Source organism: Cibotium barometz, chromosome 10 (assembly GCF_041138505.1).
Source record: "Cibotium barometz isolate CiBa-2024 chromosome 10, ASM4113850v1, whole genome shotgun sequence".
Taxonomy (NCBI): Eukaryota; Viridiplantae; Streptophyta; class Polypodiopsida; order Cyatheales; family Cibotiaceae; genus Cibotium; species Cibotium barometz.
The window spans coordinates 51,452,844-51,597,022 of NC_141055.1; the positions used below are offsets into that span (position 1 = coordinate 51,452,844).

Genomic DNA, 144,179 nt, shown 5'->3' on the forward strand with positions numbered 1-144,179 from the left:
CATATTTTATAGAGTATCCGCGTAAATACACGCGAGTTTTAGCAGTTCTGACGCGTGTATACACGCGAACAGAGAGCAAAAAAAGAATCCAGAGAGTGCTATTTGGTGCCTGAATACTGTTCCAGCATTCCAGCACCCAATAACACTCTCTGGATTTTTTTTTTTGTGCATTAGACCATCCCATTAGACCATCCACGAAGAACATATGCACGAGGGAGATTAAGACAAGAACGACATGAATGCATACATTGTCAATACACGATTCAAGACAGACATGAATGTAATACTATCGATCAATCAATTCAATATTACTATCAAAATTTCATACATGTATACAAGGGAGTCCATATCTCGAAGTAGCCCATGGCTTCAGTTTACAAAAAAATATATACAATCACATCCTCAATATGGAATGTGATACTATAAGTCTGAGTACTACTCAGACCCAGATGATGACTCGGTGCTCCCTCCATGCTCAGATGAGCTCACATCGGTCGGAATGTCTGATGAGTAGTGCTCACGTCCACCCTCTGCAGTGGCGGCCGGTGGATCATCAGCAGCTTGTGCCTGTTCAAGTAATATATAGTATATAAGTATATATATATGTAATTCAATTAACCAAAATCATTCGTTTAGAATTTTCAAGTACCTGTCGACCGTATGGTCTCATGGCCATCTCAAACTGCGCATCCGTAATGCGTCCCTCGGCTCTAAAGATGGCCCACGTGTCACGTCTGCTATGCCAACGAGCATACGCAGTATCGTGGGTTGTGGGCTTCCTCCCCGTAACCCGTCGCTGTATCATAATCAACACAATTTGTAAGATTAAAACAATCATAGAATCAATGAATTAAGTAAACAATCAAATAAAGTGGCAAGATACTTACAAACTCTGCCTCCCATGACTCGACGCCGCCAGATCCGAAATGCGAAGATCCAATGGTCTCCATCTGGATCCGTCGTGCCTCCACATGCTACCTGCTCTTCACGCCACCCTCTGCTCGTTTCTTTGCCTCCTTCCACTCGCGTTTGTGCACAGTGGCAGGTTTCTCGGCAGGATAGCCACCCGCAGCTACATTTAGCCGGTCATCGTACGCGAGTTTTTTAAGGTGAGATCTTTTATTACTTAAGATCTCCCTTATTCGCGTCCTTCCCCATACATCCGAGAATGTAGCATGTGGGGGATTGGGGTACCGACTATGTACAACCTCTATCACCTCCCCAACTAATCGGCTATTTTGATCTTTAAATTTAATAAAACAATTTCTATATGAGTTTGATACTACCCCACGCATGTACTCCATTACCTCCCTCCCCCTCGCATCCATCACTATCCCGCCCCTATCCGTCACATCATAGCAGACCACTCTCTCCATCTCTCTCATCTCCTCCTCTTCCGAACTGTCTCCTCTAACTCTTCTCCCTCTATCTCCTCTCTCACCGCGTGCCCTACTACCTCCCCCACCTCCCCCACCAAAGCGCCCGCCGCATCCTCCACTCCCACTCTTCCTACTGTTGCGGGTGGAGTCACGACTGGGGGATTGTCTACGTGACGGTGGCTGTGAGCCCTGACGTGACGGTGGCTCTGAGGGAGCACGTGATGGTGGCTGTGAGGGTGTACGTGAGTGTGTCTGGGACGAGGTATGTCTCCTCGATGGACGTGGAAGAGGAGAAGCTGCATGCCGTCTCGTCGGACTCGGAGGAATAGATGGCACTGGAGTGCCCTGGATACTCGCGGTAGGGGTATAGACACCAGGCAGGGAAGGAGGGGGATGGGCATACATATACTCTGTAAGCTCAACCGAACTAGGATGGCGCCCAAAATGATTGAGCATCTCCATCAGCCAATTGCTGTACGCAAATGGATCGGATGAAGAACCTGGAATATCCATAAAGAACCTGCAACAAACATCTTCATGTACATCATGGGCTGTCTCTTGACTCACACAAATATCATCATTCAAGTCAGTTGTGTTGCCTGCAAATCATGAATTCTGAAACGCAGTCTCGTGTATACACCCGTGCAGAAACGCATGTATACACCCGTCAAAAAATGCGTGTATACACCCGTCAAAAAACGCGTGTATATCCGCGTGAACAGACTCTGCAGACAGATTACATGCGCTTTTACACGCGTTTCTACACGCGACCTGCGAAATTTTTTTTTCAAAAGGACCGACCTTCGACAAAGACAAAGTGTCCTTATAAAAGGACCATTGTCGCCCCTGTCAGAATCATTCACCCAATCGTGTGCACGGAAGCAAAAGGACGGAGACAAACCCAAAAAGCAAAGAGCAAATAGCATAAACAAATCAGAGGAAAGAGACAAGGCATAGGACAAACTGACTCACCTCTGAAAAAGTAAGTCTTCTCTGCTCCTTCTCTGCTCCCTCCTTCTCCCGTGTGTGCTCCTTCTCTGCTCCCTCCTTGCACTTAGGTTTCGTTACTGTTGGAAGAGGCGAAAACGAAAGCAGTGTTGATATGTTAGTTCAAAATCTATATTTGGGGAAGGCGGGCTATTTTTAGTTTGAACATACCGTCGCGTTTATAAACGCGTGTATATTCTCGTGTATGATATTTTAGCTGCGTTTATACACGCGTTTTGCAGGAATTACCCGCGTTAATACACGCGATTTTTAGGAAGTAGCCGCGTTAATACACGCAATTTTTAAGAAATAGCCGCGTCAATACACGCGATTTTTATACTTTCATTAAAAACATATTATGATTTTGTGTTTTCTGGTTTGTACATAGGATGTCATCAACCTCTTCAAGCAGTTCTAGGGAAGACTTTATTATTCTAACTTTTATTTATATTTTAACAGGTTTGAAAACATCGGGTAAACATGCATGTCCTGTTTGTGGCCCTTTGTTAGTACATGAGTATGCTGACGGTTTGTGTAAGACTATATTCGATAATCATCATCAATTTCTCCCCTCAGATCATCCTAAATATGTTGCTAGTAAGAGTAACATTCCTCCACAAACACTTCGTGCAAAAGATTGGAAGCGTATTTGGGAGTCTACAACTATTCTTCCTCCAGATGGCATGAACAGGTATAGTGATGTTTTTTCAATCTTGTTTTGTGTAGTCTCTAATTGGATTAAAGGTCACATAGAGCAATCCCTTGTGTAGGTACTCCATTTTTTTTCGGCTGCCATATTGGACCCATCTTAAGATCAACCATCTTCTTGATCCCATGCACATCTTCAAGAATGTGGGATCTGGTATTTGGGAACATATTATTGGTAAACGAGACAATGTTAGCGTACGTGAGGACTTGCGGGTCGCAGGACGTATGCGTCAAGCTTGGCCATGAGAGGTGGGTGGGCACGTTCGTCTTTCGCCTGCACCATGGATTATATCAAAGAAAGAGGAGAAGCAGGTAAAGCAGGCCATCACCACTTTGCGTACTCCCACTGGATGCATGAGATCATTGAAGGGAGCCTTTACAACCACTAAGAAAAGAGGCGTTGAGCAACTATATGGGTTGAAGTCCCACGATTGGCACAAGATGCTTCAAGTAAGTGTTTTCCAAGTCTTGTATGTACGTTGAAATTAAATTTTGTAATGCCATAAACCATACATACATGTGCTCTTATGTGCGCAGTTCATACTACCTACTAGCATCGACCATTGTGCAAATAAGAGTTTGAAAAAATGTATTTATAAGATGGGCGAGCTTGTGAGGTATGTAAAACCCATGCTCAGATCACCCTTCATTATACCTTGCAAAATGAACGTGCATGAGGTATAACGTACTATTTATTTATTTTTCAGATATGTTAGTTCCAAAGCAATTGATCCAGCCACGTTGGATGATGCGCGTGTTATGGCAGTGGAGGTGGTTTGTTTGGTAGAGGAGACTTTGCGAACCATTCTCACAAGTCAACTACATCTCATTGTGCATTTAGTGGACGAAATTGCTTTATGTGGTACTGTGCATGCACGCTGGATGTTCTTCCTAGAGCGCTTCATGAAGACCTTAAAAGACTTTGTGAGGCAAAGTGCAAGGCCTGAAGGAAGCATGGCCGAGGGTTGGTTGATACAAGAGTCTCTTGTATATATTTCAGAATTTCTTGGTCAGGTGGACAGCTCTTTGCCACGACTATGGAGCAATGAAGAGGACTTGAGGATGACCTCTATTGTGCCTCAAGGAAAAGGACAGAGTAAAGTAATTGACAGAACATTGATTGATGATCTCAATTTCACTTGTATCCTTAATAGTGATGTGATGAGCAGATGGGTTACAAGATATGAGGATGCAAAGACAAAAAGGCAAGCAGAAAGAGCTCTCTTTCGGAGTCAACATGGCTCTCGGAAGGCGTACCCTAAGCATCTAGCAACACTTCCGAATGATATCCATGTTGATTGGTTGCATGAGGAAATGGAGAGAGCAGAGAGCGACGAGGGGCTGCATATCACGGCGGAAGAATGGGAGTATGCACGAGGATGCATGTCAAAGGTACATAGAACTAATGTTTTGGATTAGTTGTAAGTGATTTTTAATATTTATTCACATTGCTTACACAAATATTGCTTCTATTTTGGTCCAGTGCACTATGTTCAATGCTATATGGTGTGAAGGCAAGCATTTTCGAACACAAAGAATTGATGAAAAGAGAAATACACAAGATTGCGGTGTCATTAGTAGCTTTGAGGGAGCTAATGGAAAAATGGATGATTATTGTGGCATAATCCAAGACATATTTAGGCTTGACTTTCGTCGCTTCTTTGTGTATGTTTTGGATGTCAAATGGCAAATGAACGTGGTGGAAAAAGGGCCTGATGCAACGATAAAACGCCATGCAAGTGGATATGTAACTATTGACTCTACAAAGTTCTGGCAAACAAAGAAAGATAGGCTCGTATTGCCACAACAATGTGAGCAGGTATGCATTTTTTTACTAATGTGTTTCATGTACATATATATCTAAGCTCGCGTACCCCTTGACTTTTGATATGCTAATTAATTACTGTACTATGTGTATTTGAGTAGGTTATCTATCTACCAATGGTGCATGACATCAAATGGTGGTACGTCATCCCTATTGCACCACGTTCCAAAGTGATGTATAATACATTCACTAATATGGAGCATATGGAGGATGTAACAAGCCGCAATGAAGATGATGTCAAACATGCCATTGAAGATGTTGTGATCGATGATCAAGAAATAAGAGATGATCATGATAATGAGGATGAGCATGCCATTTCTCATGATCATGAGAATGACCCTACCATTGAGGATGATGGTGATGTTGATGAGGATGATCAAGACATCGATACCATTATCAATGGAGTACAGAATATCGATAGTGGAATAAATTTAATCGTAGCCTTACAAATTGATCAAATGGATATTGATGTTGATCGTTTGGCAAGGATGGATCTTATTGAAGATGAGATCGAACCCTAACCAATCCGTCACTGTACATTCTAAATTGATGACATTTCTATCATCTCATATGTATGATTTATTTTTGAATATATTTCATTGTTGTAAATGCATGTAGTGGGATTGTGTAATGATGTATACTGTAATGTACTATGAGATGGTTTAAAGAAAATAGTTTTTAATTTTGTAAAGGAATTCAGTTTTTCTTTAGTTTTTCTCTGCCATGCGTGTATTAATCCGTGTATAGTGGCGTGTATTAATCCGTGTATAATAGCGTGTATTAGTCCGTGAATATTACCGTGTATAGATGCGTGTATTACTGCGTGTATATAAACGCATTTATACACGCGTTGATAAATGCAAATATACACGCGAACTTAAATGCTAAAATACACGCGCCCTATTCTATTCAAATACAGGCGCGACCATACACGCGTTCGTAATTTATCGCGTGTATGAAACGCGTGTATGGCAGCATTGTCTTGTAGTGCGTCATCCTCAATTTGGGAACTTCTTGAATATTCAAATTGCTTATCATGCTATATATCATTGGAAAGGTCTCGAAGAGTACATTCCAAATGTCCAAACGCCACTTACTTTTCTGTTGATTTGTAAAAAATTCACCATGAGCCCATTTCTCTAGAGAGAGGAGGTGTGAAAATCCTTAAGGGGTAAAAATGAGAGTCCATATTTCACCTAATGATAGTTCATGATCAGGTACATTATTTATCTACAATTCTAGCTATAGCATGGTAAATAGATATTGTTCTCACAAATATAAATATTTATAACCATGTGACTTTACAAATAACATATAGATCATCTCTATTTATATAAAAACTTATTCCTTTGAGGTTATCAAATTTCTCCCACATAGTAGTGTGGTGAGTTCCAATTTCCCTTTACCTTTATTTATAGAAGATGTTTTTGGTTTTTGTCATTCAAGACTCTTAAAAAGACTTTTCTATGTTACTTGTCTTCAATGGGTGATCATATGCTACCACAAGGAAAGGGTTGGGTAGAGAACAAGGCTTTGAATTAAAATCCTTCTTTTAAGTAAATATATATGAGCATTGGGTACAATGCATAGCCATACACTACAACAAAATGAGGGTGTAACAACGAAAATAGCAACGCTTTTATAACTAGAAGGGTAGGAAGATGTCGAGCCTAATTTGCTACTAAAAAACTGCTATTTTTGTTGTTGCCAATGGGATCATTGCTTAGCAGTGAAAATAGCAGTGATAGAACTATGTGGAAAAAAAAGATAGAGTAGATTGGGGAGTATATAGAGGATTCCTCAATCTTTCCCAACTCTTTTTGTAATTAAAAAAGAGTCAAAGTTTTTTAATACAAACATAAACTTAAAACAGAGTCACACGACTTTCCTGCTGAGACAATGTGAAGCCCCTAGCTTATGTACTTGAGAAGCACTCATCGTTGCTTGTTGTTGAAAAGCACGTGGGGGCTTTCTCACACGAAGCTTCGTAGCATGTGCCTCCACTCCTTCTGTGAGCAAATGCCAGGCTTTTCTGAATTGTTCTTTGCCGCTCTCTTGCTGTTTGCTCTCCTGTTAGAGAGAAAAAGCTTTATCCTTTGCTTCATCCATTTCTCCAAGAAGCAAAGGCCCGCATGTGAAATGGGGAACTCTGTCTTGAGCACATCAATGACATATTTCTTTGAGAGATCATCAATTGCTTTCCACTTTTTAAAGGAGTTCTTGAACTCCAGGTTAGCAAGTACATGTATGGAGTTCATGACTTGCTTCGTTCGTGCATCCATCATCAAGAGGACACCTTCAACATCCACATTGTATGGTATGGTGCATGGATTAAATGGTGAGATGGGTCTCCTCAGGGATGGCTCAAAATAAGATGGGTCTCCTCACACGGATGGCTCAAAATAATGAGACCCCTTGTTGGGGAGATGACTTCGGAGACCTGGTGCTACTTTTCTCAAACCAAAGGCAGCCTGCTCCCCCTCTACCTAGATGTCTAGTACCCCCCCTCAGGGGGTCCACTATATGGAAGCCCCTCCTACGACGTGCGTTCAAGCGGTATTTAAAAATCCCCTTATCTGTGAATTTTGAGCTAATAAAACTACCCCTTTTTCTTTATAAACTTACGGTTTTTTTTTCAAAGTATAATTAAAATACCCCACTTGTAATTGTGTTTCTGTAAATTTACCCAATATTTTGGATTAAAAAAACCCCACCTAATGATCGCACGTGGTAGACTTACATATTTTGAGGTGCACCCCCCGAGTACCCCCCACATTCCCTACTACTACGTTGTCGTCATGGAGAAGATGGACATCATGATGAGAGGGTGGGTCTAGTCAACGGGCTTCTGAGGAATTTCCACATGCTCCCCACTATTAAAACCAAAGGAAACATCTCTTTTACAAGATAAGGATAGTGAAAATATTGAGGACTCTCTCTACACTATAGCCACCTACTCACTCCTAACCTAACTTAACCAACATTCTAAATGGCTTACAAGAATGCCCTATATCTCTATGCATAAGGTCTATGCAATCGCTCTATGCATAAGCCATAAGCTTGCAATTGGAAAAAAGCATAAGAGAATATATAAATTGAAACCCCGGCACACAAGGGTGAAACAAAATGAATGAGAGAATAAATATTGGAGTTTACCTCAAGATATGGAATGATGCTCCAGATACTCGAGTCACTCTATGTAGATAGAATGTAGACCTTTTTATCTTCTCTAACATAAGAATGCTTAAATATTAAATAACATAAGAACACTCTAAGCTTAAATAACACAAGAAATATGCATTAAAACTCTTATACTTTTCATATGATATTAAAACTTTATTAGGTCCTTCTGGAATACTTCTTAGACAAGCAGGGTGGATAGTGCCCCTTTTGAATCGTAGCTTCCAAGGACTTTCAACATGCTCCCCACTATAAAAGCCAGAGGTAAATTCTCTTTTATAAGAAAAGAATAGTGAGAAGATCGAGGGATCCCCTTCCACTACATCCACCTACTCGTCTCGGATAACCATACTCCTAGATTGACTTAACAAACATTCTCAATAAATCTCTGCAATAATGCCCCATATCTATTATCATATTCTCTATGCATACAACTTTGCGCATAAGCTCTATGCATAAGACTTATGTAGTATAAGCTATAAGCTTTATTCACTAGGTTTACAGATTGCATAAGACTTATGCATAATAAGGCTTGTAAGCCTGAAGCATAAGCTCGCATAAGGCTTATGCACAAGATCTATACATAAGCCTTATGCAAAATTCTTGCATAAGGTTTATGCATAAGCTAAAAGCCTCATGCACTATGCTAAACCCTAAACATGGCACCTAAGGGTGAAATAAACATGAGCTTGCATAAGACTAGTAAGACCTAGAGATTATGCATAAGCCGTATTCATAAAGCTTGCATAAGGCTTATGCATAAGCTTGCATATAAGGCTTGTGAATAAGCAATAAGGCTTATGCACTATGCTAAAACCTAAACCCAACACCTAAGGGTTCAATAAACATGAGCTTGCAATAACGATTGCATGAATAAGAGAGCTTATCTCGACATTGTCAAGCCGAAGGAGGGGATAACAATGCAAGAGCTACAAAACATAACATGAAAAAAGTGTTAGTAACAAATTTATGAGAAACAAAACTCATGATTTAAGCCTTATGCACCATGATGGCCTATGCATGCTCTAATATGTGAGAGTATCCCACTTCTCAATACTTGTTAGACCTCTTTACATTAGCATGCAATGTCATTGAACTCTACAAAAGGAGGTATAGCAAGCATTGTGATGATGACTATGTCTATACACATGTAAATTTTATGAATAGATAGAATACCTTATGCATAGAAAAAGAGAGCATAAGAAACATATTCTATATGCATAAGAGATTATAAACAATCAAAAAGTTTATACTCTCCATCCATTCATAGCACTCCACATCAAAAAAGCTTTATGCATAAGAACATAACACATGAAGCCTTATGCATAAAGCTCATCCACAAGCTTTATGCATAAAACCTTATGTATTACGCTTTATGCATAGATCTTAATTCATACATTAAGCTAGATGCAAAGCTCTATGCATTCAGCTTAATGCTTCTTGCAAGCTAGATGCAAATTTATGCAATCTCTATATGCACAAGCTTGCAAGAAGCCTATGCATAAGCTTGGAAGAATCCTATGCATAAAGCTTGTAAGAAGGCTATGCATAGAGGTTGAAATTGTTGGAAATGTGGTGCCTAGATGCACAAGATTTGTGTACCAGGGGGGGTGTGAAGAGAATCAAAATCATATGAATCCTCTCTTAGTGGAGATGAGATATTAATATGTGTGGTGGATAAAGGTGATGATGTGTCAATCTCTTGGCCATTAGCTATGTACTCAAATGCCTTTATATTGAGCCTATTGGCTACATGCAATGAATCAAAGCCATTATCGTTTTCAAGTCATGCTTGAGCATTGTCATATCTCTCATCTCTCTCTTTTCCTCTCTCTCTCTCTCTCTCTCTCTCTCTGTCTCTCCCCTCTCACGCCCTGGAGTTTCCCCCATCACAGCTCCCCTTTGTTTTCAAGCATAGCTCCATAACTCTCTTCTTGGTATATGAGAACTTGCGCATCCCTAGTGCCCATCATCAACAAACCTATTATTTCCATCCGCTTATACTGCTGCTACACACAACACTGCTTAGATTTCCTTGCTGGTTGTTGCCATTGCCTTTTGCAATAGTCACTTGTATAAAGCCGCCTCTCTTGAGCCTGATGCACAGTAGCTCTTATGCTCACACCTTGGGCATTTGTTGAGTAGTAGCCAGCTATATTTGTACTCCACCTATCTACCTGTTTTAGCACCGACCTATCGCGTGACTGTTGTGTCACCTACAGGGCATGCTCACCCCTCACCAAGCACTCATGTGTGATCTCATCCTTGGAGGATGTGGAAGTGATGGCCGCATTGCACGAGTCAAAGACCAGAAGGTTACCCATATCTAGAAAGAAGGCCACGCTCTGCTACTTCCTTCCATCTGCCATTTCCACTTCTGTGAGCTTAGTTCTCTGCTTGCCAACTGCTCCTTGCTCTTGCTCAACCGGGCCTCTCCACGAATATCATCACTGTGGGTGGGTCATGAGTACACATTTCTTATCCTCCTTTTTTTAGTATAATGCTATTATAACTTCAAAATAAAAAGGTTATTTTCCAGCTCATTTGCTAGAAAGGTCAAAAGCCTAAGAGAGTATTCCTGTGTTGCTGGTGGTCATAGGTCACTAAACCCAAGGTTTTTGCATCAAAATCATCATGAATTTCATTACTTTAATGTGCCATATGTCTTGAATTAAAAACCCATCATTGTCATCCTATTTGTACCCACCGTTGGCACCAATGATGTAGCCATGGTAAATTGTGTAAGGCCCATATGCCTAGTTTATGTGTAAGGCCAAGATGCCTAGTTGTGTGTGAGGCCAAGATGCTTGGTTAGGCCTAGATGCCTATGTGTTGTACCTCTCACCCAAGTGTCCAAGATGGCACGAAGGGGGGGTGTTGGAAATGTGGTGCCTAGATGCACAAGATTTGTATACCAAGGGGGTGTGTGAAGAGAAGCAAAAGCATGTGAATCCTCTCTTAGATAGTGGAGATGAGATATTAATGTGTGTGGTGGATAAAGGCGATGATGTGTCAATCTCTTGGCCATTAGCTATGTAGTCAAATGCCTTTATATTGAGCCTATTGGGCTACAGGCAATGAATCAAAGCTATTATCTTTTTCAAGTCGTGCTTGAGCATTGTAATAATATACCTCATATCTCTCTCTTCCTCTCTCTCTCTCTCTCTCTCTCTCTCTCTCTCTCTCTCTCTCACGCCGTGGCGTTTCACCCACCATAGCTCCTCTTCTTTTTCAAGAATATATCCCTAACTCTCTTCTAAAATTTTATGCAATCTCTATGCATAGAGCTTGCAAGAAGCCTATGCATAGAGCTTATGCATAAGCTCGCAATAAGTCTATGAATAGAGCTTGCGCATAGAGCTTGCTAGCCTTATGTAAGATCTTTGCATATACTTTATGCATAGATCTTGCAATAAGCCTATGCATAGAGCTTATGCATAAATCCTATGCAAGAAGGCTATGCATAGAGCTTGCAAGCTTATGTACGCTCTATGCATAGAGCTTGGAAGAAGCCTATGCATAAGCTTGCAAAAGAACCATGCATAAAGCTTGCAAAGAAGGCTATGCATAGAGCTTGCAAGAAGCCTCTTTTTACGTAGAATACTTAGAAAAAGGCATAAACGAGTAAAAAAACAAGAGGGCTTACCTCTTTTTTGTGAAGTCGTATAGGAGAGTATTGGTGAAAGACCTACAAAACAAAAGATTAAACAAAGTAGTTAGTAGATTAAACATAATATTAAGAACTAATACACAAGTAATACAAAACCCTAAAAGCTCTATGCATGCATTGGGAGATCTATGCATGCATTGAGATCTCTATGCACACAGAGAGCCAAAAAAATCACAAAACCCTAAAAGACCTAAACCCTAAAAAGTCATAAAAACATAATAGAAAAGAGAGAGCTCTTACCTCAAGAAGCTAGAGTTGTGAGTTATTGACTTGAATAAGCCTACAAAATAGCAACAAAATAAATCAAAACCTTAGTAAGTATACTTCATTTTAACATATTAGCAAGAAAGAGGAGACGCAAAAGAGGAGAACAACAAGGTGAGTTTATTTAACCTAATCCTAATTCATAAATGATTGAAATATTGTGGTTTATGTTGCCCTAACCCAAGCTATTACATAGAAAGCATAATAGAGAGCTTTGATTGGAGAGCTCTCCATCAAAGCTCTCTATTGGAACTTCTATGTACAATCTAAGGTTAGGACAAGGCAAAAACAAAGGAGAAAGGAAAAGGAAAAAGAGGGGAAGGGAAAGAAAAGCTCACATATAGAGAGCATAGTTGAAGCTTTATATGAAAGCTTGGCAAAAAGGAAGAAAGGAGAGAGCCAAGTACTTACCTTAGAGAAGGAGGGAGCTTTGATGGAGGTAGAGGTGGCCAAACTTGGGTGGGAGGAAGTGCTATTGAGTCCGTCATCCTAGCATGTGCAAGAAAGAGAGGTAGGTAGAGAGAAAGCAATAGCTTCGGCGGGTGAATTAGGCGGAAGTCTCAGTTTTTAGGTTACTACTCAACAAATAAATTTTGTTGCTAATTTGCTGAGAAATGATATTTCACTGATGGGCAGTGTTATTCATTGTTGAGTAGCAAAATTTTGCTGAGTATGAATATTGCCAACAAAAACTTGGGCAACTTTCTATCTATCAATTCTGGCTCATGTGTTTTTTTTACTAATACATAATTAGTTTTGGCGTGGTTTTGTTGAGAATGCAAGCTCATTGGGATCTAGTGGATAGCGGTGGCATGTGGACACCAGTCTAGCAATGTGTATGTGTGTGGGAAATAATGGCCGCGTCCAGGTGGCCAAGTGTGTGGAGATTAGACTTAGGTTATTTCAGTGTGAACTTATCACTAGTGTAGTGTGTTGTGTTGTGTGGTGTGCAATGAAGGAAAGCTACGGAGCTTATTTATCATGTAGATGTTGATGGTTTGAGAAAATGAGAGCTAATTAGGGTTTGCCTCTCTACCCTTGTTTTTATTTCATCTTTCTTTTCATGGTATCAGAGCTTGGTGCTCTCTATTAGGGTTATGTGAGTGAGTGAAGAAGATAAAAATTCTATTTTTGGAGCTATCCATTGGAGCTTGGAGCTTGGAGCAAAGCAAATCTTGGAGGACACACCTACTCAATAGATCTGAAAGCTAAGGACCACAGGTAAGAAAAGCTAAACACCCTTGAGTGAATTGTAGGTAATTTGACACAAGGAAAGCAAGATTTGAGTTGCCCAAAGCAACTGGGAATTCTGCTTTGCAAGATTTAATGGAAAGCTTGAGAGCTTGAATGCAAAGAGGCAAATGCATGTAATAGGTTGAGGACACATGTATGTGGCATTGGTGAATGCAATAGCAACTCATATGAAAACCCTAGATTGGTTTTGGAACAAATCTTCACATTGTATAAGTGGGAAAAACACTATTTTGGAAGCTTCACAAAACAGAGAACATATACTCCAAATTGATGCCATTGGAGGCATTTATTACACAAATAAAAAGCATTGAAGTGTTGGGAGCTTGGATAGGATCAAAGATAATCCACACTTACCATCAATGATGGTTGAAATCCTATCCAATCCTCTCTACAGTAGGTCGCGTTGAGTTTTTAAGGTATTGGAGCAATTTTGTGTGATTTTACACATGTTTGATGCCTCTTGGAGTCATATGAGGTGTTTGAATGCACGTGAAGCAGGGATTTCACTGAAGTAAACGAGAATATGTGAACATGTTAATAACATATGTTAATAACACAAAAAATCTTGATCACATGTTATATTCACAAAGCTTCCACAAGGGCCTAAAAAAATTATCTTTGTCGGGCATAAAAAATCTTCTTAGGTGGCCACTGATGTGCTATTATGTGAAGATGGTAACATGAAAACATGTGAATAGCTTATTCCCATGTGTAGCCAAGCTTTTAAGGGGTTCCCAAATGGCAAGTAACCTGTTATTTGTGAACGATAACATGAGAACATGTGAATAACTTGTTCACATGTGTTATTGTCACAAAAAATCTTGTGATCACGTGAATATTAAATCCCTGACGTGAAGCTTAGAAAATGGGTGAAAATTGGTGTGGAGGAGATCTTTAAACATTTGGTTGAGTATATTGAGCAATAAGAAATTGATTTGGAGAAGATTAGTAGAGACATTAATATGTAATTAGTGAACAAAGCATCACTAAGACACTAATTACACTCTCCACTTTGAAAATTGGGCTAATTCCTCACATATCACGTTAGAGGACATGGATAAAAAGCTAATGAATTCATGAGCCTTGAATTTGGATCTCATTTGAAGTGATTAGAGTGGGATTAGTGATTGTTAATCACTATTTATAGGTTTACATCAAAACAGAGAACACCTTTTGGCAAGTGTTTGGCACTGAGGAAGGCTTGGTTACAGATTTGGACGAGTGCGGAAGGTGCACATTGAGCAAACATGTCGGATAATCCAGTACAAATTGTTGGTGAAAAGCTGGATAGGACGAACTTCCAGGCATGGAAGTATAGGATCAAGAGTTTTCTGAAGGGAAAAGGATTTTGGAATCTCATTACAGGTGCTGAGCCAGAGCCAAAGCTACCCCGACAACCTACGACAACCTACACAACAGCAGATTATAGCTCATAAGCAATGGTCTGAAAGAGCATTCAAAGTGTTGCATTATCTGTCTATATGTATTTCGGATGCTATGCTCATACACATACAGGATGCTGAGAATCCCAAAGATGCATGGGATACTTTGGTTAAGATGTTTGATACAGACATGAGTGCTCGCAAGTCTCAATTGCGACAACAGATACATAATGTGAAGCGGAATAGGAGGAGCATCCATGATTATGTGCAAGAGATAAAGAAGTTTGCAGATGCATTGGCAACAATAAATGCCCCCATGCCTGATGATGATTTGGTGGATATTACCTTGCATGGTCTTGGCAAGGAATATAAGTCATTTGATACATCTATCTCGGTTCGGAGTACAGGTCTACCAGACTTTGATGAGTTGGTTTCACTCTTGCTTGTTGAGGAAATCAAACTCAGTGATTCATTTCTGGATGCATCTACTAGCCATGATGATAATGGCAGAAATCAAGATTTCTATTTGCAGAGAGGTTTTAGAGGCAGGGGGAGATTTACATCACGTGGCCGTGGTGGTAATGGTCATGGATGGCAGGATAGGTCATTACAACAGAATTTTCACCCTTCATATGGTGCTAGAGGTGGTCGTGGATATACACCTCAGAGAGGCAAAGGTAATCCTCATGGTAGAGGACGTTGGTAAGGCCAACAAACATCTATGCAAGATGTGGAATGCCATTACTGTGGGAACTTTGGTCATATGGCAAGAGATTGTTTCCACAAACAGAATGATTTGAGAGGGGGTAGAGCACAATGTGGTGGACAATATGGTGGAAATTATGCATCAAGTAGCAATGATGGCACTGCAAATCACTTGTTTGCCATGAAACATGTTGTGGGATCTATGATGACAAATGCTGAGAATGATGACACTTGGTATATGGACTCTGGAGCATCAAACCATATGACTTATCATGGTGAATGGTTTGAGTATATGAAGCCTATGGAAGGCTATGTGGAAACAGGAGATGATGATACTCAGCATGCCATTACACATGTTGGAAGTGTACCATTGGTTATGCACAATGGTCAAACAAAGTCTATGTCAGATGTATTGTATGTGCCTTCTATCACAAAAAGCTTGGCCTTAGTTGGTCAAATGGTGGAACAGGGATTACAGGTTCGTTTCAAACGAGCATGGTTGCTTCGTTGAGGATTTCAAACATGGATGTAGAGTCATTGCTAAAGGCATGAAAGAAGGCAGGTTGTTTAAGCTGGATGCTGGGATTCTTGAGTTAAAATCAGCCATGTTCTCTAAAAGCAGAAATGTTATACAGGACATTGATATGTGGCATAAGAGGATTGGACATGTCAATATACAAAGGTTAAAGAACATGCAGACAAGAGGCATTGTCAGTGGATTGCCTACATTCAAGTATGATGGGCATATGCATGTTTGTGAAGCCTATCAGTTTGGAAAGCAGGCAAGGTTGCGGTTTCCTAGAGAAGGAAATATGAGTAGCAGGCCACTTGAGATAGTACATAGTGATGTATGGGGTCCTACACAAAACCTATCTATCAAAGGTAGTTTATACTATGTGACATTCATTGATGATTTCAGCAGGATGACATGGTTATACTTTCTCAGAGAGAAGAGTGAAGTGTTGGAAAAGTTTATGGATTTCAAAGCTTTTGTAGAAAAGCAATGTGGCTGTTGGATTAAATGTTTGAGGACAGATGGAGGTGGTGAATATACCTCAAAGGCTTTTGAGCATTTCTTAAGAAAGCATGGAATAAGAAGACAATTGACTTGCAGGTATACACCTCAACAAAATGGTGTGGCTGAGAGAAAAAATAGAATCATATGTGAAGTGGCTAGGGTGATGCTCAATGAAAAGAGCATGCCAGATTATTATTGGGCAGAAGCATGTGCTATTGCAGTGTATATACTGAACAAAACACCTACGGCAGCCATACATGGAAGTACGCCAGAGATGCGACTTACAGGTTATAGGCCAGACATTGGACACCTCAAAGTTTTTGGATGCATAGCTTATGTACATGTGCCTGATGAAAGAAGAAGGAAGTTGGATCCTAAGACAGAGAAGTGTGTATTTGTTGGATATTCACAGGATCAAAAGGCATACAAATGTTACAATCCACAAACTAGACAAGTGGTCATCTCACGAGATGTGGTGTTTGATGAGCTTGCTAGTTGGTACAAAGCAAAGGATGAGGGTGTCATTGAGTCACTTGAGGCTGATGTGCCTGTGAACTTGCCACAAGCAAGTTCTAGTTCTACTTCTATGTCTGGGCCAGCAGAGCAGCAGAGGCTGAGAGCAGCACTGTACGTCCATGTGTACGTCCATGGTCAGGGCGTTTGAGGCATGAGAGTGTGAGCACTGGGAGTAGTGCTATGGATAAAGGAAAAGAAGAAGGTTGAAGGCATTGGAATTACAGGTTATGAGTCGTCGAGTTCAGAGAGTTTGGATGAGGAGCTTGGCATACCTGTTCTACGCACCTGGTGCTAGGCAGGATAGATATGTGCCACCACATGCTAGAGTGATAGGTGTTCAGAGTGATCCGTCGGCATTGCAGAGATCCCAGAGAGTCAGATATCCAGTTGATAGATTGACATATCGAGATTTTTCTATGCATTATGCATACATGACATCTTTGGTGAAGCATGTGGAACCTACATGCTATACATTGGACAGTATGTATGGGAGAAAGCAATGGATGTTGAGATGGACGCATTGGTTGATAATGACACATGGGATTTGGTTGCATTACCAAAGGACAAGAATGTTATTGGTTGTAAATGGGTTTACAAAGTGAAGTGCAAATCTGATGGTTCCATTGAGAGACATAAAGCAAGATTGGTAGCTAAGGGTTATGCACAAACCCAAGGTTTCGACTATGATGAAACATTCAGTCCAGTGGCAAAGATGGGAACAGTGACATCAGTCATTGCTATGGCTGCAGCTAATGGTTGGGAAATGCATCAAATGGATGTCAAAAATGTATTTCTAAATGTTGATCTATAAGACGAAGTGTATATGGCACAGCCAGAAGGTTATGTACACCCAAGATATCCCACTCATGTATGCGGATTGAAAAAGGCATTATATGGTTTGAAGCAAGCACCTCGTGCTTGGAGTGATAAGATGAGCAGATATCTTATCTCACTTGGATTTTAGATTTCTACAGCAGATTCTTCACTCTATGTGAAGAAGATAGATCATGGGATTGTTTTACTTGTCATCTATGTGGATGACTTGATTATCACAGGTGATCATGGTGCAGATGTGATGCATGTCAAGAAAGCATTGAGTGGACAATTTAACATCTATGTGGATGACTTGATTATCACAGGTGATCATGGTGCAGATGTGATGCATGTCAAGAAAGCATTGAGTGGACAATTTGACATGAAAGATCTTGGTGAGTTGAGATACTTTCTTGGAATTGAAGTGATCAAAGACCATGCATGTACGTGGTTAGTACAGTGCCAATATGCATTGGATATGTTGGCAAAATATGGCATGACAGGGTGTAAGCCTATGAGTACACCTTTGGAGCAAAATGTGAAGTTGCGGGCTGGTTATGGTGAGGAGTTGGATGATCCATCTATGTACAGAAAGATGGTTGGTAGTCTCATTTGACTATCACATGCTGGGATTTGAGATATGCTGTGGGGCTAGTAATCTAGTTTATGCAGAGCCCCAGGAAACCTCATTTGGATGCAGTGAGACGCATTATGCGATATGTGAAGACCACTGCACATTATGGTCTACTTTATGAGAGTGGTAAAGGATTGGATATACATGGCTACACAGATGCTGATTGGGCAGGTAGCTCATATGACAGGAGGTCTACTAGTGGTTATGCTTTTACACTTGGAAGTGCCGTGGTGAGTTGGAGTAGCAAGAAGCAACCTACAGTTACTTTATCCAGTACAGAGGCTGGATACAGAGGTGCAGCCATTGCTACTTTGTGAGGCAGTATGGTTAAAGAATCTCTTGGCAGATTTGGGTGAGCCTATTGATGGCAAAGTTGTCATTCATTGTGACAACATGAGCAGTATACAGTTGGCCAAGAATCCAGTGTTTCATGCGAGGACCAAACACATAGAGGTCCATTATCACTTTGTCAGAGAGAAGGTGCTGGATGGTACAGTTGATCTACAGTATGTGAAGACTGATGAGCAAGTGGCAGACATCTTTACGAAGCCACTTAGCAGGGAGAAGTTTGAGTACTTCCGTATTATGTTGGGAGTACATGGGATGAGCTTAAGGGGGAGTGTTGAGAGTCTTGATATCCCAAGCTCATCTACATCTTCATCTATGGCAGTACATCATGAGCTTGAGAGGGGCTGTTGAGATTCAAGCTCGATATCAATGTGAGCCAGCTATGCTATGTGCTGGCATGTTAGGTAGGAACATGTGTGAGACATAAATGACCGCGTTCAGCTGGTCATAGTGTGTGGACATTAGCTAGGGTTAGATGTGTGTGGACACAACTCATAGTGTGTTGTGTGTATTATGGATTATGTCTTTATGCATTGTGTGAGAAGGGAGATGGCTTCCCTCTATGGTTAGGGTTTGCAATATACATTAGGGTTTGCTCCTATGTGTGTGTCTCCTCCCCCTCTATCGTTCTTTCAATACCAAGTTATTTTCAGCTTATGCAAACAATAGTTTTAGGTCCTGGATTTTGTTGCAATAAAAATTGTGGAATGTAAGGATAGCATTGGTGAAGAAGTATATGTATGTATGAGTTGATTGGTTGCAATACTCAGTGAACATTGTGAATAGAAAAATGACTAATAGTCCCCAGACAAGATTGTTGGGGAAAAGCTTGATAGACACAACTTCTAGATTTGGAAGTACTGTATGACAAACATCCTTAAAGGAAAAGGACAATGAAACTTGGTGACAAGCGCGGTGATGGAGCCAATAGTTTCCCCAGTTAATGCAACATTTGCCTAGCTTATAGCACATAGGAATTGGATAGAGAAGGATTTCAAAGTTCTGCATTATTTCTCACTTTGTGTGACAAATACCATGTTCTGCCATATTCAGGACACACATAATCCCAAGGATGCATGGGATACATTGGTGAAGCTATATCATACGACTACACAACCAAAGAAGATGCAATTGAAGTAAAAGATAGATTGTGTGGTTCAAAACAACATGAGTATAAATGATTATGTGCAAGAGATTAAAGAATGTTCTAATGCAATTGCTTCCATTGGTGCCCCCATGGAAGATGATGACCTCGTTGCCATTATATTAAATGGTTGGGAAAGGATTACAAAGCATTTGAAACCTCTATCAGGGTTAGTGGTGGGGACTCCCCAGACTTTGATGAGCTGATTTCATTGCTGACTGTGGAGAAGATGAAACTAGGTCTTGTTGACTCATCTAGTACCAAGAGACATGTAAGGGAGCAAGCATTCTACACTCATAGACGTGCTAGAGGTAGGGGGATAGCTAGTCCAAGAGGACGTACAGGGGGATAGCTAGTCCAAGAGGACGTACAGGTGGACATGGTTGGCATGATAGGCCACCAAAACAACAACAAGATTCACAACCATAATTTGGTACATGTGGTGGTGGAGACTTTTATCCTCATGCTAGAGGGAGGTTTGGATCTCGTGGGAGAGGTTGATGGCAGCCCCACAACAACTAAATATGCATGACATTGAGTTCCATTATTGTGGAAAACTTGGACACATGGCACACCAAATCTGTAAAGTTGGGAATGTTTTCCCGAGTCTGAATGGACGTCTTGAACGCCTTGTATTGTGGCCCGAGACCATGTAGACAGACTTCCACCTTGTCATCATCATCTCTACTGACACACCAATAGATGCAAGGGATTCCACAATACCCTTTATCTTCAATGCATAATCATTCACAGACATGCTCTTTTTCTCCACAGTATGAAGTTCATTCTTCAACTGTATCTTACGTGCCTTGGTATTTGTTTCATAGAGCTTTACCAAGGTGTCCCACGCCTCCTTGGGGGACTTGGCATCCTGAATGTGCCCAATCATGGTGTCCTGTATACTAATGGAAAGCCAATACATAACCTTCCTGGCTCCTTGGTTCCAGTCTTTAAACTCTTTCACATCTGCAGCAGTCGGATTTATATACGGTATCTCCGGTGCCTCTTCATGCTCACCTTCTATGTAGTCCCAATAGCCTTTTCCCATCAGGAAATTCATCAACCTGAACCTCCAAGCATGGAAATTATTCTTATCCAGCTTCTCAGCCACAATCTGTGTTATGCCATCATTAGACATCTTGCCAAACACACAATTTTACCAGAAACTGCACTCTGGTTTTTCCTGCACAACTGCTGTATTTTCTGCACAGTGGTACCGCAGTCCACTCAAATGTCACAACCAGTGACCTCAATGTGCATACATACACCCAATGGCAACTGTAGACCTCTTTGCAGCACCCACAGTGTCTGCACAGTCAATATGTCTTCTTGCAATTCTTAAAACAGAGTTCTGCAGAGAATCGATGACTTACCCGCAGTGCTCGAAATCGCCTGCTTTCTGAAAAACGGAGGTCCAGACGCGCCCAAAATGCGTTTTCGGCCCGAAAATTGTAGTCCGATAGGACTGTAAAGTTGCCCTATAGCTTTACTCCCGCGAAGAAAGCTCCTCAATTAGAGACCGTTTGCCGGTGCCTCTCGTAGAGCTCCCGACAAGGGTGTAGTCACCAACACAATAGGGAAGAGTAGTTGAAGCTCTTACCCTCGTACCGCTTCCTGTGGTTCTCTTGCTTGCAGCTCAGCCCTTAGCACAAACTAGGCTCTGATACCATGAAAAGATGTAGGGGGGAAGAGAGCTTGAGCTCTTGCAAGCACACACACACACTCACAAAACCCTAATAGAGAACACACAAGGTGAGAGGCTGAAATCTTCTTCTTCTCTACTCAACACTCAACACACCATATACAAGAATAAGAGTACACACAATATGAAAGGTACTCAACCAAATACATACACGGGTTCTCTATAATGTGAACCCGACTAAATGAGCTGGCGCTATAACTATGCCAGTCTCTAGAATGGCTGTCACACAGCCTGTCATCCCACTGGCCGCATATCTCCCATGATCTCACCAACCATGCCAGTGGTGTAAGTATGGGGCCTATCCCCCAAGCGGGTCATCTGTGGCCACCGCCTCACTAGACGAGCTCGATATCTCAACAAAATACATGTAAAACAAAATCTCACTAGACGAGCTCGATATCTCAACAAAATACATGTAAAACTGGCAAAAGACATATGTATTTGACAAAGAGGGATGTATTGGCAACCCATGTGCAAGCCTTGAACAAATTTTGGAGCAATTTGGATGCATTTAAATGTGTGGAAATTTTTGGTTTTTGAGCCCTCACAAAACAGAGAAGAGGAAGCCCAAAATTGATGCATTTGGAGTGTAATTTTGGCTAAAATCCAACCATTGGTGGATTGCACATGTACCTAGGTGTGTTGGGCACCTATAGTCATCATCAATTAGCATCACAAACTCTCCTAAACCCCCCTACAGCAGGCGGCGCAGCCAGAACAGAGGAAACAGTGCAGATTTTGTTCATTTTGCCTACGAGGAGATCAATTCTTACTTGGTTGGTTGATATCTTCCACAATTGCTTTAGCAATTGGATGCTTTACACTTTGGAGAAGAGGGCTATGTGATTTGTTTGGTCAATTATGCCTAATTGAGCTGGGAATGAGCTGATTAAAACAGGCTAGTTGCAGATTAAAACAGGCTGGTTGCAGATTAAAACAGGCTGGTTGCAGATTAAAACAGGCTGGTTGCAGATTAAAACAGGCTGGTTGCAGATTAAAACAGAAGAGGGCTATGTGATTTGTTTGGTCAATTATGCCTAATTGAGTTGGGAATGAGCTGATTAAAACAGGCTGGTTGCAGAGAATGAGCTGGGAATGAGCTCATTAAAACAGGCTGGTTGCAGAGAATGAGCTGGGAATGAGCTGATTAAAATAGGCTAGTTGCAGAGAATGAGCTGGGAATGAGCTGATTAAAACAGGCTGGTTGCAGAGAAACAGAGCATTTTTTAAAACAGGCTGGTTGCAGAGAAACAGAGCATTTTTAATTGAGCAATTAATCCTTGGTCTTTTACAATTGGACAAATTCCTCTTACATGGAGTTGATGGACACTAATGCTAAGCTAATGAATGCCTGGTTGCTCAATTTGGACAAATATTGAAGGAATTAGAGCAAATTTTCTACTGGTTTTTTCCAAAACAGGCTGGTTGCAGAGAAACAGAGCATTTTTTAAAACAGGCTGGTTGCAGAGAAACAGAGCATTTTTTAAAACAGGCTGGTTGCAGAGAAACAGAGCATTTTTTAAAACAGGCTGGTTGCAGAGAAACAGAGCATTTTTTAAAACAGGTTGGTTGCAGAGAAACAGAGCATTTTTTAAAACAGGCTGGTTGCAGAGAAACAGAGCATTTTTTAAAATAGGCTGGTTGCAGAGAAACAAAGCATTTTTTAAAACAGGCTGGTTGCAGAGAAACAGAGCATTTTTAATTGAGCAATTAATCCTTGGTCTTTTACAATTGGACAAATTCCTCTTACATGGAGTTGATGGACACTAATGCTAAGCTAATGAATGCCTGGTTGCTCAATTTGGACAAATATTGAAGGAATTAGAGCAAATTTTCTACTGGTTTTTCCCAAAACAGAGAAAGGGGTTTTCAAAAATTGATATGTACACATGTCAGATGGTGTTGATACTCTACATTGAGGTTGATTAGGTGTCAATGCAAGTTGCCCATACTTGATTGCACTATTACATTGTGATTTGGAGCCTTGGAAGGCGTGTCAAAGTAGGGTATCCTGGACTGCGTGAGACAGTTCATCTTGGATGATTACAGGTTGATTTTCTACATCAAATTTGGAGTTTGTTGGCTACCTTGGAGTATCTAGAACATTCATTGGAGTGTGGTTGAGCTGAGGAAGGCTCATTTACAGATTTGAAGTGTGCGGAAGGTGTACGCATTGAGCAACATGTCGGACAATCCAGTTCAGATTGTTGGTGAAAAGCTGGATAGGAAGAACTTCCAGGCATGGAAGTACAGGATAAAGAGTTTCTTGAAAGGAAAAGGATTTTGGAATCTCATTACAGGTGCTGAGCCTGAGCCTGAGCTACCTCGACAACCTACACAGCAGCAGCTTATTGCTCATAAGCAATGGTCAGAGAGAGCATTTAAAGTGCTGCATTATTTGTCTATATGTATTTCTGATGCTATGCTCATACACATACAGGATGCTGAGAATCCCAAAGATGCATGGGATACTTTGGTCAAGATGTTTGATACAGATACGAGTGCTCGCAAGTCTCAATTGCGATAGCAGATACACAATGTGAAAAGGAATAAAAGGAGCATACATGATTATGTGCAAGAAATCAAGAAGTTTGCAGATGCATTGGCCACAATAAATGCCCCCATGCCTGATGATGATTTGGTGGATATTACCTTGCGTGGTCTTGGCAAGGAATACAAATCCTTTGATACATCTATCTCAGTGAGGAGTACAGGTCTACCCGACTTCGATGAGTTGGTTTCACTCTTGTTGGTTGAGGAAATCAAGCTCAGTGATTCATTTCTGGATGCATCTACTAGCCATGATGATGGCAGAAATCAGGCTTTCTACTCGCAGAGAGGCTTTAGAGGCAGGGGGAGATTTGCATCACGTGAACGTGGTGGTAATGGTCGTGGATGGCAGGACATGCCTCCACAACAGAATTTTCAGCCTTCATATGGTGCTCGAGGTGGTCGTGGATATGCACCTCAGCGAGGCAGCAGAGGTACCCCCCGTGGTCGAGGACGTTGGCAAGGCCAACAAAATTCTATGCAAGATGTGGAATGCCATTATTGTGGCAAATATGGTCATATGGCGAGAGATTGTTTCCGCAAACAGAATGATTTGAGAGGGGGAAGAGCACAACGTGGTGGTCATTATGGTGAAAATTATGCACAACATGGTGGAAACTATGCATCAAGCAGCAATGATGGCACAACAAATCATTTGTTTGCCATGAAGCATGTTGTGGGTTCTATGACAACAAATGCTGAGAATGATGACACATGGTATATGGACTCAGGAGCATCAAACCATATGACATGTCATGGTGAATGGTTTGAGCATATGAAGCCTATGGATGTAAAAGGCTATGTGGAAACAGGTGATGATACCCAGCATGTCATTACACATGTTGGAAGTGTACCATTGGTCATGCACAATGGTCAGACAAAGTCTATGTCAGATGTGCTGTATGTGCCTTCGATCACTAAAAGCTTGGCCTCAGTTGGTCAAATGGTGGAACAGGGATTACAGGTTCGTTTCAACGAGCATGGATGCTTCGTTGAAGATTTCAAACATGGATGTAGAGTGATTGCTAAAGGCAAGAAAGAAGGAAGATTGTTTAAGTTGGATGCTGGAATTCCTGAGCTAAAATCAGCCATGTTCTCAAAGAGCAGAAATGTGGTACAGGACATTGATATGTGGCATAAGAGGATTGGACATGTCAATATACAGAGATTAAAGAACATGCAAACAAGAGGCATTGTCAATGGATTGCCTAGGTTCAAATATGATGGACATATGTATGTTTGTGAAGCCTGTCAGTTTGGGAAGCAGGCAAGGTTGAGGTTTCCTAGAGAAGGAAATATGAGTAACAGGCCACTTGAGATAGTACACAGTGATGTATGGGGTCCTGCACAAAACCCATCTATCAAAGGCAGTTTATACTATGTTACATTCATAGATGATTTTAGCAGGATGACATGGATATACTTTCTCAAAGAGAAGAGTGAAGTGTTGGAAAAGTTCATGGATTTCAAAGCTTTTGCAGAAAAGCAGTATGGCTGTTGGATTAAATGTCCGAGGACAGATGGAGGTGGTGAATACACCTCAAAAGCTTTTGAGCATTTCTTGAGGAAGCATGGAATAAGGAGACAGTTGACTTGCAGGTATACACCTCAGCAGAATGGTGTGGCTGAGAGAAAGAATAGAGTCATATGTGAAGTGGCTAGGGCGATGCTTAATGAAAAGAGCATGCCATATTACTATTGGGCAGAAGCATGTGCTACTGCAGTGTATATATTGAATAAAACACCTACAACAGCCATTCATGGAAGCACGCCAGAGATGCGGCTCACAGGTTACAGGCCAGACATTGGACATCTTAAAGTTTTTGGATGCATAGCTTATGTACATGTGCCTGATGAAAGAAGAAGGAAGTTGGATCCTAAAGCAGAGAAATGTGTATTTGTGGGATATGCACAGGATCGAAAGGCATACAAATGTTATAATCCACAAACTAGACAAGTGGTCATCTCACGAGATGTGGTGTTTGATGAGCTTGCTAGTTGGTACAAAGCAAAAGATGAAGGTGTTATTGAGTCACTTGAGGCTGATGTTCATGTGAACTTGCCACCACAAGCAAGTTCTATTTCTACTACTATGTCTGGGCCAGTAGCAGCAGAAGCTGAGAGTAGCAGTGTACGTCCGTGGTCAAGACGTTTGAGGCATGAGAGTGTGAGCACTGGCAGTAGTGCTATGGATAAACGCAAAAAGAAAGTCGAAGGAATTGGAATCACAGGTTATGAGTCATCTAGTTCAGAGAGTTTGGATGAGGAGCTTGGCATACCTGTTTTACGCACACCTGGTGCTAGACAGGATAGATATGTGCCACCACATGCTAGAGTTACAGGTGTACAGAGTGACCCGCAGGCATTGCAGAGATCCCAGAGGGTCAAATATCCCGTTGACAGGTTGACATATAGAGATTTTGCTATGCACTATGCATATATGACATCTATGGTGAAGCATGTGGAACCTACATGCTATACAGAGGCTATTGGAGAGCATGTATGGGAAAAAGCAATGGATGTTGAGATGGACGCATTGGTCCATAATGATACATGGGACTTGGTTGCATTACCAAAGGACAAGAATGTTATTGGATGTAAATGGGTTTACAAAGTGAAGTGCAAATCTGATGGTTCTATTGAGAGACATAAAGCAAGATTGTGGTAGCAAAGGGTTATGCACAAACCCAAGGATTGGATTATGATGAGACGTTTAGTCCAGTGGCTAAGATGGGCACAGTGAGAGCAGTCATTGCTATGGCTGCAGCTAATGGCTAGAAAATGCATCAGATGGATGTCAAGAATGAATTTCTGAATGGAGATCTACAAGAGGAAGTGTACATGGCACAGCCAGAAGGGTATGTACACCCTAGATATCCCACTCACGTATGCAGATTGAAAAAGGCATTGTATGGTCTAAAGCAAGCACCTCGTGCTTGGAGTGATAAGATGAGCAGATATCTTATCTCACTTGGTTTTCAGATTTTTACAGCAGATTCTTCACTCTATGTGAAGAAGAGAGAGCATGGGATTGTTTTACTAGTCATCTATGTGGATGACTTGATTATCACAGGTGATCATGGTGCAGATGTGATGCATGTCAAGAAAGCTTTGAGTGGGCAATTTGACATGAAAGATCTTGGTGAGTTGAGATACTTCCTTGGAATTGAAGTGGTGAAAGATCATGCAGGTACTTGGTTAGTACAGCGCCAATATGCATTGGATATGTTGGCAAAGTATGGCATGACAGGGTGTAAGCCTATGAGTACACCATTGGAGCAAAATGTGAAGTTGCGGGCTGATTATGGCGAGGAATTGGATGATCCTTCTATGTACAGGAAGATGGTTGGTAGTCTCATATATATGACTATCACACGCCCGGATTTGAGTTATGCTGTGGGGCTAGTCAGCCAGTTTATGCAGAGTCCCAGAAAGCCTCATTTGGATGCAGTGAGACGCATCATGAGATATGTGAAGACCACAGCACATTATGGTTTATTTTATGAGAGTGGTAAAAGCTTGGACATACATGGTTACACAGATGCTGATTGGGCAGGTAGCGCATATGACAGGAGGTCTACTAGTGGATATGCTTTTACACTTGGAAGTGCCGTGGTGAGTTGGAGCAGCAAAAAGCAATATACAGTTGCTTTATCCAGTACAGAGGCTGAGTATAGGGGTGCAGCCATTGCTACTTATGAGGCTATATGGTTAAAGAGTCTCTTGGCAGATTTATGTGAGCCTCTTGATGGCAAAATTGTCATTCATTGTGACAACATGAGCAGTATACAGTTGGCAAAGAATCTAGTGTTTCATGCGAGGACCAAACACATAGAGGTCCATTATCACTTTGCCAGAGAAAAGGTGCTGGATGGTACAGTTGATCTTCAGTATGTGAAGACTGATGAGCAGGTGGCAGACATCTTTACGAAGCCACTTAGCAGGGAGAAGTTTGAGTACTTCCGGACTATGTTGGGAGTACATGGGATGAGCTTGAGGGGGAGTGTTGAGAGTCTTGATATCCCAAGCTCATCTACATCTTCATCGGCAGTACATCATGAGCTTGAGAGGGGCTGTTGAGATTCAAGCTCGATGTCAGTGTGAGCCAGCTATGCTATGTGCTGGCAGATTAGGTAGGAACATGTGTTAGACATGAATGACCGCGTGTCCAGCTGGTCATAGTGTGTGGACATTAGCTAGGGTTAGTAGAGTGTGGACACAACTCATTGTGTGTTGTGTGGATTATGGATGAGTGCATTATGCTTTGTGTGAGAGTGGACATGGCTTCCCTCTATGGTTAGGGTTTGCAATATACATTAGGGTTTGCTCCTGTGTGTGTCTCTCCTCCCCCTCTATCGTTCTTTCAACACTATGATTGTAAAAGGTCACTGATCAGTAGACCTAGTCCTTTGTATTGTGTTTTTTTGTCACACTTGACCACCTGAGAGTAGCAATTTATGCACTCGAGGAGGGTGATGACATCTTCTATTACCACACTTGACCACCTTAAGTAGCATGTTGCACTAAGGGGAAGTGATGGATCTTTTATAATTCACATCCAACCACCTTGTAGTAGCCTATACATAATGGCACCAAGGGGGTTGTTGAAATTTGTGGTGCCATTGAGGGAAAGGTATGAGTAGAGGACCAAGATCACAATTATGCAGCCACATCACGCTTGGACATTATCCCACATGAGCACATTTGTAAGAGGTGTACCCTCCTAATATAAAAAGAGACATTTTCAAGCAATGAATACAAGCAGCTCTCAAGAATAAGTATAAGTTTCCATCTCGTAACCTAATTGCGCTTGAGTCAAGCTTGATTAAGTCATTAAGATTATCATTATGTTGTTAATGAGGCTACACCCACCATAAGTTTAGTGTTCTTTAACTATAATAATTAGGGTTAAGCACACTATAGCTATGCATGCTTGAGGATTCATGTTCAATATTTGGACACCTATGGTTGGACGTCATGATCCCGTTCTATGATTTTTAATCATGTTTGTTAGAAATCAACTGAATGGGTAATAACATGGATCAATAGCTGTGATTACACTTTTGAGTATTCAAACATATCACATATAAAGTTACCAACCGTGATCACTACAATCACTGTCATGATTATTTCTCTCTTCATAATCATAGTGGTTATAGAGAGCCAAATCGGGGTGGTTTATGCTTCCAAATTGCTATTAGTCAAAACACCTCAAGGTGTGAAGAACCTGTAGCTTTGATAGAGCTCCATCTATGTATAGTGTGAGTTTTTGCACTTGCACTTGAGAGATCAGTGGGAGTGGTTGGTGACAACATCTCCCCAGACAATAGTGAATCCAATTACCATGGCCCTCTATCAATTCAATTTTGGGTCTATTCAATCATCTACAAGCACTCATTTGAGTGTGCCAGCGTTTGAGGAGACAAGCATTAGTTAACATCAAGTAGCAAGGATTCCATGGAGACCCCCTATTGAAAGAGCAATGTGTGAGGGTACACAATATGAGTAGAGTAAGGGAGAGAGCACACACATTAAAAAGGAAGATAAAATACTAAGGGTCCTAACTCAAAGGTTGATTTGTATAGTTACTTGTAAAAGGTAAAGTCAACAGAAAAAAGGTAGCACATAGAAAGAACAAGGAGGCACATGGAGTGTGAGTATTTGTTGATACATGGATGGCACAAGGGTGCATGTAGCTTATGGATAAGGGCTCCTTAAGAGCTTAATTAATGCAATCATCATGTGATTAGTGTCTTGATTATGCTTTAGTTATTCTTTGATTAAGTGATTTTCTTATTATTTAATCGTGAAGTCTGTTGCTTGCTATGAGTCTCCCTAGTCATTCTAAATTTTAACTTGGTATCATAGCCTCTAGGGCTAGTCATCATTAGCAAGTGATTGGAGTTATTAAAGAGACTAGCAATTAATCTTATTTAGTTTACCTATGTTAGGAAGGTGCAACGTCCATTGAATCTCACTTTTTCCATGTCCATTCATTAGTGACTAGTCGTTAGCAAAGTGATTGGAGTTATTAAAGAGAATAGTAGAATTAACCTTATTTAGTTTACCTAGGTTAGGAAGGTGTGACATTAAATCTCACTTTCTTTATGTCCATTCATTTTTAGGAATTAATATTATTTAATTTGCCAAGGTTACGAAGGTGTGACATTGAATCTCACTTTCTTCATGTCCATTCATTAGTTTAGGTTTTGTTATATTTAGTAGAGAATAACGTGTGTGAGAGAGAGATTTTTGAGCCAAACCTACTAGAGGCTAGAAGAGGTTTTTAGCGGCATCTGACTAAGATGTATGGCACGGATTACTATTCAACTCGAACGACGAGAGGACATGATCATCAGGCCATATTAAGTCAACAGACTAGCTGTGGATCAATCCGGATGCAGGTGTTGAAGCAAATCCGGATTAGCGGTGGAGTATATGTGCAGATGTTGAAGCAAATCCGGATTAGCTGTGGAAGGTGTTGAAGCAAATCCGGATTAGCGGTGGAGTATATGTGCAGATGTTGAAGCAAATCCGGATTAGCTGTGGAGTATATTAGGTGCAGCACCTCACACCAACATTGGTTCTAGAGGTACACCAATCATCAGAAGTCTGGAAGGCCACAGTGTGACGGCGTATGAACTCTCACGAAGACCAAGGTGACATCTAAGCCGCATCCGCTTAGCGGCCAGAGTCCGAAAAGCCGAGTCAAAGTTTAGGTGGCGAATGAGCCGGTGTGCTGCTGACGGGGTGACTGCACCATCGAAGGCGGATATTGGGGTAGCGCAGCGACCAGTCAGGTTGTTGTAGCAGAATCAATCCGCTATCCATGCTTATACTGATGCAGATCCGCCACTTTCAAATCCCAGAGAGGACTGTTTGGCTGACATGGCGGCTGCTACCTCTGTCGCCTTGGCCTGTTTCATCACGACATTGCGATAGCATTGAGAGCAAAGGATCAATATGGTTGTGGATAGCATTGAGATCAAAGGATCAATATGGTTGTGGCTCTCCCATAGAAGCCATAGTTGTTTGTGCACAGTATCGGTCCCTCAGGTGGTTTCCACCCTGTCTCATCCTTGTCCATCTTCCAGCTTTCACACCTCCAAAGATCTTGTTTTGTCGAGTATGCAATACCTTGAGAGTTATTGCAGAAAACACAACAAGCGGTGAAGCTCTGTGGGCTTCTCTCTGCACAGACGGAGCCCGGATCAGTCTCTCAATTGTAGCGAAGGTGCTCTCTCTTTTCTGAAGGTGACAGAGCATTGCTGGTATCCCCTTTGGGGCGGTGGTGGTCTCGTCTTGATGAGTGTTGGAGCAGTAAGGCGACAACCCTTAGCTCGTTGTTGCAGTTCGAAAGTGCACACAGAATCCGCCAGCAGCCGCCGATCATCACTCTCCGGCACACGTAATCTACGATTTTCAAATCCGCCATCCCAGTCTCAAATCTAGCGGTCCCTTTAGCTTCTCCCGATGACTCATCTATAAAAGTTATATGCTCTCGTGGCCATTTTTATAGTTGGAATATCTATTCAGCTTCGGCCCCATGATTCTTGCTTGGTTTCCTCCATTATGAAGGATTTCCCATCTGCTTCCGAACTTGAATCTCGAGCTACTAGGGTGGTTAAATCAACTCTTGGTCTTATCCCAATCCCTAGTGTTGGCGTGTACTGTTGGCGTGTACTATAACGTTTCGTACTCAAACGTGAGTTCGAGAATGAAGTTATAATGATTTGACCGGAGCAAAAATGCATAAAAACTTTGTCCAACTTGTGGGGATATGATTTTTCTTGGTTTTTTGATGTTTTGGGTTTTCTATTATTTACATGGCTTTTTAGTTATTTTTCTTGATTTTCCAATGTTTTTGGTATTTTTAAAAGGTTTTATAATTTTTCTTTAGGATTTAGCGAGTCAAAGTCTGAGGTTATGGTCAAATCCTTGTTGGCATTAACAAGTTTTTCTGATTTTTTTATATCTCTAGAATTTTGTCTCGATAGGATCGACAATCCTACTTGAGCAATCCTCCTCAGAACGATCCTACTAGTAAATGATCCTCCTTGAAAATGATTCCACTAGAAACTATTCTAACCGAAACGATTCCAAATGGAACAATCCTTGTTGGAACAATTCCAGTCAAAACGATTGTGGTTGCAAACGATCCTATTGGAAGTGATTTATCTTTTGAAATCATAACAATTCAACTATAGAACGATTCAAGAATTGGGCAATCCCACTTATGTGTGGGAGATCAAATCTGCGATTCTAGGTTTTGAATGATTCAGACCTTGGATCGCAGCAGCAATTCTACTCATGGTGGATTAGTGATTGCACTTTTTAGGATTGGTCGATCGGCCAACTGTCTTCCAACTATCAGTGGTGGCCTTGTTTGTGGTGCAATTATTGCATGCTCAAAAAATATTCCCTACAGATTTGGCAAGTATAATGGTATTGACTCCTCCCATGTTCATGATCATATTAAATGCTCGTTAATGCATCTACATCCGATTTCAGGTGTCGGTTCAACAATCCTGCCAGCCTAGTCAAAATAATCTGACTCTAGGGGTTGGATCGGGAAATTCTACCCCAAACAATTCTTTTCTAGGATCGAAATGATCCGACTGGGAAAAATAATCATACTTTACATGATTCCAAGATGGTTATTCTGCCATGCAAACATCAAAATGAATTATTATTATAAATCAATTGAAAGAATGGGTTAGGGAAGATTCCTAGTTTAGCCTAATTAGCCTATTTAATCTAATTTAATGCTTATGATGTCACTCGAAAAGCCTAACAAGTGAGATTGCTAACCTGAAACTTGCAAGGGAGAGATCAACATAAACATCCATCTCCACCAATGAAGTAACTTACACTAAAAACACAAAAGAAGAGTTATGTGTTAGAGAAATCTTAATCAAATCACACTTACTTCACTCCTAATCACTCAATCACACCCTAAACTCTCTACCACAAGTTTTGCAACTCATGGAAAAGAAAAAACAAACAGGGCACCTCTTGTGTAAAGAACTTGTAGCTTCACAACAAGCATGTCAACTCTAAGGAGGACAACTTGTCTAAAGTCATGGATAGTGCATTGTGGCTGGTCAAGCCCTCAAGTTCTATCGATCTAATGTTTGGACCTCCAAAATCCAATCACACAAGAGGAAGAATCTAGCAAGCTTCCTCTCCTCACTTCATCTCTCAATCTCTCGCACACACTCCACATCTAGCTATTCTCACAAGCAAGCTTATCTCAAGCACACACACACACACACACACACATACTCAAGCACTCACACTTGCAAGCAAGTAAACCCTACAAGAGTCCATAGCTAAATACAAGCAGAAACATAGAAGCATGCAAAAATTAGGAAGATCACAAGATAAGCAAGAAGAAAAGAGCTCCCAAGCTTGAGCTCAATAGTAGATTGTATTATGAAAAGTGACCTTACGCACCCTCATAAGTCACTTGTATACATGTGGGCTTTGCACGGCTATCCATACTTAGGCAAAACATGTTCAGTTTACATATACAGCCTTATATGGCCAACTTTCATTACAAGGGTGGGCCTTTGGCTATATACAATGTGAATTACCCAATCTAGGGTGGGGATTACAAGAAGTGTACGAAAAAGAAGTAATAGTAGCCATATTCTCACCAAGCATAAATGGCATAAACCCTTGTTGTATATTCAGTGAGAATGGGCCAAGAATGGCTAGCCAATCACAACCCAAGATAATGACCAATAATTCAACTTTGCATGTATAATCCTTGTCAAATATTAGCCCCACATTTTTAAATAACATTATACATTGCATCTTTGACCCATTCTCCACTTACACCATATGTAAAGAATCCAAAGATGTGGGTTGTAATTTCAACTTTTACAAGGATTTAATGTTGACAAAACGATATGTACTCCCACTATCCACACAAGGATGTGTGCGGGTGGTTGCAAGATGAGGTTATCTAGTTTCGTTTAGTGGTGGCCTGCTAGTCCTAGCATCATCTACTCGAGCAAAGCCTGGGTGAAGATCGTCAATGCCAAGAACTATGTATGTCACTAGGTCGACGCGTGCTTGGCAAGAGGGACATGCCGAGAAGCTTACTAACTCCTGGGGTGATGCAGGACAAATGGAAAAAATGTCCACATCCCAGAGCATATCCACTAGTACTATCAATGTCCTCGAGGCATAGAGCACGCACAGCAGGCATCGCGGAGGAATAGTGGTGCATCTAGAGGGAGAGGTCGTCGAAAAACCTTTGTAACATGCCGTGGATATAGAGGCAAGTAAGGCACTGTCACGTTTGAAGATCTACGGAACTCCAGAACATGCAACATAAACTGCTCTGCCCTATGCTATGCAATCTGCTCCATAATCATGTGTTGCCCTACCTCAGCTCTAGAACTCTCTACCTCAGCTCGGGCCTACTCAAGAAGTAAAGTATACAAATAATTGATTAGTCTCTCTCATTATTTATTCCTTAAACAAATTTATAACTTTAGATTATAACTCTTTTACGTGCAAACATCAAAATGAATGATTATTATGAACAATTGAAAGAATGGGCCAATTTTTTCCCTTTGTACATATTGGAAAAACTCCTAGTTTAGCATATTTAATCTAATCTAATGCTTATGGTGTCACTAGAACGATCCATCACCAACCAATGAAGCAAAGATAGTAAAAACACAAAAGAAGGGTTATGGGTTAGGAAAAGCTTAATCAACACCTACTTCACTCTCCTAATCACTCAATCACACCCTAAACGCAATACACAATCACTCTACCACAAGTTTTTTAACACATGGACAAGAAAAAATAAATAAGGGATCAATAGAGTGTTTCTATTCCACTCTAGCACTCGTTCTACTCCCTAGTCATGGGCACCTATTGTATAAAGAAGTTGTACCTTCAAAACAAGCATGTTAACACCAAGGAGTACAACTTGTCTAGAGTTGTGGACAATGCATTATGTCTAGTCAAGCTCTCAAGCTCTCTCGATAAAATGTTTGGATCTCCAGAATCCAATCACACAAGAGGGAGAAGCTAGCAAGCTTCCTCTCTACTCAGTCTATCTCTCTCTCTCGATCTCTCACACACACTCCACATATAGCTACTCTCAAGCAATAATCAAACAAGCTTACCTCAAGCGCACACACTCTCACTCAAGCACTCACACATGCAAGAAAGAAAACCCTATAAGACTATAGCTAAATACAAGCATGCAAGAAAGAAAACCCTATAAGACTATAGCTAAATACAAGCATGCAAGAAAGAAAACCCTATAAGACTATAGCTAAATACAAGTATGCAAGAATTAGGAAGATCAAGATAAGCAAGATGAAAGGAGCAAGCTTGAGCTAAATAGTAAATTGTATTATGAAAAGTGATCTTACACACCTTCATAAGACACTTATATACATGTGGTATTTGGCCAACCACCCACACTTATGGGGTGCCCAAAACATATTCACTTTATATATACAGCCTTATATGGCCACATCTTTCATTACAAAGGTGGGCCTTTCACTATATTTTAAGTGAAATATGTAAGCTAGGGTGAGAATTAAAAAAAGTAACAGTAACCATGTTCTCACCATTCGTAAATGACATGTTGTATATTCATTTGTGAATGAGCCAAAAGTGGCCAGCCAATCACAACCCAAGATAACGTCAATTCGACCCATATCTATGACCAATAATTCAACTTTGCATGTGTAATCCTTGTCAAATATTAGCCCCACATTTTGACATAACATTATACATTACATCTTTGACCCATTGACTACTTGCACCATATGTAAAGAATCCAAAGATGTGGGCTGTAATTTTTGCAAGGATTTAATGTTGACAAAACTGTGTACTCCCACTATCCACAGGATGTGTACCACTCTACCCTTGATGTGTACCACTATCCACAAGGATGTGTACCACTCTACCCTTGATGTAAGCTTTAAGTCTCAAAGTTTGAGAATTCTTGTACCCGATGTAATCATCCTGAGATAATGTACGCTTGCATGAATCATCTAGAGTACACATAGTGGGGAATACATCATCATAATTCTCCAAGTACTTACCATAAGAACTACCAAGATCAAAAGGAAATTCCCCATGATCTTCCTCTTCGCCCATTAATTCCTTACATTCCACAAACTCATCCATTTCTTTCCCATGATCTTCCCCATCCATCTTCGTGTGACGAGTATGACATTGGTCTTTATGCTGCTTCTCACCACATTTGAAACATAATTCTAGAGTCCTAGCCTTGTTTAGTCTCACCACATTTTGAAACATAATCCTTTACTGATAAGCTCATGGAAACATAATCCTAGTAGTCCTAGCCTTTCATTGTCCTAATTCCACTTCTCACACATTTGAAACATAGTCCTTTGCTCATAAGCTCATTAATGCAATCCTCTAACATGCTTGGTACTCACTTGGTATTTCTTTTGCCATTTGAGGCCTTTCCATCCCTTCTTTAAGCCTTTAAAGCATCACTTCTATCAAACCTGAAATTTCTAATGCCAACATTTTAATACATTGTAGGGTACCTATGAATGGTTACATTTAAAGGAGAATTACTTGTGGGTCTCGTATAAGAAGATGGGGGAACTTCAATCCACTTGAATCTCTTATAACTACTTTTTAAAGCATACTTTTCTTCATATATCTTTGCCAACATCATAGCTTCTTCAAGAGTGGTTCCACTTTGAGCATTAAAATCACCCCTTACATCCTTGAATCTACTTGAAGCTCTTATAACCACTTTTCAAAGCATACTTTTCTTCATATATATGTGCCAACATCATAGATTCTTCAAGAGTGGTTGGCCTTTGAGCATTAACATAACCCCTTATGCCCTTCACAAGACTCTTGATGTGCTTGACCGCCCTGAAATCATCACTAAGTCCTTCGAAATAGAGCATGAGTTTAAAGAATTTGTGATTGTAACCTCACACACTTCTCGTTTGTGTCAAATCATCCCACTCACTAATCTTGTGTACCATGCAATTTAGAAACAAAAGCATCTCTCATTTTATTCTTGAATTATAAACAAGAGGCAACGGTGTGCGTAGGATGATTCTGTATCCCCATAGTCTTGTATCCCTAAAAAATTTTCTCCTTGAGGTTTTGGAGGTACTACTGTTGTATATGTCATAAGGTATCCATAGACTAGTATATCCCACTAGTCTTAGGTATGCTTGTAACGCTATGCTCCTGCTGGCTTCCTAGTCTAGGTGAATATGTATGATGGGTTCTACAAGGGTTGCACTGCTGGTTCTCTCAAGAGGCATTGATTCCCTTTTCATGGATCTAGCCTCTAATGGAACTTGATGCTCCTCTTCAATCGGGTCTACAATGCAAGGAAGTTAGACCTCATCTTCTTGTTTTTTCTAGATTGGTTCTTCATTGAATTGGAATGATAAGTCACATCCATTGGCCTACTCGGGTTTGAAGTTATCTCTACCTGGGAGATCCTTCTCTCATTAGCTCTTAGAGTTTCTTGACCTTGGTCAGATGTGGGCGAGAAGACTCGCCCCTAACTAGACCTTTCAATATCACTTGCCTCCTCGTCATTAGTTTTTGGATGATAAGTGTTATCATCTTCATCAAAGTACACGGTTTGGTTATGTCTTGATGGTAACGCTTCCTGGCCATGGCAAGTGGGAGATACCTTAATGATCCATAAAAATCCCTATGTGGTACTTGTTATGCGATAGAGGTTTCCATAGGCATCCTTATATTAAATTGTTTCTCCCATGCTACTACTCTCCTTAAATTGTTTCTCCCATGCTACTACTCTCCTCAAAAACAAGCCTACCCATTACGTCCATAGGCATCCTTATATTAAATTGTTTCTCCCATGCTACTACTCTCCTCAAAAACAAGCCTACCCATTACTTTCAGAGGTTGAATTCTGATCGGCTCAATTTGAGCTCTTGTAGCCTCTTGCACCTTTCGGGATCTTTTGACTTTGGCTATGCCATTACTAGCGACTTAATTCTCTCAAGGTTCCTAGTTGGAATATACATAGCTCCATGAAAGTCTTTTGACTTTGGCTATGCCATTACTAGTAGCGACTTAATGCTTTCAAGGTTCCTGTTTGGAATATACATAGCTCAATGAAAGTCTATATAGAATTCCTGGTCATTGTGGAATGTCACTATAACTGTTGGGTTATCTAAAGTTGCTAGTTTATTTTTTCGGGCAATGCCAACAATTTCCATTGCTTTATCAATGTATATTGGAACATTAGAAATTTTGTGGTAATTGTAGTGTCGTAACATATAGGTTTCTCTAGCCGCACTATGTTGAGCTCTTATCCCTATTTATTCCCTTATAGGTTTCTCTAGCTGCACTATGTTGTAACATATAGGTTTCTCTCTAGCCGCACTATGTTGAGCTCTTATCCCTATTTATTCCCTTATAGCCCTTCTCTCCCTTGTTTTCCTCATGGTATGAGTTCATTTAGCTTCTCTTGATGACTCACCTATGCTCTCATTCGGCCATTTTTGTAGTTGGAAGCTCTATTGGGCTTTGGCCCCACGATTCTTGTATGGTTTCCTCCATTATAAAGGATTTCCAATTTGCTTTTGAATGGGAGTCTAGAGCTACTAAGATGGTTAAATCAACTCTTGGTCCTATTGCACTCCCTAGTGTTGGCGCATACAATAACATCGTGCTCCAACGTGGGTTCAATAATGAAGCCGCAATGATTCGACATGAGCATAAATGTATAAGCACTTGCTCCAATGCCATAGTCACTTGTTGGGATTCTTTTTATGATTTTTCTTAGTTTTCTGATGTTTTGGGTTTTCTATGCTTTTTCTATTTTTAATTAGTTTTTTGGTTATTTTTCTTGATTTTTTAATTTTTTGGTATTTTTAAAATGTTTTATGGTTTTTTAAGATTTAGCAAGATAAAGTTTGAGGTTATGGTCAAATCCTTAGCATTGACAAGTTTTTTTGAATTTTTAATACCTTTGGGATTTTGTCTCAGTAGGATCGATGATCTTACTTGAGTGATCCTCCTTAGAATGATTCTACTAGCAAATGATTCTCCTCAAAAATGATTCCACTAGAAATGATTCCAGCCGAAACGATTGCACTAGAAGCTATTCTAGCTAAAATGATTCCAAACAGAACGATCCTTGTTGGAACGATTCTAGTCAAAATGATTCTGATCCTATTGAAAGCGATTCTTGTTTTGGGATCGTAGCAATTTAACCATAGAATGATTCCAGAATTAGGCAATTCACTTATGGGATCAAAACAATCAAACTCTAGAGATTCTAGGTTTTGAATGATTCAATCCTTGGATCGTTAGTGATTCTACTCTTGGTGGATCAACAATTGCACTTTTTAGGATTGGTCAATCCGATTGTCTACCAACTATCAGTGTGGTGGCCCAGCCGACTGTGGTGCAATTATTGCACATCCAAAAAATATTCCCTACAAATTTGGCAAGTATAATGGTACTGACTCCCACATTCATGATCATATTAAATGCTCATTAATACCTCTATAGACAATTCTAGATGTTAGGTCAATAATCATGCCAACCTGGTCAAAACAATTTGACTCCAAGGGTTGAACATGTGATTGTACCCCTAACAATTCTACTTCTGGGATCAAAACGATCCAACAATACCACTTTGCATCGAGTTTTCTCCTTGGATTTTCCTAGTTTTTTTTTTTGCTTTTTGCTTGGTACCTAGCTTAGCAAAGGTTCCAAGATAGTTCTTCTACCATGAAAACATCAAAATGAATGATTATTATGAATCAATTAAAAGAATGGGTCAATTTTTACCCTTTGGACATAGTGGAAAAACTCTTAGTTTAGTCTATTTAATATGATCTAATGCTTATGGTGTCACAGGAATAGCCTAACAAGCCAGATTGCTAACCTCAATCTTGCAAGGGAGAGCTCAACTTAACCAGCCATCTCCACCAATGAAGAAAATAGTAAAAACACAAAAGAAGGGTTATGGGTTAGGAAAAGCTTAATTAAATCACACCTACTTCACTCCTAATCACTCAACCACACCCTAAACTCAATACACAATCACTCTATCACAAGTTTTTCAACACATGGGCAAGAAAAAACAAACAAACGATCAATAGAGTGTCTCTATTCCACTCTAGCGCTAGTTCTACTCCCCAGTCGTGGGTGCCTCTTATGTAAAGAAGTTGTAGCTTCACAACAAACATGTCAACACCAAGGAGTATAACCTATCTAGAGTAGTGGACAGTGCATAGTAGTGCATTGTGGCTAGTCAAGCCCCCAAGCTCTATCGATCTAATGTTTGAATCTCCAAAATCCAATCACACAAGAGGGAGAAGCTAGCAAGCTTACTATCTACTCACTCCACTCACATACACTCTGCATCTAGCTATTCTGTAGTAGGAATCAAGCAAGCTTACCTCAAATGCGCACACACACTCCACATCTAGCTTATTCTCAAGCAAGCTTATTACCTCAAGCGCGCGCACACTCTTGAGCACTCACACATGCAAGCAAGCAAACCCTACAAGACTCCATAGCTAGCTAAATACAAGCATAGACATAAAAGCATTCAAGAATTAGAAAGACCACAAGATAAGAAAAGAAGGAAGGAGCTACCCAGCGTTAGCTCAATAGAAAATTGTATTATGAAAAGTGCCTTACACACCCTCATAAGTCACTTCTATACATGTGGGATTTACCCGACCGCCCACACTTATGGAGTGCCCAAAACATGTTCACTTTATATGTACAGCCTTATATGGATAGCTTTCATTACAAAGGTGGCCTTTGTCTATATACAATGTGAAATATCTACACTACTATGTAACTGAATTTTGGCAATTTCACCACTAAAAAATATCATTAGGTTTAGTCTGGAGCATTTATGATTGAATCAACTTCTTAAATACTATTCCAAATGATCCATTTGTCCACACATGCATCTCATGTGAGCAGAGCCTCATGTAGGCATTCCGTTGGCTAACCATTAGCCATACATCAGTCCTTTGATTCCATTGCCATGTGCTCAATGTAAATTAATTCTTCTCTTATCCACACCACACGGTATCTAATCCTCCCACTACCACCTTTTCCAAGACACTCGGTGGTAGCGGAATTCAAGAGACTCTCTCCCTTGGCCCCTTCTTCCTCCTCTTACGCCAAGGGTACTCCTTCTTCCTCCTCCCTTGGCCCCTTCTTCCTCCTCTTACGCCAAGGGTACTCCTTCTTCCTCCTCCCTTGGCCCCTTCTTCCTCCTCTTACGCCAAGGGTACTCCTTACAACAAACTGGATTCTATAAAATTGAATTGCAAAAGAGATTGAGGCCACTTATTACAAGTGTTTTATACATTCCACTTAGCATGGACTCATGCTAACATTCCCATCACCATTGATCACCATTGCAATAACCGTTGATCACAATTGTAATCACCATTGCATCACCATTATCTCCAAACTTTTCCTTCTTCACCACCCATAAGATTTCATGTGTCTTTTAACAAGGCTTACAAGACAATAAAGATATCTCCAAATGCACCAAAATCACATGAACCTTCATCCAATGTCCACAAGAATCATGCCAACGCCATTAATTTTACATAAATGCATGAAATCATAGCATGAAATCTCTTGCTTCTCATGCCATTAACACCCTTCTTTGCAAGAGTATCATAATTAGTTGACATTCAAAAAGTATTACAATTAATATTACATGTAATGACCATTAATTACAAAAGCCCTTTGCTTATGAAACCTAGAGTTAGGTTTTTCCATTGTATGCACATAACCAAGTGTTCAAGAATTGATGAAAAGCCCTCCCAAATGCTTCTAGAATTGAGAAAGTGATACAAAATTGTTGACGGGTGTGTACACCCCCTAGCATTTTGGTGTGAACACCCCCTAGCATTAGTAGCATTAGCTTAGGCTATTTCATTATTAAAAGATGTCATATCAAGAAGTGGTTACAAGAGGACTAGTGGGGAGTTAGGATCTTGTGGAGGTTATGGGAGCCCAGTAGTCATATGGGTAGCCCCATAGTCACATGGGCAGCCCAACAGCAGTCATATGGGTATTCCAAGAGTCACATGGTTGGATGGCTTCATAAAGCCCCTCTTGTATGTAAATTGGACATGACTATTGTATGTACATGATTCTTGGACACACAATATGTGATACATGGATATGGAATATAGTATGATGTTATGTTGTTATGCTTGTATGTTTATCTTGTATCCTTTATCTTGTCTTGATCCATGCTTTCTACTCCATGCTCATGTGTACATGTGTACTCCATGGCTATGTGTGTAGGAGCATGTGTCTTTATATTGTATCCTTTATCTTGTCTTGATCCATGCCTCCTAATCCATGCTCATGTGTACATGTGTACTCCATGGCTATGTGTGTAGGAGCATGTGTGTTTCCCTATGTTAGCAAGGCTACGCTAACACTTGGCAATCACAGTGGGACGTTGCGCCAACAAAGAAGCCCACAATGACTTATTGTCATTGCCGTCCAATCCACTTCATTGTTTTTTGAAAAATCATAACAAAAATTTCATCTCCAAAATTCAGGTCTAAACTTTAAGGCCTATTCCAGCCCCCTTCATCCGGTCCTTCCTTCATTGGTGAGGCCTCCTGAGACAAACTTTATGGGCTTGTCTTGGGCATACCTGGGCTTGTAAGCCCTCTTCCTGCTACTCACCTAGGCATACCTGGGCTCGTAAGCCCTCTTCCTGCTACTCACCCAGGCATGCCCGAATCTAGCCCTTTCATCAGCCCATCGGAACTGCACGCCAATGGGCTTGGCATATGGGTACTTTTCCCTGGCCCTTTCCATTACATCAATGGCCATCCCTACTACAAAAGCATGTGGCTTTGTCTGCTTTGGGATGATGGCATCATTTTTTAATATGGTCTGCTCGGGCTCTCTTGGTCTCTTCCTTCCCCCTTGACTCCACTTCCACCTTTATGGTCTGTTGGTTCTCGTCTAGAGTGTGCCTTCTCTTCTTCTGCCAAGTAATTCCATTAGCGAGGGGCATTGGGAGTCCTGCCCTATGCATGGGTTGTTGCCTCCTCAGCCAGATCCACGCGTCATAAGACCCCACCACTTGCTTGCACTACTCTAGATCCGGATGAGGGGCTTTTCTTGGCGTTGATTCTGCTGCCTGGGAGCTACTTTGCCCTTGTTTTTCTGTTTGTGACATGTTTAATTGGTTCATGAATTCTGCAATTTCATCCGAGTTAGATGGTTGCATAGCTCTTGCCTGCTTGGTAGCCTGAATCAAGCTCCTCATGTGATTGAGGGCTCTCTTTCTAGGTGGTTGTGCCCTTTTGTAACCTTTCTTCCTGGAGTCTTTGCTGCAGGGCTTCTTTTTCCCTTTTGACCTGGAAGTCTTCAATCATCTTGTCTGTATTCTACACCTCCGCAGCATGCACTTTCATTAATGCCTTCACTTGCTCTTGTCATTTCCTGAGCTCGGCCCTGGATGCCTTCAGCTTTTTTGCATGTGTTTTTCTTGTGGCATCTAGCTGATCCTGCGTGTTCTTTAGATGGGCATGGGCTGTCATCAAGGTGACGTTCAGCTCATTGACCATCATTTTACCTCCTCTTCCTCTTGTGTTCTTGGCAGGGGTTGTGGATTCAATTTTCATCTTGAGGGCTTTCATCGTCAACCCATCCTGTCTTTGTTACTCCTTATATTCAGCTATTCAATCTGGGCTCTAAGAGCGGCCTCATCACCTACCCTTTCTTTCAGCTTTTTCGTGGCTGCCCAGGCATGCCCTCGCAACTCATCATCGGGGATTATATCCATTGATGATCCTTTGTACAATATCAGCTCCTTTCCCTTCTCATCAGGCTGCTCCTACGTCCTCTTCCCATCACCTTTCAGTTGAGTGAACCTTTTCTTCCATGTCTCCAGTTCCATTTTTAGAGTTGCTCATTCTATGCTTGCAACTCCTTTTCTTTGCCGGTGCCTACCTCGTTGTGTCCTGCCTCCTTATCCTCTTAGCTGTGTGTGCAACAGTTTCCAACGCTCTTGTAAGGTCGGTTCTTGTCAACTTTTTCGTGTCTGGATTTCTGGATCCTCCATCCGGATTCCAATCTTGATCTTGGAAGGGAACCATCTGCTTGCAGGTAGGTGTGGGGACTTACATTGCCGCTGTTAGTTTCTTCAGATATTCCTCCCGCACCTCCTTTAGGTCTTCCACTACATGGCTTTCCCACTATTTCATTTTCTTTGCTTCTAGTTTGTATACGTCTAGGAACTCCTCGGTGTCTAGAACTGCCAGTCTGCCTTCCGCCTTGACTAGCTCCACTTTGTCTTTATCCGCCCCCTGACCTACACCTCTCTTATAATCTTGATATGCTCTTCTCTGATCAAGAGAATCTGGCCCTTATCCCTAGCTTGGTTTTCCTTGGCCATGTCTATCTCTTCTTTTCAGCTGTCTGTTCATCTCGTCATTACTGGTCAAAGCCCCTTTTATCACCACCATCTCTCTTTTGTCTCCTCATTCTCCTTTTTGGAGTCCGTGCCACCAGCAATTGTCTTTGCATCTCCTCCGTCTTGCCTACTTCTCTCCTTCTTTCCAAATCCTCCTGCAAGGATTCCTAGTGTTAGCTCCTCATGGCCTGGCTGATGCCCTCCTATTCCCTGACCATTGCCTGCAACTTGGTTATCTCCTTCATTCTGTCTGCCATACACCTTTGTAAATAATTGAGGCATCCCTGCACCCAATCCGTGTCAAAGGATTCTGGAAAGCTTGTAGGGCGGGGTGCAAGAGGCTCTGCTTGTGCGCAGGGGTTCAGTGACCACAATTTCTTGTTGTGCCTGTCCTAGGTGCAGGCGTTCTATGCATGCGGCCTCCTGCTATGCCTATTCGAGATGCGGCCATTCTGAGGCTAATGTTTCCTGCTTGTTGCTCTTCTAGCTTATGTGTAAGAATTGACTTGCCGATATCGGCAAAGTCCTCCTTTAACTCCTTGCTACTTTTCTCTTCTATTGTCTTTCCCTTCTTGCCCTTCTTCTTTTTCCCAAACTGAAAAATTCTCTTCTTTCTGGATATTGATTGTTTGGAACTTCCTTCTTCCTGCTGGGGTTTTGCCTTTGTCTCCTCCCTGTGCCCTGTGTCCTGTTTGTTGCTTTACTTCCTCCTTGTGGCTTTCCTCCTCTTTTGCAGCTCTTGATTGTGCTTTGAAGAGTGTTGTTAGGTAGGGGCCGATCTTTGTCTTGGTGTTTGGGTGGGTGACCTTCCCAATCTGGTCTTTAAGGTTGCTGTAGAGCACCTCCGCCCAAGCCACCTTCGTCCCCACCTTCGTTGCCTTCACCAGAAGGCTCTTCTTAACATACAGTATGGCTTGTGGGTGAGATTGAGCATCTCAACCACAAAGCACATATGCTTCTATTTGTCCTCATCTGGAGTTCTTGTGATTTTAAATTCTTTGGCCTTTCCTTCCAAAGGGCCGAACTCCTTGATTAAATCTTCTTTGTCGGGAGGACTGGTTTGACCTCTCCTTCCCCTTCACTTGGTAGCTTGAAGACCTCAGCCACATAGAGGGGGTTGGACACCCTCTTCTCACCCAATGGAAGCATGATTGTGTTGGAATTTTGCAGCTGCTCCAGCTACATCACATTTTCAATTTTCCCGGGTGGGGTCCCATTCTTGATGTGAACCGTAGGACATCATCTCCTCGAAGATCTTAAACTTTGTGTTCATGTCCACTTGCAGATTTCTTCTCCTTTGCATAATTTCTGCTCTCCAGGCATTGTGCAGTCTCTTTTCATCCAACTTCAGGAGTTGTTTGATCATGTGTACCTCTGAGTCTTCCGGAGAGAGCCTTTCAACCACTGCTATTCTAAGAGTCTGTGTCAGGAACTCCATGGGCACTACTACTTCTAGTCCATACACCATGCTAAAGGGTGTAAGTCCTATTGCATTCTTATAAGCCGTTCGGAATGCCCATAATGCTGAGTGCAATATCGTGTCCTAGTCGTTCCTATTCTCATTTACTGTATTGATCAGAATTCCCTTGAGAATCTTATTGGTGGACTCTGCTTGCCCATTGGCTTGCGGGTAGTAGATTGTTGACTTCTTGTGTATTATCATGTGCTGCTCCATCAGTTTCCTGATCACTTCATTGATGAAGTGGCTCCCTTGGTCATTGACTATCTCTATAGGGCATCCAAATCTTGTCATTATGGTTTCATAAAGAAACTTTGCTATAGATGACGCCTTGCAATCTCTAGGGGCCTTGGCCTCCACCCATTTCACGCAATAATCGGTGTATTGCCACCAAGATGTATTTGTTTCCTGTCCTTTGAGTAGTTGGTTTGAAGGGGCCGACGAAATCGAACCCCACTTCTGGAATGGCTTGAGTGGCAGGACTAGGTTATGGTGGTTGCCCTAGCCTCTGGCACATGTCACACTCTTTTGCGAGCTTGTGTGCATCATTTAATGCAGTTGGCCACCACATACCTGCCGAGTGCAGCTTCCATCCTGTGACCTCTCTGGAAAAATTCCCACTGCTTATACCTTAATGCGCTTTTGCTCTAGCATAGCCTATTGCTCGTGCTCGAGGACACATCTCCTCGGAATCTGGTTGACGTCCATCTTGTAGAGCTGCCCAACCACCATGAATGACTTGCTCCGGAGAGTCAACTTTTTACTCTGATGTTTAGAATGTACTCTAGAAAGGACAAGTCAGATAGGAATTGCGGCATTTCGTCATACCAGCTGGGTCTCTCTCCTTCTGTGAGGAAAAGCTACGCATTTGGGAAATCATCTTCCACCCCCTCTGGTTCTTCTCTTATCTCTAGTCTTTACAAGATATCTGCCACTACATGCTTGTTCTCAGGGATGTGCCTTATGTTGAAATCAAATTCCTATTAACAAGAGCATCCATCTGACCAACTTTCCTACTAGGTCTGGTTTGTTTATTAGGTACAGGAGAGCTTTGTGATCTACATGAAATTCAAACATCTTACCCCCAGTAAGTAGTGCCTGAACTTCTTGATGGAGTAGATCATTCCCAGTGACTCCTTCTCTGTGGTGCAGTAGTTCTTTTCTAGCCTAGACAACCTCCTGCTTCCATAGTAAACTGGCCTGTATCATCCCTCTTGTGCTTCCTACATTAGAGTGCTACCAATGGCTACATCAGAGGCATCGACAAAACACATGGAATACTAAGTCATAGTTGGTGGGCTACTGGAGGATGGAAGCTGTTGACAGTACCCTCTTGAGATTTTGGAATGCCTCTTGACAGGAGTCGAACCAGACATATTCTACATCCTTTGCCATCAGACTGTATAGGGGCACCGCCACGTTTTCTAGGAACCTCATGAATCTATTATGCCACTTGATTAGGCCCAGGAACCTTGGGATTCTTGGGTGGTTGCAGCTTCACAATGACTGCAACCTTGGCTGAATCCACCACAAGCCCTTCTATAATCACTATATGCCCTATGAGGGATCACAATACTTGGCTAATTTAGGCTCAGTCCGGCCTTTCTACACTTTTCCAGGCACATTGTGAGGTGTGTAATGTGTTCTTTTTTCTTCTCGAACACACCGAAGTCATCCACAAACACCCTCATGAAGGTGGTCAAATATTCATAGAATATTTCATGAACCATCCTTTGGAATGTAGTAAGAGCATTTTTCAACCCAAATGTCATCACATTGAAGGAAAATGCCCCCCATTCTGTCACAAAAGCAGTCTTTTCTTTATCTTCCTGGGCCATTTGCACTTGATTTTACCCACTAAATCCATCCAGAAAAGAGAATGTTCGCTACTACATCCAGCAAGGAATCAATGAACGGCAATGGAAATGGGTCGGATATAGTGGAAGCATTCAGCTTGTGGTAGCCTATACAGACCCTCAGCTTCCCATTCTTTTTTGGAACAATGGCTATCGATGACAGCCATTTTGCCCTTTCCACGGGACATATGAACCCTACCTTTTGTAATTTGTCAATCTCTTCCTTCACCTATTTGGCATAGTTTGGGTTCATTCTGTATGTACTCTGCCTAATTGGGATCAATACCCTTCATGTCAGAATAGTTCCAAGCAAATACATCCTTCTAGGAGTCTCCCTCTAAATTCTTGATTCAGCTTGACACTAATTTTTACTATCTTGGGTTGCTAATCGTCCCCTAGATTCACCTCTTCAAGCTCATTTTCTTGAACTGTGATATTCCTTTTCTTGAACTTGGCTTCCTCTTGCTTTAGGGCCACCATGGCTCTTTCCTATTCCGCCTGCAATTCTTCCATATTGAGTGTCCCCTTCCTCTTTATGATTACTTTCTTCATTCAATATCACTTCAAGATGAGCTACCAGAACCTTTGGATCATACCTTTGCACAATCCTCTCTATGTCCACTTCAAACAATGATAGCAGATCCGGATTCTCCTTCAAGATCTGCTCTTCTTCATCATCTTCTACCCCTTCTAGGTAGTTTAGGCCCTCTGTGTGCATTGATCGGCTTGTCGAGTTCAGCCTATCTTTTCTTGCAAAACTGAAATGCAGACTTTATTTTTGCCTCTCCTGATTGTAATCTTGTTCGTCTCCTAGTTGTTCTTTATCCTTCCGCTTCTGACTAGGAGCATGGGTTATACACCAGCTATTTTAATCATCTTGAGAACAATGAACACAGTACATCCCGCTAAAACTATCTGTTCTCCTCTCATTATCTCAACAGGTCAGACCCTTCTCTACTCAGCCATGCGAATCTGGAATGGAGTGAGCTGCATGTCAATAATCCCTAGCTTTTTAGCTAGGATATCTAATGTTATATTTACCCCTAACCCTCCATCCAGAATGACTCTTATCACTATCTCACCTCTAATCCTAATGGTTCCTTCCGGAACAAACATTCACAATCCCGAACTATCTCCACATTTCTGCATTCAAGTGTAGGGTGTTCCAGATCCTACAATGGCATTTGTACCAGATTCTCCTTCGGTACTATAGCTTGAAGAATCTTTTGCCTATAATTGGGAACAAGATTCAACATTTGATCTAACATGATGTTCAATTCCTCACCATTCCTACATCGTCCTCACCATTCCTTGTGCGCTCTCCACTAACTTGGTGATCTATTCTCGGACCTTTTGTTGTCCTACCCACTGTTCTGGTTTCTTTTCCAGTTCTTGCTCGGCATTCCTGCCTGTCTGTATTTTGACAAGTCCTTGAGATGTTGTCACAACCATAACTTCTGATTGCTCCTCTTGTTGTTGGCCATCATGACGGGATGAGAAGCTTCGATCTTCTCCTTGCCCACAAGCTCTTGATTAGAAGGCTAATGCCTAATCCTTAAGTATGTCTTATTAAAAGAGAGATCAGTAGCATGTATGATTTTTCTTGATTTTCTTGTTACCCATAATGTTTATCTTTTCTCTCAAAACAACTATTTGGCACATTGCTCATAGTGGTTGGGGATGATTCAAATGTCAAGTACCATGACAAACTTTTTAATGTATTTGAATTTGAATTTAATGTATTTGAATTTAATGTATTTAAATTTAATGTATTTGAATTTGATGTAATAGTTGTGCATTGGTGGACTAAGGCTACCAGTGCTAGAGAAAAACTTTTTGTCAAGCCTTGTTATATGGTGTTCCCATCTAAGGTAAACCAACCTTTGAGTGTGAATCGGGAGGTGAGCTTTGTGTTGCATTTGAGTGCTTATGGGTAGGGGGCCACAACCTACCTTTTTTGAGCGTGAGTTAATGTTGCAAAGGAATAATGAGGAGGAGGGCAAGACCCTCATCTAGCCATGTCTCTACCCTAGGTGCCGTCGGCTATCAATGCAAACGTTCACCTTCCTAAAAGTCTCTGATAGGGATGGCCACAAGCATGCACATTACTGTGCCTTACAGTCTATCCCCCTTGACTAAGGCTGTCTAAAGCCCTATATTCATCCTATATAACCAGAGATGTCGGAGCTCCCACACACCCTTAAGCATTGGTGAGACAGGCATAGATTACAATGACAACAAGGTTAAACCCATCTGTCGGCCTCTAAATCCTAATGAGCCTGTGTTGTCGAGTCGAAGAGTCCATGATATATCAAGTATGGAGATCAAGCTCAAAATAGAGAACCTCCTTGATCCTATTCACATAGCTGGGCTACATGCTCTTCAATGCTTTGGCTGATTCATGAAGTCCCGGTGGCCAAGTCGCAAGAAGCTATGGCAATGTCTGCTCATGGGTGCTAAATCAACCATGGCTGAGTCCGTTAGAAGTTGCATGTTTCGACCGATGAGGTGTTTGCTTCGCCTTGTGCTAGATGCATAGGAGGGGGAGGTCTAATTTGTAGTCGACCGGACTTGCAAGGGTGATCATGTTCAACATGCTATCTTTCTCTTCGAAGGGGTGTCCATGTCTTCTGTGACATGTTGATGAGGGTTCAATGATCATCATTCTTCTTATTTCTCATATAGTTTCTGCAATCTCATAACAACCAAAGAAAATTAAGTAACCGCAGTAACCTCACAGATGGTAGCACACTTGAGTGCCCATGGACGAGAGTCTTTCATCAGCGTATACTTGTGGACTCTTCATCAGATTGGTGGAAATCATCTTTCCACCATCTCCTTGGTCTACCACCAGTTTTTGTGGTTCTACATGATATATTGTATAACTTGAAATAGCTTGCATTCTATCTTATGGCAGCCACTTATTCACAGATTTTCATGATGTACTTGGCATTAATAGGAGATAATGCACTCCCAACTAAACAAAGGGAAAGAGAGGTGTTGACGGGTGTGTACACCTCCTAGCATTTTGGCATTAGCTTGGGTGTGAACACCCCCTAGCATTAGTAGAATTAGCTTAGGCTAATGAGTTGTGGGATTTGGTTATTACAAGATGTCATATCTAGAAGTGGTTACAAGAGGGCTAGTGGGGAGTTAGAATCTTGTGGAGGTTATGAGAGCTCAATAGTCACATGGGTAGCCTAATAGTCACATGCGTAGCCCAACAGTCACATTGGTATCCCAAGAGTCACATACTTAGATGGCTACATAAAGCCCCTCTTGTATGCTAATTGGATATGACTATTGCATGTACATGATTCTTGGACACACAATATGTGCAAATTGGACATGACTATTGTATGTACATGATTCTTAGACACACAATATGTTATAGATGGATATGGAATACACTATGATGTTATGTTGTTATGTTTGTATGTTCATCTTGTATCCTTTATCTTGTCTTGATCCATGTCTCCTACTCCATGCTCATGTGTACAAAAATAGCCTCAAGAAAGCCTTCCATAAGAAGTTCACTTTTTGTGGTAAAGCCATGAATCCCCATGCAAAGGCTTGAGATTATGTGAGATTTTAATGAATGAAACAAAAACCCTTTCCTAATGCTTGCACAATTAACCTCCATTTCGAGATTGTTTGAGAATGATCAACAAAGAGGAAAATATTTGCAAGATTTTAATGAATGAAAGAAAAACCCTTTCCTAATGCTTGCACAATTAACCTCCATTTCGAGATTGTTTGAGAATGATCAACAAAGAGGAAAATATTTGCAAGATTTTTGATGAATCTTGAAAATTCCTTTTCTCAATGCTTGTATTCAAACACTGTAACCTTGGTTGAGGTAATAATGCTTGAAGATAAGTAAGGAGGAGGGGAAAACAACTTTGCAAGATGCTCGAAAAAATGTTTGCTATTTTCCCATCACAAGGGTTTTGCTAATAATCATGAGGAATACTTCAAACTTGACCAAAGATCCACCCATGAGATGCTAATGATTGATTCTAAGCATTCATTACCTCACAATGTCCATGCACTAGAATTATGATGAGGAATACTTCAAACTTGACCAAAGATCCACCCAAGAGCTTCATACACTCGCTAATATTGATTCCAAGCATTCATTACCTCACAATGTCCATGGACTACTCACGCATGAAAATAAGTTTGCCGCCTTTATATCGTGTTGCTAGTTGTTGCTGTCCATAGTAGCTTCTCTTTGCTTTACTTCAAACTGTTCATAAATGAATTGGTTCAAGCCTTCACCATGCTCATGAACTTCTTGCGCAAAATATTAAACCTTTGCCCATGCCCAAGATTAGGCCAAAGTATAGGCAAAGGTTTAATAAGTGTGAAAGGAGGGCAAAGTATATACATTGATTAGTTCAAGATTAGGCCCAATAATTATTTTATATACTTTGCCCTCCTTTCACACTTATTAACCTTTGCCCATGCCCAAACTTATACAAGCACATAAGCTAGTATGTACCTGGCCACTTATTATGCCCATGGCGTAACATTGTGTGTGTGTGTGAGAAGAAGAAGAAGAAGCACATAAGCTAGTATGTACCTGGCCACTTATTATGCCCATGGCGTAACATTGTGTGTGTGTGTGAGAAGAAGAAGAAGAAGCACATAAGCTAGTATGTACCTGGCCACTTGTTATGCCCATGGCGTAACATTGTGTGTGTGTGTGAGAAGAAGAAGAAGAAGCCCTTTTAACGTCGTAGGAACAATCCCAAGAGACCAAATATGATCTATCCGACGTGAGTGAGATTCGAACACAAGACGTGTTGAATAACAACTCCATGAGCTAACCAATCTATCACACATTGGGTGAGTATGTACCTGGCCACTTATTATGCCCATGGCGTAACATTGTGTGTGTGCGTGAGAAGAAGAAGAAGAAGCCCTTTTAACGTCGAAGGAACAATCCCAAGAGACCAAATATGATCTATCCGACGTGAGTGAGATTCGAACACAAGACGTGTTGAATAACAACTCCATGAGCTAACCAATCTACCACACATTGGGTGATAGAAAGGTTAGCCCATTTTGTTTATTTACCCACACACCCGATGAAGAAGCCCTTTTAACGTCGTAGGAACAATCCCAAGAGACCAAATATGATCTATCTGACGAGAGAGAGAAAGGCACCATGAGATTTATACTATGACCAAATTTTTATTTAAAACTAAAGAAAAACCATAGTATGTAAGGGAATATTCTATCTGAATTAATAAGGCTCCGGGACCCTATTTAAAGCTACTCTTAGGTGGGTTCAATAAATACGTTTAGAACTTAAAGACTGTTTTTAAGTTTATTTGAGGAAGAATGGGGAGGAGCAGTGTGCTGAATGATGCCCTCAGGACCATGTTCAACGCGGAGAGGCGATGCAAACGGCAAGTGGTCCTTCAGCCCACCTCCAACCTGCTCCAAGAGTTTCTCTCGGTGATGCAGAAGCACGGTAAGCCTTCATTCCCTTTTTTTTTTTTTCCTTTCTCTTGTTTTCTTGCTCTTATTTCTTCAGAGTAGGCATAAGGGTGGGATTTTTCAGTCCAAAATGCTCGGCGAAGCTCAGTGGGTTTAGAATTGGGTGAGATCAAATTCAAATGTAATTTTTGGGATGATTACATTGTTTTTGGGCCTTCATGACGGGATCTGACTTTTTTCCGTTCACAAGATGGACCTATGGGTTTAGGGTTTTGGGATTTTCAGGGTGAAGGCTCTGTCGATCAGACATTCATCTGTTGATGGCATTATTTTTGGGTCTCTAGTATTATTTTTGGGTCTGTTTAGAAGATTAATATATCAAGCGTTAGGGGTTCAGATGGGTTAAGAGCGTATGTGGATTCAATGCCCAAATGCACAGGTTTTGTTGGGGATATCAGACGCGAAGAGGAGGGACGAGTTGGAAGATTGCATGTTGAACTCCATGGAAGACTGAATAAGGTTGGGGCTTGTACACCTCGCTACGAAGTGGGAGTGTCGAAGATACGGCGCTGGACAGACAGGCTTCTACCCATGAGACAGGTTAAAAATTGGTTTTTGTGCTTCTCTCAGTGAAAACTTAGTCATCTCTCTTAGATCAATTTCCTAAGTTTTTTCAAGATCAAGGATTTGTTCATGGTTTCTTAGGCTAGGTACACAGCTAAAGTGGTGATGTGGGGCTGCATGTCCAGCCACCAGTTCAGTCACGGGCCAAAGGAAAAGGCTGCAATGGAAATACAAGAGAATTAGCATATCAAACATCTGGTTTGAGTCCTGCCAGCGCGGGTCAAAAATTTGAGAGCAACCCCCTTGCGTTCAGCCAGGGCATGCTTGCAAAAAAGGTGTCCACTGGGTGGGCTCAAAACAACAAGTGGGCGTGGAGGTTCTGAACACGCTTGCAACTTCTGGCCCCAGTTCTGCCATTGAGCTGCTGCCATGGCAGCTGGATTCGCTTCTGCTGGAACTCTGTGAATCGAGCCTTGATTGTTATCCAACATCGGGACTGCTCCAAGTAGCTAGAAAACAATAGGCTTTTGGCTCCTTCGGTTGTAGCTTTTGGAACCTATATGAGGTAGGCACTGACAAAAGACAAATGGTAATGATGTCCCTGAGATGCCTGTATACATAAAATAGAAGTATATTGGTCACGCCTGATTACAGACTTTTGCAGAGGAAAGAGCTGTGATGAAGGGGCGCTCTTTATATGAGTGGCTGGTGGGAGGGAGGCTACATTTATTCTTGTTTTTGCCTAGACTCAACTGGGGTCTTGTAAGAAAGTGCCTGGGGCCCAAAAGTGATTGGGGCCCAAAAGTGACTGGAAGCTTCTGTACATTCCTGCACAATGTGGGAGTCACCTCGAAAATGCTCCCATCAGCTTCAGAGCTCGTGACTCAGATTTGTCCAGAATCCGGATGGCGTTTGAGCAGTCTGCACTGGAGGGTATCTGTCCTTCTGGAGCTTCCCTAAAATGGACATTCTATACATGTTCAAGAGGTTACTGATCATCTCTTACTTATAGTCCAATGGTGTAGAGGGGCCCAGGGTGTTATCATGGGTGTCTTGCAGATATTTGATGAGGGTCTGGGGGATCTGGTGCTATCCTACAGTATTAGTGTGCGGGGTGTGTACGTTATCCGGGCAACTGAAAAGGATGAAATCTGTTGAAACAGTTACTCACTGTGCTTTATAATTTTCTTGTAAGATCTTGATTATTCACTTAAAATACAACAAGATGATGCAAGTATGATATACACAAGGCACGAATAGAAGGTGGTGCATGTGCCTATGTTCTTTATGGGCACATATTACCTTGGGGACCAAATGAAGGAGCTGCATGGCATTCATCCATCACTTTTGCTCTAATAAGATTCTCACCACACATAAGCAGAGGTCTTGATGAGATGCTGTTAATACGACAGCCACAAAGCATCTCCACTACATTCTTCTTCCGAGGATTATGCAAAATCTGAAAGTGAAACATGGTCCCCTAGAAAGAATAGTGAGAGCATGAACAACGTTAAGTAGTGCTTTCTTATACATACGCAAAGAAAGCTCGGATGCCTGCAATCTCCTACTTTTCTAGGCAACTACATGACCTTGTTGATTCAAAATAGTCCCTATGTAATGTTACATGCACTGAGCTTGACTGTGATAACACACAAGAGGGCCTTCTTTATACCTTTATGTGGTGAGAATCTTTAGCATCCAATTTAGAGAATAGAGAGAGAGAAGACAATGAGAATGTAGAAGACGACACAGTATTGGGTCCAATGCTTGAGAAACAAGCAATGTGAATGCTCAACGCAAGGACGAGGAAGACCGTACGTTGGCTGAGTATCCACCGAATCCGAGGCTCTGCTGAATACTCTTCTGGCCACTGATGCAAGTCCAGATAGCTGTAGGACTGCACATATGCTGGCTGAATGTAAAGAGGAGCTTACTCGAATAGCCTGGAGTCGATTGGATGCTTTAAGCTTTCTGCACTTTGCTGAATTATCTGAATGAATGGTGCGGGACTGAGGCAATGCTTTTATATGATCTCCTACTGCTGGTCGACTGCTGCAAATGATCAGTCAGCCTGCAGAATATCTCCACGATTGCATTTAATGAGCAGTCGGCCTGCTGAGATTGCCCACAATTGCATAATTCCCAGTCGGTTGCCAGTTTAATGCCTAGTCGGCCGCTAGATTAATGCCTAGTCCGCTGCTCTGCTGGTGGGCTGTAGGGTTGGTCGGCTGCTGGTCGACTGGTCACCTAAGCCACTTAACCTCCCGGCTGTCAGGATGCTGCCTACTGCACGTTCGTTGCCATCCTCTCTCCCGGCTCTGCCCACGTTACGCTGTGTGTCCCGCGCTCTTGCCATTCACATGCATGCTTCATGGACAATTTTCTGGAGGAGCCCTACATGAACATCCACTACCTGAGTTACATCGACGAGATCCTCGAGGCTCTCCTTCCCGAACACAGCCCTCTTCGTGCCCCCACTCTGGAACCGGTGCCACTTCCCGCCGATGCTGGGTGGATTCCAAGTTTCCTGAACTCCCCTGTCCCAGCAGCCTCGGCCTCACAGGTGTACCGCATACATATCAGCAGCCCGCATGCAACTAAACCCCAAACTTGGGCGATTTGGACTATTTTCCTCACCTGCGAGCCACTGCACCTTGCTCATTTCGAGTACTTCCTGTCTCGGTACCCTCAGTTGGCACATTTTCTTCCAGAGTGCAGTGTGGATGGCCTCCGCAATATCCTCTCCACGCGCCCTCCTGTGACATTCTACTGCGAGATCTTCGTCCCCGATTATACTCCATTATCTCCGGTGCCCAGCTCTTTGGCGGAACCAAACGAGGAAGTGGCTGAGACGAAGTTGCCCCGAGGACGATCCCGATGAAGTGGAGGACCCGACTTCGAGTACGCGGATCCCGTCATTGCCTCTCCAGCAGCTGTTCCTCTCTTCCTACATCCTGGGTGGACCTTTCCTGCTTCACCTCAGTACTCTCTCTGAGTTCTCCGGATGTCGACTTCGCACGACAACGTGTCACCCGCTGATCCGGATCCACAGATGGAGGCCTTGCAGATGACCACTCTTCAACAACAGATGGAGGACTTGCAAAGGGCCCTTTTCGAAGGAATGGCATCCATGCGATCACAAATGGAAGACATGCAACAACGGAACCAACACCAGCGCGAGGGATCCAGGAAGTCACAGCGGGCGCGTCAATCGCGTTCACCAACATCGTCATCATCCTCGGTGGGCCAGCGGGACGATCCGTCAACTCCCCCCGATCCGACCACCGAGGTAGACAATGTTGAACTCAAACTTTTGTATAAATTAATGACCACAGCACAGACAAGAAAGATGGATATCAAGTTGCTTGAGCCCTACAATGGTCGCCGTGATAAGCGGTTAATCGATCACTGGCTCTACAAGATGGAGGTTTATTTCTCAAATACTGAGTTGCCCGAGAATAAAAAGGTGGCATTGGCCAGCACCCTCTTGAAAGATACCGCCTTCCTTTGGTGGCGACGCAAGATTTCAGATGGCAAGTCTACTCCGACGTGGGATAAATTCCGGCGTGTTCTTCGCAAGGCTTTTGAGCCTGCAAATGCGAACTTTCATGCCAGGTCTTCTCTCTGCCGCCTGAGTCAAACTGGCTCCGTGTCTGCGTACATCTCAGAGTTTCAAAAACTGGCTCTTGAGATAGAGACACTTAGTCCCTCTGACCAGCTTCACAGCTTCATTGACGGGCTTGAACCCACGATCCAAGACGAAGTCCATAAGTACAATCTTGCCACCCTGGATGAAGCAATCTCGTATGTCGAGCGCATTAGTGATTACCAGCGTCCTCCCAAGAACTTTTCCTTCGGCGCCCGTTCGTACTAGCGGAATTGACCCAATGGGACTAGCCAACCATAGCATCCCAATGCTGGACAACCTAACTCTAGGCGACCATATTCTGGACAATAGTCCTTCCGGGCGCGCTTCTCCGGGCAAGCTCCCGCGTCAAACGCAGGATCCTCTCAAGCCGAATCCTCTGGCAGCAGAAACCTAGATCGGTCTCGACAGGACCGTCACAGCAATGATCGGCGCAACTTCAATTGAGATACCTCTTCAGGACAGCAAACCTCTTCATCGACTGCCACTTCATCCCAACCTAGTCGTCCAGGCCTCTGTACAATTTGTTATGGCGATCACTGGTGGTATGAATGTCCTCAGCGTCCTAGCTTCTATGGACCTTTCAAGATTCTTCAGAAAAATTCAGTTGTCAGTTACAAGTTGGAACTTCCACCTTCATGGGGGAAGGTTCATCCGACTTTTCACATTTCTTGGCTCAAGCAGTATGTTCAAGGAGATTTGCTTGTTCCAGACTTATCTTCATACGTACCAAAAATTGAAGATGACCATATTATCTGTCATGTGCATCAGCAATGCCATGGACCTTCTCAAGACTAAATCCAGAAGGGGCAAGCAGATAAAGACCATGAACCAGTAGAAGATGGACATGGAGCAGAACTTGGAGCAAAGCATGGATCAGAAGGCTGTCGGCTGCGTGGAGGCTGACGTCAGCAGTACCAGAGGGCTGTCGGCTGCAGGACAGAGGGTGCGGCAGCAGGCGCATCAAGGAAAATAGAAGAGGTCCAGTCGGTTGCATTAAATGGAATTTAATGAATTATTAACTGGCCGACCAGCAGTCGGCCAGTTCCCCATGTACTCCAAGGGGCTATAAATAGCCCCCTTGCTCAATGTCTTAGGCATTCAACCCACTAGGGGTTTGAGTCAGTAGGATCCTAGTCTAGGGCAGATTTTAGGTGTGTTATCACCTTTTCAAGGAGGCAGCCAAGGGCTGCAAAGATATGTACCTTTTTGTACCATAGTATATACTGAATTTTCAGCACTTCTCACTCTCTCTCTCTACTCTCTCTCTACCTGCGTTTTTGCATCAGAAGGTTTCCAAGAGTGTTTAGGGCTGAAAGAAGACTCCCAGAGCTTCCGCGCGTTACATTGGTATCAGAGCATCAGGCTCAGCAAAGCTAAACACTGATTCAGTCCCAGATGATGGTGTACAGGTCCAAGGTACAGGAAAGTACACGGATTCGAAGCCCAAGGCGAGGAGCACAGAAGCGGGAAGAACTCCCAGGAGGTTTGTTGGTGGTGTTCCATAGTGCCAGATGGGGATGGCAGTTCCGTGAGCCAGATAGGTTCTAAGGGAACGGTCCCAAGGGAGGTTGATCCTCCAAGGGTGATGTGAGAGTGCCAGACTCAGTTCCAGGAACGAAGACCAAGACGGTGTTCAGAGTCAGGGCAGGAATGGATTGTGGACTAGAGGAAGACCAGATGCATAGATCTTCATCAGAGACAGAGTGGTTTGGAGAGCAGATCGGATTTTCAGGGAAAAAGGTTTGCCAGGGATGGATGATGACAGAGGGACTTCAGGACAGGATTGGGATGATGACAGTCATCCAAGAGCAGGTTGGATTCCCGTCATCAAGTTTAGCAGAGGGGGATGTCATGTGCATCAGCAATGCCATGGACCTTCTCAAGACTAAATCCAGAAGGGGCAAGCAGATAAAGACCATGAACCAGTAGAAGATGGACATGGAGCAGAACTTGGAGCAAAGCATGGATCAGAAGGCTGTCGGCTGCGTGGAGGCTGACGTCAGCAGTACCAGAGGGCTGTCGGCTGCAGGACAGAGGGTGCGGCAGTAGGCGCATCAAGGAAAATAGAAGAGGTCCAGTCGGCTGCATTAAATGGAATTTAATGAATTATTAACTGGCCGACCAGCAGTCGGCCAGTTCCCCATGTACTCCAAGGGGCTATAAATAGCCCCCTTGCTCAATGTCTTAGGCATTCAACCCACTAGGGGTTTGAGTCAGTAGGATCCTAGTCTAGGGCAGATTTTAGGTGTGTTATCACCTTTTCAAGGAGGCAGCCAAGGGCTGCAAAGATATGTACCTTTTTGTACCATAGTATATACTGAATTTTCAGCACTTCTCACTCTCTCTCTCTACTCTCTCTCTACTTGCGTTTTTGCATCAGAAGGTTTCCAAGAGTGTTTAGGGCTGAAAGAAGACTCCCAGAGCTTCCGCGCGTTACATTATCCTTGTTTTAGAAGTAATTCTTGACGTACGTCAGAAGGAAACAAGAAGAAAGTTGATTACAAAATTTCTTTTGAAGTGGATGGATTTGGATGAGTCTGATTCCACTTGGCAAACAGATGAAGACATGCAGCAATACCCTAATCTTCTTCAGGAGTTCTTTGACAAACGGATGTCTATCATTTGACACATGGGTTTTATTTTAAATGGGAGGGAATGTCACGATTGTGACGTATGTGTGTATCAGATTCTCTCTTCATTGCTGATTCCTGTTTTGCAGATGCAAAGAGTAACCAGCCAAGGGAACCCCTGCCCTCGACTGGTTGCGACTCTTCGCCAAAGGATGTACCTCTTCATCGAATAGCCACATCCCTTCGACGAATGGTTGTGCCTCTACATCGAATAGACACATCCCTTAGCCTAAAGTTGTACCCTTTCGTCTATGGTCATATCCTTTCGTTAAAGGACATGCCTCTTCAAATGTGTCTCTTCATCTCCTATACAAGAGACCTCTTGTGCTCATCAGAATAGATTCATTCAGCAGATTCATTCAGCATCAGAATAGATTCATTCAGCACTAATTACACCATGAGAATAGATTCATTGAGCACTAATTACATCAGAATAGATTCATTCAGCACTAATTACATCAGAATAGATTCATTCTAATTACATCAGAATAGATTCATTGAGCACTAATTACATCAGAATAGATTCATTCAGCACTAATTACATCAGAATAGATTCATTCAGCACTAATTACATCAGAATAGATTCATTCAGCAGAATAGATTCATTCAGCACTAATTACATCAGAATAGATTCATTCAGCACTAATTACATCAGAATAGATTCATTGAGCACTAATTACATCAGAATAGATTCATTCAGCACTAATTACATCAAAATAGATTCATTCAGCACTAATTACATCAGAATAGATTCATTCAGCACTAATTACATCAGAATAGATTCATTCAGCAGAATAGATTCATTCAGCACTAATTACATTAGAATAGATTCATTCAGCACTAATTACATCAGAATAGATTCATTCAGCACTACATCAGAATAGATTCATTCAGCACTAATTACATTAGAATAGATTCATTCAGCACTAATTACATCAGAATAGATTCATTCAGCACTAATTAAATTCAATCTTCTCTCAAGTGTTTTCTTGAAATCTCTTGTTCTCTAAGTTAAGTACTTAAGTAGTAATTAGTACACAATATGAGAGATTAACAACATAATCCTCACAGGTAGACTCTGTTACCAGGCAGTTACGACTCTCATTCGGCATTGGTACCCGATTGGCGGGATTCTTAGGACCATAGTGTCAGACCGAGATGCCAAGTTTACCAGTCATTTTTGGAGGGCATTGTTTGATAACTTTGGTACTAAATTGAATTTTTTCAGTGCATTTCACCCACAGACAGACAACCAGACTGAAATCTACAACCAGTTGGCCTTTGATGTGTTGAAGTGTTATGTCCACGATCAACAAGGTAAGTGGGAATCATATATGCCTTTAGTTCAAGTTGTTTTGAATGATTCTTTTTCTTCAGCTATTGGCAGGACTCCATATGAGGCAGCGTTTGGAAGACCATTCCAGTCGCTATTGACCAGGACCTCGTCTTCAGTAATTGAGCGAATAGATTGACGGAGTCTTACCAATAGATTCTGGAGTCAGTAAAGGACAGGTTGGCTAAAGCGCAAGAGGCCTACACTCGACAGGCCAATAAAGACCGAAGGGATATGAAGTTTTCGGAAGGTGATTGGGTGTATCTTCGGATTATGAAGCAAAGGTTGAAACAGGTGGGCAAGTGATGGCCAAAGTTGTCATTCAGGAGCTTCGGACCTTTTCCCATCCAGAGAAAGATTAATGAGGTTTCAATGAAGTTAAAGCTACCTCCGAGTTGGACTATGTACGATGTGTTTCATGTCAGTTGGTTAAAGCCATATGCAGGTCCGATCCCTTCAGAAGTTAAAAAAGAGGCGGAACGAAATATCATTGATGAAGCTAAAGTTATGGTTCCAAAACAGATCCTTTTGCACCGCTTCAAGCATGGCTCAGGCCGAAGACAAAGATAGTTCCTCACAAAGTTTCAGGACCGAGGGACCCACGAAGCGGTATGGCTTGACAAAGTTTTTCGATGACTATCCGGCGTTATTGACAGATTATTTGGAGGCTATGTAGCTTCCGTCAAGTTAAGCAGAAGGGAATGTCACGTGCATCCCGCACTTGGATGCCACGTGGACATATTTGTACAGAAGGTGTAGGGCCTGGGGCGAAAAACTGGTCCCATGTGAGCCCAGTCCGAGACGAGTCAGCCAGGATCCCACTCCAGTCGTCCGAGGTCAGGTGTGCATTGTCCTGCACATGCATCCAAGGTCAGGTGTGCATTGTCCTGCATATGAAATAGTGCCAGTCCGTGCTTAGTCTCCCTCTGGAATGATGTCAGTGGTTCTGTGTATCTGGTATGATACTGGATGCCAGACCACTATGTAGACAGTTAGGGTTTGCATATAGGAAAGGGGCCAGCCCATAGGGCTACCCCAAGGACAGATATGTGGGCATGGGGGAGGTGTAGAACCACCCCCATAGGGGCCAGGAAGGCCTTGGGTGCCCACCGGCCATGGGATGGGCTGGAAGGGCTATAGGCCAGTCCTAGGACCCTTGGATAGGCAGCCGACAGGGTATCCAGTCCTGAGAGGGCTGTCGGCCAGGTGTGGGGCAGCCCACACAGGCTGCCCAGCAGCCAAAAACAGAGGCGCATAGTGGCCAGCACTCCTTAGTGTGATACGCAAGGTTTATTAGCATTAAATGCTGATATTTCAGGTCTCGTGAGGCTTATTATAAACAGTCGCCTGGTTTTAATCCAGCCAACCAGCACCTTGTGAAAGAGTGCACAGAGCGGAAGCAAAAGAGCACTAGAGTGTGCTGAATAGAGAGTGCAAGAGAGAGAGAGAGAGAGAGATATCGAGCAACTATGCTGAATATACTGAAGTGGTACAGTCCCAAGCAAGAGACACAAGCAGTCTCATAAGTGAGGGAGCAAAAGATAGACAAGGCAAGATACAAGTCTGAGAGGCCAGCCCACCTATTTATAGGTGGGGAGTGTTGCCTGACCGGAGACACTGAAGCTAGCCGACTGGAGGAATGAACTGGCCGATTGGGAAAAATTCATACGGGCTAGGAAAAATCCCAGAAAAATATATAAAATAGGGGTGGCCAGCCCACAATCAAGGGCACAGCAAAAGGGACACCAGAAATGGGCAGAAACTGGGGATGAATGTGCTAACACCCCCTCTCAGCACCAGATGCTGAACAAACTCCGAGAAGCCGAAGAAGTCGTCCTCTATCAAAGACAAAAGAATGCAGCAACAACAGGTACCAGGAAAGCTCCACAAGCAATCTCCACAAGCAATATCCACAGCAACTCAGCTACAAAAGCAACAGAACAAGCTTCCAGGTACATTGCTCCTCTAGAAGAAAACAACCATGTAGGTTGTGTCGTGCTGCTCCAAATATCGGTGCCAAACCCAAATGTAAACATAGTGCCAAAGAAATCCCTAGAAGCCTGTAGCTCCAAGAAGATAATACCCTCAAAAGAAATAGAGTCCATTTGCACCAACTCTGTACCAAGAGTAGCCAAATGCTGTACAATAGCATCCTCCTCGAAGGTTGGCATTGCCAGATGTAAGAACTCAACTGCTCCCTCTGAAAATTGATGTTAGGACTCCACAAGCCCAACCAAATCCAAATCGCAATCCTTCAAGCCTTGGAAGTACCACTATGTCCGAGGCATGGTCACGGACACACCTGACCACAAACCAGAATCCTCACACAGAGTAAGGGAAATAGGAACATTTACAGTAGTGGTAACTGAAGTAGTAGTAGCCTCCTCAATAGCATCACATAGCGTAGAAGCAGGCTCCTCCATAGAAGGGAAAGGGACCAACAACACATCTTGGTCACTGGTTGTTGAAGAAAGAGTCCGAGGCGAAGCAATAGGAGACAAATCCCCCTCAGAAGCTGTGAGCAAAGATAGCTCGCTGTCTTCCTCAAAAACATTACCAGAGATATCATCCTGGCAAGGAGAAGTATGCACAGAAACTGAAGGCAAGGCAACAAGAGAAACAAATTCCTTAGATGCAATGAGCAGAACTAGCCCACTATCCTTCGCTCTGCAGGAACATCTCCAAAAGAAGTATCCATAAGATCACCGGTTGCATAGCACCCAGAAGCAGAAACCATATGCCCATCAGTGGCATCACCATACAGGTCACAAAGCAACTGCCACACATAGAAAGTAGAAGCATCATCAGGGGAATAGATGAAGTGTCGAAGAACCGAATCCTGACAATTTAGGAGGAGAAAGGCATAGATCTGTCAGCAGTCTTCCTCCACTAACACATCCTCCGCAGAGGCAAGATCCGGCAAGCACCGATTCTTGTACGAGAGAAACTTCATCAAACCATACTCCCTGAGAATAGAAGTAACCTGCAACTTCCATGACTGAAAGTTACCACCATCCAACTTGTCTGCCTCATCTAGGAAATAACAAGAAAGTGGTACGAGAGCCAAATCTGAAGATGTCATCATTGATCCAACCAATAGGACCAAACCTCATAAGATAAAAAACTCTCCAAATTAGAAAACACTGATGTAGGTCCCTTCCTTCCACCAAAACACAGCCCTAAGAGGCTGGACAGCACTTGAAAATCCTCCTGTAGCAAAAAAAAAATGCAGAAGCTTTTGTCGACTGTACCTCCAACCTTGAGGCCACCAGAAGAGGGAAGCAAAAAATGCAGATTTGATAGCCACACAGGGCCTGGGAATATGTTGTAAGAGGGTGCAACAAGGACTGTAGCTTGGGCTCTCCTCAAGAAAAAACGCACAATCTCAGAAGAAGAAGAAGTGTCCTCCACAGGTACCAAGGGTGCCACCAAAGCTTGAACCACCACAATCCCCCTCTGCAAAAGGGAATGTCCACCGGAGAGGAAAACGCAGCCAAAGAGGGGCTGCTGTCCTGAAAAAACAGGCCGCCTAGATCCAAACTCAAGTAGGAATGAAACGCTGATGAAAAAGTTACCTTCTGGCTGCAAGCGATGAAGCCAAACTGAAGGAGAACAACCAGATGTGTCTTTTTCTATCTCATGCTTTTTGGGAGCCGCCTGCTGGATCTGTGGGTGTGCGCGTTTTTCTCTGGGAGGGGCTGACGGACTGAAGCTGTGGCACATGTTCTCTCTCTCCCTTTTTCGCTTGGCACTCGGAGGGCTGCAGCAGAGGAGGGGGTGTGCACTCTCTCTCTGGAAAGAGGCTGCGCTGCAGTACATACAGGGCCGACTGAATCTCTCTCTCTCTCTCTTTGGCGACTGTCAGCCTGGATTGCACGTGGGCTGAACAGAGGGTCGAACAGCAGGCTGTCGGGCTCTTTGCAGGTGGCGCACATAGGCTGAACTGCATGTGGGGGCTCTCCCTTACTTGCTACAAGTTGGGCTGCGTGCTGGAGGGGCTCACATGCTTTTGGAGGGGCTGGACTGCGCTCTCTTTCTCTGTCTCTCTCTCTCTCTCTCTCTCTCCCTCTCTTGGAAGGAGGCACAGGACTGTAGGCGGCTGCAGGAAGTGCACAGCCGTGTGGCTTTCCCCTACATACTTGTGGGTCATCAATTTGGTGTTTGGTCGTTCCGAACACATGAACATAGACATCATGTCGATGGTGTTCAACGGATGGAACTTTCAGCTTCTCTTTGCTTTGGTTTTCAGGACTGTTTTGGAAAGGGTTTATGGACTGTTTTGTGGCAGTGCATGTGGCTACGAACATGAGCAATTCCGGGACTGTTTTGAGATCAGTTCGAGGACTGTTTATGGGCTGTTTTTGGTTGGCTGCAAATTCAGCTATGTGCTTGGGTTTCCGGCTGCAAGTAGAGGTCACTTGGATGTGTTTCTTGGCATGGAAGTGATGCAAGCTCGCATGGCTGCATGCTCATGGAGCAGATTGTTTTCTTCCTGCTGGAAAGGAACAGAGGGACCTACAATTATGGGCATCTCTATGTTTCCAGATGTTTCATGAGGGAACAGGTAACTAGATGTATGCCGTTGTTGGCACTGTTGTTGAAAGGTGCTGTGAATGGTTCTGTATGGAAACAGGATAAAGGTTTCAAAGGGAAACAGGCCTAAGGGTTTCACGTGGAAACAGGTCGTAGGTTTCTCGAGGAAACATGTTTATGGTTCTCGAGGAGATAGGTCACATGCAAGCAGAAGGTACATGAATGGACACATGTTTGGTACAGCCTTGCTACTACTGATTGGACAAGGGACAGGGAATCCATGACAGAGATGGATAGTACCCTTGGAAGGTAGAGAGGGTTGGTACATACTACAGGTGTGTCGAGTGTATGGTATGCTGTGCTGTGATGCGAGTTCTCTTTTGGGAGACAGTTTGGGAGTCTGTGTTGTGATGCAGGAGCACTGGATGTGTCAGGGTGTGATGCTGTTCATAGGGTGAGAGGCTATGGATGGTTGTGGCAGCCCTAATCATGGGAGAAAGCTTCTGTATGCAGACTCGATGTGTGAGAGTCTTTTGATGTGAACAATGGCTGGACTTGTTTGTGGATGCCGAGTGAATATGAAGCCATGATGCAGGGTCCTTGCAGGCTTCAGGAGTTCTACTGTGATGGCTGAGTTTCCAGCCTTATTGTAATCAAAGCTCTTATAATCAATTAAAGAAATACCGCAAGGGGCGCCATTACGTTTTGGGGCCAATCGGTGTCCGTGTACTGTTTGCAGAAGCACTCTAGCTCCCCCTGTTTGTTTTCCTTTTCTTGGTCCTCAAAGGTGTTGAAGTGTTTTGTGTGCAAGTTTGTTTTTGCACCGCCCTTTGGTTTTGTCTGAAGACCAAGGCTGGTTTTCAAGGTTCCGTTGTCGGGACATCGTTGACTTTCTCAAGTAGGCGAGTCCGTGGTCTCTTTGGCTGGGAGAATCGCCAACTTTCCTAAGGGGGTGAGCTCGTGGTTGTCTCATGAGAGTCACATCAAAAGCTTCAATATGCGGAAAGTGAAAAGGAGGTGCAGGAGGCAGTGCAGGACTATGTATCTTTGCCTATATGAAGTGAAGAGGAAAAGCTGAAGATGAAGCTTAGGAGAAAAGACACCAAGGACAAGAAGTAGTTGGCCAGGAACAAGAAGCACTTGAAGTGTTATGGTGCAAAAGATGGGTTGAAGGCTATGGCTTTCGACACTTTGTCACCAGTGGTATCTTCACGGAGGCTTAAAGAAAGTGCAGGACTATGTATCTTTGCCTATATGAGGTGAAGAGAAAAAGCTGAAGATGAAGCTCAAGAGAAAAGACACAAAGGACAAGAAGTAGTCGGTGAGGAACAAGAAGCAATTGAAGTGTTATGGTGCAAAAGATGGGTTGAAGGCTATGGCTTTCGACACTTTGTCACCAGTGGTATCTTCATGGAGGCTTCATGGGTTGGGAAGGCAGTTTCTTTCTATGTTTAGCAGTGGCGATCTACTATGCTTCATTGGGGACTTGTGCTTACCACTTGGGTGGAGTGCAAGCAACTCTTGGGTGCCTGAGGATGTATTAGATGAGGCTCAGATGGAAGCAGAGGAACTTGATGAGGTTCTTATTCCCGAGCAAATAGGCACATAAGGAAAGAAAGCTACAGGGTAAAGTTTCACGTCGCTATCCTCTGAAGTTCAAGAGCTGTTCACTGATGCATGCGAAGTGGATGGAGGAGGGTGACTTAGCAGATTCACCTCAGGTATTGCAGCTTTATCTTGATGCCTTTGAGTTGGAGCCGACTCTTGCTACGGCTCATTCAGGTTCAACAGATCATAGGTCTGGAGCATTGCCTGATGCTCAAGAGGGGTAGCACCGCTAGGCGCCTTCATCCTCAGCACTAGGAGCATTCCCTGCCTTCAGCCTAGACTAATCCAGCCCTTCTGGAGCTTCTGCGTTAGCCTCTCAACACCCTTGAAGCTTTGCTCTCAGCAGTCCCTGCAGTTTAACGCAGCACATCAGCAGTCCCAGCAGTTACACAGTCTCTAACGCAGCAATTCAGTCCATCTGTACCCTAAACGCAGCAATTCAGACCATCAGCCCTTAGGCGCATGCATATAGTACCCTGCCAGGCCCTAGGACAGCAGTTTACCCTCTGCGTTTGAGCACTTATCACCACTAGCAGCCATTCAGTCCACTCCAGTCCTGCGTTTGCAGATCTACAGCAGTTTCCAGCATTGCGTTTCAGTCCTACAGCAGTACCCCGCCTTCTATGCATCATCCATACATGCAACAGTCATCGGGTGAAGGTAACATATCATTCATAAGCATTTATAGCATAGTTACATAGCATAGAACAGTCCACCGCAGTCCTTTCTCAGCCTCAGGTGTGCAGCCTTTCCTCATGCCCTTGGGAAGAGTGCATAGGCTCGAGATCAGTTCATTGAGGTGTTTCTACAGCCGTGTACAGTTCAGCTAGGCTTCTGATCCTCCGAGATCTTGCGTTTGGCTTATCTATAGTCCACAGTCATTCTCTCTAAAGTAATAAAGCAAATACTATCTCGTTATCAGGATAGGGGGCCCTTCAGTCGGTGGGACCCAATCTGGTGTACAATTCTCATATCTCTCTCTCATCTCTTTAAAGTTTGAAGTATTAAAGTGGATTGCTAAACTCACGAAACTCAGGATACAGAAGACGGTGTGAGAATTTGTGTGACAGGATCCTCCAATACAAAGACTTTTGCTGCATATTACATTGGTATCAGATTCAGCTTGTCCACACACACCGTATCCTAGCGCGAGGGCATCCTTGGATGGTCAGATTGTGTTCTGGCACGACCACCGACTTCAGCATCATGTCTACAGAAGAGAGTACTCATCAGCCGAAAGATGTCTCCCCCGAAGGAGACCATGTTCTTCCGTCTACAGCAGACACCATAGCTCTTCTTAGAGCTCAGAACCAGCTGCTCATGGAGCGTCTCCAACTCTTGGAGGCCGCAACAGCACGTCCTCCTCCGCCTCCAGCAGCACCTGACTACATCTCCCATTCGCAGTCAACCAAACTTCAGTAAGTATGATGGTAAGTGTGATCATTCATCAGTTAATCAATTTATTCATCAGTTTAATGCTCATTTTCCATTAGCTAGGATCACAGACCCCCAAGATAAAGTCCACTTAGCGGCTCCCCATCTCATTGGTGAGGCAGTCACTTGGTGGCAGCATTGGTCTAGTATTCATACAGACCAGGCCACAGGTGTCACAGCCTTTAACTGGGACATCTTTGTCCATGACCTGAAGACTAGATTTCTCCCGCCGCAATACATGACCGGTCTGGCAGATGAGTTCTATGGACTCAGACAGAATGGATCCCCAGTGCTTCAGTTTTCCGGAAAGGTCATCACTTTAGCACAGCAGTTAGGGCTATCTGCGCAGGCCAAGATGGAGCAATTCATTCGTGGATTGGATCCTAACATTCGGTTCACAGTTCGTAACTTTGAACCCAGTACATGTGACCGGGCTTTGACTCTCGCTCAGAATGAAGAAATGAAGATGAATGGAGGCAAGCCCAAGCAGGCATCTCAGTCCAGTACCAAACCCCAACAGGGCAAGGGTAATTCGTCTTCTAAAGACACTAAGACAGACAACAGTTCTAGCTCTAGTTTAGGGGGTAAGGAATCCAAGCCTAAGAAAACCCTTGAAGAAAAGGCTCAAGCAGGCATCACTGAAGGCTATCTTCGTCCAGAGGAGCAAAGACAGTATCAGTTAGAAATCCGATGTTTTTTCTGTCATACCATTGGGCATGGTAAGAAGGATTGTCCAAAAAGGCAAGCGGAGCAAGCCTCCAAAGAGCCTTCTGTCGCAGTTGCCGCAGTATCTTCCGCTCCTCCAGACCCGCCTGCTACCACAAACGCAGTTTAGATCTTACCTTCTATGCATCCCATGCCATCTGTGGTACTTGATGCTAAGCAAGAGGGTGAGGCAACAACCACATAGAAAAGCCTGATCCGAGCCTATGGCTGTGCTGCCAAGGGCCGACAATTCATAATCCTTTTTAACATGGGCAGTTCTGAGGACGCCATCTCTCCCCAGTTGGCTACCAACATGAGCTGTACCTTAGTGCCCTATCATTTGGAGGTAGACGGGTTTACACGTAGTCTCCGCACCCACATATCTCAACAGGCACAACAATTTTCTTTTCAAGTTCAAAAGGCCTCATTCCAGCGAGATTTCATTCTCTCTCCTCTTTTGGGATGTGACATGATCTTAGGAATCCAGTGGTTTCGTCAGTATGAACCTATTCCCAATTGGGGACAGGACACCTTTATTATCTCTAAAGGTTTTCCTGAGCCTGTCATGATTTGGGGGGATAGGAGCATTCTTGGCGTTCCTATGATTTCTCATCTCCAGGCCCGACGAGTTCTGTTCAAGGGAGCAGAAGGAGCATTGATTTATACTCAGACTTCTATCTCATCGATAACCGCTGTCTCATCTTCTTTAGTCCCTCAATTGGCAGATCTCTTTTCTCATTCAGACATTTTTAAGGATGATCTCCCACCTAGTATCCCACAGTTAGCAGAACCTGCTAGCAAATTTTCCTCTTGTCTTTCCAAGACTTTCATGGGCAAGCTAGAACAGCAGTTAGTTCGCAAACATTTGAAACCTGTTCCTTATGGACGCATTTTCATAGTCATCACAGACCACCAAGCACTTAAGTGGCTCCCGATGATGCCAAGTGCCCAGTGGAGTGCTCAGCACACCATACAGGGTCAGCTCTTCCACCAGGTTGGAGGAATGATCATGTACATCCCTGGTCAACATAACCCAGGAGTAGATGTTCTTAGTAGAAAGACCAGCATCCAGACCAGTCAGGAGTCTACCATTCTCACATCTCTAGAAAAGACTTAAAAAAGCATAGAAGATTAGTATGTTGATTCCGCAGAGTTTGGTACTCAACCCAGTTTGGCCCTCAATTTTGAGCCTGGCCATTATTCGGTTCACAAACAGGCAAGGAAGGGGATTGGGTCTATCTACGTATCATGAAACAAAGATTGAAACAAGTGGGCAAACATTGTCCCAAGCTTTCATTCCGTAGTTTTGGCCCTTTTCCAATAGTTAAGAAGTTAAGTGATATCTCCATGAAGTTAAAGTTGCCTACCAGTTGGACAATGCATGATGTTTTCCATGTTTCTTGGCTAAAACCATATGTTGGTCCAGAAGTGTTTGATGTTTCAGATGAACAGCAGCTAGACGTGGTAGACGAAGCAGAAGTCATTGAGCCCGAGCAGATCCTTCTTCATCGTATGGATATGTCAGTTCTATACGAAATTCCGAGATCGAGGTACCCACGAAGCCGTACGGCTAGACGAGGAGTTCTTCCAAGAGTATCCCTAGTTGTTGGCGGACTACTTGGAAGCCATGAACTTGCCGCCAGGCTAAGCAGGAGGGAATGTCACATGCACTTTGCACTCTGCATGGTGACAAACTGGCTCATCATCAGCAGTGCAATAATTGTATATTATTAGAACCCAGTAGGATGATATTTGTCGTATGTCGTGACCCCATTGTACATGCTCAGTCCAGGATAAGTCAGGCACAAGCTACGTAGGTCATTCCTCAGCCTTAGCGGGTCAGTCAGTCAGTCAAGTCCCTTAACCCACTTGGAGAGAATCATTCATGTATGTAGAGTCAGTAGAAGCCTTAGTGTTTGCATCAGAAAGCACTCTGCATTTTGCATAATGTGCATTCATATGCCTGAGCATCATTTAAAACATCTCAGAAGCCTTAGGGAATTTACTAGGATTTATCTGGTATTTTTCTAATATTTTATGGTATTTTATTAGCATTTAATGTCATTATAAACATAAAGTTTATTAAATAAATGACCAACCAACTTGACCAGCCCCTATTTAGTATAAATAGGCTTGCATAGGGCTTAGACATTCCATTAAGTCTACAAAAAGCTAGGCGCCTTCATCCTCAGCACTATGAGCATTCCCCGCCTTCAGCCTAGACTAATCCAGCCCTTTTGGAGCTTTTGCGTTAGCCTCTCAACACCCCTTAAGCTTGCGTTTTTGCTCTCAGCAGTCCCTACAGTTTAACGCAGCACATCAGCAGTCTTATTTAGCAGTCCCAGAAGTTACACAGTCTCTAACGCAGCAGTTCAGTCCATCTGTACCCTAAACGCAGCAATTCAGACCATCAGCCCTTAGGCGCCTGAATACAGTACCCTGCCAGGCCCCAGGACAGCAGTTTACCCTCTGCGTTTGATCACATATCACCACCAACAGCCATTTAGTCCACTCCAGTCTTGCGTTTGCAGATCTACAGCAGTTTCCAGCATTGCGTTTCAGTCCTACAGTAGTACCCTGCCTTCTATGCATCATCCATACATGCAATAGTCATCCGGTGAAGGTAACATATCATTCATAAGCATTTACATCATAGTTACATAGCTTAGAACAGTCCACTGCAGTCCTTTCTCAGCCTCAAGTGTGCAGCCCTTCCTCATGCCCTTGGGAAGAGTGCATAGGCTCGAGATCAGTTCATTGAGGTGTTTCTACAGCCGTGTACAGTTCAGCGAGGCTTCTGATCCTCCGAGATCTTGCGTTTGGCTTATCTACAGTCCACAATCATTCTCTCTAAAGTAATAAAGCAAATACTATCTCGTTATCGGGATAGGGGGTCCTTCAGTGGGTAATTTGGGACCCAATCTGGTGTACAGTTCTCATATCTCTCTCTCATATCTCTTTAAAGTTTGAAGTATTAAAGTGGATTGCTAAACTCACGAAACTCAGGATATAGAAGACGGGGTGAGCATTTGTGTGACAGGATCCTCCAATACAAAGACTTCCGTTGCATATTACACATTGAGAATACATTGGGTTCTGAAGGAATAAGCTAGAGTTGTTTGTCACTTCCACGTGATGGTGTGGCCATATTGTGCAGGATGATTGTTTCATCACCCAGATGCATTGGAAGGCCATTGCTTTTGTCATATGGGGCGTCTTTGCTCATAAGATGCCTTACTGTGCCATTGAGTGCAATTGAGGACGCTTGCTATTTTTCAAGAGGGGGGTGTGTCACGACCTTGTGTTTTTCTCTGGACAGTATGCAGGTGTGCACGGGGACATGGTGGATAGTGTGAATGGCATTAGTTTGAAGTTAAAAAAAGAAACCCATGTGTGGACAACCCCAAGTGTGAAGGGGACAAAGAGATTTTAATTTAAAAGGTTTTATAACCTTTGGTGGCCCAAAAAGCTAATTTGGGAGGCTACTCCACTTTTGGAGGATACGCCTTTTTCTATCTCATGCTTTTTGGGAGGCGCTTGCTGGATATGTGGGTGTGCGCATTTTTCTCTGGGAGGGGCTGAGGACTGAAGCTGCGGCACATGTTTTGTCTCTCCCTTTTTCGCTTGGCACACGGAGGGCTGCAGCAGAGGAGGGTGTGTGCGCTTTCTCTTTCTGGAAAGAGGCTGCGCTGCAGTACATACGGGGCCGACTGAATCTCTCTCTCTCTCTCTCTCTCTCTCTCTCTCTTTGGCGACTGTCAGCCTCGATTGCACGTGGCTGGACTGCACGTGGGCTGAACAGAGGGTCGAACAGCAGGCTGTCGGGCTGTTTGCAGGTGGCACACAGAGGCTGAACTGCATGTGGGGGCTCTCCCTTACTTGCTACAAGTTGGGTTGCGTGCTGGAGGGGCTCACATGCTTTTGGAGGGGCTGGACTGCGCTCACTCTCTCTCTCTCTCTCTCTCTCTCTCTCTTGGAAGGAGGCACAGGACTGTAGGCGGCTGCAGGAAGTGCACAGCCGTGTGGGTTTCTTTCTTTCCCCTACATACTTGTGGGTCATCAATTTGGTGTTTGGTGGTTCCGAACACATGAACACAAACATCATGTCGATGGCGTTCAACGGATGGAACTTTCAGCTTCTCTTTGCTTTGGTTCAGGACTGTTTTGGAAAGGGTTTATGGACTGTTTTGTGGCAGTGCATGTGGCTACGAACATGAGCGATTCCGGGACTGTTTTGAGATCAGTTCGAGGACTGTTTATGGGCTATTTTTGGTTGGCTGCAAATTCAGCTATGTGCTTGGGTTTCCGGCTGCAAGTAGAGGTCACTTGGATGTGTTTCTTGGCATGGGAGTGATGCAAGCTCACATGGCTGCATGCTCATGGAGCAGATTGTTTTCTTCCTGTTGGAAAGGAACAAAGGGACCTACAGTTATGGGCATCTCTATGTTTCCAGATGTTTCATGAGGGAACAGGTAACTAGATGTATGCCATTGTTGGCACTGTTGTTGAAAGGTGCTGTGAATGGTTCTGTATGGAAACAGGACAAAGGTTTCAAAGGGAAACAGGCCTAAGGGTTTCACGTGGAAACAGGTCGTAGGTTTCTCGAGGAAACATGTTTATGGTTCTCTGGGAGATAGGTCGCATGCAGGCAATACTGATGTGTGTGCAAGCCCTTCTCCTCCCCCGCCTCAGCTCCCCCTCCCCCCCCCCCCCCCGCTCCGCCCCCGCTATCCTCTCTCCTTCCGCCTCGCCGTTTCCTCGTAGGGCTGTGTCCCTCCCGTTGGTGACCCCGGTCTCTGGCTTTTTCCCTATGGAGGACTCCATGGAAGCCGCTCCGACTACCCCTGCCGATTCCGGTCTCCGTCTGGAGTTCACAGATGCAGATCATCAGTTGTTTGTTTCCACAGTATCCGCTCTTGAGGCCTCCTCCTTGGTCTGCAAGATAGTGGGTAGCCGTCCGATGCGGAGAGAGCTTCGCGACCTTCTGCAAGGCAGCCTCGTTGGCGTGCCTGCCAAGATCGTCAGCGTCGATTTTTTGGCACGTGGCTACTACCAGGTGGATTTCGAGTCCCCCCAGGCAGCTCAGACGGTGCTGGCTCGGAGCCCCATTGCCCTCCGCTCATCCCGGGCGTTCCTGGCGCGATGGACTCACGGTTTCGACCCCGCTTCTGACCCGCTAGCAGGCGTGACAGGTTTCCCCATCACTATCTGCTTTCTTGGACTCCGCAGGGAGTACTTGCCCCTCTTGTCATCCATTGGCAAGGCGTTCGGGCAGGTGGTGGAGACGCCTCAGACAGCGGCTTCAGTGATAGCTCGGGCAGCAGGACTCCCGGCCATTCGTGTTGTGGTTCCGTCACCGGAGTCCCTCCCGAAGACGATCCTCCTCCCTTGTCTTTCTGGAGGACATCTGATACAGCGCGTGGAGTATTCGGGCCTCCCCGGCCAGTGCTACATCTGTCGGGAGATGGGCCACCTCGCACGCGCCTGTCCCCGCAAGGGGGTTCATCCTTCACGTTCTGCCGCCTCTGGACCCCCTTCAGGAGGCCCGAGGGGTGGCCATCCACCTTAGAGACCGGACATCCCTGGCTCGTCTCAGCAGGCGCCATCATCTGACGAGCAGGCCCCCCTGGCGCAGGATGCCGCGCAGACCCAAGAGGCTAGCGGATGGCAGGAGGTTCGCCGGCGGAAACGCCCGGCCCGCAGGGACCGTCGTAGACGCCAGCAGGCAGCACAGGCTGGCGGACAGGCGACTCCGGCTGGCGTCCAGGCACCTACCCGCACTTATGCTCCAGTCAGGGATAGGCGGCCAGTAGGTCCCACCCCGATGGACGAGGATTCAGTCTCTGTGCCTGTTGAGGCCGCCGGTGGAGCCCCCCATGTGGAGACCCCGCTCCCGCCTCCCCCCGCGGGGGGCCCCGCTCCCTCCATGGAGCAGATTCCTGAGGATCCCGGGCCGCACTCCGCGACCCCCGGCCCCTCTTCCCCTCACTCGGAGAGCACTCCTTCCACCCCCCCCTCCCCCCCCCCAGCCCCCCCCCTCCCGCCTCCCCCGGCGGCCCCCCCTGACACCTCTCCTCTGGCAGATGCCTCTCCATCCTCTCCCCGCTCTCCCCCCTCCTCTCCGCGAGCCACCATCCCTCCCTCGGCCTCTCCAGGATACTCCTCCAGACCACCCACTGCCCCGGGGCAGCGCAGCTGGGTAGGCCAGAGTTCAGTTCAGCGACTGTTCCACCGCCACTCCGGGCCGGTGGAGATGGCGATCCTAGCTTTGCCCGCCACAGAGTTCTCTCCCGCCTCCCCTGGGGGACCCCCGCGAGTGATGGGGCTCCCAGTGGATTACGGTTTCTTCAGGTGTCTCCAGCTGGATGCTGGCCCGTTCGAGACACTGGTCGCGCCCTTGCGAGTATGCGTGGTGTGCCATCCATCTCGTTCTCCTTCAGTGGTGAGCAGCATGGTGGCCTTCTCCTTTCCTCTCAGTGTTGCCCCAGACACAGCATGGGATTGCAACTCTGTAGAGGAAGTTTTGCGTGATCAGATACTGGAGTTTTCTCACCACTTCAGTGACTTGGGGCTCACGGACCTATTGCAGACCCGATTACACTCAGCCCGCATGAGCTTGTTTGGTATAGGAGACTGGCGGGCGGATCCGGTCCACACCTCAGTTGAGGCGGTGCTGCTGATTCTCCTCCATGCCGCCCCGAGGATGCAGCCTACCTTTAGATACATATATGCAGAGGATTGGTCTCACGCCTATGCCCTGGACAGGGCGAAGGTGGAGTGGGGCTGGACACAGAGATAGGTCACCCTCTTTTTGGAGAGACTCCGCACCCGGACAGACACTGACTATTCTCCCTCCAAGCCGGCGCCCAAGACTCACAGAGTGGAGGGCAGCTCATCCGGGCCGGCTGAGAGGGGTGAGCCAGTGGCGGCTGCTTCACTTGCCATAGCTCATCCATGAGGATCCTCTCATGGAACATCCAGGGTCTTGGTGGACCTCGCTGCTACATTGGTCGGGGCAGACTTCGCCAGGAGATCCAGAGGGCTCTCGTTGGAGGGCCCATAGATATCCTTTTCATCCAGGAGCACCACCTTTCTGCCGGGCGCACCCGCACCTGCGGGAAGATCTTGCCAGGCAGGAGTCACTTTTTGGTCACCGGCATATGGCTCCCAGGGGAACCAGGGTGGAGTATGCATCTCAGTCAGCGAGCAGCTTCTATCCGAGGTTGTGGATTCTGGCACTCTGGTTCAGGGTCGAGCGCAGTGGATCATCCTTCGGGTTGGGGAAGACCGCATTGGCTTTCTCAACTTCTACGCCCCTAATGGGGCGACCGGGAGAGCTGAGTTTTGGAGCACCATTAGGCAGTCCCTCCCCATGGCAGACCATTGGTGCCTAGGGGGGGATTGCAACATGCTGGAGGATGCAGAGGACAGGATGGGGGGGCAGCCAGGAGACCATTCATGGGCCGGAGCTCGCTGCCTGGGAGGAGCTAGTGCTGCAGGTGAGAGGCCAGGATCCGTGGACTCTCTCGGAGTTTGGCAGGATGCAGGGGAGTTTATCTTTCTCGCGCTCGGATAGACGGGCCACAGGAGTTAACCTTTCCCGCATCGACAGGTTTTACATTGATGAGTGGGCTTGCGATAGAGGTGGCACTGTGGGTATACTTGCAGGCTCTTCTTTTTCAGACCACTTTCCAGTGCTTCTCCAGATCGAGGACCCTACGAGAGGAGAGCGAGGCCAGAGCGTCCGGATTCCAGATTGTCTCATAGAGGAGCCCGAGATTGCGACCAGAGTTGAGCAGGTCTGGCGGAAGCTTCAGTTCAGGAGAGGATCGGCAGCCAGCGATCTTGACAGGGGTTTACAGGAGATCAGTAGGATGCTCAGACAGGTTGCCCTGGACCGTCTGGAGGCTTTCAGAGAGCAGGAGAGGAGCCTGCGGAGGAGTCTAGCTTCCCTTCAGAGACTTCAGGAGAGGGATCCTACGAGCCCTTGGATTTCAGAGCAGATGGAGTCAGCTCGCACAGAGATCAGATCCATCGAGGAGAGGAGGGTGGAGTTCCGATTCCATGCTCGGGCATCTTTTTGGACACAGGCTGGAGACAGAGTGACTCGGGATTTCTTTGAGGTGACAGGGCCTCGCTTCAGACGAGAGGGTCTCAGGCGTCTTCGGCAGGCTGATGGCCAGGTAGTGGTGGATCCCCCCAGGGTTCGGGCGATCGCCACAGATTTTTACAGGGATCTGCTTTCTGCTGAGCCAGCAGATGACAGGGTGAGAGAGGCTCGGGAGGCAGTCTGGAGCTTCACGAGACCGGTTGTGCCGGCCCACTTGCAGCACTCCCTTCTCTCCCCCTTCTCGGATGCGGAACTGGAGGCGGCTCTTCAAGCACTTCCTCGGGGCAAATGCCCAGGCGAGGACGGTCTCTCAGTGGCTTTCTTCCAGAGGTACTGGGGTCTCTTGCATAGGGGTTTCAGATTGGCATTCCAGGAGATCATGGAGTCGGGAGACATGCCGGACAGCATGGCAGAGGGGTTGATTCACTTGATCCCCAAAGAGGGAGGAGACAGACTGGAGATTAGACAGTGGAGACCGATCACCTTGCTAGGCACGGCCTACAAGGTCCTAGCTAAGGCGATCAGCAGGCGGCTTCAGCCTCACCTTCCGGCATCATCCACTCCACGCAGACAGGCTTCATCCAGGATAGGAGCATCCTGGATAACATCCTCTCTTTCTGGGAGGCTACGGCTTTGGCTAGATTTCGGCAGGAGGATCTGGCAGTGCTCCTTCTCGACTTCGAGAAGGCATATGATCGGGTGGACTGGGCCTTATTGGAAGGCACTATGGAGAGGATGGGCTTCCCCCCTCAGTGGATCTGAGGGGTCTCTGCACTCTACACATCGGCTCATAGCCAGGTGTTGATACAAGGCGTGCGCGGAGAGAGGTTCCAGCTCTCGCGCTCGGTGCGGCAGGGATGTCCCTTGGCGCCCTTTCTTTTTCTTTTTGTGGCGGAGGCCATGAGCACTTTCTTGACGGCACAGGATACAGGTTTGCGGGGCCTCCAGCTCCCCATCCGCACCTCGGAGGAGCTCCTAGACTCGGAGTTTGCGGATGACACTGCTGTCTATCTTCAGGGAAGGGAGGAGAACCTCCGCCGCTTCGCCTCAGCCATGGACAGGTTTTGCAGAGCTTCGGGCGCTTTGATCAACTGGCACAAGTCGTGTGGGTTGTGGGTCAGTTCTGAGCCCCCCCCCGACTTGGAGGCCAGTTGATGGGTTTCAGTGGCTGGCCCCCGGCACTACAGTGCGCTATTTGGGATGCTATGTGGGCATTGACATATCTCCGGAGCAGCAGATAGCCCCCCTTCTTCTGAGCATTCGGAAGAAGCTTCTGTATTGGAGTACCGCTCGTTTATCTCTGGCTGGCCGAGTGGTTGTGGCCAACCAGGTTCTGCTTGCTACCATGTGGTACATCACTTCTTGCTGGGCCTTCTCTCGGGCGTGCATTGGCCAGGTGCAGAGGCTCATCAGGAACTTTCTTTGGTCCGGTGGCGAGGCGGCCTGCCAAGGCCAAGGTGGCATGGGCTGTGATCACTCAGCCGAGGGAGAGAGGCGGCCTGGGCATAGTTGATCCTATTTGTCAGAGCCGAGCTTTGCTTGGCAAGTTGGTGGTTCGTGGCCTCCTACCAGGCGCTGAGCCGTGGAAGGAGTTTCTTGTTTCCAGGATTCTCAGCCGCACTCCTTCTCTTAGCAGCCCCTGGACCCCCAGCATCAGGTGGATCTTTACAGAGCAGCGATCCAGAGGAGTGGGCCTTGGTTTCGAGGAGCGTTTTGCAGCTAGCCTTCTGAGGGCCTGGGAGCATCTGAGGCCGTCACTCTTCCAGACTCCCCCGGGCACCGATGAGGAGCGCCTGAGGCAGCCATTGATCTGGAACCCCTTGATCCGACTTCCCAGTGGTCATATGGTTGGATCGCGATCTCATGTGTCGTGGGCCCGTTGAGCTCCGGCCCAGCCCAGTCCTTAGACGACTGGATATGTTTTCAGCAGCTGCCTCTAGAGGTTCAGGAGAGGAGACTCAGCGGGATGAGGGGCAGAGAGTTGATGAGGCGGGACATTGAGGCGACCATCCCCCGGGAGTGGCGGACTCCAGTACAGGACCCTCCACCTCCACAGTGGATGGGCGTCTTTACTCGGCATGAGATTCTTCTAGCGGTCTGCGGCTCAGCAAAGAGAGTCGCCCCACTCACTTCGAGGTGGGAGAGGGAGGCCAGCTTCAGAGGACCCGACTAGATTTGGATGAGTTCCAGGGTTGTATCTTTCAGAGGGTGCGGGTGGTCGGCTTTCATCAGAGACAGTGGCATATAGACCCCTCACCGGCCTCGATAGGGAGGGGCTATTCTTGGAGATTATGGGCTTGGGACAGCAGGCCTCTTATTCGCCTTTAGTGGGATCCAGGCGAGTGGCTTTGCGAGATCCCTATTCGGCCCCTACCAGCCCAGGCACCCCCTTTTTTTCAGTACACAGCGAGGCTGGGGCGGCGGATCCAGAGGCACAGGATAGTGGGCACCCCGGCGGCAGCCGAGCATTGGCGACGACAGGGCTCTCCCCTGCCTTCCTTAGGGACTTCTGGCAGCGCCTTTGGGGCAGCTTCCGGCCCCGGGAAGGTGACGCTTTTTCTCTGGCTTACAGCGCATAGAGGATTGGCTGTGGGGGCTTGGCTAGCTTTTGGCAGACACCCCAGCGTCCTGCCCTCGGTGTGGCCATGCACAGGAGTCGCAGCGGCACTGCTTATGGGATTGCCCACAGGCACAGCAGGTCTGGCAGCGCGCTCTCAGGATGGTTTTTGCAGGCTCGCCAAGTGAGATGATGATGACGTGGGGTGCGGTTGGCTTGGGCCACGGACAGCGGCCCGACCCTTGGATACGAGGATGTCCCTGGCAGTGTGACCATCCAGGTCTCTGATAGGGCGATGGCGGTGGTTCCGACGCCAGACTTCTCTTGGCAGTCTCCAGGAGGGGGACGGGCACAGATGGGGAGATGATCAGCAGCATGACGGCTTGGCACATATGGAGAGCCCGATGCAGGGGAGGCCATAGACCGCCAGGCATGAAAGAGTGCATAGAGCGGAAGCAAAAGAGCAGTAGAGTTTGCTGAATAGAGAGTGCAAGAGAGAGAGAGAGAGAGAGAGAGAGAGAGAGAGAGAGAGAGAGAGAGAGAGAGAGAGAGAGAGAGAGAGAGAGGAGAGAGAGAGAGAGAGAGAGAGAGAGAGAGAGAGAGAGAGAGAGAGAGAGAGAGAGAGAGAGAGAGAGAGAGAGAGAGAGAGAGAGAGAGAGAGAGAGAGAGAGAGAGAGAGAGAGAGAGAGAGAGAGAGAGAGAGAGAGAGAGAGAGAGAGAGAGAGAGAGAGAGAGAGAGAGAGAGAGAGAGAGAGAGAGAGAGAGAGAGAGAGAGAGAGAGAGAGAGAGAGAGAGAGAGAGCAACTATGCTGAATATACTGAAGTGGTACAATCCCAAGCAAGAGACACAAGCAGTCTCATAAGTAAGGGAGCAAAAAGATAGACTAGGTAAGATACAAGACTGAGAGGCCAGCTCACCTATTTATAGGTGGGGAGTGTTGGCCGACTGGAGACACTGAAGCTGGCCGACTAGAGGACTAAACTAGCCGACTGGGAAAAACCATACGGGCTGGGAAAAATCCTAGAAAAATATATAAAATAGGGGTGGCCAGCCCACAATCAGGGGCCATGCAAAAGGGACCAAAAGGACACCAGAATGGGCAAAAACTGGGGATGAATGTGCTAACACCCCCTCTCAGCACCAGATGCTGAACAAACTCCGAGAAGCTGAAGAAGTTGTCCCTCTGTCAAAGACAAGAGAATGCAGCAACAACAGGTACCAGGAAAGCTCCACAAGCAATCTCCACAGCAACTCAGCTACAAAAGCAACAGAACAAGCTGCCAGGTACACTGCTCCTCTAGAAGAAAACAACCTTGTAGGTTGCGTCGTGCTGCTCCAAATATCGGTTGCCAAACCCAAATGTAAACATAGTGCCAAAGAAATCCCTAGAAGCCTGTAGCTCCAAGAAGATAATACCCTCAAAAGAAATAGAGTCCATCTGCTCCAACTCTGTACCAAGAGTAGCCAAATGTTGTACAATAGCATCCTCCTCGAAGGTCGGCATTGCCAGATGTAAGAACTCAACTGCCCCCTCTGAAAATTGATGTCGGGACTCCAGAAGCCCAACCAAATCCAAATCCCAATCCGTCAAGCCTTGGCAGTACCACTGTGCCCCAGGCATGGTCACGGACACACCTGACCACAAACCAGAATCCTCACACAGAGTAAGGGAAATAGGAACTTTAACAGTAGTGGTAACTGAAGTAGTAGTAGCCTCCTCAACAGCATCACACAGCATAGAAGCAGGCTCCTCCATAGAAGGCAAAGGGACCAGCAAACATCCTGGTCACTGGTTGTTGAAGAAAGAGTCGGAGGTGAAGCAATAGGAGACAAATCCCCCTCAGAAGCTGTGAGCAAAGATAGCCCACTGTCTTCCTCAAAAACATTACCAAAGATATCATCCTGGCAAGGAGAAGTATGCACAGAAACTGAAGCAAGGCAACAAGAGAAACAAACTCCTCAGATGCAATGAGCAAAACTAGTCCACTATCCTTCGCTGCAGGAACATCTCCAAAAGAAGTATCCATAAGATCACTGGTTGCATAGCACCCAGAAGTAGAAACCATCTGCTGATCAGTGGGCATCACCATAGAGGTCACAAAGCAACTGCCACACATAGAAAGTAGAAGCATCATGAGGAGAATAGATGAAGTGTCGAAGAACCGAATCTTGACAATTTAGGAGGAGAAAGGCATAGATCTGTCCATCAGTGTTCCTCCACAGACACATCCTCCGCAGAGGCAAGGTCCGGCAAGCACCGATTTCTTGTACGAGAGAAACTCCATCAAACCATACTCCCTGAGAATAGAAGTAACCTGCAACTTCCATGATTGAAAGTTACCACCATCCAACTTGTCTGCCTCATCTAGGAAATAACAAGAAAGTGGTACGGGAGCCAAATCTGAAGCCGTCATCATTGATCCAACCAATAGGACCAAACCTCTAGATAAAAAACTGTCCAAATCAGAAACGCTGATGTAGGTCCCTTCCTCCCACCAAAACACAGCCCTAAGAGGTTGGACAGCACTCGAAAATCCTCCTGTAGCAAAAAAAAAAACGCAGAAGCTTTTGGCTACTTTAGTCTTTACCTCCAACGAGGCCACCAGAAGAGGGAAGCAAAAAATGCAGATTTGATATAGAGAGGAAAGACCGCCACACAGGGCCTGGGAATATGCTGTAAGAGGGTGCAAGAGGGAAAGGCATCAACAAGGACTGTAGCTTGGGCTCTCCTCAAGAAAAAAACGCACAATCTCAGAAGAAGAAGAAGTGTCCTCCACAGGTACCAAGGGTGCCACCAAAGCTCGAACCACCACAATCCCCCTCTGCAAAAGGGAATGTCCACCGGAGAGGAAAGCACAGCCAAGGAGGGGCTGCTGTCCTGAAAAAACAGGCCGCCCAGATCCAAACTCAAGTAGGAATGAAACGCTGATGAAAAAGTTACCTTCTGGTTGCAAGCGATGAAGCCAAACTGAAGGAGAACAACCAGCAGAAGCTGTCCAGAAAACACAGCAAGAAGAAGGCTGCAAATCTGAGAAAAACGCAGAGGTTAAGGGGCTGTAAATAGCGCTAAATCTGGGACAGCAGATGGATTCACTGAACCGGGAGCGATGATACCATGAAAGAGTGCACAGAGCAGAAGCAAAAGAGCACTAGAGTGTCCTGAATAGAGAGTGCAAGAGAGAGATATGGAGCAACTATGCTGAATATATTGAAGTGGTACAGTCCCAAGCAAGAGACACAAGCAGTCTCATAAGTGAGGGAGCAAAAGATAGACTAGGCAAGATACAAGACTGAGAGGCCAGCCCACCTATTTATAGGTGGGGAGTGTTGGCCGACTGGAGACACTGAAGCTGGCCGACTGGAGGACTGAACTGGCCGACTGGGAAAAAACCATACGGGCTGGGAAAAATCCCAGAAAAATGTATAAAATAGGGGTGGCCAGCCCACAATCAAGGGCCATGCAGAAGGGACCAAAGGACACCAGAAATGGGCAGAAACTGGGGATGAATGTGCTAACACCCTGGAGGGGTATAAATACCCATGGCATATATTCAGGTCATTCATCTCATATTTCACCAAGTGTTGAAGCTAATCAAAGGGCCAGGACAACCAAGAATAAGCTAACGCAGAAGGGGTGAAGGATTGAAGGTCAAGGGCAGAGGAGTTACCTCAGCCAAGAAGGTTCAGGTTCAGTCTTTTATTTCAGTTTTGCATCATTCTAATAAAAGCAAATACACCATCCGTGGTGGGGGCCCTACAGAGGGTATTCGGGACCCAATACTGTGTCCTCTTCTCCCTCTCTCTCTCTCTCTCTATTTTTCTGCACATCTACATTCAGTTTTGTGCGTTAATTTTGTCGTGACAAGTGTGCTGATTTCTGAGCATTGGAGTTACCGATCTCCCCCGAAGCTACTGCATGTTACAACCAAAAATAGCACTCTTGTTTGTCGTGCACAAACTGCTGTATTCTTTGCGGCGGTACTATACTGTACCCAAATTGTCACAACTAGTGACCTCAATTTGCAAACATACACCCAATGGCAACTGAAAGATCTCTTTGCAGTGCTCACAATATCTGCACAACCAATTGCCCTTTTTGTATTACCAAAAATAGAATTCTGCAGAGAATCGAAACTTACTCTCGTAATGTACGTGAACGCTTGTGAACTGAAAAATGGAGGTCCAAACGCACCCGAAATGTGTTTTCGGCTCCAAAACATGCGTCCAAAGGACAATATAGTTGCCCTACAGCTCTGCTCCCATGAAGAAAGCTCCGCAATCGGAGTTTGTTTGCCGGTGCCTCCTGAAGAGCTCCTGACAAGGGTGTAGTAGCCAATACAAAGGGGAAAGAGTAGATGAAGCTCTTACCCTCGTACCACTTCCTGTGCTTCTCTTGCTTGCCGCTCAGCTTCTTAGCATGAACTAGGCTTTGATACCATGAAAAGATACAGGGAGGAAGAGAGCTTGAGCTCTTGCAAGCACACACACACACTCACAGAAACCCTTGAAGATTGCACACAAGATGAGAGATTGAAAATTGTTGTTCTTCTTCTTCTCAACAAAAGGGTTCTACCAAAAAGATAAGAGAAATACAACATAAGTACTAAAGTACTATGTACATGCGGTTTATAATGTGAACACGCTAAGTGAGTGAGCTGGCAAGATAAGTGTGCCATAACTCAATGGTGGACTAGTAGCTGGTGTAGTCCAGCTCTGTCGAATCACTGGCGAAGATCTATCATGTCTTGATCCTACCAAACACGCCAGTGATGTAAGTGGCGAAAACGGTCACCCAGGCATATCATAAGTGTCAGCTCGTGTTGAGCTTGACATCTCAACAGTGACTTCATCTGGACTGCCTGTCACTCCATTGGACACCGGGCATGGTTTGCGACCATTTAAGGGCCTGGTGATCTATCTAACCTGTGAAATCAGTCCATAAAGGAAGTGCTTCCAATGTTTAAGTGCGGTCATCATCTGCAAAAGCTCTTTGTCATATACCGAATAATTCTTTTCGGCGGTATCCAACTTGCGGCTATAACAAGTCACTGGCCTACCATCTTGTTGTAGAACAGCCCCAATGGCTAGATTATTGGCATCGATAATCACCTCAAAGGATCATCCCATGATGCCAACTTAAGATTGGTGACTTAGAGGCAACTTTCTTCAATGCTTGGAATGCCTCCAAAGCCTTGTCCGTAATAGACACTTTCTGATGACGCGAGTCTTCATGCCCTTGAGCAAGTCGGTGAGAGGTGTTGCAATGTCCCTGCCTACTGCCAACATCCGGCAAGCCATCTACCATTTGGTCCCGAAAAGCTTGCCATAGCGCGTCCACATTCAAGTGGTCAAAGCAAAAATGCCACAAATCACCGAGCTGAGTACTTGTAAGAGAAGAGAGTGTTGAGAGTTTGTAAATCCCATTCTCCACTTCGCCTTCCCAAACAACTTGGCCTGTTGCTTTGTCTCGGATAGCAGCTGAATGCTCATCAAACTCCACCCGCATGCCAGTCTTGAAAACCTCATGCACTGACAAAAGATGAAAACCAAGAGATGGAACATAAAGAACTGGGGAGGAATGTTTCCCCCTGTTGCCATCGGGGACGATCTCCAACTTGCCCTCATTGTGAATCGGGATAGTGGACTTGTCACCAATAAAGATGTGACCTGTTTGAAAACCTCATGCACTGACAAAAGATGAAAACCAAGAGATGGAACATAAAGAACTGGGGAGGAATGTTTCCCCCTGTTGCCATCGGGGACGATCTCCAACTTGCCCTCATTGTGAATCGGGATAGTGGACTTGTCACCAATAAAGATGTGGCCTGTTTGCCTCCGAAGGTCCTGTAACAACTCTCGGGAAGGAGTCATGTGCCTAGAAGCATCACTGTCTAGAATCCACTCCCGAGTATCCCCAACGGTGAGACCAACTGTCTCCTTGCTCGAAGAAGATGAAGCTCCGATGTCCATAATCTCCAAGTGTAACGCGTGGAAGCTCTGGGTAGTCTTCTTTCAACCCTAAACACTCTTGAAGACCTTCTGATGCGAAAACGCACCATGATGCAAAAACGCAGGTAGAGAGAGAGTAGAGAGAGAGAGTGAAGTGCTGGAATTTCAGTATATACTATGGTACAAAAAGGTACAGATCTTTGCAGCCATGGGCTGCCTTCATAAAAAGGTAATAAACCCTAAAATCTGTCCCCTATGGGACCTCCTATTGACTCACACCCCTAGTGGGTGGAATGAGTAATGCTATGAGCACTTGATGCCTTTTATAGGCTTCTTGGACAAGGTAGGAGCTGGCCGACTGCTGGTCGGCCAGTTCTGAATTTATTAAATGCTTTTTCACTCAGCCGACTTGGGTATCTTGTCTTGCCTTCATGCGCCTTGCTTCCTGGTTCAGCCGACAGCTCCTGTCCTCAGCCGACTGCTCCCTGGTGCTTCTCCAAGTCCAACCTGTCCACTACTGCATCTTGTGCTTCACAGTCTGACTCTATCTGGTTCCTAGTCTTTATCTGCTTGCCTCTTCTGGATCTAGCCCTAGAAATGTCCATGGCATCTGTGATGCACATGACACCAAGTGCACAAAAGCTGGAGTCTGATGGGGAGAAAACCAGAATTAGGGTTTAGAGTTCATTCATGGGAGACATACACAGAGAAGCACAAGGGAGAGAGAGAGAGTTGTGGGGATAAGTCAACTCATCAATAGCATGAGTGTGTGACTCCCCTATCACACATGTATATTGCACTAGTACACATAGTGCACTTAGTACATTAAAAGTACTAAGTGTACTATGTACTATAACTTATGGGCTTGTACACACTATAAGGGTGGGCATTATGCCTTTACCCCAACAACCTCCCACTTAAAGGCAAAGTGCCCTTAAGTAAAGGAAAAGAAAAATCAGCATGTACATGATAATATACAAGACCATATCAAGGCTGAAAATGGCCTCATCCAATGCCCATCAAGTGTCTGCAATGAGCAAACCGCTCCGGAGGCAAACTCTTCGTCAACAGATCAGCCGGGTTGTCATCCGTATGAATCTTAACAAGCTGAATTTGCTTGTTCTCTATCACCTCTCTGATGAAGTGATACTTCACATCCACATGCTTCGTCTTTGCATGAAAGACAGGGTTCTTTGCCAACTGGATGGCACTCTGACTGTCACAATGCAACAATGGAATATCCCCTGTATAGCCCAAATCAACCACTAACCGAGATAGCCATAATGCCTCCTTGCAAGCCTCTGTGGCTGCAATATACTCGGCCTCTGTAGTAGATAAGGCAATGCACTTCTGCATCTTGGATATCCATGACACAGCACCTCCTGTGAATGTAAATACATAACCGGTAGTAGACTTCCGGTTATCTGGATGACCGGCATAATCCGAATCCGTGTAACCATGCACTAATGCATCCTGTTTGCCAAAGCAAATGCACAAATCCTGTGTGCCCTTCAGGTATCTCATGACACCTTTCACTGCTTCCCAATGCTTCTTGCCAGGGTTGGCCATGTATCTAGAAACCACTCCCACTGCAAATGCAATGTCCGGCCTAGTAGCAACCATGGCATACATGAGACTGCCACAAGCTGAAGCATACGGAATCTTGGCCATATCAGCCCTGTCTCTATCTGACTGTGGGCTGTCCATAGCACTGAGTTTCACATATGGAGGCAAAGGAGTACTAGCTTTCTTCCCCCCGTCCATATTGAACCTCTGCAAGACTTTGCCAATGTATTCCTTCTGAGACAAATACAACACATGCTGATTTCTGTCCCGAAGTATCCACATACCCAAGATGTGATTTGCATCACCCAAATCCTTCATATCAAAGGTTTCATGCAGCCTCTTCTTCAAAGCATCCATCTCTTTACGAGATTTCCCGGCAATCAACATATCATCAACATACAAAATGAGAATCAATAGACTGCCATCCAAAGCTTTCTTGGTGTACAAGCAGTGATCTATGTCACTTCTCCTGAATTTCTGAGATTTCATGAATGTATCAAATTTATGATACCATTCCCTTGGTGCCTGTTTGAGCCCATAAAGACTCTTTTTCAGCTTGCATACAAGCTTCTCCTTTCCAATCACTGCATAACCCTCTGGCTGCTGCATATATATCTCCTCATGGAGATCACCGTGAAGAAAAGCAGTCTTCACATCCATCTGGATCAAGTCCAGATCATCATGCGCAACCAAAGCCAACACAGCTCTAAGTGTCACGATTGTGACGTGTTTATACATCAGATTCTCTCTTCATTGCTGATTACTGTTGCAGATGCAAAGAGTTACCAGCCAAAGGGAACCCCTACCCTCGACTGGTTGCGACTCTTCGTCAAAGGATGTACCTCTTCATCGAATAGCCACATCTCTTCGTCAAAGGATGTACCTCTTCATCGAATAGCCACATCTCTTCGACGAATAGTTGTACCCCTTAATGAATGGTTGTGCCTCTACATCGACTAGACACATCCCTTAGCCTAAAAGTTGTACCCTTTCGTCTAAGGTCATGTCCTTTCATCAAAGGACATGCCTCTTCAAATGTGTCTCTTCATCTCTTATATAAGAGACCTATTGTACTCAGTTTAATAACAACAAGTCAATTCAATCTTGTCTCAAGTGTTCTCCTGAAGGTTCTTGTTCTAAGTTAATTACTTAAGTAGTAATTAGTACACAATATGCAGGATTAACCACATAATCCTCACAGTGGTATCAGAGCAAATTTTTTCCTACCCGTGGGTTGTGAAGCCCTCACCCTCTCCGCGGCACTCCCTCATCCACCTCTCCTCTCGGTGTTGTATGGAAGAAGCAGAGCGATGGCGGACTTGGCGTGAATCTTTGCTTGTAGTAATGTAAACAAGTACACAAGGTCTCACACCCATATACACGTGTTGTGTGTATAGCAGAGAGGGATCCCCTGCAGTATTTCCGGAATGCTCTCCCTCCCTGCTGCCGGTGGCGTTCGCAACATGGGAAACTTCCCCCTTTCGATGCTGACTATGGAGCCCCCCCTCTCTTCGCCTTGGTTGCTGCCAACGTGCGCCCTAGTATGCTGAGCGTGGCTAAGCGTCACCTCCACTCCTACTTGGTGTGCTACTATATGCGGTGACTGCAGCGACCCATTCGGTGATTCAGCGAAGCGTCAACTCCACTCGGCGACCCAGCGTTCGAAGCGTCACCTCCACCCGGCGGCGACGGCCTTTGAAGCGTCAACCTTCAACCCAAAAAAAAAACACAACAATACACAACATTCGTAAGTGTACTGCCACGTGGATTTCACAAAAAAAAAAAAATCAAACACCCAAACAAACCCAACAGGCGTGCGTAACCCGTTGGGCGTGCGCTGCCCGCCGTTTGGATTTGCTGGTGTGAACAGCCAACGTGGGCGACTCGAAAACCACCACCCGGCTGTCAGGATGGCGCCTAGTTCTTATTCGCCTCCTTCTCTTCAGCGAATAGGCGCCCTTCTTCCTGGCTGTTCGTGGGTTTTCCTGGCTTTGCCCACACCACATCTCTTGTGTGCTCTCGCCCCCTACGTGCATGCGTCATGGACCACTTCCCGGAGGAACCCGACATGCACATCTCTTACCTAAGTTACATCGACGAGCTCCCAGAGGCTGTTCTTCCCGAACACAGCCCTCCTCGTGCCCTCACTCCGGATTCAGTGCCACTACCCGCCGATGTTGGGTGGATTCCAAGTCTTTCAGCCTCTCCAATCCCAGCATCCCCGGCCTCTCAGGTGTACCGTATTCATGTCAGCAGCCCGCATGTGACCGAACCCGACACTTGGGCGATTTGGACCATTTTCCTCACCTGCGAGCCCCTGCATCTTACTCATTTCGAGTATTTTTTATCACGGTACCCGCAGCTGGCACACTTTCTGCCCGAGTGCAGTGTGGATGGCTTACGCAATGTCTCCTCCACGCACCCTCCTGTGACATTTTACTGCGAGATCTTCGTCCCCGACTATACTCCATTATCTCCAGTACCCAGTTCTTTGGAGGAAGCCAATGCAGTAACTTCGGAGGACGATCCCGACGAAGTGGAAGATCCCGACTTCGCATACGAGGACCCTATTACTGCCTCTCCAGCAGCTGTTCCTTCCATTCTCCATTTCGGGTGGACCTTTCCGGCTTCACCACAGTACTCTCTCTGAGTGCTTCAGATGTCGACGTCACACGACAACGTGCCACCCGCCGATCCTCAGATGGAAGCCTTGCTGATGACTACTCTCCAACAGCAGATGGAGGACTTACAAAAGGCATTTTTCGACGGAATGGCATCAATGAGGTCCCAGATGGAAGACATGCAGCAGCGGCACCAACCGGGATCCAGGAAGTCCCAGCGAGCGCATCGTTCGCATTCTCCACAGTCATCATCATCATCCTCGGTGGGCCAGCAGGACGATCCCTTACCTCCGCCCGATCCGACTGCCGAGGTAGATAATGCTGAACTTAAACTTTTATATAAATTAATGACCACAGCACAAACACGGAAGATGGACATCAAGTTACCCGAGCCCTACAATGGCCGCCGTGATAAGCGGTTAATCGATCATTGGCTCTACAAAATGGAGGTTTACTTCTCGAATACTGAATTGCCCGAGAACAAAAAAGTAGCATTGGCCAGTACCCTCTTGAAGGATACCGCCTTCCTCTGGTGGCGACGCAGGATTGCAGATGGCAAGTCTACTCCAACGTGGGACAAATTCCGGCGTGCTCTTCGCAAGGCTTTTGAGCCTGCAAACGCGAATTTTCATGCCAGGTCTTCTCTCCGCCGCCTGAGTCAAACTGGCTCCGTGGCCGCGTACATCTCAGAGTTCCAAAAATTGGCTCTGGAGATAGAGACACTCAGCCCCTCTGACCAGCTTCACAGCTTCATTGACGGGCTTGAACCCACAATCCAAGACGAAGTCCATAAGTATAATCCTGCCACCCTGGATGAAGCAATCTCGTATGTCGAGCGCATCAGTGATTACCGGCGTCCTCCCAGGAACCTTTCCTCCGGCGCCCGTTCCTTCCAGCGGAATCGATCCAATGGGACTAGCCAACCCCAGCGTCCTAATTCTGGACAACCCAACTCTCGGCGACCATATTCTGGACAACAGTCCTTCCGGCCGCGATTTTCCGGGCAAACTTCTGCGTCAAATGCAGGATCCTCTCAGACCGAATCCTCTGGCAGCAGCAGAAACCGAGATCGGTCTCGACAGGACCGTCGCAACAATGATCGGCGCAATTTCAAGCGAGAACCCTCTTCAGGACAGCAAACCTCTTCATCAACTGCCCCTTCATCCCAACCTAGTCGCCCAGGCCTCTGCACAATTTGTTCTGGCGATCACCGGTGGTATGAATGCCCTCAGCGTCCTAAACCCTCCAACACTCGGCGCAATTCTCAGGTGGACAGTTGTCACCATGCTGATCATGACCCGCCTCCTGTGAAAGACAAGAACAAACAGATGGCTTGTTCTGTTCGCGTTTCAGAGTTTGTCAGTACCCTGATGCTTAGTGGCCAAAGTACCAACCCTGCTCCGGTGAATCTATCCAAACAGGTCCTTAGTCTTCTTGGCTTTATTGGCGACCATCCCATCAATGTGCTGGTGGACAGTGGCTGTTCCACTAATTTTGTGGGCACTTCTTTGGTTCATAAGCTTCGCCTACAGACCCGACATTTTGTGGATGCTTTTCAAGTGGAGCTTGCTGATGGTTCCTTCCTTAATTGTAACCAAAAGGTGCAACAGCTCGAGTTCCAGATTCAAGATTACCAGGATCACCTTAATTTTTCAGTGATGCCGTTGTCACATTATGACATGATATTGGGACAATCTTGGCTGTATCGATATGATCCGGTGATTAGCTTTCGTTCCCATTCAATCCAATTATATCATAATGGTCGAGAGCTGGAACTTCATGGCCTTTTCAGTGCCAAACCCATCACCATTGTTTCTGCCCTGCAAGTCAAACGTCTCGTTCGCAAACGTGACAGTGCAACATCCTTGGTCATGTTACGGGAGATTGAAGCAGAAACCAATGAGCAATCTCAAGCCTCGTCATCAACTACTGCTTACTTGGAGCAACCCTTCTTCAGGCCTTTTCAGGATTTGTTTCCGAATGATCTTCCGACGACATTGCCTCCTCGTCGTCCTGTGGATCACCCGATTGATCTTATCCCAGGTCAACCTCCTCCAACCCGAGCTCCATACCGTGTTTCTTACTCTGAATCTCAGGAGATACAAAAGCAATTACAGGAGTTGCTGGACAAAGGTCACATCCGTCCCAGCAAAAGTCCTTTCGGAGCCCCGGTTTTACTTGTCAAGAAGAAGGATGGATCAATGCGGCTTTGCATTGATTACCGAGCTCTCAACAAGCTGACAATCAAGAACAAATTTCCTTTACCTCGCATCGATGAATTGTTCGACCAACTGCTTGGTGCTAAGGTGTTTTCCAAGATTGATTTAAAGTCTGGCTATCATCAAATTCGTATTCGTAATGGTGATGAATACAAGACAGCCTTTCGGACAAAATATGGCCATTATGAATTCTTGGTCATACCTTTTGGGTTAACCAATGCCCCGGCCACTTTCATGACCCTGATGAATGAAATTTTTGGGCCATACTTGGATAAGTTCGTGATCGTTTATCTTGATGATATTCTGGTTTTTAGCCGATCTATGGTCGATCACAAAGAGCATTTACAGATAGTCTTCGAAGTACTACGCAACAATGTGCTGTACATCAACAAAAAGAAGAGCGAATTTTTCAAAAACCATGTGGAATATCTTGGTCACATCATTTCTGCTAATGGGATTGCAGTAGATCCTAAGAAGATTCAGGCGATTGTGGATTGGCCTTTGCCTCTCACCATTTCAGATGTTCGATCTTTCTTGGGACTTGCTAACTTCTATCACAACAAGGTGCATAGATTTTCGGAGATTGCTGCCCCTTTGACAGAATTGACAAAGCTGGACAAACTTCAGTGGTCTTCGGAAGCTGAGCAATCCTTCAATGATCTCAAGCATGCCTTGACGACAACCCCGGTCTTGGCCATTGCAGATCCCACTCAGCCCTTTGATGTAATGACAGATGCCTCAGATCGTGCTTCTGGTGGAGTTCTGATGCAGAATGATCGTGTCATTGCTTTTGACAGCAGAAAGTTTTCAGCCATTCAAAGCAGGTATCCTGTGTATGATAAGGAGTTTTTGGCAATCGTGCATGCTTATCGAACATGGAGACATTATCTTCTTGGAGCAGATTCAGTTGTACGTACAGATCATCAATCTCTGACGTATATTTTCACTCAGCCTGTTATGAACTCTCGACAAGGCAGATGGGTTGAATTCTTGGCTAATTTCCACATGATTATTCAGTATGTTCCTGGTCTTCAGAATGTGGTTGCAGATGCCTTAAGTCGCATGCCTCGAGCCATTAATTTTGCCATCACAGATGTGCAAATGGAAATCCCTGCTTGTTTCAAAAATGAATATTTGACGGATAGAGATTTTGGAGATGCGTTCCGTGCTCTCAAATCTTCTAATCCCAGTCCTGCAGAAATGAACATGTTTGCAGCCTATATTATCATAGATGAGTTGCTGTTCTTCTCTGACCGCATTTGTGTGCCTCACAATACTTCATTGCGGAAGATTCTTATTCAAGAACATCATGAAGTCCCTTATGTTGCTCACCCTGGTATCAACAAGACATATCGACTTTTGTCTGCTACATACTTCTGGCCTCAGATGCAGCAAGATGTTATCAAATTTGTCAAAGCTTGTCATTCATGTCAAACAATGAAAGCCTCTCGACAACTTCCTCAAGGGTTACTTCAACCATTGCCAGTTCCCAATGAGAGATGGGAAAGTATCAGTATGGATTTTATCACCACCTTGCCTCGTTCATCCAAAGGCAATGCTCAGATTCTTGTGGTGGTTGATCGATTTTCCAAAATGGCACATTTCATCCCTTGCAAGAAAGCTGCTTCAGCCCCAGACGTGGCGTCATTATTCGTGCAACATGTCTTCAAATTGCATGGTTTACCAAAGACCATCATTTCTGACAGAGATCCAAAGTTCACTGGACATTTTTGGACGTCTTTGTTCAAATCTCTTGGCACAAATTTGTTATTCAGTTCAGCCTATCATCCTCAAACAGATGGACAGACTGAAAGAGTCAATCAGCTTTTGGAAGAAATGATTCGACATTACATTCAATTCCGTCTGGCATCATGGGAAGATTATTTACCACTCGTGGAATTTGCTTATAATAATTCCCATCATTCAGCAATTGGATTAACTCCATTTCAAGCCGCATATGGACATACTCCTCTTGTGCCTACAAACTTTGTTTTGCAACACAAAGTGGCGTTGGCAGATCAGTTGGTTCAGGAGATGCAAGATGTGCTTGTACAAGTTCGAGATAAATTGGTCCATGTGCAACAAAAATATCAAAAACAGGCCAACAAGCATCGTCGACATGCAGAATTTCAAGAAGGAGACTTGGTCTTATTATATGTGGCACCTCACCGCTACAAAACAGTGAAGTCAGTTTTTCCAAAGTTACGACCTCGCTTCTATGGACCTTTCAAGATTCTTAAGAAAAATTCAACTGTCAGTTATAAGTTGGAACTTCCACCGTCATGGGGAAAGATTCATCCAACTTTTCACATATCTTGGCTCAAACAGTATATTCAAGGAGATTCGCCTGTTCCAGACTTATCTTCTTATGTACCAGAAATTGAAGATGACCATATTATCCTTGTTCCAGAAGTAATACTTGACGTAAGACAGAAGGAAACAAGAAGAAAGTTGACTACAGAATTTCTTGTGAAGTGGATGGACTTGGATGAGTCTGATTCCACTTGGCAAACAGATGAAGAAATGCAGCAGTACCCTAACCTTCTTCAGGAGTTCTTCGACAAACGGATGTCTATCATTTGACACATGGGTTTTATTTTAAATGGGAGGGAATGTCACGATTGTGACGTGTTTATACATCAGATTCTCTCTTCATTGCTGATTACTGTTGCAGATGCAAAGAGTTACCAGCCAAAGGGAACCCCTACCCTCGACTGGTTGCGACTCTTCGTCAAAGGATGTACCTCTTCATCGAATAGCCACATCTCTTCGTCAAAGGATGTACCTCTTCATCGAATAGCCACATCTCTTCGACGAATAGTTGTACCCCTTAATGAATGGTTGTGCCTCTACATCGACTAGACACATCCCTTAGCCTAAAAGTTGTACCCTTTCGTCTAAGGTCATGTCCTTTCATCAAAGGACATGCCTCTTCAAATGTGTCTCTTCATCTCTTATATAAGAGACCTATTGTACTCAGTTTAATAACAACAAGTCAATTCAATCTTGTCTCAAGTGTTCTCCTGAAGGTTCTTGTTCTAAGTTAATTACTTAAGTAGTAATTAGTACACAATATGCAGGATTAACCACATAATCCTCACACTAAGTGTGGTCATTTTGACCACTGGAGAGAAGATCTCATCAAAGTCCACACCATATTCCTGCTTGAAGCCCTTAGCCACTAACCTGGCTTTGTATCTTGGCTTAGCATCTGATGCAACTTTGAGCCTGTATACCCACTTGCATGGCAAAACCTTCTTGCCTGCAGGCAAATGCACCAACTTCCAAGTTCCATTTTTATGCAGAGAATCCATCTCTGACTTCATGGCACGCTCCCATAGAGCCTTGTCTGCCCTCTGTAAAGCCTCCTTGTAACATGAGGGCTCCCCACAGTCAGTGAGCATCAAGTAGTCAACCCCTGGAACAAACCTGTCAGGGGCTCTGGAGGGTCTAGTGGACCTCCGTACCCAATGACCATCATTTGCAGGTTGCTGTCCAGCCTGCATATCACCCATTGGTGGCTCCTGTTCCATGCCATAAGGCTGAAATATCATGCCCGGTATCTCCTCTAACTGTGGTATATCCATAGGGATATCTTCTGCCATATCTGGCTGTCCATTTGGACCATTTTCAGCACCATTTAAGGGCTGGTTTTCCTGCTGTAATGGCTGATTTACAGCCCTTTGTTGTTGTCCATGATGTCCATCATCATCAAAGATGACTCTGCCAGGCTCCTGTTGCCTTGCAGGCTCCTTATACATGCATGTTTCATCAAAAATGACATCATTGCTGCGTATGATCTTTCTATTCATGGGATCCCAAAGTCTATACCCCATTTCACCTCTGTCACCGTATCCTAGGAATATGCATTTATGAGACTTAGGATCAAGTTTGGTGCGCATTTCCCTGCGTATGTGCACGTACGCAACGCAACCAAACACTCTCAAGTGCTTGTATGACGGAGGCTTCCCTGTCCATACTTCTTCTGGCACTTTCCCACCAAGCCTCGTGTTAGGTGACCTATTTATAAGGTGAACGGCTGTCATAACAGCTTCAGCCCAAAAACCATGAGGTAATGCAGCATGTGACAACATAGAACGGACCTTCTCCTGTATGGTCCTGTTCATCCTCTCTGCTGTCCCGTTTTGTGGAGGATCATAAGGAGTAGAGAGCTCCCTCTTGATGCCTTTAGCATCACAAAAGTCCTGAAACTGTTTGGACGTATACTCTCCACCATTGTCGGAACGCAAAGCCTTCAGTGTTTTGCCAGTTTGATTCTCAACATGAGCAACAAACTTTTGAAACACTGAGAATGTATTGCTCTTCAAACGAAGAGGATAAACCCACACCTTGCGTGTGGCATCATCAATAAAAGACACAAAATATTTTGCCCCTCCCAGAGAAAGCTGAGGCATCTCACATACATCTGTATGCACAAGCTCTAACTGAGCATCTTTCTGTCCAAGAGCTTTCTTGTGGGGGCACTGTAGTTGCCTACCATATATACAATGCTCACAAAACTGAAAACTTGAAAACTTTAGAGAAGGCAAGTAACCCAAACGAGACAATTGCTCCATTCCCTTGACACTCATGTGTCCCAACCGGCTATGCCACATAGAGATTTCCGGCAGCTCGGTTGCATTTACATTAGCATGGTGACAAACACCTGCATGCATGAAATAAAGAGTGTCCACCTTAGAGCCTCTGGCAACAACCAGCGAGCCCTTACTAATTTTCCACTTTCCACTACCAAATGTGGTAACATAATCAGCATCATCAAGCTGTCCAGTAGAAAGCAGATTCTTCTTGATCTCAGGCACATGCCTGACATCATGGAGCATAAGCTGTGAGCCATCTGAAAATACAAGCCTCACATCACCTCTGCCAAGAATCTTGCATGCATGGTTATCACCCAAATAAACCACTCCTTCATTGCCAGCAGTATACCTGACAAACAAGTCTCTGCAACCTGTGACATGAAAGGAGGCACCTGAATCAATGATCCATGAGTGCATACCATGACCACCTGTAAGAAGTGAATGGGCATCAAGTGAAGACGTAAAGAGGACCTCATCCTCACTGCCACCTGCATGTGACACATTGATTTCTTCAATCTTGACTCCACTTTTGCCCTTCGGCTTTACATCTTTGGCTTCATCCTTCTCTTTGTCTTTGCCTTTTCCCTTTTCTTTTTGATCATTTTTCCATTTGTAGCATTGCTTTTTAATGTGTCCCTTCTTGCCACAATAATGGCATTCCAAATCCTTTTTGGAGCGAGACTTGCTCCTTCCCCTTTCTTGGCTTTTCCCCCTTTGCTGGGATCTCCCACGTGCATTCATTGCATTGGACTTTCCAACAGAGTTGTTTTTCCTGTTCATCTCTTCTTGAAGAAGAGCACCCTCAACATCTGCATATGACAGCATAGCATTCGAATTGCTAGTGGCTGTCCTGAATGTGTCCCAACTCTCTGGCAAAGTGCATAACAAAAAAGTGGCTTTGAACTCATCGTCCATTGCCAACTTTTGATTTATAACCTGGCTGACAATACCATTAAACTCATTGAGATGGGCTGTCATAGAAGCCCCTTCCTTCATCTGAAGGCCTATGAGTTTCTTCAACCAATACACTTTGCTTGAGGCACTTTGTTGGGCATACAAGTCCTGCAATCTCTGCCACATTCCCCAAGCTGTCTTCTCTTCACGAATGCTGAAAAGTAATGAGTCTGACACAGACAACATGATAGTAGATCTTGCCAGCTCATCCATATCTTCCCACTCTTCAGCTGTAAGAGAAGCGGGCATCACACCCCTTTCTTTGATAGGCTTGTGCTGCTTTTTCTGGAGCAACACATTGTAGCACTGGGTTTGCCAAATATCATAATTATGCGAGCCTTCAAGCTTCTTGATGTGAAGCAATGAAGAGCTCTCACCTGTGGTTGCAATAGCAAAATGCAACCTGTCAATGCCTGACTCCCTGCAAGTGTGCAAACACTGCACCAAAAGATGTGCAAACACTGCACCCAAAGCACACAAAGTGCTTACAAATGTTCTCCCAAGTTTTATCTCCCACTGCGGAAGCAAGAATGCAACTTTTCTCCCACTTTATGTGATGAAAACACCAAAATCTGGTTGCTGCAGATTTTGGACAGCACCTTAAATGTGCTCTTTTGCCCTTCCAAAGTACTGTACAGCAGTACCAAGTGCTCACCAATGATGTACCAAACCTGTACCGGCAATTTCAGCAACTGAAATTGAATCTTTTGATCACTCAAAACAGTGTACAGCCATGCCAAAACATGCACAAAGCTGTGCCAAATCTGTACCAGCAGGTACAGTAGCAATAAATGCTCTCCTGGCTGTCCAAATGAGTGAAAATCAGATTTTTACAGTCACGAACACTGCATAAAACAGTCCCGAACAGAAATTGGGCAAAAGCCCCTTGACTGCAAGCTGATTTTTGAGGATTCAAGGCATAAATGTCTTGCCTGCTGCTTTGCCAAGCTCAACAAGCATACAAACTTGAAAAGCCCCTTGATTTGAGATAAATTTCTGATCATTCATGGTACATTGGCGCACATGAAGGCATCCAGAGTGTTCACGATGCTTCCCCCTGGCCACATATACATCCAATACATGAAAGCCCCTTGATTTACAGGCACATTGAGTGCTTGTAAGGCATCAACACATTATCCACAGCATCAAATGCGATCGCCTGCATGCAAATCAAACAAATCGGCACAAAAGCCCCTTGATTTGCACTGCAATTTGCTGCAATTTTGCCCAAATGTGCGATTTTTCACATCATACAGCATGTATGAGTGCTTAATTGCACAATTACATCAATAGCCCCAAATTTCGACATCCAATTTCCTGCAAATTGATCCTGATTTGACCAATTTCCTGCAAATTTATCCTGATTGTGACCAATGTCACCCAATTTTGCCAATTTTGCTCAAAAATTGAGCAATTGGGCACCTGTACCTGCTCAATTGTTGATTGTACTTGCTCAATTGCAAATCCCAAAAAAAAATTGAGGCAAATACCTTGTAATTTCTGATTTTGTTGCAGGAAAGGAGGGCGTCGATTTTGCTGTTGATGCTGCTGCTCGTCAGGCTTCTGTGCAGGTGGGGGGGGGCACTTCTAATGCTGGTGCTTTCTTCTGAGATTGTATTGGTGCCAGTCTAAGCGAGCGTTTTCAGGTGGCCCAAACAGTCTCTGTGTCCCCAGCACAGAGAGAAGCGATTCGTCTTGCCTTAGACATGGTGATCGCTACCAAGTGGAGCTTAGCGACCGGCCCTGTGGTCATTCTGGGCGGTGTTTTCGTCACCGTCATGGTCGCTTCCTACTTCATGGATGTAGGCGCCAAGCAAGTCTCGCTCAAGCCTAGCTTCGCCGTCGACGGGCTCCCTTCGCTACTGGCCGCTGACGTCTTTGCTTAGCGCCAGTCTACGCACAGCATCTGTAGTCGACATCCATCTGTATTCGGTTAGCGCTGTGCGCTTCGCTCGTTGTTTCAGCCACGCTACACGCTGTTCGCACTGCTCAAGCGATCACACTGGGTCATCAGCCGTGCTGAAAGACAGGGAAGCGCTTGGCTTGGCCGGAGGCGCCCAAGCGCAGGCAGGTTGCTGGTGGTCACTGGACCCGTCAACAGAGGCCAGCTAGTGGCCCTGCATGGAAGCGCGCCAGCACTGGTGGCCTGATGGTTGAAGGGACGGTGCACAGCTCTGGGGTGATTGAGAGAGGCGGCAGTAGGCTTTGGGGCAGCGGAGCTCACACAGAAGAAAAACGCAGGATGATAATGGTGATGCGACCCAAGCTCTGATACCAGTTGATGGGGAGAAAACCAGAATTAGGGTTTAGAGTTCATTCATGGGAGACATACACAGAGAAGCACAAGGGAGAGAGAGAGAGTTGTGGGGATAAGTCAACTCATCAATAGCATGAGTGTGTGACTCCCCTATCACACATGTATATTGCACTAGTACACATAGTGCACTTAGTACATTAAAAGTACTAAGTGTACTATGTACTATAACTTATGGGCTTGTACACACTATAAGGGTGGGCATTATGCCTTTACCCCAACAGAGTCTTCGTGGCTGTAGCTGAGGAATCAACACCTTTCTCGGTGCTCCGCTGAGATCATTTCCTCCAGTAGTGACTCTTCTGGCCACAATGGTTACAGGTCTGCTTGGCCTTGGCCCTTCAAGACAACATGATTTGAGTCGGGCTTCTTCTCAAAAGACTTCGACTGTGAAGACTTCCCTTTGCCCTTGTTGTTGTGGCCTTTTGATCGCTGGCAAGTTAAAGCCTCAGAATCTCCGCCCTGTGGAGGGTTCAAAAACCGCTCCTTTGGGTCCAAATCCATCTGGACAAGCTCCTCCCAAGTAATGGTGCTGAGCCTCCCACTGGTGATCAAAGAAGAATAGAAAGCTGAGTATTGAGGGGATAGATGAGACAATAGGGTGATGGCCATGTCCTCTAACGATATCTCCTTCCCAGCTTGAGGAACCTCTTGCTGAAGAGCTTGGAGTTTGTTGATGTGCTCTCGCATCGTCGAAGACTTTGCAGGGTTCATCTCTCACATCCGCACTTCAAGGAAATCCTGTGCACGTACATGGCCATGGATGGGTCACCATTTGACATATGTGCGTGGCATGCCAAGTGTTTTATTGACATGTACTATGGATGGATCCTAGGGAGCCCATCCCCAACTCCACTTATATAGCAATAATTGGCCCTTGCTTTATTTATAAGCTTTCAGCTTTAACTAGCCCTTGCTATTGTTTATTGACCCATGGCCAATTGAGACCTCATCTTGCTAGCGCCCTTAGCATACGTGTGAACCCTCCAGGTCCCCACGCCTTGCTGAACCTTAACCCTAATCTTGGGTTAACCCTAACCTTAATCTTGGGTAACCACATGCCTCTAACCTCAGGTTACCCTAACCCTAAGCTGGTCGGGATGTGATAAGTACATGCGAACAACAGGTGGTAGGCATTGCACATCTTTCATTGTTGGATAGTGAGTATGTTTTTGGATGTGTTCACTCTTGTTTTTAAATGCGTTCACTCTGAATACCTCAATGCTATGGTGTTTGATATACATGATATTCATTCCTAGCCTTTGCTCCAAGTTGCTCCAAGTGTGGTTACTGGTAGTCACACCGGTTACTCATCAGAATTTTTTTTTTCTGAGAAAAGATCGGTTACTCATCAGAATTAATCCACTCCTAATTGAATAGAGAGGAATGTTCCAACTCCTTGCAGTAGGGCAGCCCATAGAGGTGCAAAGTCGGCACCCATATTATAAGAATCATTCATTGTGTGGATAATTCTCGGTGATGGATTAGAGATATATGCAATACTTGTAATCTCTGAGGATCAAATTAGTACTAACGAGATCATGATCTTTTGAACTATTTTGAAGCTCAAAACTGAAAATATACGGATAATAGGAAGAGGAAGAGAATGACAACGGAAGACTTGATTCTCTTAATGTAACCTACTTTATATTACAAAGCTGAGTTATTTACAATGAAACTTGCTGGTGTCATGTGCATCCTGCACTCATATACCATGGGGACATAATGTACAGGTAAGTGCAAGGACCTGAGGCTATACATTGTGTGCACAGTAATCAATCAGATGAGTTTAGCATTGATTGGGCTACATGTTGAATTAGGGGTGAGGATTAATATTAGGTGTAATATCCCTCTCTTCCTTTTCTTCAGTTTTGTGCTGGAGAAGTAGTTTGAAGAACCTTGCTGAAAAAAACTAAAAAACTAGGTCAAAGAGTAAGGCGATTGCTAGTGCATGATAGCACGACCTCAAATCCTTCCAATAGCTAAATATACTCCATGAAAATTTTCAATGCTCTAGGCTGGCTCTCTCATGCATTAACATAATACGCTTGCTTCTTACATATGGTCATGTTGCTTGGATTATTTTCATTCATCATACAATATCTTTTTCCCTTGCCTTTTTTTTTTCTCCCTTGCAAGCATACCTCGGAGCTCTTTTACAGATAGGTCATAGCTGGGTGTAAGGATTTTGTATGCAGAGCTAGTAATGGAATCTGACGTATGTTTAAACACGTGTTATAGTTAACGGCAAATAGAATTTACAATTTCTTTTGCATTGCAGTTTGGTTATGTTGTATTGACCACGTCACAAGGAGTTATGGACCATGAAGAAGCTCAAAAGAAGCGGGTTGGCGGTCAGCTTTTGGGTTTCTTTTATTGATTTTTAGGAGCTTAAAATGTTAAAAACCTCCTTTTGCAGCAAATGGTATTTCAGTTTGCACAAGGAAAAAAACACATGACAGCCTAGGCTCTCCATTTCATCATTTTTCAAATGTGAACTCTATAGTAGTAGTTGGCCATTAGCTGTTGGCCCTCTGTGTGTTTCCAACATGTTGTCATCTTGTATCAAAGGGGATTAGTTTAAGTCCTTACTTGCTACAAAGGGATCACCACCGTGGTTTATTTCCCCTCTAATTCAAAACATGAGGTCTAGTTCCCCCTTTACTATATGTACAATGCATGAATTCCTGCAATGGGTCACTAGCTTTAGCAACTTTGTGGCCCATGAGGCTCTCTGTTGCAGTGTAAATTTGTGTGAATGTTGTAGTGTAGTTGCTAATTTACTATATGCACGTCATTACTCACATTTATGGTTTTCCCTTTTGAACTGATGCAGACTTGCATCTTTTGCTTTCAAGCTTTTGTTTTTGTTCACCTCAGTTAACACTAGCCTAATTTTTGGGATGCTATCTTCTTGAAGCAAGACTTTCGAATCTTGAAGTTGATTCATGTCATTTTAACAGCATACAAGGACACAAACACTCTCTCCTTGTCTCTCTCTCTCTCAAAAAGAAAGAAAGATCTCTGTTTTATGCTCATAATTTGTGATCCCATGATAAATAAGAGGGAAGAATAAGAGCTCATAAGAAAACTATTGTAAGGGAATGATTGTGTATTGCTTATTGTCAAAAATGACTTATATACAAATGACTAGTTTCCACACTAGGTCGGTCAAACTTAAAATGGTTCGGTCTCTATTACTAGTCTTAAGCAACTATTGACATAGAGTCCGTAGACTTTTTCTATTTATCATTAAGCGTATGGTGGGGTTGCTCTATATGTTCCACCGTCATCTTCCAAAAGTTGAGCGTTCTTTGAGCAGGTAAGACGGTAGGTCGGGTGAGAAAAACTATGTTAACCAATAGAGTGGTTAACATATTTCCCTTGCTAATTGTGAGCACATCGTTGTGTCCGTCACCCAAGTCGGTGATGGAAGCTATTGTTGGGAAGTGGATTGTGTGGACTGTCCAGGATACGCCATGGAGATGGCGGTTGTTTGAGGTTAAGTAGTATGGTTCAGGACGGATTCATAACCAGATGCAAGGCAAAGTGATGGGATTCTTTGGGCAGCCAAGATGGCAGGCATCTTGTCAAGGCGACATGGAAAGGGATAGGTGATGTAGAGGTGCATTATGCCATGCAAGGGTTTTGGACTCTTTATCATGAGGTAGTTGGTAGAAGCGTTCTGCACCTTGTGATTAGGGAAATGAGTGCTAGGAATGATTGGCTTGGGTAGATGGTAATCCAAGATGTCTTAACGCGACATGGTATTATGCTTGAAACTCATAATGTGTAACTTGGTTGAACACAATGCTAATCAATACACTTAAATACACTAAGATTTGAAGGACACTTGCTCAAATACAAGAAGTAAATTGTTGAATTGACAAGACACACAATGAGCCGGAACGGCCGACCCCTCCCTTGAGTAAATTATATTACTATTGGAGAAATTCAATACATAGCTTCACGGGCATTCATTGCCAAATCCTCCATGCCAATGCATATGAAATTCAGCATTTAGAAAACAATGGTATGTCGATGTAGATCACCAAGGAGCTGCCGTGATGCCCGGCCCGACTTCAGTGCCCATATTCTCTACCATTGGCTCTATGTTCTACCAAGCAAGGTAGCAACATCTTCAAGAGCACATAGGACAAGAGAAATACTACACAGGGCGGCTAAACAAGGAGTCGTGTCCTTCTACTGAGTAAGTAATGACAACACATTGTCCAATTAGCTTACCAGTCTTCATAGAAGTTGTTGCAAGCGGAAGCCTTCGCGTTGGAAGCTTTAGAAGTGTTGATATCTTCGATTTGCCGTAATCCTTCGGGACAAAAGTCTTCAAGAGGATGAAGGGAACCTTGGGAAAGCTTCCCCTATGGTTCAACTTGAGAAAGGAAGGTTGAAATTAGGGTTTTCAGCAAAAAGACCAGAAATTACAGCAAAAATGAGAGCTGTTTTGCTGAATTTCAGTTATTGGGAGTGAGTAGGAGAGTGATTAGCACTTGGAAACACTCTTGGAAGCTTGGAAAACACCCTAGCAAGTTGGGTATGGCTATGGAGAGCTTGGAAATGGAGAGAAATGGTGGAAAAACAGAGTTTTCAGCCTCCAAAAATCCTCATGAAGAGAAAACACGAATTTCTCTTAATAAGTGAATTGGGGTCCAATCAGGTGAAGGGACATGGGGAGATGCCCATTTATGAGTAAAAGGGGAGGATCAGGTCTTGGACATTGAGTCTTGTCCGCCTCGGGACTTCAGTGAGTTTGAACTTGGAAGCGGTCATAATTTATAAGTGACTTTTGGGCGCCCAAACTTTAATGAAATGATAACGCACTCACTTATAAATATTGGCTAAGTCCTAAGGGCTATTTGAGCCTAGATTGGGTAATACTTACCACCTGTTCACATGCCACAACCATGTCAGCAGACAGTTTCACACGCACGGTTCACGGGCGGGCGTCCCCTAGCCCGGAACTACACATAGGTCATGCAGGCATGAAAACAGCATGCAATTTCATTTGCAGGCAAGCACATAAAGATGCTATGTAATGCAGCATTGGCATGAGCAATTTCCGTTCATGAAACCATATAAGACCAGGCGTTTCTAGGCAAGTATATGCGATACCAGACCCAGTGGAAAGCCAATCCTCTAGGTGTTTTCGGGCATGTACACAAAGGCACAAGTCCCAGCGGAAAGCCAAGTCTTCCAGGCGTTTTCGGGCATGTACACAAAGGCACAAGTCCCAGCGGAAAGCCAAGTCCTCCAGATATTCCGGGCATGATAACATCAAGTCCCAGCGGAATATCATATCCAACTATACAGCAAGACACGTGTCAATCACATGCATAGGCACATTCCATAAGCCATGGACATCAATCCAATATGTACATAGTGTGAAAGCAAGAGTGAACCATTCGGGTGGCCAAATGGTGACATTCCCCCCCGCTTCTAAACAGTTGTCCGCAACTTAAATGCATCCAAATATGTCTGAAGCACATGCGGGCAATCTTTGAAGAACTCTTCATCTACCCATTTAGCATCAATGGGAAGATAGTTCTTAAACTTCACAAGGTAACGCCTCACAACTTTGTCTGCAGCAAGCTTGCGTTCCTTGTGATACACAATCTGCTCGGGCTACAAGATTTCCTCAAGCTCATCCACTTCTGGTGGATCCTCAATGACCATTTGACTGGGCTCCAGCCCTACATACTTGCGAAGGAGACTCACATGAAAAGCATTGTGTATTTGCCAATGACTAGGTAATGCCAATCTGAAAGCCACTTCATTGATCTTCTCGATTACTCGAAAAGGTCCATAGTACCTGGTTGCAAGCTTAGGATATGCACCCTCTTTGCCAGGCCTCTTTGCAAGTCTTGCTTTCTCAAATTTCAGCAATACCCAATCATTCTCTTTAACATCCAATTGCTTTCTATGCTTGTCGGCAGCCTTTTTATGCTTGTCTTGTGACCTTGCAATGGCTGTCCGCACCTGAGCAAAAGCAATATCTTACATACTCATCAGCTGCAAATATCTCATCCTTTGTGCGAAGGATGGGTGGCAAAACCACCTTACCATAAACAATCTCAAACGGGGCCTTTCCCGTAGATGCATGCACTGTGTTGTTGTATGCAAATTCCACAAGCGGTAAGTACTTCTCCCAAGAAGACTTCTGATCCGCCACATAACATTTCAAGAGATCCAACACGGCTGAATTTGCAGCCTCACTTTGCCCATCCGTTTGAGGGTGATAAGCTGATGAGAAGTCCAATTTGGTGCCCATATTATCAAATAAGGCCCGCCAAAAGAGACTTGTAGTCCTGGGATCTCTATCCCCCACAATGGACCTCGGCATTCCATGATGTTTGAACACTTGTGCAAGAAATATTTTAACCATATGCTCAGCTTTGATGGTCTTTTTGACCGGCAAGAAATGAGCTTGCTTGCTAAACCTGTCCACAATTGTCTAAATTGCATCATTACCCTGTTGGGTACGTGGCAAGTCCATAATGAAATCCATTGTAATACTTTCCCATGGCTGCGTGGGAATAGGCAATGGCTGAAGCAAACCTGGTGCCTTTTGCCTATCAAATTTGATCTTTTGATAGGTGATACATGCACGTACATGTGCCTCTATGTCCTTCCGCATACCTGGCCAAAAGAAATACCGCTCAATCATGTGCGTAGTAGGCATTATGCCTCTATGACCAGCATATGGAGGAGCATGACACTCATCCAAAACCTTTTGTCTCATGTCAGACACCACACATAGGCAATTATCTTTCATGAGATAACCCTCTTTGATTACATATGAGGCATGTGCATGACTAGCTATCAAATCAACCCAAATAGTGGCAAAATCAGCATCCGTATGATACAAATCACGCATGGTAGACAAGTCCCCATGAGAGGCAACCGAGATAGCTGCTACATACGCTTTCGTGACAATGCATCGGCCACTACATTCTTCTTTCTCGGGGTGTGCAAGATCTGAAAATGAAACATAGAGAGGAAATTGGCCATCCTCATATGCTTCTCTGATAACTTAGTTTGAGTAAGAAAATACCTCAAACTCTGGTGATCTGTCTTCACAGTGAAATCAGCCCCAAGAAGGTAATGTTTCCATATAGTAAGTGCATGAATTACAGCCAAGAGCTCTTTCTCATAAATGCCAAGAGATAGCTCTGCATCATGCAATCTACGATTCTCATAAGCCACGGCATGTCCCTCTTGATTAAGGACAGCCCCTATGCAATTTCCAGATGCATCACATTCCACACAAAAAGGCTTTTGCAAATCCGGAACGATCAACACTGGACCATGAGTAGTTGCATCTTTCAATTTGAGGAATGCATCTCTCTCTACATTAGTCCATTTGAACATGGCCTTCTTCTTTGTCAAATCATGCAAAGGAGAAGTAATCCATGCAAAGTGCCGAATGAACCTGCGGTAGTAAGAGCATAATCCAAGAAAACTACGGATCTCATGCACCGAACTCAATTCGGGCCAATTCCAAATTGCATCAATCTTTGCAGGATCCATCCGCACTCCATCTTTGGACACAATATGCCCAAGATAATGTATCTCTGATAAAAGAAGAACTCACTCTTCTTTGCATTTATGAAGAGTTTATGCTTATGGAGCTCTTCAAAAACAATAGCCAAATGAGCTTTATGCTCTTCTTCGGTCTTCGAGAAGACTAGGATGTCATCAAAGAAGACACCTGTAAATTTCCTGTACCCACGGAATATGCGATCCATCATTCTATTGAATGTAGCCGGGGCATTTGTAAGACCAAAAGGCATAACAAGATACTCATAAAGCCCAAATGCTGTCCTGAAAGCAGTTTTGTGTACATCCTCAGGCACTACACGCACTTGATGATATCCACTCTTGAGATCAATTCGGCTAAAGCATGCCGATCCATCCAACTTGTCAAGGATGTCGTCTATGCGTGGAATCGGAAACCGATTCTTGATGGTAAGCTTATTCAAAGCTCTATAATCCACACACATACGAAAGGATCCATCCTTCTTTTGAACTAAGAGGACGGGTGAACAATATGGGGAAGAGCTTGGCTGAACCAAACCCTTCTCAAGAAGCTCATTTACTTGCTTCATGATCTCCTCTTTTTGGGATGCACTTACACGATAGGCTGGCCTATTAGGTGGTGAGCTACCCGGCACAAGATCAATGCGATGATCTTCCGGTCGTATAGGTGGTAACTCATTTGGTAACTTATCAGCAAAACAATCATTGTGCTCTTGCAAAAATTTCAGCCTATCATTACAAAGAGTGTTTACATGTATATCAGTTTCCTCAACAGGATCTCGTACAAAAATCAAGTACGCAAAAATACTCTTTTTCATTACTTTCTTAATTTGTACATGAGATACAAGGGGAATGGTATCACCCTCTTCACCAGCATCAATTACATGTTCTCGGTCTTTATGCATGAAGGTGATCCTGTTAGTCTTGTAAGCCTTGCACGGATCAATACGTGTATGCCAAGGCTTTCCAAGCAATACATCACAGCCATTCAAAGGTGCCACAAGAAAATCCTCATGATCCACATAGCCTTGAATGTGTATGCGCAACTTACCAAAAATAGGCATGACCTGCACTTCTCTACCAACAAAGGCAGCCCCTGCTTCAATTTGAGGACCCATGTCCTCCACTTCAATACCCAAAGCAGCTGCCATCTGAGTGGATATGAAATTCTCCGTTGCACAATCATCAAACATAAACAAAGCAGGCTCATTCTTGAGTTGTCCCCAAGCTTTGCATACAACCCTATCTTTGCCCTCATGCATTGTATCCCCTTGCACATCGCGAACCATATGTACCTTGGGCTTCGGTACATTAGCATTTTCAGCTTTGTTCTTCTTATTTGGGCATGCTCTTGCCATGTGCTTAGTGCTGCCACAAGTAAAGCATTTGCCTTCACGCATATATTGCTCCTTCTTCTTAGCACTAAGACCAAAGCTTGCCGGCTTATAAGGGCACTTTTTAGCAAACTTATTTTCAGCTTTTGGACCTGATTTGGCTTGGTTTTGGTCCCTTTTAGGTGGCTGTCCATCATTTTGCAGGTTTTGGACAGCCCTCTCTTTGCCTTGAAATGAGGGTTTAGCCTTATTGGATCGACTCAATTTGAGTTCCAATTGCTCGGTGGCGGTGGTGGCTGCGATTAATTGGTGTAAGGTATGACCAAGATACATTTGTAATATCGCTTTGTACAAGGGTTGCAATCCCGATTGAAACCTTCTCTTCCTTTCCGCCTCGGTGACATGCATAAATGGAGACACCTCCAAAAGCACTTTCCAAAACTTTTGTACATATGCATTTACCGATTCCCCCTCATTTTGCTTTACCCAATCCCACTTCATTGTTATCTCATTCAATGCATTGGGAGGCAAGAATTGAGCATAGAACCTCTCCTTGAACTCTTCCCATGATCTAACAGGATTCGGTGAGAGCTTCTCCGTGAGCCACCAATGGGCAGCAGTGCCTTTCATGAACATGCTTACATGCCGGATCATGGATTTCTGAGTGAAATCCTTATCACTGAAATATCAAACTGGGCAATAAAAGCAAGTGCCTTTGATGCATCATATTCCCCATGATATGTGTCAAACTTCACAGATTTGTCTCCAGCTTTGAAGTCACGAGACTTTGATGCATGTGTGTGCATCTCAACATGTTTTCCCCCATGTTTGTCCATTGGGACAGCCCCTGTGATTGGCATCATTTTTGGAGCAAAAGGTGATGCATAAGGCATAGATACATGTGCCCTGTAAGCATGAGGCATGGCTGGTCCCTCAACATGCATTGATACATTTTCAGCCATAACTTCTTCCTCACAAGCACGCTCGAAGGCATGAGTGGCATGAGAGATACGTGGAATACCTGCGCACCAACAGAAAATTGCAGCCCATGTTGCATGTGTTGTGCATGTACATTTTTAGTTGGCAATGGCATTTGACATACATTTTGACCACTGCCATAAACATTGTATCCTTCACGGGCTACATGAGATATTCCTGCATGGCGTGAAGTCACTGATTGTTCCTCTCCCATAGCATGGAGATTCATCTTGTTAGACATAAGTTCTTGTTCGGGCACTTGTGGGGATTCCAAGACATGTGGGATGGTTGCCTTTTCTGCATAGGCATCCTCGGTACGAGCCAAGTATGCACGTGCTGCATCCCTAGGTTGCATGTGCAACTCTTGAGCAATCATTGCCATTGCATGATCCATATAAGATTCAGCTTTCTTGGCCTTCAAACGATCATGTACCAATGGATCCTCGCGGCGATAGAGATTCAATTCTTCTTGTTGTGCTTGGAGAAGAGCTTGCATACGAGTAAGTTCAGCCCTCAAGACTATGGACTCTTCTTCTTGCATCTTCTCTTTGCCACAGGACGGCTGTATCACATATTCATGTTCCCTATTGTGCACCACATGAGTTTGCTCATCCTGTAAAGCATTGGAGGCATGCATTTCATTGTCCTTGCCTCTTGTATTAGCATCTCCAACATTCATTGTATGGCTGTCCATAATGTTCTAAGTGTAGAGATAGCTAGTGTTCACGGTGATCGTCTCTCACGATAGAAGTGAAAGAGAACCGTATGCTCTGATACCAATGTAACTTGGTTGAACACAATTCTAATCAATACACTTAAATACACTAAGATTTGAAGGACACTTGCTCAAATACAAGAAGTAAATTGCTGAATTGACAAGAGACACAATGAGCCGGAACGGCCGACCCCTCCCTTGAGTAAATTGTATTACTATTGGAGAAATTCAATACATAGCTTCACGGGCATCCATTGCCAAATCCTCCATGCCAATGCATATGAAATTCAGCATTTAGAAAACAATGGTATGTCGATGTAGATCACCAAGGAGCTGCCTTGATGCCCGGCCCGACTTCAGTGCCCATATTCTCTACCATTGGCTCTATGTTCTACCAAGCAAGGTAGCAACATCTTCAAGAGCACATAGGACAAGAGAAATACTACACAGGGCGGCTAAACAAGGAGTCCTGCCCTTCTACTGAGTAAGTAATGACAACACATTGTCCAATTAGCTTACCAGTCTTCATAGAAGTTGTTGCAAGCGGAAGCCTTCGCGTTGGAAGCTTTAGAAGTGTTGATATCTTCGATTTGCCGCAATCCTTCGCGACAAAAGTCTTCAAGAGGATGAAGGGAACCCTGGGAAAGCTTCCCCTATGGTTCAACTTAAGAAAGGAAGGCTGAAATTAGGATTTTCAGCAAAAAGACCAGAAATTACAGCAAAAATGAGAGTTGTTTTGCTGAATTTCAGTCTCATTGGGAGTGAGTAGGAGAGTGATTAGCACTTGGAAACACTCTTGGAAGCTTGGGAAACACCCTAGCAAGTTGGGTATGGCTATGGAGAGCTTGGAAATGGAGAGAAATGGTGGAAAAACAGAGTTTTCAGCCTCCAAAAATCCTCATGAAGAGAAAACACGAATTTCTCTTAATAAGTAAGTGAATTGGGGTCCAATCAGGTGAAGGGACATGGGGAGATGCCCATTTATGAGTAAAAGGGGAGGATCAGGTCTTGGACATTGAGTCTTGTCCGCCTCGGGACTTCAGTGAGTGTGAACTTGGAAGCGGTCATAATTTATAAGTGACTTTTGGGCGCCCAAACTTTAATGAAATGAGAACGCACTCACTTATAAATATTGGCTAAGTCCTAAGGGCTATTTGAGCCTAGATTGGGTAATACTTACCACCTGTTCACATGCCACACAACCATGTCAGCAGACAGTTTCACACGCACGGTTCACGGGCGGGCGTCCCCTAGCCCGGAACTACACATAGGTCATGCAAGCATGAAAACAGCATGCAATTTCATTTGCAGGCAAGCACATAAAGATGCTATGCAATGCAGCATTGGCATGAGCAATTTCCGTTCATGAAACCATATAAGACCAGGCGTTTCCTGTAAGATTCCTCCTCAACCTTCGAGGTATACAGGAGTAAGAATCTCTCTTTTGATCTTATAATTATTCCCTCTCTAAAATAAAAGAAAGATTCTGTTTAGAAAAGGAAGACCCTTTCCCTAGAATACTTCTCAGGAGTTCCACCTGTTTTAAGGATTCAGAACAATGAGTTCAGAAGTAAAAATCGGTGTTTTGGATACCAAGGTTTTGGTCTTCATTCGAGTACGGCCCAAAAGAAGTTCTTTATCTATTGGGGAGTTTAAGAAGTTATCCCCCAGATATTGTGAGCCTTATCTGAATTCAAAGAAAGTAAGTAACTTAGCTTACGAGCTTCTTTTATCTCCTCATCTCAAAGTTCTTAATGTATTTCATAGAAATATGTGCCAAACCCAAATCATGGAAAGACGGTAAAACTTCAGTGGCAAGATACCGTTGGCTTCTAAGTTACGCTAGCTCCTTCCTTTATATAAGTCGTAACTTTTACTTGTCGCTCATAGTAATCTTACTTCCATCGATCTCCTTTCTTTCTTAATCTCCTTCATGGCTTGGCAACAAGAACTGGTTTTATCCATAATGATTCCTCACCTTCAAGACACGCAAGTGAGTCTGTGAAGAAGGATTTTATAGAACAGTATGAGCGCTCACTTTTCCCTCACTTGGGAACTTCTGTAGCGCAGACCTATCAAGACATAACTAGGGTAACACCCTGGGGTCAGCAACATTTTCGTAATAATGTCCGCTTGGCCATGGTTATTGAAGCTTTGGGTTTGGGTCCCCGATACTACTGCGTCATGAGATCAAGGCATCTTGGGTTTTCTGAGCGGGTCTTCTTACTGGCGTGTTTTCTTCCTCATGAGAAGATATGCCTTTACCCCGTTTTTGGCTTATCTCTCAGAGGTCCTTTTGTTAGATCACCTCATACCACTGAGATAGGTGCGGCAATAACCAACAGAATTATTCCCATAGATGAGTTACCTTATACGTGCGTAGCTTGTGAGTGCTGCTTTTGTGACCATATGATGGACGGGCTTATGGAAGTGTAAAGAGTTCTTCTATCTTTACTGTATATGTTCTGAGAATGAATAAAGTTTAAATCTTGTTCTTATCTTGAATCTTGCTCTTTTTGAGACTTTTTTAATTGGTGGTTAATCTTAATTAAAAATTTTCTCTCATCTCTTACTTGTGCATCTTGCGAAATTACCCCCAGTTTGCGAGATGAGGGCATCTCGCATTTTTCAAGTGGGAAAGAATGTAAGATTCCTCCCCAGCCTCTCAAAATGTCCAGCATCTTTCCCTATAATCAATCCCTCTTCAGAAATATAAAAGACCTTGTTTCTAACTGTTTTAACCTAGAGAGAGAAAATATTCTAGAGAGAGAATATTCAGATTCTTAATATTTTTAGATAGAAAATTATCTCATCTTATTAAAATAAGTTCCTCTCAAACAGAAATTCAAAAAGAACTTTCCAATGTGCAATTGGAATTAATTGGAAATGGGTATAAAGGACCTTAGTCTAAGGGTCTAGATTTTCAAAAATTTTTGGATTATGGTCCAATTAAGGTTCCTATGGGCCAATAGCATCAATCCATGTGTAGGGAGGAGATAAATCCAATTTTGTAAAAGAAGATACCCAAAAATGAGTAAATGCTCACATAAGATGAAGAGTTGAAAATGTACAAGGTTTATTAGTAAAAAACTATGAGCAATATTAAAAATATGAGATATTTTGGGTATAATGATTTCATATTGACACTATGTAAGGAAGGGGAGTTCTTTAAAGGAGGTGCATATTTCACATAAGATGAAGAGTTGAAAATGTACAAGGTTTATTAGTAAAAAACTATGAGCAATATTAAAAATATGAGATATTTTGGGTATAATGATTTCATATTGACACTATGTAAGGAAGGGGAGTTCTTTAAAGGAGGTGCATATTTCACATAAGATGAAGAGTTGAAAATGTACAAGGTTTATTAGTAAAAAACTATGAGCAATATTAAAAATATGAGATATTTTGGGTATAATGATTCTATTTTGACACATATGTAAGGAAGGGGAGTTCTTTAAAGGAGGTGCATATTTCCTTTAAAGGAGGTGCATATTTCACATAAGATGAAGAGTTGAAAATGTACAAGGTTTATTAGTAAAAAACTATGAGCAATATTAAAAATATGAGATATTTTGGGGTGCATGTGTGTATATGGGTATCATGAGATGTGAGAAGTGAAACAATTGTGATGCCCATAGTGAATTATGTAGGTGACGCACATGGGCAATCGGTGGAAGGTGTACCTATGTGTACAATTCTCTAGCATGAAGACTTCTCTAACTCAATTGCTTTCTTCGACTCTCTTTGTTGCTTTCTTTAATATTTACTTGATATTCCTTTTTTGGGATGGTAATAGTGATGATCCCCTTTGATAGAAAGGACATACGGATCATATTCTTTGTGAGATCCCTGTCCCCACCATGCGACGGATTCGGGGTACTAGCAGCGGAAGTAGCACTTCATGCGCGGGGCAGGGACCCACACTCGGGGCCTCGTCCACACGGATACCCGGACAAGAGACTAATCCGTCGGTTTTTCCAAAACCGAACCCGGAAAAACTTCCCTTACCCGGAAAGCACGGGCGATTCCACCAAGATAACTTTGTACTCTAACGTAGTCAAGATCATTACTGATCACGCTGATCCGACTGCACCTATAAAGATACTCGGTCGGATCAAGGAAGAAACTTGCACTTGGATCATTGGGATCAACGCTTTTTTCCCCATCAAGAGGCACAGCGGTTGATTCCTATCCATAGAACAATTACTATCCAAGATTTACTTTATCTATCGTAATAATAGAAATTGAGTCTCGATTTACGGATCCATCAGTCCAGCCTAACCCCATCCGATCCCATGGGTTAGCCAACCGCCCAACCACTGTAGTGATGGGATCCAATTTGGAATTTGGTTAGGTTTTGTCCCGGGTACCAAGGAAAAGAGTTCCAAGGCCCCCTAGCCGGAAGTTCATGCAAACATAAAACTAGCCACACCACTTACACACCCAATATGAAATTGCCTTTTTCTTAGCATCAGCTAACTTTAAAACAATCCTTTAATGAAACCATAGTACCACTGATCACAATCTTCCAATTTATCCGGTTGATTCATAATTTCCCATCATTCCTTCATCAGAGTATCTATGGCATCATTGGCAACTAGAACGCTCACCACCTGTCCACACAGGGGCCTTTTCAATAGTTCCTAGCCCATAATACTCGGCAATATAATCACTTATAAAAATCAAGATGGACTCTCGTTGAAGATCAGCAAGATCAACCACCAACAGATCCATATAAAGAGCCATGGACTCATCCATTGAAGACCAGCAAGGTCAATCAACCAGATCCATGCCCGGTTTCACAAAACATCTCTTACTCCTTGTTCCAATATCTTCCTCGACGCACGTGTGGGTATCCTAGGCGACCCAGAGCCCGAGCACCGTATAGTCAGCACCCTCTAGAATCCTTCGCAGGTGACCTAGCGCTTCACTCATAGGCCGCTTCCTTGGTCCCTCATCTACCGTACCAGAAGCTCACCATTTTTAATCGAACCGAGGCTGGTCAACCTTGCTAAGCGAGACGTCCTCCATTGACTCTCTGTCAGCAGTTGCAACTTTAACAGTTAGGTCTCCACGACCTTAATCACAAGACGGTCAAAATGCTTCCCCAGCATTCTTGACATAAAACAGCCATTTATAAACAGCATTTACAATAGTTTACAAATACAGTTTCTATATTAACTCTCATTTTTTCACATTATCCCTCATTAATCCACATTACTTATTCCACATTCCATTTATATATGTACTCATCCAATCACATCATTTTTTATCTCTTCACTTCAGATTCCTTCACATCACATATCATATATTCACATCCATATCTACATCCATACATCCCCATCCACATCCACATTCAGATCCATACATCCACATCTACATGCTTACCTCCATTTTCACATCCTCATTTATACATCCACATCCCGTATCCACATTCATACATACACATCCATATCCACATCCATACATCCACACCCACATGCATACATCCACTATCACGTCCTCATTCATACATCCACATCCACATACATACATACATCCACATCCACATTTCCATTCACATCTATACATCCACATCTACATCCACATACATACATCTCCACATCCACATTCCACATTCACATCTATACATTCACATCTACATCCACATTCACATACATCCACATCCACATTTTCATTCACATCTATACATCCACATCTACATCCACATACATACATACATCCACATCCACATTCCACATTCACATCTATACATCCACATCTACATCCACATTCACATACATCCACATCCACATCCACATTCCCATTCACATCCACATTCCCATTCCCATTCACATACATCCACATCCACATTCCCATTCACATCTATACATCCACATCTACATCCACATTCACATCTATGCATATACATCCTCATGCATACATCCACATTCACATTCACATCTATACATCCACATCTACATCCACATTCACATCTATGCATATACATCTTCATGCATACATCTACATCCACATTCACATCTATGCATATACATCTTCATGCATACATCCACTTTCACATTCATACATCCACATCTACATTCATCTATTTCTACATTTTCATTCATATGGCCTCATACGCCTTCACATCTATTCTTTTACATCACATCCCTTCTCGCCCTATCACAACCCATATACATCTTATCTCATCTCATACACTTCTTATCTCATCCCATACACATCTTAACTCATCTTATCACATCCTAACTCATCCCATAGGTCTCTTATCACATCTTAACTCATCTTATCACATCCTAACTCAGCCCACATCTTAACTCATCTTATCACATCCTAACTCATCTTATCACATCATAACTCTTCTCATATACGTCTTATCACATCCTATCCCTTCCCATATCTATTTATAGAATATAAGAGAATTCTTATATTTGATATAAAATTTCTTTACGCATCTAATTATGCATAAATTCCATTTAAGGATACTAACACTTTCGAAATAAAAATCAATCTTTTATGCATCTTCCTATGCATAAATTCATTTTAAATGAGAATGACACTTTGAATTAAAATTCAATCTTTTATGCATCTTCCTATGCATAAATTCATTTTAGATGAGAATGACACTTTTGAATTAAAATCAATCTTTTATGCATCTTCTTATGCATAAATTCAATTTAGATGAGAAAGACACTTTTGAATTAAAATCAATCTTTTATGCATCTTCTTATGCATAAATTCAATTTAGTAGGAATTACACTTTTAGAATAAAAGAATTTCTCTTATGCATCTAATTTATGCATAAAATCTATTTATGATGAAAATCACACTTTTAGTATAAAAATATCTTTTATGCATAACCCTATGCATCAAAATCAATTATGACAAAAGTAACATTTTTACAATATAATAATCATCTTTTATGCATACCTCTATGCAATAATTTCAAATGTGATAAAAGCAACACTTTTACTATAAAAAAAATATCCTTTATGCATACTTCTATGCATGAAAATTAAAAATGATAAAAGTAACACTTTTGATATAAAAAAAAATTATCCTTTATGCATACTTCTATACATGAAAATGAAAAATGATAAAAGTAACACTTTTGATATAAAAAAATTATCCTTTATGCATACTTCTATGCATGAAAATGAAAAATGATAAAAGTAACACTTTTAATATAAAAAAATTATCCTTTATGTATACTTCTATGCATGAAAATTAAAAATGATAAAAGTAACACTTTTGATATAAAAAAAAATTATCCTTTATGCATACTTCTATGCATGAAAATTAAAAATGATAAAAGTAACACTTTTGATATAAAAATTTTCTTTTATGCATACTTCTATGCATGAAAATTAAAAATGATAAAAGTAACACTTTTAATATTAAAAAAAATATCCTTTATGTATACTTCTATGCATGAAAATGAAAATTGATAAAAGTAACACTTTTATGTTAAAATAATAATCTTTTATGCATACCTCTATGCATGAAAATCAATTATGCATAATATCAATTTCTCTATGATTACAATGAATATCTTTCAATTAATCTAGGATGATAATTCCTAGAATATGGTAGGAAGTCCTCTTTTCATGCTTTGAATAAAATTATATTATGCATAATTTTTATAAAAATTTTGCCATAGCTCCGCTGCTATGACTGATAAATCTCAATTTTTCTAAGAGATAAAGCTTATCATTAAGGAAATAATTAGAATGGTCTCTAATTGGGTCATCAATTCATAATGGATTGAATCATCAATATACATAAACTAAAAGCATAGAAAAAAAATCATTAATTTGGCCTCAAGCATAGCTTAATCTTGGATTAAGGAAAAGCTTTATGAAAAGCTTCATTTGGATTGAGAATGGGTCATGAGTATGACCATTTCTTGAGTGAGAGAGAGAAATTACATAAAAACCATTAGAATTAAACATAAATAGAAATTTATGTAATTCTTAACTATCATTAATCAATTAACTTCAATAGCATTCATCAAATTATGTAACTCTTCACTAACATTCATCAATTAACTTGAATAGCATTCAAAAACCATTCCAATTAAGCTTCTCAAGCTTGAGAGGGGTTGAGAAGGGAGAAACATTGAGAAATTATAGAAAATGATCAAAATTCACTAATTACCTTATAATTTGCTTGATTCTTTGTTCACGGTAGAGGCCCCCAACCAATCAATTGGTTAAGTATGTTGATGGAGCCACTAATGGGGATTGAAGAAAGAGGGAAGCTCCAAAAACTAGTGAATTATTAAATGAATTCACAGTTCTTGGCTTAGGTGGAGTAGAGTAACGATGCATAAACACTATCTATTTTTCAACAAGGGGGAGGCTTCTATTTATAGGAAAAATTGAGCTCCTAACCAAAACAAACTGATTCTAGAATTTTCCAAATCAGTTTGGTCAATTTTTGACCATTTTTAGGTCAGTTAAGCTAACTTTTTGGAACTAGACTTGAATTAGGAGAGAGGAGAGATGAAATATCTCAATTTTTATGAGTTTAAAACTCATTCAAGCATGTGAAATATGCACCTCCTTTAAAGAACTCCCCTTCCTTACATATGTCATATTTTTAATATTGCTCATAGTTTTTTACTAATAAACCTTGTACATTTTCAACTCTTCATCTTATGTGAAATATGCACCTCCTTTAAAGAACTCCCCTTCCTTATATATGTCATATTTTTAATATTGCTCATAGTTTTTTTACTAATAAACCTTGTACATTTTCAACTCTTCATCTTATGTGAAATATGCACCTCCTTTAAAGAACTCCCCTTCCTTACATATCTCATATTTTTAATATTGCTCATAGTTTTTTACTAATAAACCTTGTACATTTTCAACTCTTCATCTTATGTGAAATATGCACCTCCTTTAAAGAACTCCCCTTCCTTACATATCTCATATTTTTAATATTGCTCATAGTTTTTTACTAATAAACATTGTACATTTTCAACTCTTCATCTTATGTGAGCATTTACTCATTTTTTTGGGTATCTTCTTTACAAATTGGATTTATCTCCTTCCTACACATGGATTGATGCTATTGGCCCATAGGAACCTTAATTGGACCATAATCCAAAAATTTCTGAAAATCTAGACCCTTAGGCTAAGGTCCTTTATACCCATTTCGAATTAATTCCAATTGCACATTGGAAAGTTCTTTTTGAATTTCTGTTTCAGGGAAACTTATTTTAATAAGATGAGATAATTTTCTATCCAAAACTATTAAAATTCTGAATATTCTCTCTCTAGAATATTTTCTCTCTCTAGGTTAAAACAGTTAGGAACAAGTCTTTTATATTTCTGAAGAGGGATTGATTACAGGAGAAGATGCTGGACATTTTGAGAGGCTGGGGAGGAATCTTACATTCTTGGTACCATTTCTCAGAGAAAGACAGGAGGCGATGTGAGGGATAGAACCACAATTAAGTTCGTGGAGGATAAAAAAGATAGATTTACTACACAACATCCACCCTTTAGGTCATGAGGTAAGAGAATTTATGTTGCTAGAGATTGTTGATACAAAGCTTGATGCATTCTTGTGTTATGGTTTTCCATGGTTTTGTAGGATGGGATGGGTTTGATCATCTCGATTTTGCATCTTGGCACTGTTGATATTGTAGTAGTTCTATTTAATAGTGATATAGTTGCATTCCTTGTAGTAAGATGTTACCCTTGTTCCCTATAATATTTGGTGTTTTTAGTCATGGTCTTGAAAGGCCTATCGAGCATGCCCATGTATGTGCACTTGCACTGTGGAATGCAACTTCTCTTTCAATCACGGTAAGTTTTTCCAATGTTAAGTATTGTTCGAGTGCAATAGTGTCTTGTTTGGCATCTTAGCATCAAGTTGTTGTTAAATGCTTTTTTCACTCTCTAGTGCCAGCTGTCTATACCACTCCCACTCTCTTTGTTGACGCACTTATGGACACAATGTCAACAATGGGCTAGTTAAAGATTTTCCATCACTATAAGTCGAGATAGCCAAGACACAAGAGATCCAATGTTATGACTGAGGAAACTGCGTGCATTGGAGTTGCAAATGGTGTTCTATCGCAAGGTCAAGAGCAGAAGAGTATTCTGTGTGGAGAAGGCTTGCATGACATTGTTAAGGTCAAGAGGATCACAGGGTGGCCTCTCTGGGGACGTCAACGATGGATTGCAATAGGGACCTTGAGGTGTATACCTTGCTCACAGAGGGCGATGAGGTTGGCGAGGGTTTTGGGGACTTAGGCGGACGCGTTGATGGGGATCCAATGTGGCTCGGGGTTTGGGTAGAACATCATTGCATGAGGCTCCCGCTTGATGGATCTCCGCTCATCGTTGGTCAGGCCAAATAGTGGCTCCTAGGTTCTTGCATGGGTGTCATACTTTCCCTAGCTAGCCAGGGTACTCTTGGGTACCGATTCCTTGTTCTTGGTGTCCTCCCTTAATGGTTGAGGTTTGGGTGTTGGTCTTCATCTTCGCCTATGAGGTGAGAGTGTTGTGTAGTGTTAGAGGTTACCTGAGGGAATCGCTTGTAAGTGGAGGATGAGGCTTGGAATGTTGATAAATTTGGGGTGCCCTCATCCACTAGGGCTACAATAACCATTTCAAACGGGAGCTCGAATGTTGCAGTCCTTCCCTAATTGATGATGCAATCCATGGCCAGGATCCATCCCCTCCCAAAGGGACAATGCCTTTCAATGTACCTGAATGGGTTACATAAAACTTGCACGACACATGTTTAGATCCAATAAGAAACTTTGCTTCAACATAACTGACGGTCATAGATTGGGAATTATTTACCCCCGTGATAATAGTTGCTGCGGATGGTGCGAGGGGTGGGTGGCATAATGAGGTCTATGTCTCCCAAGACAACAAGAGAGTGGGCTAATCTCAAGAGACTTAAAAAATAGAGTGGGCTAAAGTGAACAATAAAAACGAGCATAGATAAAGCTAAGAATTGGTTATCGAGTACTCTCGTTGTTGTGAGTACTCTAGCTTGTTCCTTGAGCTCCCCCACAAGATCACGTGAATCTTGGCTATGCCAAACATTCTATGGATTTAGAAAAATAAAATAAAATTGAAACATCAAAAACCCGTAAGGTTGGTGAAAGATGGCAAGGATGTGCAGCTTGAAGAAGAGTATATGGCCCGATATGATTGATGAGGAGCCAGTCTTGACATTAGTGAGAATGGTGGATTATCTTGTTTTTCCTACAAACAAGAGTGGGGTATAGAATCCTTACTTTTCTTCTTACTCTGGATTTGGATCCGTGCAGTGACAAAAACTAGATGTTTTAGAGGTGGTATATCCTTGGACTTTAGAAATGTTAGCATGTTCTTTTTTATAAGACATTGTGACTTATGAATGTGCATATAGCTTTGCTTATTATAAGGACCTTCTAATATTGGAGAGGTTAAGTTATTCCTTTCATTTTAAAAGCCCACATTTGAATTTAAAAAGGTCACACATTTAGAGAAGCATTCTATAACCATACATTTGGTTATACCCATGCTTTCTATGATTGTAGAGATTCTTAATTTTAGCCTATGTTGCACATTCTTCTCTTTTTGGAAAAATAATTCAAATAGTCAGTCAAGGCATAAAAAACACAAACTCCTTACATATATACAAAAAAACGAATAGTTGGACGCATAGAGTTGACATTAATGGACATTATTCCATTTAGAAAATTGATATATTTGTAGTCGCAAGGCTACAATGGAGTGTAAGGAATGTACCATGAGAAATTTTTGGAATCAAATGATCGGACTCACAAGGTGTGGGGGATATTTGGTTGTAAGATGTTTTTGCACTTAGGGCTATGGATAATCATTATAATTATTGAATCAAAGCCAGGCAAATTATATATAAAAAACTATCCACACACACACTTATTATACATACATTATATATGTATACACACACACACACACACACACACACACACACACACACACACTCTTTGACACATAGTACAACAAGAAAAGTAAAGTGAACACTATCAAAATACATATTTGAGGTTGAAGAAGTCTTACAATTGTTTTTACAAAGAGATATCACCTTCATAAAAAAAAGGAGCATGTTACATAAATGGGGGCACCAAAAAAAAAGGTCGGGAGAGTACGAAAATTCATATTAGCTAAATTACTAGATCCAAATATTAACGAAAAACTCCTTCTGCAATTGTTGAGAGCTCTTGAAACGTCTATGTTGGAAATTATTAGTTGATGCATAAAAATGTTCTCATTCTAATGAAGCCCTAGGACATGTAAAAAATGAAGTAGATGTGCTTGCAAGCTAGACACAATGTTTTTGTGCTCACTCTCTTTTGAAAATCTGGGCATGTATAGTAAGGCTCATCCTTCATATAGTGCACCTTATTGTTGTGTCTCCGATTGCATCTTTTTAAACTTCCTCATGGAAAAAGGATATTGGGAGTCCATTTTAGGTGATGAGAAGGATCTTGCAAAAGAAAATGCAACTCCTCAACAGGCATAGGCCTTTAAGGAAGACATGAGAGAGCTAGCAAATTAATGTATTAGTCGTCTGTTTAGTGTGTTAGATGCTATGATTGGTTGAAAGTCGGTGAATGATTTAAAACAAGTTTCTTTTTTCTATTGCTAGGCTCTTTAGGTCTCTCAATTCACGCCTCTAGACTTATGTCTACAAGCTCACGCCTATAGGTTCACATCTCTAGGCTCACGTATCCAAGCTCATGTCTGTAAGTTAACTTGTCTAGGCTCAGGTCTCACCAGACTTATGTCTATAGGAGGTTCACATGTCATATATCCTGGTTCACGTCTTTAGGCTCATGTCTCTAGCCTCATATGTCTAGGTTCACACCTCTAGACTCACATCTATAAGCTCACGTGTCTAGGCTTATATCTATAGGCTCTTGTGTATGGGCTTATGTATCCAGGTTAATGTCGCTAAGATCACGTCTCTTAGCTCATGTATATAGGCTTACATGTCCATGTTCATGTTTCGTGGCTCATGTCGTTTGACTCTCATGTGTTCAAGTTCACGTCTCTAGATTCATGTCTCCATGCTCACATATCAAAGCTTACGTGTTCAGGTTCTCACGTATGCAGGTTCACATATGCAAGTTTACGCCTCTTTTGTATGAACTTAGCTCGCATACTTTCATTTTTTGTATGAACTTAGCTCATTTATTGTCCTTTTTTGTATGAACTTGGCTCATGTATTTCCCTTTTTTGCATGAACGCAACTCATGTACTTCCCTTATATGGAAAAAGCCAACCTAGGACATGCAAATCTAGAAACTAGGCCTATGGCAAGGTTAGTGTGTAATTATTATTGAGATATGAGGCTCAACTTTTGTGCCTGATGTATTAGCAACAAGTAACTAGTATGTGGATGGTGACTCTAGTGGCTTCTTTGAGCCAAGTCTTCATGATGAGGAGCTTGGCATTATGTGAATTTATTACTAGTAGTAGTGATCCAGGTGTATGCAGTTCTACGAGGGTTAGATAGTCTAATCATAGGTTGAGGTATGATGATGGATATATACCCATTACTTACATTGTAAAAGAAATAATATATTACTTAGAGTCCAATTTTTTTGAGCAGGCACTTGAAAATAAAAAATGGGAAGATGCCATGGATGAGGAGATGACAACATTGGATGAAAATGCAACATGGGAGTTAGTGCAGGCTCATGCATGCATGTTCACGTATGCAAGTTCACTCCTCTAGACTTAGGTTTGTAGGCTCATGATTTTTCTTTGTATAGACTCGGCTCATGTACTTTCCTTGTATGAAAGGAGTCTACTTGGGGTACATAAATCTAAAAATTGGGTCTATGATAGGTAATAAGTGTAATTATTTTTTAAAAAATTACAAAGGATAACAATTTTCCTTGGAGTTTGTAGCCGGTACAGATTGTATTATAAGAAAATCCTTTCCTTGTATGAAATGAGTCTACTTAGGGCACACAAATCTAAAAATTGGGTCTGTGATAGGGTTGGTGTGGGTAATAAGTGTACTTATTTTTTCACTAATTACAAAGGATAAGAATTTTTTAGTCGGTACAGATTGTATTATAAGAAAATCTTCCAATGACATGGGTAGGTGTGTTCAGTTAGTTCGTACTATATTAGATATACCTACCTCTAGACTTATGCCTTAAGGCTCACGTTTGCATGCTCACGTGTCTAAACATAGGGCTCATGTGTCCAAACTCATGTCTACAGACTCACATCTGTTTGCATTGGACTATGGGATCTTATCTCCTACTACTACGCGAGAGCTAGTTTGGTCTGAGTTTTGAGATTTTTGAGATTTTTAGATTTGATTAAATGTGATAATGTTCATAATCCTAATTAGTGGTTGTGTACTAATTAAGTGTTTTTTTAATTGTTTCTTTAAATGGTTTAGCATGCTTCTATTCTACCAATTCCAAGAATGCATGAATGAATTATGAAGGAATATGGAATACATGAATGTAAATTGACAACCCACACTAATTCAACCTAATGGAGCTCAATAACCATTTTTTTGGAATGGATTCCATCCCTAATCACAATTGCTAAGCTATTTCTTGGCTCAAAGCAATGAAATATAAGTCTCTTGAGCTCTAATTTTATGCCAATCACAAAAAACTAGGGTTTTGCCCTAGGAATTGAAGAAAATAGAATGCCTTAATGCAGAATAAACTTCAAATCAAAATCACACACAAACAAACGCATCCAATGGCTTGAAAATTGTGCATTTTTTAGAGTGTGTTCTCCTAATAAACACCAAGAAATATTGGGTGATTCCAATAGCTTGGAATGGAGAGAAAAACATAGCTAAGCCCTAGGCTAGTCTCCCTGTGCCGATAGCACACGAGAGTAGTCATCTCACTAGCATAACAATGCCAAGCCCTATGCTAGTCTTGACAACATCTGCAAATATGTTCAAGTCAAGAGCTTACCTTAGTCTTTCCGAAGCATGTGTCATTGGGTCTCTATAACTAGTCTTAGGAAACTATGTACATGGAGTCTGTAGTCTTTTCCTATTTGATATTGAGCGCATGGTAAGGCTACTTTATATGTTCTAGCACCGGCTTACAAAATTTAAGTATCCGTTTAAGCGGGAAAGATGGTGAAGCGCCTTATGGTAGGCAAAATTTAAGTATCCGTTTAAGCGGATAAGATGGTGAAGCGCCTTATGGTAGTTCTGGCGGGGCAGGCAAAACCATGTTAAAAAATGAAGTGGTTAAAAAGGGTATAGAAGCAATATTTTTGGTTTTGGTAGAGAAATTAGTTGAACTTATTAATAGTGGTTTTGAGCATTAAAGATGAAATCATTTCTTAGTAAACAAAACACAAGGTAGTCACTCTTTGAAAAATTTCTCAAAAAATAAGAAATTTAAATTGAAACATTTAATATGAATTACTGAAGTAAGACTCAAGGACACATTAATAAAGCATAAAAGTTGGGCTCTCTGATAATGCACCATCGTACGAAAAAAAGACATCTTTTTTGCCTTAAGAGCAATCTTTCTTAACAAAGGTGGATCCCCCTTCCCATTTTAGGCATAGTTGTGTGTGCAATGTATTTGGTGTGGGCTTAACTATTGAAAAAATCATGAAGATTGAGACTAATACTCTACTCTCGTAAGAGATAATCAATTCCAAGGTCTTGTAGATGATCGTTCCAACTTCTTATTAGTGCTTATAGTTATTCGTAACACGTGGCAAGTTATTTTTCCCCATAAAAGACCTAAGCTCTCTTGTTGGGAAGAAAAACCTAAGAAGGTGTGTCTTCTACCCAAGGCTAATCAAGAGACTACAAAAAGAGAATGGGCTAATCTCAAGAGACTAAAAAATTGTAGTGGGCTAAAATGAACAGTAAAAATGAGCATAGATAAAGCTAAGAATTGGTTATCGAGTACTCTCGTCTCGCGAGGAGTCCAACTTGTTCCTTGAGCTCCCCCACAAGATGATCAAATGAATTTTGGCTATGCAAGAAATTTTAGGGATTTAGAAAAATAAAAATAAAGTTGAAACATCAAAACCCGTAAGATTAGAGAAATATGGCAAGGATGTGTCGCTTGAAGAAGAGTATATGGCTTGATATGATTGATGAGGAGCTAGTCTTGATATTAGTGAGAACGGTGGATTATCTTGTTTTTCCTCCAAACAAGAGTGGGGTATAAAATCCATACTTTGATGAGGAGCTAGTCTTGATATTAGTGAGAACGGTGGATTATCTTGTTTTTCCTCCAAACAAGAGTGGGGTATAAAATCCATACTTTTCTTCTTGAAATGGATTTGGATCCTTGCAAAGAACAAAAACACGATGTTTTTGAGGTGGTATATCCTTGGAGTTTAGAAATGTTAGCATGTTCTTTTATAAGATATTGGGACTGATGAATGTGCATATAGATTTGCTTATTATCAAGACCTTCTAATATTGGGGAGGTTAAGTTATTCCTTTCGTTTTAAAAAGGCACACTTGAAATTAAAAAGGTCACACATTCAGAGAAGCATTTTGTAACCATACATTTGGTTATACCCATGCTTTCTATGATTGTAGAGATTCTTAATTTTAGCATATGTTGCACATTCTTCTCTTTTTGGAAAAATAATTCAAATAGTCTTTCAAGGCATGGAAAAGCAACACAATCAAAATCAACAATTTACAAAGTGCCTTGGAAAGTTGTAAAGCCAAAACGGGGTTTGAAATGCGCCTGAATCACATGAAAATGTTAAAAAATATTAGTTAACAAAGTTAACTGCACAATATGGGCTTCCTCCTTTACCCAAGAGGATATCTCAATTTGAGATAGTGACTTCTCACATACTCATGTGGTTGCGACATTTTTACAAAGATTGTACTTTTTCTTTTCACACACACTAGCGTGCTCATTTGGCCGCCGCTGATTACAATGACATTCAACTCATGGTTAGATACAAGAACTTTGGTGGGATTTAATGATGCCTAAGTTGATGATGATGCGGGAGACTTTTTAACCATATTGTTTGATGGAAGAGTTTTGTCGATGAGACGAGGTTGAACATGTTGATGATGATGACTTTAAAATTCTCATCGATGGCGCCCATGAAGGAGTGCATTTTTATCTTAGCTTTGCAAAGCGTGTGAACCATCTCTTAAAAAAGTTAAAACTTTAGAGGGATTTTTTATTTTCTTTTTCTTTTTTATTTATTTTTTAATAAAGAAAATCTTCAAACTTATCTGTTATGGGTGGCTGCTGCTGCGGGTCGTGTATTTTTCTGTGCAAATTGCTTCTTCTGGCTTGTTGTTGCGCAAACTGCAAGTCGTTCTTTCTTTTTACAACTTCCCCTTGGTGAGGGTGCATGTAGCGACCTGCCTCTCTTATCTTCGTTGCTGCTGGTCTGCTGCGAGTGATTGCCTGGTTACTCGCTTTCCTTCACCTCCTGGAGGATGTTGCTTGGCTCAATTGAGGCTACTCTGAAGGTGTATGAGTGGGAGATCTTCTCTCCACTACAGCACAGCTGCTTCACTGACGATGCCTCTTCAAGCTACTAGCTGCTAAGACTCTACAAGGCCGTCGTCTCCTTTTGTGATGCGCATGTCAACACTGTTAATCATGGATTGCTTTGCGTAGTAGTGCATAACATTAGTGGGAAACCAGGGATCAATTTGGTACTGCTGTAACACCAACAACTCTTCTCAGCCTGAGAAAATGACTGTAGGGGGATCTCTTCCATTCACTGGTGCTTCTTTGCCCACGTTCAGATCAGATCTGACAGGTGTGCCTTGCAAGCCTCGTAGTGCATACAGGACAGCTGAAGGCAATGCATATACCCAAAAGATGCTGACTTGCCTTCTTGGAGTAGAGCTTCACCCTCTCTTCTTCTCTCTCTCTTGCTAATGGTAAACCTTACTGAAGTAAGAAGAAGAAAGAATTCCTTAATTCTATTTTAACCACACACTAACTACTTGTTGCTAGTACTAAAGAACTAAGCTAGGAGAGCTAGACCTAAGCTCTGATACCATGTTGAAATACACGGATCGAGCCCTCCTAAACAAAAGACATCTATCTAATTCTATCTAATCAAAATCTAATCTTACACTAATGACGATACTAATCTAAGGTGGATAGAAATGAACAAGACTCATTGCGATGAGTGTGTGGTAATCAAGTTTAGACTCAAGTTCAGTTAGGTTACAAGATGGAAACTTGTACTCATAAAAAGACTTGAGATGTTGTGCATATATTCCATTGCTTGAAATGTCGTCCTTTTATATGAGGAGAGTACAACTTAGCTTTTCCCCTGCATGTGGATAATTCTCACTTGGTGATGTGGCTTCTCACACTCACTCCATATTTTCCTTGTGCTCTTTGGCACCACATTTCTCAAGATGAGTTGAGTTCATGCAAAAAAGGGAAGTACATGAGGCGAGTTCATATAAAAAAGGGAAATACATGAGCTAAGTTCATACAAAAATGGAAGTGTTCATACGAAAGAGGTGTAAACTTGCATATGTGAGAACCTAAACAAGTAAGCTTGGATATGTGAGCATGGAGACATGAGTCTAGAGATGTGAACCTGGACACATGAGAGCCTAGAAAAAAACACCTAATAGCCTAGGCTCTCCATTTCATCATTTTTCAAAGTGTGAACTCTATAGTAGTAGTTGGCCATCTCTGTGTTTCCAACATGTTGTCATCTTGTACTAAAGGGGATTAGTTTAGGTCCTTACTTGCTACAAAGGGATCACCACCGTGGTTTATTTTTCCACTAATTCAAAACATGAGGTCTAGTTCCCCCTTTACTATATGTACAATGCATGAATTCTTGCAATGGGTCACTAGCTTTAGCAACTTTGTGGCCCATGAGGCTCTCTATTGCATTGTAAATTCGTGTGAATGTTGTAGTGTAGTTGCTAATTTACTATATGCATGTAATTACTCACATTTATGATTTTCCCTTTTAAACTGATGTAGGCTTGCATCTTTTTCTTTCAAGCTTTTGTTTTTGTTCACCTCAGTTAACACTGGCCTAATTTTTGGGATGCTTTCTTCTTGAAGAAAGAATTTCGAATCTTGAAGTTGATTCATGTCATTTTAGCAGCATACAAGGACACACTCTCTTTCTCTCTGTCTCTCCGTCTCTCAAAAATCAAGAAATATCTTTGTTTTATGCTCATAATTTTTGATCCCTCGATAATCTTGTATGGGTTAGGATGTAGTGCTTTTAACACTTGTTAATCATTGGGTTCCATGCATTAACAAGTCTTTTAAATGTTGAGATCTATATAACAAAAGTGAAGCCTTACCATGGTAAATCATTTGAAACTCATCAATGTTATTTCTTTCTTTCTCTTTTAGAGAACCATAAAGCCAATTTAAGTGTTGCAATTGCTACAATTACATTTTTTGAAAGGTGCACCATCTGTTAACCTTAACACTTTTATTATGATTTTTGTATATAATAAGAGGCAAATCCAATAGATGGAGGTAGATCCATTAAAAAATAAAGCTCTACTATAATTAAAGAGCAAAAGCTCTACTAGAGGGATGTCGGCTTGGAGTGCTATTGAAGGTGCTCTCTTGGATTTGATTATGTAAATGAATGATATAGGATGTGAATGAATGTGATAACATGTGAATCGGGATGTGAATGAACGATAAGGGACCACCCTTGAGGAGGGATTGTGTATATGATAATACAAAGTACACTTGAGGACATAACTTAAAAAAGAAAAGAAAAAACGGGGAAGAAATTGGAGAAGGGTTGTTTAAGTCTAGAGCTTAACTTAGCCTTGTTGAAGCATGTGTCGTTTGGTCTTGCCTTCGAGCTATAAGTACAACTTTCCATTGTGGTGCACCAGCTCGTCTGGCTGTTGTCATATCGGAATGATCCTTATCGAAAGGGTCAAGGAAGAGCTCTCAATGCCTAGATGGAAGCATTCACAAAAGTCAGGCAAAGAAGAAGAAGCTAATACACTATGAAAACCTACAATAATACCTATCTAGTACGCATCCATCAAGCAAGCAAGATTCAATAGTATCTAGCATGCAAGCAAGAAAGACGAGGGAAGAATAAGAGCTCATAAGAAAACTATTGTAAAAGGAAATGATAGTGTATTGCTTATTGTCAAAAATGACTTATATACAAATGACTAGTTTTCACACTAGGTCAGTCAAACTTAAATAGGTTCGGTCTCTATTACTAGTCGTAAGCAACTATTGACATAGAGTCCGTAGACTTTTCCTATTTATCATTAAGTGTATGGTTAGGTTGCTTTATATGTTCCACCGTCATCTTGCAAAAGTTAAGTTTTCTTTCAGAGCGGGTAAGATGGTAGGTCGGGTTAACATATTTCCCTTGCTAATTGCTAGCACATCTTTGTGTCCGTCACCCAAGTCAGTGATGGAAGCTATTGTTGGGAAGTGGATTGTGTGGATGGTTCAGGATACGCCATGGAGTTGGCAACTGTTCGAGGTTAAGTAGTATCGTTTAGGACGGATTTGTAACCAAATGCAGGGCAAAGCGATGGGATTCTTTGGGCAGCCAAGATGGTAGGCATCTTGTCAAGGCGACATGGAAAGGGATAGGCGATGTAGAGGTGCATTATGCCAAGCCTATGCTGGTTGTGGAAGGGTTGTGGACCCTTTATCATGAGGTAGTTGGTAGAAGTGGTCTGCACCTTGTGATTAGCAAAATGAGTGCTAGGAATGATTGGCTTGGGTAGATGGTAATCCAGGATGTCTTAGGGCGAGGTTTTTTTGGTATTTAATTGGAGTCAAAGCAAAGGATACATGTAGGAGTGTTCATTGGAGGTACTTGCCAGGTTAGGGGTTCTCAAGGCGGTGGGTGGTACCATGGGCCAAGCTTACGCCACCATGGTCCTCCCATCTAGAAATGTACATGGAGGCTTAGTGTTTATGAGATTAATTGGAGGTCCATGTGTGTATGGGTATTGTGAGATGTGAGAAGTGAAAAAATTATGATGCCCATAGTGAATTATGTAGGTGACATGCATGGGAAATCGGTGGAAGGTGTACCTATGTGTACAGTTCTCCAGCATGAAGACCTCTAACTCAATTGCTTTTTTTGACTCTCTTTGCTGCTTTCTTTAATATTTACTTGATGTTCCTTTTCTGGGATGGTAATATTGATGATCCCCTTTGATAGAAAGGGCATAAGGATCATATTCTTGGTACCATTTCTCATAGAAAGATAGGAGGTGTTGTGAGGGATAGAACCACAATTAAGTTCGTGGAGGACCAAAAAGATAGATTTACTACACAACATCCACCCTTTAGGTCATCAGGTAAGAGAGTTTGTGCTGTTAGAGATTGTTGATACAAAGCTTGATGCATTATTGTGTATGGTTTTCCATGGTTTTGTAGGATGGGATGGGTTTAATCATCTCGATTTTGCATCTTGGCACTGTTGATATTGTAAAAGTTCTATTTAATAGCAATATAGTTGCATTCCTTGTAGTAAGATGTTACCCTTGTTCCCTATAATATTTGGTGTTTTTAGCCATGGTCTTGAAAGGCTTGTCGAGCATGCCTATGTATGTGCACTGTGGAATGGAACTTCCCTTTCAACCATAGTAAGTTTCTCCAATGTTAGGTATTGTTTGAGTGCAATAGTATCTTGTCTCGCATCTTAGCATCAAGTTGTTGTTAAATGCATTTTCCACTCTCTAGTTCTTGCAGTCTACCACTCCCACTCTCTTTGTTGACACACTTATGGACACAATGTCAACAATGGGCTAGTTAAAGACTTTCCATCTTGCTAGAAGTCAAGATAGCCAAGACACAATAGATCCAGTGTGTTAAGGCTGAGGTAGCCATGTACATTGGAGTTAAAAAATGGTGTAGATCGAAAGGTCGAGAGTATTCTATGTGGAGAGGGATTGCATGGCATTGTTAAGGTTGAGGATCGTAGGGTGGTGGTCTCTCTACAGACGGCAACGATGGATTACAACAGTGACCTTGAGGTGTGTACCTTACTCACAAAGGGTGATGAGGTTGGCAAGGGTTTTCGGACTTAGGCGGGCGCGTTTCCTTCATAGTAGCTTGATGGGGATCCAACGAGTCTCGGGGTTGGGTAGAACATCGTTGCATGAGGCTCCCGCTTCATGGATCTCTGCTCATCGTTGGTGGGCTTCGGGCCAAATGGTGGCTCCTAGGTTCTTGCATGGGTGTCATACTTTCCTTGGCTAGCCATGGTACTCTTGGGTACCGATTCCTTGTTCTTGGTGTCCTCCCTCAATGGTTGCTGAGGTTGAGGTTTGGGTGTTGGTCTTCGTCTTCGCCTGTGAGGTGAGAGTGTTGTGTAGTGTTACGAGGTTACCTCCTGAGAGGGGGTCGCTCGTAAGTGGAGGATGAGGTTTGGAATGTTGAAAAATTTGGGGTGCCCTCATCCACTAGGGCTACAATAACCATTTCAAATGGAAGCTCGAACGTTGCGGTCCTTCAATCCATGGCCAGGATCCATCCCCTCCCAAGGATAATGCCTTTCAATGTGGGTTATAAAATCCATACTTTTCTTCTTAATGTGGATTTGGATCCTTGCACTAAAAAAAACTAGATGTTTTGGAGGTGGTATATCCTTGGAGTTTAGAAATGTTAGCATGTTATTTTATAAGACATTGTGGTGGCTGATGATGAATGTGCATATAGCTTTTCTTATTATCAAGACCTTCTAATATTGGGGAGGTTAAGTTATTCCTTACATTTTAAAAGGCCACACTTGAAATTAAAAATTTCACACATTTAGAGAAGCATTTTATAGCCATACATTTGGTTATACCCATGCTTTCTATGATTGTAGAGATTCTTAATTTTAGCCGATGTTGCACATTCTTTTCTTTTTGGAAAAACAATTCAAATAGTCTTTCAACATAAAATCCTTACATATATACAAAAAAATGAATAGTTGGAAGTAAAGAGTTGACATTAATGGACTTTATTCCATTTAGAAAATTGATATATTTGTAGTCATAAGACTACAATGGAGTAATAAGGAATGTATCATGAGAACTTTTTGGAATCAAATGATTGGACTCACAAGGTGTGGGGGATATTTGTTTGCAAGATTTTTTTGCACCTAGGGCTTGGATAATCATTATAATTATTGGATGAAAGCTTAGAATATTATAAATGAAAAACTATCCACCTCGACGACACACATATAGACATATTATATATATATATATATATATATATATCATACACACACGCACAGTGCACACTCTCTCTCTTAGGAGCTCGTGAGGGGAGGGACCCCCTTGGAAATTTTGAAGGTAGCCTACCATGAGCTCCAGAGTCTGTTGCCTCTTCAAATAGCGTCTAGTTCTCATGAAGCCCTTCTAGACTCAAGCAGTACTATTTCCTGTTAGAGTTACAGTCCTGGGCACTGCCCATTGTACCACATATGCACACACTTTTTCCCTGTCACATTTTTCCTCTCCACATGACTGTCTGGCTGGTCGGCCTACATGCATGCTTTCCTGTATATAAGGAGGGCCATTAAACTCCATAGTTGTAGCTACTGCCAGGTGATAGCCAGCAGGTAGAGCTTGAAGCCCTGTGGGTATCAACAAGGAGAGAGGGTTAGATTTGGTACTTGGTACTTGGTACTTGGTACTTGATTTGGTATCATGTTGAAACCTCATACTTGCAATTGGTACATGGTACATTAATTGGTACATGGTACATGGTATTGTAATCGTAATAGCTTATGTTGAGCTTGATACTTTGAAATCACGTGCTTTGAAACTTCATAGTTCGGATCTTTAAGCTTGAAAGTTAGCTTGAGTTGATACGTAGTGTAGAATCTGGGACCTCCGTAAAAATTATGAAAATCAAAAGCTTGTTAATATTAGAGCCTAACATAGAAAAACAGTCACTGGAACTGCGATAAAGATTCTGATTTATCTCTATCTAGCTTTCCAAGAGCTTTTGAGAAATTATTGATGCTTGCCAATCTTTTGCTTCTTTTGATGTGTTACAATGTGGCCTCGCCTCTTTCCTTGTTTAGGGTTTGTTTTTTTCTTAAATGTAAAGATAAATAAATAACGTTCTCGCAGATACTTAGGCTAATTTACTTACCGACAAATAATTAATTGTTTGACAATAGACAAATTCAGTGATGCAACGAACATACGTCAATATATATCATCAACAAATATATGTACATGTGTCTAGAGTGTGTGGTGATCAATCCTCACATATACAAAACAGATCCCTAAGTATGATCACTACATGAGCCATCACTATATGAGTCGCTAGTATCGGACTCGTGATCACCATCACCATCACCACTGCCACCACCCGCAACACCACCATCACCAGTGCCCCCACCCGCAATCACGCTGCCGCTCCACTCAGCCTCTCGGCCTCCTGTCGAGCCACCTCTGTCATGTCATCCTCGCCATATTGCTCCTCCATTAGTTAGTGAAATCAAATAAGAACATATTACAGCTAACATGAAAATAAACTACAAAACAAAACAGTGATACCCACGAGTGGATTTGGCCTCTCAGCAAGTGTCGCCTACAAAGCGCGGTAGCGGTAGTATGTGGCGTACTCCATCTCCTGCATCGTAGGTGCACGACCATAGTCTTTGGTCTGCATCAAGACAGAACCAACAAAGACTTATTGATTTCTTCATTCAATAATATTACCTTTGAAAGTTAAATTTTGAACGGTCTATACTCACAAATGTGGCCACAAATCCATCTCGTCCCATCCGGCCTAGTCTAGATGTGTGACCAGCTTGCAGTCTCGTTCGTGCTGCCGTCTATGTAAGTTTGATTAAACAAAATAACATAGATTAGAGAATAGTTAGAATCAATCTAGCAAAGTTCATATTAATTCTATGTCTCCATGCACATATCAGCCCTCCTCTTGTTTGTCTCCACCATACAGTAGCGTTTTTCATATTACAATAAGCGTTAGAATATACCATAGAACTTGTTAGATTTCAATGTTTTGTTTCTTTTATTGATTTTTTAAATTCGATCATTTGATAAATGACTCATGTTTTTATGGTACTTGAAAATCAGATTCGGACCAATCAGAGGGTACACCGCCACCTCCTACTGGTGGTGGTTGGGGTGCACACAGAGTTCCAATACTGCACATGAACCCGTTTACGATGATTTCTACTACGATGAGTCTGATATATACTAGTGCGCTCGTTGTCGTGGCACATATTGGAGGCCACGAGACGGGAGTGCTTTTCACATGAGATGACTCATGGTGCTTTTGAGCGAGCACCACCACCTGAGGAGCGACATCGACCTATGGTATGTGACTGTTCTCTCTTAGTTTTATTATTGGTTATTTTATAAATCAAAGGCTCATATATAATGCAACCATATTATATATGTAGGTATATTCACTTGATGACGAGGATGACTTTACTATCAGTGGTGCACATGTCCCTCGCACACACGGCACGGACACATTAGGGCCAATTTGGATGAAAAAAGGGCTGTTTAGGGTTTCTCTATTCTTGATCTAAGGGTCAAGGAGGAGCCACGTGTCAAGAAGTATGGCATTTTTGTACACGTGTCAAGATCTCCTTCACTTACTTTTGGAACATTTTGCACTATTTTAGCCATAACTTTTACATATGAACTCCAAATTTAGCGCTCAAATGGTCCACAGGTGGCGCTTGATGAGCTCTATCCAATGAGTATCCATGTTGAATAGTTTTGGTAAGATCTTCATGGTCTTTTTTAAGTTGCCCCTTTTTAGATCCTTAGACAGCCCTTTTCTTGTCCAAATTGGCCCTAATGGGTCATTTGTCAGTTGTTGCAGCTCAAGGTTTCTCGACATCCTCTACCTCCTGCTTTGGAGGCTGAGACGGGTGGAGATCATCCGTTGCGCCTACTCGTTTCCATTCTCTAGTATAGATGTATGATCGAAGACGATACGGAGGATGGCAGAGAGGATCACTTCCTTTAGATGGAGTGGTTTTTAGCTTCTGGGACAATCGCTACATGATTGCTCCGTCTACCATCAGTGGAGCAGGACGAGGCCTCTTTATTGCACAGGATTTGCATGTGCCCCCTCGTTTAGAGGTCACCCTTATGTCTTTTTGTGGACCTATATATAGATGGGGTCCATGGCATCAGCTTACTTGCTACATTTAGAGCATGAGTACTTATGGGTTATGTCTCAATGCAGCCTCTCTTTCTGATAGAGAGGGATTACACATGCAGAAGGACAAAGACTCTATGTTGACGGAAGACCTTACTCTCAAGGAAACATAAAAAGTTTAATCAATAGTAGTCGAGGGATGAGTTCAAGAACCAATTGCACATTTGTGGAGTGTGAGAATAGTCATGAACCAGGACATATGAGTAGGGATGTAGAAAGATACATAGTTGTCAATGCTATTAGATCATTACGTGCTGGTGATGAATTACTGATACAACTTTCTTTGGCTTCAAATATGTAGATTCTGGATTATGACATCGATAATATCACAAATCAACATTCACATGACGTATCTCACATGTCAATAGAGTGCATGAGGATCCTACGCAGGAGTGATCCTAATGCGTATGCAAGACTAAAGAAACAATATTCTTAGGACTTTAATGGGCGTGATGATATCTTTGATAACGATGATGGCATGTCTGATTTTATTGAGGATTGGTATCAAAATAATAGTGCGAGCGATATTCCTAATAACAACGAGAAGTATCTTCGAGAAGAAGCTATAAAGCATATCTACACAGGAAGCCAACTGACATGACTAAGTGCAAGCTTACTTATTCTTAATCTTCAAAACCGTTTTGGATGGAGTAATCTATCCATTTCAGCACTTTTGAAGTATGTAACAATCTAACATATTTTTTTGTTACATTCTAAACATGGTTGCTCTTATTGATCATATTTTTAATGAACTTGCAGGCTACTCTCTCAGAAGTTCTTGTCGACAAGCAATTCCCTTCTTGCATCACATGATGAGGTGAAGAAGATGATAAGTAGTCTTGGACTTGACTATTCTACTATACATGAATGTCCCAACGATTGTATTTTATATAGAGGTCAGTACGAGGACGGTGTGACGTGTCCAAAATGTCAAACACCTCGTTATATAAAGAGGAGAAAGGTAAGGTCCCTAGAAAGGTATTGAGACATTTTTCCCTGGTTCCACGTATAAAACATATGTTCCAAAGCCCCGAATTAGCTAAGCTTATGACATGGGGAGCGGAGCACAAGAGCAAAGATCAAGAGCAAAGATGGAGTAATGCGAATTCCAGTAGATAGTCCTGCATTTGAGCATATTGATTTGCGATGGCTAGATTTTGCAAAAGAACCACGCAATTTAAAGATGGGTGTAGCATTAGATGGCGTGAATCCATTTTCAATGAGATCAAGTAAATGGTCTACATGGCCAGTGGTAGTTATTAACTATAATCTACCCCCGTGTCAGCATTAAGAAAGAGCATTTAATGCTCTCACTCTTAATTCCGAGAAAACGACAAGTTAAAGATCTGAATGTTTATTTGGCCCCTCTCATCGACGATCTTCAAGATTTGTGGAGAGGGATTGATGTCATGGATATGTCCAGAAGCATCGGTCAAAGACAGTTCATTGTTCGTGGAATTTTAGCATGGACTATCCACGACTTTGCAGGATATGGGTTTTGCTCAGGTAAATGGTTTAAATATATATATTGTCTCATACGTTTGTACGATGTTCATTGCGCTAATCATCTTTGTTATGTTTTCCATGCAGGGATATGTACCAAGGGTTATAAAGCTTGTCCAATTTGTGGTGATTGGTTGAGATCGACTTATAGCAAAAACCTTAACAAAAATATATATCTTCGACATAGATGATTTTTATCTGAAGATCATTATCTATGAGACAAAAGGCAAACCATACATTTTAATGGAAAGGTAGAAGAAGGGAGATGTCCAATACCAATGACACCGAAGGATTGGTATCTAAAGTGGACTGTTGGACACGCTATCGATCCGGAGTCGGAGATCATAAGCGGCGATGATGAGACGCTGTAAAGAAGCGAGCGAGAGGAAAACGTGCTCTAGCTCAAAGTCCTTCGATTTGGTATACTTTGGAATATTGGAAGGATTTGAGGATATGTCATCTTCTTGATCCTATGCACATATTCAAGAACGTTGGTCATTCGTTATGGCAACACCTCGTTGGCTTGAAAGACACAGCGGCAGCAAGAAATGACTTAAAGGATCAAAACTGAAAGCCCAATCTATGGCCACTTTATGATATGAAACTCGACGTGAGACAACCTACGAGCCTGCCCCATGGGTGCTCAAGACAGAAGAGCTGGAGACTATCAACAGGAAGATTCAGTCGATTCGTACGCCTATAGGATATGGAGCATCTTGTCGAAACATGTTCACTCTAGATGACAAGAGAGCTTGTCTAGTTTAAAAACACATGATTGGCAAAATTTTGTGAAGGTAAATCTATCCAGATCTTTGTAAGTATTTATTTTCTTGCATGTTTTGTTGATCGGATTAATCATGTATGTAGCATGTTCTACCCCTTGTTATTGATGGACTACAAGAGGAGTCCGAGATGTAATATATCGCCTTGGATTGCTTGCAAGGTATTTATTGGTCATTAATTTTTAGTATAAAATTTTATTTGATATCTTCTTAATTCAAAAACATCTCCAATATCTTCTTTCTTTTATTGATAGATGGATTACATCTAAAGAGATTGCCAAAGGGTCAATTCCACAAAAGAAGCGTGAATGTATAGAGCTTCTTTGTTTAATGGAAAAGGAATTTTCAACCTCCTTTCTTGATATCCAGGTTCATCTTCTAATCCATCTAGTGGATGAGATAGAGCTCGCTGGTGTTGTGAGCACTCGATGGATGTTTTGGGTCGAGAGATTTATGGGAATATTGAAAGGTTATGTACGTCAAAAAGCAAGACCAGAGGGTTCTATGGCGGAGGGATGGATGCTTGAAAAATGCATGTATTACGTTTGTGAATACCTTGAGAAAACCGATTCTGAAGCTCCACGTGTATGGACAAATGAGTCGTCTAAGGGAGTCCCTTTTCGACTTAGGGTCCAAGATAAATTGGATATTTCTACTTTCATTGTCTATAATAGCGAATGCATGCAACAATTCGTTGATGAGTACGAGAAGGAACTTGAACCATCTGATGCAAAACTCAGATATAGAGAGAGAGTAGAGAAAGAGAGAAGTGCTGGAAATTCAGTATATTCTATGGTACAAAAAGGTACCTAAATCTAGAGCCATGGGCTGCCTTACATAAAAGGTGGTAACACACCAAAAATCTGTCCCCTATGGGACCCCTAAAGATCCAAACCCCTAGAGGGAGTGAATGAGTTCAATGATGAGCACACTAGCTTTTTATATGTCTTAGACACTTGGTATGACGGCCAGCCATAAATGCAATAAATGCGTTCTAATACAGCCGACTGGTTTTTCCTTCTAGCCGACTGGTCCTCCTTTTTGTGCTTGCTGCTGCCCTTGTCCTCTCGTTCAGCTGACAGCCTTGTGTGTAGCCAGCAACCCTTTTCCTGTAGCCGCCGAGACAGCCATCTGACCTTCAGCTTGCTCTCCTCGCCTGTCTCCAGTCTACACTACATAAATGCTCTGTGCTCAATCATCTTGGTTCTACCCGGTTCATACTCTTTATCTGGCTGCCTCTTCTGGATTTAGCCCTGAGAATGTCCATGGCATCTATGATGCACATGACATCATTATGGTGGAGAATATCTTGGAAAGAGCTACTAAGATCCCACCACCACTAATGTTGATGGACATTTGCACGAATATAGTTTTTTAGGCATACATGTTTAATGTCACATTTGAGAATATTGTTGCTAACTGTAGGGGGATGCACACTTGAGAAGGGAGTAGCCAGGTATATAGAGGTAAACTTGGGAAGGCTTGCATCATAGTGCTTGGAGGATGGTTGGTATAACCCTTATTATAGCTAGACCAATAAATAAATTATTAAAAAAAATGAGATTCATTTGTTTAGTTCAGAGTTTTCAAAACCCAACAACTTACCTGTCTTTCACACCTGATCATAAACTCTCTTTGTTCCGTTGAGATTGGCTCATGATCATTAACCCCCCGTTGCATACGGGTGTATAACCAATCCATGAAAGTAGGTACGTCCCCGTCGTTATTTACATTGGTTTGACGTCTGGATCTCCTCTTTTTACGTCTGCCAACTCATTTGCTTGGATGTATAGATGTGAATATATGATATGTGATGTGAAGGAATCTGAAGTGATGAGATGGAAAATGATGTGATGGGATGAGTACACATATAACTGGAATGTGGAATAAGCAATGTGGATTGATGAGGGATAATGTGGAAAAATGAGAGTTAATATAGAAACTGTATTTTGTGACTGTTTGTAAATGCTGTTTGTAAATGACTGTTTTATGTCAAGAATGCTGGGAAAGCATTGTGACCATCTTGTGATTAAGGTCGTGGAGACCTAACTGATAAAGTTGCAACTGCTGACGGAGAGTCAATGGAGGACGTCTCGCGTAGCAAGGTCGGCCGAGGTCTTGACCAGCCTCGGTGCGATTAAAATGGTAAGCTTCCGGTAGTACGGTGGATGAGGGGCCAAGGAAGCGGCCTATGAGTGAAGTGCTAGGTCACCTGCGAAGGATCCTAGAGGGTGCTGACCATACGGTGCTCGGGCTCTGGGTCGCCCAGGATACCCACGCGTGCGTCGAGGAAGATATTGAAACAAGGAGTAAGAGTTGTTTTCTGAAACCGGGCATGGATCTGGTTGACTGACCTTGCTGGTCCTCAACGGATGAGTCCATGGCTCTTTATATGGATCTGTTGGTTGATCTTGCTGATCTTCAACGAGAGTCCATCTTGATAAGTGATTATATTGCTGAGTATTATGGGCTAGGAACTAGGAAACAGCCCCTGAGTGGACAGGTGGTGAGCGTCCTAGTTGCCAATGATGCCATAGATACTCTGATAAAGGAATGACGGGAAAATTAAGAATCAACCGGATAAAATGGAAGATGGTGATCAGTGATACTATGGTTTTATTAAAGGATTGTTTTAAAACTAGTTGAATCTGTGAAAAGACAATTTCATATTGGGTGTGTAAGTGGTGTGACTAGTTTTATTTTTGCATGAACTTCCGGCTAGGGGGCCTTGGAACTCTTTTCCTTGGTACCCGGGACAAAACCTAACCAAATTCTTAATTGGATCCCATCACTACAGTGGTTGGGCGGTTGGCTAACCCATGGGACTGGATGGGGTTAGGCTGGACTGATGGATCCGTAAATCGAGGCTCAACTTTTGTTATTACGATAGATAAAGTAAATCCCGGACAGTAATTGTTCTATGGATAGGAATCAGCGGCGGCTGTGCCTCTTGAATGGGAAAAAAAGTGTTGATCCCAATGATCCAAGTGCAAGTTTCTTCCTTGATCTGGTCAAGTATCTTGAAGATGCAATTGGATCAGCTTGATCAGAAATGATCTTGACTACGTTAGAGTAAAAAATTATCCTGGTGGAATCACCCGTGCTTTCCGGGTAAAGGAAGTTTTTTCGGGTTCGATTTTGGATAAATCGACGGATTAGTCTCTTGTCCGGATATCCGTGGGCGAGGCCCCGAGTGTGGGATCCCTGTCCCGCGCGAGAAGTGCTACTTCTGCTGCTAGTACCCGAATCCGTTGCTCGGTGGGAACAGGGGGGATCTCACAAGGCCTTACGCATAAAGCCTATGCATAAATCTATGCATGAGGCTTATCCATAAAGAGATTTTTGTCAACTTAACTTTGACAATAGATTTATGATTAAAGACCTATAAAACCAACAAAAGGGTGAGGAAAGGATTAGTAATGCATACATACAAAAGCCCTAAGAACGTAATGCATACATACAAAATCGAAAAGAGAGGAAAGAGAGAAAAGCATTTACCTCTTTTTGGTGAAGTTGAAAGAGGATTATAAGACCTACAAAACAAAACAAAAAGTTGAAAAAAGAATTAGTATTACAAAACCCTAAAAGTGTGAATAGCATGGATACACAAGGAGGTTTAAGCCTTATGCATAAGGAGGTTTAAATATAAGCCTCTTATGCAACATAAGCCTCTTAGGCTTATGCATAAGAGAGAGAGAGAGAGAGAGAGAGAGAGAGAGAGAGAGAGAGAAGAGAAAACCATTCAAAAATTTTAAACATAAGAAGCTTATGCATGAGAGAGAGAGAGAGAGAAAGAGAGAGTGAAGAGAATACCAATCAAAAACCCTAATTCTAAACATACCATTCAAAAACCATGAATATATGAAGAGGTGGGAGAGGCAAGTGGGATAGAGATTACATTATGAGGAATCGTCCTTTTGGGAGGAGACTTTGTGAGAGGAGAGGACAAAGGGTAAGGTGCAGCCAGAGGAAGAGAGGGTTGCAAAACTAAGGGTTATGTACATCAGAGGGAGCATAGGGGAAGCGAAAATAGTTGCGGCGTCGACGCGGGATTATTCGAAAAAAAATTTAACACATCGCGTCTTACGTTTATATGCATGTCTATAAGCGCATCTATATCAGTATAGATGCGCTTATAGATGCACATATATCTGCGCATATATCTGCCTAAACCCTGCCAGATCGCAAATTTTCCCATGGTCCCTCTCTCACTTCCATCTCTCTCTAGTTTGCATGGCTATGTTGCGCGGCTATGTTCTCATTCTCTTGTAGTTTACCTATGTAGTACTAAACAGGTGCCTCACTAAATCTTTGAAGACTATCACTCCTTATGAGGCTTGGTTCATTCCAAAACCTAAGCTTGTTTGGCACATGCACATGTGGCAACAGAAAATAACACTAAGCTTGATGACAAGATAGTGCAATGTATTTTTATTGGTTAAAGTGTTGAAATCAAAGGTTATCATCTCTATAAACTTGTCAAATAAGAAGATTTTCATTAGTATGGATGTCATTTTTGTAGAGG

General features: G+C 43.0%; 1 protein-coding gene across 1 annotated transcript; it reads left to right on the forward strand.

Moving 5' to 3' along the window:
* The first annotated feature begins 53,156 nt into the window (after positions 1-53,156).
* On the forward strand, positions 53,157-103,443 carry LOC147635036 (small ribosomal subunit protein uS8-like). The gene is made up of 3 exons (XM_086803465.1): positions 53,157-53,328; positions 53,734-53,894; positions 102,921-103,443. The coding sequence occupies exons 1-3, from the start codon at positions 53,196-53,198 to the stop codon at positions 103,017-103,019; spliced, it is 393 nt and encodes a 130-aa protein (XP_086659591.1). The 5' UTR covers positions 53,157-53,195; the 3' UTR covers positions 103,020-103,443.
* The last annotated feature ends 40,736 nt before the right edge of the window (positions 103,444-144,179 follow it).

Bases quoted from the DNA above. Each gene is read 5' to 3' on its own strand.
- LOC147635036 (XM_086803465.1), top strand. From the start codon at position 53,196: ATGGGGAGGAGCAGTGTGCTGAATGATGCCCTCAGGACCATGTTCAAC. The intron at 53,329-53,733 runs GTAAGCCTTCAT...CCAAATGCACAG, and splicing joins CTCGGTGATGCAGAAGCACG to GTTTTGTTGGGGATATCAGA. The intron at 53,895-102,920 runs GTTAAAAATTGG...TTTGCATTGCAG, and splicing joins GGCTTCTACCCATGAGACAG to TTTGGTTATGTTGTATTGAC.